Consider the following 144,179-nt stretch of genomic DNA (forward strand, 5'->3'; position numbering starts at 1 on the left):
ACGATTGGGAAAGCTGTTGGAGAGAATTGGATTGACATGAGGGGCTCAGGGAAAACTATTTGACATTACACCTTTGTTTTGTGACTCATTTCCCGGGCGACTTGTCATATTAGTGATTGATGTAGTCATGAGTAAATTGTATACAAAGGGTTAGTACTGCTCATCGTGAGGGATCGAGAGTGCTAGATCTGGTGTAATTGGATCGTTTGGGGTATTTGAGATTGTTTGTGAGTGATGTACTATGTTGGTTAGATGGAATTGATATAGTACTCCTACCTTGAATTATCTTGATAGGTCGCACGCCCCATTTCCTGTATGAAGAGTTACACAATTGAAAGAGACTTGGCTGCATAGTTAAACTATTGCACCTCATGTGGGCGAGTAGGAGATGTAAATAGAACACCGGCCAGGCCCAATCTAAGCTGCCCACAAGGGGTAGGTCGGACCCGACCCGACCCATTGCGCATGAAAAGAACCAGCCACTTAAGTGGCTGGGTCTCTTCCCCCCTTCTTAGATTGATTCCTAGTGGGAGTCTAAATAGGGGCAGGGGTCTTAGGGTTTTGGCTTTAAATAGAAAGCCTGTAACCCCAAGGCCAGATGATCTGAGAAACCAAACTCTCCCTCTCTCCAGTGTTTTTGTGTTCTCTTTGGGATTCCATCTCTTCCCAGGAAATTGTGGTGTGGAATTCTTTGTGGAGAAACCTATCGTGATCATGGAGATTCACTCGTATGCTCATAACCATAAGCTTGGCTTTTGATCCTTCTTTCATTGCATTTCCGTACACATTCATGTATGATCCAAACCTTAGTTCAATTGGATCATGGTGTAACAACTCAAAATTTCCTCAAGGGGATTGTGCTGTGTGTACCAAGTGTGGTTACAGGTTCGAATCTGGAAACAGCCACTCTGTGAAAGCAAGGGTATGGCTGTGTACATTATGACCCTCCCTAGACCTCATAGTGGAGGAAGCCTCGTATACTGGGTATGCTCTTTTTAATATTTTTTTTCCTACTCTTTTTATTTTAGAAAATTTTGACTTGGAACTACCTTCTCCACTCACATTGTTTCTTCCTAGAGTCTCTGAACAATGGTGGAGGTATCATTCTCTTTGAATGTTGAGGAAGAGAAGCCATTCTAGTTATTTTTGTAATTTCTTTCCAAAAACTGTGGCCCCTTTATCTTGTTCTTCAAGTGAGGTTGGGAAATTTTAATACACTCCATACTTCATAGTTGTATATAAGAAAAGATTAATTCCTTATCTTCAAAGTGAAGTCTTTGATTTTAAGTTTTTTGCAAACTCAAACTTGAAGTCTTTGTTTCTGTCCATGGAGGATTCAACTAGAGTGTGGAAAAGGGTTCGGTTATTTGAATGGGATATGAGAATCTATCCTTTGCCAACCCAATCATGCGTTTTCGAAGGGCATTTAAGAAGTACTTTTTGAAATGGATTTGATAATTTCCTATGAAATTGGGGAATTGCACCCCTCACCATGGAAAACAGATTTAGAGTTCCTATTGAAATTTCTATGGTGTTGCATTGCTCTTTGAATAGCATGGGATAACAGGGATGTTTGCACTTTATTTATTTTTTTCCCGTTTTATGATGTTGAATGTGAGAAGTTCTGAGGAAAGATATCTCCTGTTAATTTGTTTTTGAATATTTGTATCTGAGATTCATTGAATTTGTACTGTTGTTGCATTGAAATATTTGTTCCTCTGATGCATTGCATCTGAGAAGATAAATTTGATTTTGTAGTGAATATCCGTGAGTTTCATATTTTTTATTGTCTGATGGCTGCAGTAATGAGTTTGGGTTTTTGTTTTTAAGATGATGTGCTAGTTTATGATAGGGGAGTGTGAGAAGCTTACTAACCTAGGCTAGCACAGACCAAACACAATTGTATATTTAAACAAATGCATTGAATCATAAATACAACAAGTGGGTTGCTCCTGCACAAAGCCACAGAGTAAAATCCATTTCCTATTTCTTCTCAATTTTTCCATAGAGGAGATAGAAAGGACTTACTATAATAAGAAAAGAAGAGAACAGGACAAGTAGACCAGTGTTCCAAAAGGATTATATCCAACAAATGGAGTAGTAGTCCACAATGTATATACAGTTATACACCCAACTTTACCAATTTGTTATTTCATTTCCATCTGGTAGTGTGTAATTATCTGATTAATTGATTGAATGGCCTGTTATCTTCAAATGGCAGTTCTTATGAATCCTAATTAGGACCTTAAATTGGGTTAAAACTTAATTAGAAGGGGTTGTTGAGTTAATTAAGCATTCAAAAATCAGTAGCAACTGTTTGGTGGATATGCAGATCAAAAAGGATGAAAAAAAATCTCAGCAAACTCCTTAGATTTTTTGAATCAGAAGGGGTTGTTTTGTATCCTCCAATTAGCAACCGTTGCAGCCACAGCAGGGTACTCTTCTCAGGAATCAATAAGGTTCCCAGTAGCAATGAAACACCTTCGGTAAGATCTCACCTGTTCTTTTAAACAAATCTTTGTCTTTTAAGTTTTTTGCTTTCTATTGCTTCCTTTGTTTTTGGGTTCATTGACTGAGTTCCATGAGTTAATATATCTTCCATTTTCTCCATTGATTTTCAGATAGAACAATTAATATAACTTGGCTTCCCCCCCCTAGTAGGATTATAATCCTTTTCTCAGTTGGGATTTCTTGACTTTATCTTTTTTTTTAAAACCTATAGCAGATCTTATTGAAGGGGAAAAGGCAAAGAACGGCTAATCTACAATAGCAAGACACTAACTTACATACAGTTGGCTCTGCTGAGAACAAGAAAAGACGGACGGAGAGGGCACTTAGGGGTATCATATTCATTGTAGGTACCTTCTTCCTCTCTCTCTCTCTTGATTATATCAGGTTTTGGTATCGTATTTTATGTTCCTCTTATTTCATTCTAGACTAAAGTACCTCAATATCTTTGATTGGCTGTTTGATAGTGTAAAACGATATGGGCCACGGGCCCGGTCCAGACTGCCCACAAGGGGCAGACCGGCCGAACCCGCACAAGAGAGAGGGAGGCGGTCACTTAAGTGACCAACTCCTCTCCCCCCTCTTTGTTAGAGTTCTAGTGGAGATCTAAAATGGGCAGTCCAGTTTGGCTTTATATATCTAAGATAGCCCAAAACCCTAGTGCAGTTCATAAGAAATGATTCTCTCCCTCTCTTTAAGTTTTGTGTTTTTCTTTTGGGTTTCCATCCCTGCTGCCCAGAGATTAGTGGTGTAGATTTATCTAAGGAGAAACCTGTAGAGATCGTGGAGCTTTGTTCGTGTGCTCGTAACCATAAGCTTGGCTATTGATCCTTCTTCCGCTGCACTTCTGTACACATTCAGGTATGATCCAAACCCTAGTTTATTTGGATCTTGGTGCATGTGATCTAACAATGGCATCAGAGCTATTAGTTTATGGTTCGCCAATATAGGGAAGAGATTATTATTTTTTGGATTATGGAATTAGGGTTTTTTTGCTTTGGAAGGAGCATGAGTACTGCCCATGGCACGTTGCTCATGCCTCTCCCCTATTTCTCTTTCTTCCCCCTGTCTCTGCTTCCTTTTCTCTCTCTTTCTTTCTTCCCCATGATGCGTGGCCCTTGGCACACGCTAGCTGCACATAGCAGCAACAGCAGCGGGCTGTGGCCTGCGGCTGCCGCGGTTGTGCGCAGCTAGGCATGCCACAATCTGTTGGATGTGCACATGGCAGTAGCCGCTGGCTAGGCCAAGCAGCTTGTCACAGCCCGCCTAATTATGGCCCAAGGCTAAGACTTGCAAGTCCCATTGACATGGACCTTGGGCCAAGAAAGAACCAAGGTCTAGAACTCTCCATACTTGGAAGAGGCTAGACTCATTCTAGAAGCATTAAGAACCTCTAGAAGCTAGGAAAGATCTAGCAATCTTCTAGAGCACTCTTGTAAATATCTAGGATTATTCTAGACTCTATTCTAGAGGGTTCTCCACCATTGGATGAAGGACACATGTAAATATCATAGCCATTCATTGTAGGCTTGGTTGCCTATAAATAGAGGTGGCCTCATTTGGCCAAGGCACCAAGCAAGCAAGCTATTAAGTCTTGTACTCAAAGCTTTCAAACAATTCAAGTGTATTCTTACAAAGTCTCTCTAGTGTTCTCTAAGTTCTCTTCTCAAGTCCCTTGCTAGAGTTGGTGAAAGGCTGACTTAGTGCTAGAGTGAGTGCTAAGTGCCGGCGCGGTTACTTAGTAAGGTTTAAGGCCATGACAAGTGTGGTATTAGAGCTTTGGTTGCGAGGGAAGATACTTGTGGATTCGACATCATGGATAACGAATCAGAAGTGCTAGACATGATGGTGAGCGAGCAAGCCCTTGGGAGGGAGGCCATTCCCACCAAGGAGAGGCTTAGAGGCAAGGACAAGTCCGTGGACGTTAGTGGAGCTATGGAACCACGCCTAGCTCGGGTGGAGTTAGCAACGGCCGAGGTGAAGGAGCGCCTCGATGTTGTGGAGCAAAGTGGGGAGGAGCTCGAAGGCCATATGATGGAGCTCAAGGAGGAGCTAGTGAGCCAAATGGGGGAGCTCAAGGAGTCCCTACAAACCACTCTCAACACCATAGTGCACGCCCAACAGGAGGAGTTTGCCAGCTTGAAGGCCCAAGTGTGGGAAGCATTGGCCAAGATGGATGCTCGCATCGATGAGGTACAAGCGGATTGGGCAATGTGTAGGAGGGCAATGACCGGGGGAGCCACTACCTCACGTGAGGTACCTAGGGTGGAGGTACCAAAGCCTAAGCCATTCGATGGGAAGAGAGATGCGCGGGAAGTCGACAACTTTGTGTGGCACATGGAGAGGTACTTCGAGGCAATGTCACTCGAGGATGAGGCGACTAAGGTGCGGACCGCAACACTTTACCTCACTGACACAGCAACTCTATGGTGGTGAAGGAGGCATGCAGACATAGAAAGAGGTACGTGCACCATAGACACCTGGGATGAGTTCAAGAAGGTATTAAAGAAGCAATTCTACCCAGAAAATGCTGCTTACTTGGCTAGAAAGAGCCTTAAAAGGCTGAAACACATTGGGTCTATTAGGGACTATGTCAAGGAATTCTCAACACTTATGCTTAAGGTCCCTAGTGTGACCGATGAAGAACTTCTCTTCAACTTCATGGATGGTCTCCAAGGTTGGGCTGCGCAAGAACTACAACACCGAGGCGTGCAAGATCTTGCTTCTGCCATAGCAGCAGCGGAGTCATTGGTGGAGTTCAGGAGAGAAGATAATGCTAAGGCCAAGAAGAGCAATGGAGGAAATGGTGGGGGAGAGAAAGGTCCCAAGAAATACCCTCCCAAGGAAGGAAGTAGTAAGGCTACTACAAGCAAGGAGGGTAAGGCCAAGTTTAACAAGAAGGATAAGTGCTTCTTGTGCGACGGGCCACACTGGGCTAGAGATTGCCCCAAGAGGAAAGCTCTCAATGCCCTATTGGAGAAGGGTGAAGAGGAAGCACACGTGGGGTCCCTACAACAACTGGGTGCTATCAAGGCCAAGGCGACGGAGGTCAAGGCCACTACCTCTCAAAAGGGGCTAATGTATGTGGAGGTGCACATCAACAGGAAGCCCTCACGAGCTATGGTCGACACAGGCACCACACACAACTTTATCTCAATGGAGGAGGCAAATAAGCTTGGACTAAAGGTGTCCAAACAGGGAGGATGGCTCAAGGCGGTTAACTCCCAAGCTCGTCCCATTGAAGGTGTCGCTCGAGGGGTCGAGATGAGCATCAGGACGTGGAAAGGCACCGTAGACTTGTCGGTGGTGCCTATGGATGATTTTCAAGTGGTGTTAGGTATAGAGTTCTTAAGGAGGGTCAAGGCTATACCCATGCCATTCATCAGCACCGTGTGCATCATGGAGGAAGGTGCACCATGCATGGTCCCAACGGTGCAAGGGACCAAGGAAGGCCCCAAGCTACTCTCAACTATGCAGTTGGAGAAAGGGGTCAAGAAGGGGGAAGACACCTACCTTGTGGCATTGCTCGAGGAGAAGGAGAACAGCCCTATGGAGGTGCTACCCAAGCCAGTGGAGAAGGTCCTTAAGGAGTTCAAGGATGTCATGCCACCAGAGCTGCTGAAGATACTTCCACCTAGGAGGGAGGTGGATCATGCCATAGAGTTGGAGCCTGGTGCCAAGCCACCAGCCATGGCACCTTATCGAATGTCACCGCTGGAGTTGGAGGAGCTAAGGAAGCAGTTGAAGGACTTACTTGATGCTAGGTTCGTCTGCCTGTCCAAAGCTCCATATGGCACCCTAATTCTCTTTCAACGGAAGCATAATGGGTCACTTCGACTATGCATCGACTATCGGGCGCTAAACAAGGTAACCATCAAGAACAAATACCCCATTCCTTTGATAGCTGATCTATTTGATAGACTTGGTGGGGCAAGGTACTTTACCAAGCTAGACTTGCGGTCAGGCTACTACCAAGTCCGCATCGCTGAGGGAGATGAAGCCAAGACCACATGTGTGACACGGTATGGCTCATATGAGTTCTTGGTTGTGCCCTTTGGCCTCAGCAATGCACCAGCCACATTTTGCACATTGATGAACAAGGTCTTCCATTCCTACCTCGACAAGTTCGTGGTGGTGTACTTAGACGACATTGTGGTCTATAGTAACACCCTAGAGGAGCATGTACAACATCTGAGGGTTGTCTTCAAGGTGGTGAAGGACAATCAGTTGTATGTTAAGAAGGAGAAATGTTCTTTTGCCCAAGAGGAGGTGATGTTCCTAGGGCATAAGATTGGGGGTGGAACACTAAGGATGGACGAGAGCAAGGTGCGGGCTATACAGGAGTGGGAGGCACCTACAAAGGTTACCGAGCTGAGGTCCTTTCTAGCTTGGTCTGGTGAACTAATATAGGCAGTTCATTCAAGGGTATTCAAAGAGGGCAGCTCCACTCACTGATCTTCTAAAGAAGAACAAGGCATGGGAATGGTCAGACTCATGCCAAGATGCCTTTGATGATCTGAAGAAGGCCGTCATGAAGGAACCAGTGCTTGCCCTGCCAGACTATGGCAAGCCATTTGAGGTGCATACAGATGCATCCGACTTTGCAATTGGAGGGGTATTGATGCAAGAAAGACATCCCATTGCATATGAGAGCCGCAAGCTCAATGACATGGAGTGGCGCTACACCGTCCATGAGAAGGAGATGACCGCGGTGGTGCATGGCCTAAGAACATGGCGACACTACTTGTTGGGGTCGAGGTTCGTGGTGAAGACGGACAATGTTGCCACTAGCTACTTTCAGACCCAGAAGAAGCTAAGTCCCAAGCAGGCTAGATGGCAAGACTTCTTGGCGGAATTTGACTTTGTCCTCGAGTACAAGCCGGGCAAGGCTAAGAGGTGGCTGATGCGCTAAGTAGAAAGGCGGAGTTAGCTTCCCTTAGCCAACCGAAAGGAGAGCTCATGGGCTTGATCAAGGAAGGTCTACAACATGACCCGGTGGCTAAGAGCTTACTTGCCCTTGCCAAAGAAGGTAAGACACGGAGGTTTTGGGAGTAAGATGGCTTGCTCTATGCCAAGAAGAGAAGACTATATGTTCCTAAATGGAACAACTTGAGGAGAAATTTGATCCGGGAATGCCAAGACACCAAATGGGCTGGTCACCCAGGGTAACGACGCACGCGACCATTGTTGGAAGCGGCGTACTATTGGCTTCAGATGCGTGATGACATAGAAGCCTATGTGAAGACTTGTCTTGTGTGCCAACAAGACAAGGTGGAGCAGCAACCACCTAGGGGATTGTTGGAGCCACTCCCAATACCTGAGAGAGCATGGGAGAGTGTCTCCATGGACTTCATCAGTGCCCTACCCAAGTCAGAGGGGTGTGGGTCAATCATGGTGGTTGTGGATAGATTTTCTAAGTATGGCACGTTTGTGGCGGCACCAAGAGACTGCATGGCGGAAGAGGCAGCAAGACTATTCTTGAAGCACGTCGTTAAGTATTGGGGTGTGCCATGATCGATCATCAGCGATCGAGACCCTCGCTTCACGGGGAGGTTTTGGACGGAGCTGTTCAAGTTGATGGGGTTGGCACTACACTTCTCTACAAGCTTCCATCCATAAACCGATGGACAGACGGAGCGCATCAACAGTTTATTAGAGCTTTACTTGAGGCATTTCGTGAGTGCTAACCAACGAGATTGGGCTAAGTTGCTTGATGTGGCCCAATTCTCCTACAATCTCCAAAGGAGCGAGGCAACCAATCAAAGTCCATTTGAGATTGCCACAGGACAGCAACCCTTGACTCCACATACAGTGATGACAGGCTACATGGGGAAGAGCCCATCGGCGTTCAAGTTTGCCAATAAGTGGCAAGAGAAGGTGGATGTAGCTAAGTCGTACTTAGACAAAGCCACTAAGAAGATGAAGAAGTGGGCAGACAAGGATAGGTGGCCAGTAAGGTTTGAAGTTGGGGACATGGTGCTTGTGAAGCTTCTACCTCAACAATTCAAGTCCCTCCGGAAGGTGCACAAGGGGCTGGTTCGTCGGTACGAGGGCCCATTTGAAACACAAGGAAGGTAGGCAAGGTGTCTTATGAGGTGAGCCTACCTCCTAAGCTCAAGATGCATCCAGTCTTTCATGCAAGCATGCTAAAGCCTTATCATGGAGACATGGAAGACCTAAGTCGTGGAACATCAACAAGGGCACCAATGAGTGTCACAACTTCCTACGATAAGGAGGCTGAGTATATGATGGCAGACCGAGTTGTGCGGAAGCGAGGAGTACCTCCTAGTAGGGAGTACTTAGTCAAGTGGAAAGGGCTACCGGAGAGCGAGGCGAGTTGGGAACATGTGGACTCTCTATGGCAGTTCCAGGAGCAAATACGAAGGTTCCACGAGGAAGACGCGACGAGGACGTCGCCAACTTAGGTGGGGGAGAATGTCACAGCCCGCCTAATTATGGCCCAAGGCTAAGACTTGCAAGACCCATTGACATGGACCTTGGGCCAAGAAAGAACCAAGGTCTAGAACTCTCCATACTTGGAAGAGGCTAGACTCATTCTAGAAGCATTAAGAACCTCTAGAAGCTAGGAAAGATCTAGCAAGCTTCTAGAGCACTCTTGTAAATATCTAGGATTATTCTAGACTCTATTCTAGTGGGTTCTCCACCGTTGAATGGAGGACACATGTAAATATCATAGCCATTCATTGTAGGCCTGGTTGCCTATAAATAGAAGTGGCTTCATTTGGCCAAGGCACCAAGCAAGCAAGCTATCAAGTCTTGTACTCAAAGTTTTCAAGCAATTCAAGTGTATTCTTTCAAAGTCTCTCTAGTGTTCTCTAAGTTCTCTTCCCAAGTCCCTTGCTAGAGTTGGTGAAAGGCTGACTTAGTGCTAGAGTGAGTGCTAAGTGCCAGCACGATTGCTTAGTAAGGTCTAAGGCCATGACAAGTTGCTGCCAATCAAAATTTTAAAAAAAAAAAAAACGAGAAGAAAGAAGAAGCAAGGAAAAGGAAAAGAAAGAAAAAAAATTAAAGTTAATGGGGGATTATGTCACAGGGAGAGAGGTGGTTTTTGAAATCATGATTTGACTTTAAAAAAATATGGGTTAATTTCACGGACACCTCCTATAAGAATACAATATATTGCGGACATACCAAAATTTGAAAAAATATCACAGACTACCCTTACTTTATGTTTTTATTTCAACTTAGTCCACTCCGTTAGGTCGGTGCCATTAAATCGTTGCTAATTCTTTCATAATGGCAAAGTTACCCTTATCACAAGGTGAACTTCCTATAATACCCTTAAAGGTAAAACCCCAAAACATTCTTTTCATCGTCTTCCTTGGTCTGAAGGCGGAAGAAGCAAGAATAGGGAAAAGGGGCTTTCTGTGTTACCCTGTGAAGGAAATGAGTGGCCGAGTCAAGGATTATCTCTTTCTCTCAGTTCAAACAAGCCTTCTAGTATTGGATTAAAGTCGTTTGAGCTCAGAGAAACGACGAGTCATCAACATCAGTATATGCCGGAAGATGGGTTTTTGAGAAAAGTTGTGGCAAATGATCTTCATCAAACATAGACTCATCACTTCGAGCTCAAGAACTCAAAGTATTTGATTCCTGCTCAGGAGCTCTTGAATGAGTTCTGTAAACTCAAAATATAACAGATAGATCAACTAAAGCAGAAGCCCTAGAAAACCAATCAATGGGAAGTCGAAAATAGTTATTGCAGGCAATCTCTTTACACCCCAGGCCTTCTTGAATTGCATAAACGAAAAGCTAAATTGATTTCCATGCTCGAAGAGGTATTCTATTTGATTCCTTTTCATCATATTTTTACTCCCAATTTCTCTATTAGATGTTCTTTTCATCTCTGTGGAAAGTTGGAAACTTGACCCTACTTTTACTTGGGTGGTTGATTGATTTGGTCTCAAGACTTGATTCTTGAACTAATTGAGTGACTACAGACCATCACATTAATGCTCATGTCACGACAATTTGAGCATTTCATTAATTTTCTAAAATTTCTATTATTTTTCTTTTCATGGAATCTCACTATAATACTGTATGTTTTCTTCCTCTAAATTCTGTTGCTTATGTGGTGATAAACCCAAATTCATACCAACCAATCAGAGGCCACCACGTGTCCTGGCCTAAGGAAGTGGGCCATGACAGAACCAGTGAAGGACCAACTGCAGGAGCGGACCACTAACACCCATAGGCGCGGGGGCACCACCTTGGGGCGGCAACCTCCTCGGGCGCGGCCACCCTTAGGCGCCAACCCCCTTGGGGGCTTGGACCTCCCTTGGGCGCCAACCCCCCTTGGACGACAACTCCTTTGGGCACGGTCTCCCTCGAACAAGGTGACCACCACCATCAACAAGACATGTCCCATCACCAAGGACTCTAGGCCACCGCCTACCAGTCACGTAGTCTGAACGGATTCATACACCGAGAACCTCATCTACCACCTAGATAGGTCTATCCATCAAGGATACCACATCTATCATGACACTACGTCTCACGGAAAGACAACCAATCAAGGATGAACCCTGCTACCCAGGGACTCTATCAACTACGAGGGCCACTCTACATCAACTGGGACTCTCCACACCGCCATGCTCTACTATAAAAGGAAAGGTACTCAACCCCATCAAGGGGACATCTTAACTCATCTTGCATACTATTATTCATCTGTTTGCTCAGGAGATCTGACTTTGGCATCGGAGAGTCCTAGGCTGGAACCACACCGGTTCTCCTTTGTCACGCCCTAGTCCTTTTGCAGGTTACGACACTCGAAGGACCGCCTGACAATTTCTTGATGCAACAGATTGGTGCCATCCGTGGAAACGACGCTAGCCATCGTACCTACTAGCTTGTTCTCATAATCATTCCATGGCACCACGAGGCAAGAAGACCGCTCCCTCCACCAATAATGCTGCGAGGGAGGGGAATGGATCACCTCTTCCAGAGAGTTCACGTCGCAGAGCCACTGACCATGTCTCTCAGGAGAGGGAGGTCCCCGAGAACCAACAAGTTGGGGTAATTGACCTCAACCCTGATGTAGCCATTGAAGTCGCTGTGGAGCCAGCACCTGATCCCAACGCACCAGCGACTGTGGGTCAGGTCAATGACTTGCAGCGATAGATCCTCCATGACCAACAACTCTTTCGCGACTACCTGAGGCAGCGTGTAACATCCCACCGTCGTAGGAAGGATCCTCGACAAGAGCAGAGCCTTATGAGATCACCTCCCAGGGGTGATAGGTCAAAGAGACACACCAGGCAACGGGGGGAGCCATCCCAACCTCCCAGAAGAACAGCAGACCTTCCGGTACAATCAGACCATGAGAGAACACCATCCCACCGGTCTATGGTACTCAACCTAGAAGGGTCCATCAGGAGGTCGGTGTTCCAAGGTCGACTAGGAGGAAGTCACACGGCAAGGCAGAGCCAGACTGACTGTGAAGAAAGCCCCTCATGATCACGCCAGGATTCATCGCGACGTGACCATTCACCATCCTGCCAATACTCAAGGCGGGAGGGGACTTCAAGGAGAGGACATGAACGAGGTCGCAGTGAACGTCTTGCCAGGCGTGAGGGATAGACACGAGATGAAGAGCTCGACAAAAGACTCCAAGATTTGGATGAGAAGCTAGAAGGGTTGAAGAATCAGACCAAGGGCGAGATGCACTCAATACCCGGGCAACACCCATTCTCAACAAAGATCATGTCAGCCACACTCCCCTCCAGGTTCAGGTTACCCACCTTCAAACTCTACGGTGGTACCACGGACCCTAATGACCACATCAACTATTTCAATGGTATGATGACACTGTATGGTGGATCGGACGTAGTCTCCTGCTAAGTATTCCCTGCATCCCTCAAGGGTGCAGCTACTTTCTGGTTCTCTAGACTACAACCGAGGTCGATAGGTTCGTTCGCAGAACTATGTGAGCAATTCATTACCCGCTTCCAGAGCAGCCTTAAGCAGAAGAAGACCACAGTCAATCTATTGAACGTGGTACAGAACCCTAAGGAGTCCCTCAGGGAGTATGTCAGCAGGTTCACCAAGGAATCCTTAGAGGTTCGAGACTTGGATGACCAGACCCAGCATGCAGCCTTGGTAGGAGGCATCAGAGACCTGGACCTGATCAAGGACCTGCCACATCATGAGACCAGGACTATAAAGGAGTTCCTGGACCAATGCAATGAGTTCACCAATATGGCTGAAGTACTGCAGGCTATGAAGAAGGTGATCGAGGCCAAGCCACAAGATAACAAGAGGTCAGCGCCAGATGACCGTAAAGAAAGTAAGAGGTCGAGGACCGAGCGTCGACAAGAGAAGGGCGACCGCCCATCTGGAAGGACTAATCGTCATCGAGAGAGGAGTGAAAGAGCAAGCAATCCAGAGTTCACACCATTGAACACCACTAGGTCTCAGATCCTCATGCAGATTCAAGACCATGACCTACTCCGTTGGCCACGACCCATGCTAGCAGGACCTGAGAAGCGTAACCCCAACAAGTATTGTCTCTTCCACAAGGAGAATGTACATGATACAGAAGACTGCTATCAACTAAAGAGGGAGATAGAGCAACTTGTAAGAGCAGGGAGCCTGAATAAGTACGTGAAGGGGAGACGTGATGGCCGTTCGGGTCAAGGAGATAAAGGTTGCGACCGAGAAAGAGAAGAACTCAGAAGGGAAGAAAGAATGATAGATTGAGAGAGAGACCGCCCAGAGGAGCGGAGGGATGCAGCCGGGCCTAGTGGCACCAAGGGAACCCCCATCCTCACCATACTTGGAGGGCCGAGGCAAGAGTCCACTAGGAAGGCCAAAGCCCATGCCAAGTTCGTGGGAGTAGCGGAGAGGCCAAATAAGGTAGCCAAGTCTAAGACAGTGATCTCCTTCTCAGATGAAGACTTGGAAGGACTAAGCTTCCCACATGAGGATGCCCTGGTGGTACAGGTGGAGGTAGCCAACCGACCTGTACACAGGGTGTTGATAGATATAGGAGCATCAGTAGATGTACTCTCCCTGGAAGCCTACCGACAGTTTGGGTTTGGGGACGATCAACTCAAGCTAGACCTCACCTACCTCCATAGATTCTCGGGCGCTATCGCCTCCATCAGAGGCACCATAGAGCTGCCCATCACCTTCGGAGTACATCCTCACCAAGTGACGATCATGGTAAACTTCATAGTCATCAAGTCCGTGGTGTCATTCAACGGCCTCCTAGGGTGACGATCCCTGATAGCCCTTAGAGGAGTCATGTCTCCACTCCACCTGAAGATGAAGTTTCCCACTGACAATGGGGTGGGCGAGGTCCAAGGAGATCAGAAGAAAGTAAGGGAGTACTTCGCGACCTTCATCAAGAAAAACAATGGTAACACCTACGGGATGGCACTTTGCATAGAGAACTTGGTCAGCGACCAGAGAGATAGAACTTGGTTAGCGACCAGAGAGACGAACTGACAGAAAGAAGAGGAAGGCCAGTGGAAGACCTCATCCCATGGCCACTCAGCAAGGACGACCCCTCCAAGGTCGTACAGGTTGGCTCATTGTTGAGCAACAAGCAGAAGGATGAGCTTGGACGTCTACTCCAAGCAAACATGGATGTCTTCGCATGGTCGACCTCTGACATGCCAGGCATACCATAGTCCATAGCAGAACACTGGCTACATGTCGATCCAACCAGGAAGCCCATCCAACAGAAGCGGCGTAACTTTGCCCTCGACCAACAAGCAGCAATCAAAGAAGAGGTCGAGAAGTTGAGCCGATCGGTGTTCATAAGAGAAGAGAAGTTCCCTACCTGGCTCGCCAATGTAGTCATGGTACCCAAGCCCAATGGAAAGTGGAGAATGTGCGTCGACTACACCGACCTAAACAAGGCATGCCCAAAGGATGAGTACCTGTTGCCCAGGATAGACGTATTGATCGATGCAACTGTCGGCCATGAGATGCTGAGCTTCATGGACGCCTACTCTAGATACAACCAAATCCTTATGCATGAGGATGAGGAGTCCTACACTGCATTCCGAACTGTCAAGGAGAACTACTGCTATAGTGTCATGCCGTTCGGGCTAAAGAACACAGGAGCCACCTACCAGAGGATGGTCAACAAGATGTTCGAGGAACAGATTGGACGCAACATGGAGGTATACGTGGATGACATGCTCGTAAAGAGCGTCCAAGCCCACCAGCACCTGATCGACCTAGAGGAGGCATTCACAGTACTGAGAAGGAACCAGATGAGGCTAAACCCCACAAAGTGTGCTTTCGGTGTAACGTCAGGGAAATTCTTAGGGTTCATGGTCTCAGTACGCGGAATAGAAGCCAACCCATCCAAGATCAAGGCCATCCAAGGGATGGCACCCCCTTGGATGGTCAGAGAAGTGCAAAGGTTAAATGGAAGGGTCACAGCCCTTTCAAGGTTTGTGTCACGATCAGGAGACAAGTGCCTACCATTCTTCAAGACGTTGAAGAACCTCCGAAGTCCAAAGGACTTTGCATGGACAGAGGAGTGTCAGAAGGCCTTCGAAGAACTGAAGGAGTACCTAGAGAGCCCACCATTGCTTGGGCGACCAGAGCCCAATGAAGAGCTACAGGTCTACCTAGCTGCCACCCCAGTTGTCGTAAGCACCGTACTATTGAAGGAAGAGGGTAAGGTCCAGAGACCCATCTACTATGTCAGCCATGTTCTGACCGATGCAGAGACTAGGTACACAAGGATTGAGAAGGTGGCCTATACACTGGTGATCACAGCTAGGAAGCTAAGACCATATTTTTTAGGCCCACACTATCACAGTACTCACCGACCTACCACTAAAGATGGTACTCCATAAGCCAGACGTCTTCGGACAACTGATAGCCTGGGCGGTAGAGTTGAGTGAGCATGGCATTAGATTCCAACCACGGACGGCCATCAAAGGCCAAGCTTTGGCGGACCTCATCGCTGAATGCACCCTATCTGAGGTCGAACCAGAAGCAGAAGAACCAGAGGAGCATGATCGAGGATTGTGGGAGATGTTCATGGATGGCTTGAGCAATGTAGCAGGAAGTGGGGCTGGCTTCATACTCACCAACCTCGAGGGATTTCGAATCCAGTATGTTCTCCGATTCACCTTCTAAGCATCCAATAATGAAGCAGAGTATGAAGCACTACTAGCTGGACTCCGGGTAGCCAAGGCTATCCAAGTAACACACCTATCCATCCGGAGTAACTCCCAGCTTGTAGTGAACCAAGTGAATGGAGAATATGAGGCGAAGGACGGGCAAATGACGTCATACCTAGCACGCGCCTGAGCGTTGATCGAGGTGTTCATGAAGTTCGAGATGGTTCGAGTCCCCAGGATCGAGAATGCCACCGCCGATGCCCTACAAGGTTAGCCAATGATGAGCTCTGGAACTTGGCAAGTGCAGTCTACATTGAGATCTTACATGAGCCAACGTATCAGGAGAAACAAGTCAATGAGGTCGAGGAAGGACCTAGCTAGATGGACCCAATACTCAACTACCTATAGAACGACGTCTTACCAGAAGACAAGGTCGAGGTAAGGATGATAAGCATGAGACCTGCAAAGTACACCGTCCTAGATGGAGTACTATACAAGAGGGGGGTCACAGCACCACTACTCCGGTGCCTAGGACCCAAGGGAGCTGAGTATGCCCTGACAGAGGTCCATGAGGGTATTTACGAAAGCCACATGGGGGGACGAGCCCTAGCCTACAAAGTCCTTCGCCAAGGGCTCTACTGGCCACGAATGCAAGAAAAAGCAATACAGTATGCCAAGAAGTGCGAGCAATGTCAGTTGTTCGCCCTAGTACCCCATCTACCTGCCACCAAACTGACATCAATCCTCAACCCCATCCCCTTCACCATGTGGGGGTGGACATCCTAGGTGATTTCACTGCAGCATCAGGGAACAGGAAGTACCTGGTCATCACTATAGACTACTTCACCAAATGGGTAGAGGCTAAGCCACTGGCCAAAATAACAGAGAATGAAATGGAGAAGTTTGTCCGCGACGACGTCATCTACAGGTTCGGGGTGCCAAAGATCCTAGTCTCAGATAACGGTAAGCAATTCAACAACCCTAAATTCAGAGCATTCTGTCAGAGCTACAACATTGAATATCAGCCTGTCTCGGTAGCATACCCACATGCCAATGGTCAGGTGGAGGTGACCAACAGAACACTGCTAGAAGGGGTCAAGAAAAGGCTAGAAGAAGCCAAGGGGAAGTGGGTCGAGGAACTACCAAGCGTCTTGTGGGCGTACAGAACCACAGTAAAGACACCTATAAGAGAAAGCCCATTTCGCCTAGCATACGGTACGAAGGCACTAGCACCAATAGAGGTCTTCGCCATGTCCCACAAAGTATGACACTTTAACGAGCGCACCTATGTCGACGGACTACGGGCAAACCTAGACTTCATAGATGAGGTCCGAGAGAAGGCACTCCTAAGGAACGTAGCATACCAGCAATGCACTGCCAAGTACTACAATGCCAGAGTGAGAGAGAGGCTATTCCACCAGGGAGACCTAGTCCTAAAGAGGGCAAGTGCATTGCAGCCACGAAAGGAATGAAAGTTGTCAGCCAACTGGGAAGGACCATACATAGTTTCCAAGCAGATACGTCCAGGGACCTATCGCTTGAAAACTCCGGGGGGCAAGAAGGTAGACCGTACCTAGAACTTAGAACACTTGAAGAAGTACTACCAGTAAAAGTAGCAGTAGCAGTAGAAGCACTGAAGTAGCACCACCAGTAAGAGTAGTAGTAGCAGTAGTAGTAGCAGAGTCGACTGTCATCCGTGGTACATAGTAGGTTGCAATTTTCAAGGATAATTTAAAACTTTTTATTTGAAGTAAATAGTTGATTTAGGGTATACTCGTCTACTTCTGCTCAATCGAATCACTTCCACCACACCAAGGTCCGTAGACCACCAAGGCTTAATGCCACCAAGGTCTATTGACCACCAAGGTCCGTAGACCACCGAGGCTCAATGCCACCAAGGTCCATAGACCACCAAGGCTCAATTCCACCAAGGTCTGTAGACCACTAAGGCTCAATGCCATTAAGGTCTGTAGACCACCAAGGTTCGTCTACTGCCCAGGTCCATAGACCACTAAGGTCAATTGACCACTAAGGTCCATTGACCACCAAGGTCCATAGACCACCAAGACCACCCGGGGTAACAAAGTCAGAGAACTATCGAAGCAATGAGGATCAAATAACTATTGAAGATATGCCATACACACTGCGAAGAAGGTAAAAGGTTAACTACACCCAATCAGAAAAGAGGTCACAAATATTACAACTCAAAGTTTGGAATCCAAAAGTTCAACGTCTGGAACACCTATAGAATCAAGGAGCATTTGATGGAGGGGTCACATCCGACCCTGCAGGGGACATCATATCGGCCTCAGGTGGGCGAGCAACACCCTCCTTTGGCAAGACCGCACCCTCCTCTGGCACCACGGCACCATCCTCATGAGAGACACGAGTCACCACCGCGATCGCAGGTAGAAGCGCAGTGACCTTCGGGAACCCCAAGAAGTCATAATCGGGGGTCTTCTCCAGAATGCGATCTGCTAAGTCCCAGATGCCTGCATCATATATCTCCTGGTTGTACTTGTAGAAGTACGCAATGATCTCAGGGGACTGCTGGTACGTTGCCACCGTTCGCTCACCAGCCTCAGACACCTCAACCTCATGACTCTGCGGCAAGGCGCGAAGCTCCTCCAAGGCACGAACTCTAGTCGAGCTTTGGGCTACCGTAGCGAAAACAACCCTAAGCTCCTCAGCCATACTCCTCTCACAAGAAACGGCCTCCTCCCTGTCAACCATGTGCCCCTGAAGCTCCTTCTCTAGGCCCTGTAACTTGCGGTTCAACTGGATCTCCCGGAAAGCAGAGCTCTCAAGGCGAAGCACCGCCTCCGTGGCACGATGCTGGACCTGCAACCAACACAACTGTTAAAAAACATCCCAAGTACAAGAAAAGCAACAACACAACAAGCAAAGGATCGAGAGGCATGACTCACAGAAGCCATGTCCTGATAGAGGGTCTATGCCAAGAACGCGTCACTAAACCCCTGTATGGTCGAACGTTCAGCGGGAAGCCTTCCCATATCCAGCCACTCCCGGAACACACCACGGCTGGTCAATGTCACTCCCTCCTGAAGATCCCAAGGAAGCACCAAATGGGATGAGGTCGGCGGATCAGAAGAAGAGACCACCCCTTTGCCTCTGGAAAGGGGTGGAGCGGAAGACCCAGAAGCAGCGGTAATAGGAGGTGACCGCGGGAGGATAACACGCAGCTCGGTCCTCACTGAACTAGGAGGGTCCGAACCCCCCTTCCGCTTGGTCCCAGTGACCACTGAAGGAGAAGAAGTAGAAATCGGAGGATCGGCAGCAGAAGAACCATCCATAGGGGGGCAGTCTGAGTACCTCTCTTCCGTAGGTTAGAGTGAAAGACACTGAGATCCGATCGTATGTCCACTGCACAATGACATCCAATTAAGAACACAAGACAAGTCAGACAACAACAGGTACATTAGAAGAAAAATACAGATGCAAACATTAAATACTAAGAAAGCAAAGATCTTACCGGGACTCAGCTTCCAAAGACATAGGAAGGCCTTAGAATCCAACTCACGGACGTCGAACGGACTGCCTCCTTGACATCGCTGGAGGGAGTCGTGCTCAAAGTCGCTCAACTCAAAAGAGCAATTCACTCTCTTAACATCAATGACCTCCCAGGTAGACCGCAGTGCACATCGAGGGACCATGGCAAAAAAGGAGCAATCCCTCCAGTACTTTACCGAGCTAGTGATCCCCACAAGAGGATCGATCGTGGCAAGAGACCCCTTAGGGAGTCGACAGGCGAAGTGGTAGCACCCACCTTCCCCCTTCTTCAACACATAGAAGTATGAGAATAGGGGAACAGAAGCAGCACGCCCCATCCGGGCAAAGAACACATAGAAACCTAGGATGACCCACCAAGAGTTGGGCAACACCTACCCAAGGGTGAGATGCCAGTGCTCTAACACCAACTCCACAAAATGGGAGACAGGGAAGCGAAGAACGTGGGTGAAGAAAATACAGTAGAGGTAGACCTCATTCGCTCGATGGGTGAAAGCCCGATCATCGAGTCCGGGGACGCGAAGCATGATCTCAAAAGGTATATGGAACTCTCGATGAAGCAACGCCAAGTCCGAGGTGGTCATGATACTAGGGATGTGAGCCAACTTACTCCTAGGATCCCCAACAGAAGTAGAAGCCCTGGAGACTCTGCGACCCCTACTAGGGGTGGGGTCTCTAGAAACCTCCTCCTCCCCATCACTAGCAGCAAGGGAAGACAACGAGGGAGAAGTGTCCGCAGGGGAAGATGACCCCGAAGAGGACTCCCTAGAAGACCCAACCACAACAGTGGTCGGATCAGAGTCGCTAGACGACAACATGAATAGACAATAAAGCAGGCTAGCTACTTACTCAGAACGATGGTCTCCCAAAGTCAAGCAACCAACGCAAGAAGAGGGAGGCCAACCTGCAACCATTAAACACGGAAACCCATCAGGAAGGGTACCAAAAAAAAAGAAGAAGAAGAAGAAGAGAACGTACTAGGCACGGATCGAAGCACAGGCGCCGTCGAAGCTCGGGCGCGGATCGAGCAAGCGTGGACCAAGCACGAGCGCAGATTGAGCCCAGGTGCGAATCGAGCACGGGTGCGGTCAAGCTCGAGCGTGAATTGATCACGGGCGCAGTCGAGCACAGGAGTGTCGAGCAAGGGTTGAGGCACGAGTGATAAACGTGTAGCACAATGGGCAAGACTGTGAGCTTGATGCTAAGCAAGCCACCAAAGCAAGGTTAATGGCCAAGTGAAATCAAGCAAACAAGTAAAAGGCACTACTGTTCATTATGACCTAGGAACAAACACATGGGGGGTATAATGAATAGTAACCAAGCTCAAAGCCTAAGCAAAAGGGGAAGATGCAAAAAATCAAGAGGTGAAAAAGCAAGAGAGAGAGGAAGAGAAAGACAAGAGCATACATCTACAAAAAAAGAAAAAGGGAAGAGATAAAAGGTAAAAAGATGGGAAAGGAGAGGTTGGAACTCACAACCTCTCCCTCACCAAATAATTTGTAGGCACACCCTTCGAGAAGATATTATTTACCGTGAACCCCTTACTTGGTACAAAAATGCAGAGGGTACTCTCTTGAGCACTCCGTTCCAAGAGAGTGGGGGGAAAATGATAAACCCAAATTCATACCAACCAATCAGAGGCCGCCACTTGTCCCGGCCCAAGGAAGTGGGCCATGACAGAACCAGTGAAGGACCAACCGCAGGCGCCGACCACTAACACCCACAGGCACGAACCCCCTTGGGTGCGCCACCCTTGGGCGCCAACCCCCTTGGGTGCACCACCCTGGGGCACCAACCTCCTCGGGCGCGGCCACCCTTGGGCACCAACTCCCTTGGGGGCGTGGACCTCCCTTGGGCACCAACCTCCTCGGACATGGCCCCCCTTGGGGCCGTGGACCTCCCTTGGACGCCAACCCCCCGAGGGTGACAACTCCTTTGGGCGCGGTCTCCCTTGAACACGGCGACCACCACCATCAACAAGACATGTCCCATCACCAAGGACTCTAGGCCACCGCCTACCAGTCTGTAGTCTGAACGGACTCATACACCAGGAACCTCATCTAGCATGTAGATAGGTCTATTTATCAAGGATACCACATCTATCATGACATTATGTCTCACGGGAAGACAACCAATCAAGGATGAACCCTGCTACCCAGGGACTCTATCAACTACGAGGGCCACTCTACATCAACTGGGACTCTCCACACCGCCATACTCTACTATAAAAGGAAAGGTACTCAACCCCATCAAGGGGACATCTTAACTCATCTTGAATACTATTATTCATCTGTTTGCTCAGGAGATCTGACTTTGGCATCGGAGAGTCCTAGGCTGGAACCACACCAGTTCTCCTTTGTCATCCCCTAGTTCTTTTGTAGGTTACGACACTCGAAGGACCGCCTGACGATTTCTTGATGCAACATGTGGATAGAAGATACAGGCAATACTGTGACCGGATGAAGACTGTGATGTCATCTTTTGAAGCAAACTGGTGTCGGAGTTGCAACGGTGTATTCCGCGTCGGCTTCTAGGTGTCTGAGAGTTGGGATTGTGGGACAAATAAAGGCAACCAAGAAAGCAATAGGGAGAAAGACCCAGCTGCACCAGGAACAATGGGGTCAAAATGGACATTTCAACTTTAGGTGCTAACGGTGCTTAACGTCAGGGGGAAGGTTGATATTTTGATAAGGTTTAGTATGTCCATGATATATTGTATACTTACAGGGGTGTCCATGAAATTAACCCAAAAATAATGATGATTGATTGAAATCATGGTTGGTTTTAAAAAAAAGGATAAATTACAGATCACCTCCTGGTTTTCAAACGAAACTCAGATCACCCCTGGTTTTTGAAAAAACTCATCCGTCCCCGTCTATAGTAACGGTGTTAACTAAAATCTATCTAGAACTTGAAATGCAAATTTAACCTCAAATTTTATTTGACTTTTCATTTTCTTTTTTCTTTTTTCATTTTCACTTTTCATCTCTCCTCTTTCACAATAATCTCTTCCGGCGCTGGCGGAGCAGTCCCTGGTGATGAACTCGTCTTCCCCTTCCCTCTTGACCCTTCTGTGATTCTTCTTCTTCATGTTCACTTTTTTTTGGGTAAACTTTGAATATCTCAAGCTTTGTAATTCCTAGGGTTTTCATTTTTCTTTCTGTTTCTCATCGAACCCTAAAATCAGAGACTAGTTTAAACATTAACTTCCGGTCGATTGATCGATCATTTTGTATCGCTGTTGATCGTCTTCTCAGACCTAAAATCTCACGAACAGAGGCACAAGACACAGAAAACAGAATTTTTTTTGGGTGTAATTGATTGTTGCGGGTGAAAACCTCCGATGCCCGGTTCGCCCACGGATGAGCCTGCAAAAACCAAGTGATGAGCACAAGAGAGCCGGTGTGGCTCCGGCCTAGGACTCTTCGATGCTCAAGTCAGGTCTCCAATGCAACAGCGTAACTGCGTAGTAAAAGTAAGATGAGGAATGGTGCTCCATACCTGGGTATTTATAGAGTGAGGATGAGATGAGGCGGTGGGGAGAGTCCTAATATGGTAGGAGTCCTTCTTCCGGAAGGTTCTCTCGCGTAGAGCGGAGTGGAGAGCTATTTTTGGGGTCGGGCTCTTATTAAGGTAAGAGTCCATGTAGAGTGCAATTCTGTGTTGCACTGGGATCGTGGCTCGATCCTTATCCCGTGATTCTTGGGATGCGCTGACGTGGCCCAGAGATCCCCGGTGGGGCGCTATGGCCGTTTCAGTGGAGGAGGGCTCGGCCTCGGAGGTCGGCTTTAGAGGGCGGCCTGATAGGTCGGCCTTGGCTGTCACCTCAGCCTGGGAGGTCGGCCTTGGCCATCACCTCTGCCTGGGAGGTCGGCCCGAGAGGTCTGTCTCGGTAGTAAGCTCGGCCAGGAGTCTATGGCTAACTTGTATGAGCTCGGCCTCAGCCACCGGCTAGCTTGCGCGAGTCTGGCTTTGTCAAGTGACTTATAGTGGAGATGGGGTCGACCCGGTTTCCTGCTCGGCCCAACTCTGTTCTCGGACTGAGGTCGGGTCGGCCCTGTGGCAGCCTCTGATAGGTGGAGTGTTTTATGCCTCATCACAGGCCCCCCCACTCATCATGGGTCTGCTCGGCACTAATGAGTGAAGTTTCCTGGTCTGCTTGTCTGGAAGATTTTTGTGGTCGAGCCGAGCTTATTTTTTTTCCGTGGATTTGACGTTGCACGGTCTGACGGTTGGGTGTCAGTGCCATGTCAGCAGAGTCATTATGGTAGGCTCAGGAATTCGAAACGTCCTTTGATCTGGGCCGTTGAATTATGCTGAGCTCTGTTCGGCCGTTGGATTAGTTCAAGCCAAGAATTATAAATAGGCGACTCCTAACTATTCATTCTTTACTGCTCTAAGTTATTGACTCCTCGGCAAGCTTGGATTCTTCAGCTCTGTAGCGCTCGGCGTTTACTGGTTCGTGATCAGCTCGGCCTTTGCTTCGTCCGCGCTCAGCTCACCCTCAACTCTTCTTCAACCAGTAAGTCTTCTCCGCCCAGTATGTTAGTTGGTAGTAGTCTCATGGGTGAGCTGTTCGTCGGGGCGGCAGAGGGTGCTAGTCCGAGCCGAGAGCTCCCTGCTAGTTCTCCCACCATAGACTTGTTGGGCTCGACTTCGGATGAGCCCGATGTAGTAGAGCCTCGTCAAGCCGAGGTGGCCGAACCTTCGTTGCTCCTGGAGTTCTACCACACTGCCCAGCCAATTGCCACGGACCGAGCTGAGAACTCTGGGTCATCCTCATCCGATGAGGAGTCAAGTGAGGGAGATTCGTCCGAAGTGGGGGTTGGCTCGATCTGCTCGTCCGCTGACGCCCCTGAGCTTGAAGAAGGGAGTGTCGGCACCGTTCCGAGCACGATCACGGATGCTGACCTCGACTATCTGAGGACGACCTATGCCATCCCCGAGGACATCCAGCTCTGAGCTCCTAACCCAGGGGAGATGGCCTGCTACATCAGGCCCGGCGAGGTGGCTTTGTACGAGCTGCCCTTCAAGTATGTGTTCAGGCTCCCCGTCCTCGGCCTGGTGGACTAAATCTTGGACCACTTCCATCTATCCCCAGGTCAGCTGGTGCCAAACTCCTGGCTGGCCGTGTACGACTTTTATGCCCTATTTTGTGAGATGGGCCGAGGCGCAAGCGTGGCGCTCTTCTCTCGGCTCTTCTTCTTGAAGAAGTCTCCAGAAAAGGGGTGGTATTATTTTAGCCGCCGATCTGGGAAGAGTGCGTCCTTGGGTGGCCACAAGTTTTGGTCGGCACACCGAGCTTCAATAAGCAGTGGAAGCCCCGCTTCTTCTTTGCTTCGATCCAGAACAGCCCTCTCCGAGCCGAGTGGAAGGAGATCCATTTGAATTATGTCAACAGGGTACTACCCCTGACCGAGAACGAGATGACCTCGCTTGACCTGATCCTCCAGCGTTCACCCTTCGATGTCCTCCAGCTTCAGGATGAGGGGTTTCTTCAGAGGTGGCATATGACCCCTGGTAGGAGCCCGAGCCGAGTCCATCTCTGTTGTCCGAGCTGACCCTTTTACTTAGTCTTCTTTTCTTTTTCGACTCATTTTTTATGTTCTCGGTTTCTCTTGCAGTGGTCGGCCACATTCCCCCTATGGATACAGCTCGGCTGAGGGCCGAGACCCTTGCGGACCGAAGGAAGAAAAATGCAGAGAAAAAGTCTCGGGGCGAGTCCTCCAAGGCTCCCAAGGGCAAGGTCATGATGTCGGGCCCGTCAGACGATGTGGTCGGCCTTGAGGCCGAGAAGAGTACGGGCCCAGCGGGGTCTCCGAGGAAAGGGAAATGCTGAAAAGGTGAGAGGAGCTCGCCGAAAGACACCAAGCGTCAGAAGCTCTCGGTCAATCTGACGAGTGGTGGCCTTCCACCCGTGGCTTCACCCCCCAACATTTCCCGATATATCTTGGGGAGGGCCTCGGCCAACAACGTTCCTGTGAGGCCGACCTGGCACCTCTTCCCAGGGGACTCGGCATTGACGTCGGCCGCACATGCCAAGGAATGGCTGGACGTAGGTCGACTGCCGGTTGATAGGAAGAAGCTTGAGGCGCTGTCTGACCCTGAGCTCCTCTCCACGCTGTTTTAGGATTTCAACATGGTGAGTTTCCTGGTCGGCTCTTGTGATTAGGTCCGACCTGTGTAGTCTATCCTGACTTTTGTTCTCATGCTTTTTTGTAGGGCTTCGCCAAGGCAGTGGAGACCATGCTTCGCTTTGAGCGGCTCCTGACCGAGAACCACTCCTTGGTCGTCCACTGCAAGAAGGCCTACCAGGATGCCCAGGATGCCGTTCAGAGGCATCGGGAGACCCAAGAGAGGCTTACTGCCAGCGAGGCCAAAGTAGAGAGCTCTCAGACCGAGGTGATCAGGCAGAAAGAGAAGGTCCGGGCTCTGTAGGCTCAGCTTGCCGAGACGAGGGAGAAGGCCAAGGAGGACCTGGCTATGGCTCGGGAAGAGGCGATCAGCGACTATCTGCAATCGAAGGAGTACGCTGATGTGTGCCATGAGATCAGGAAGCCTCCCTTCGCCGAAGGCTTTGAGGCAGGCCGGGCTGATCTCTTGGCCGAGATCAAGGCGGTTTATCCCGAGCTCAATCTCTCACGTTTTGATGACGACGTGACTACCTTTGTCGGGGAGTTGGGAGATGAGGAGGGAGCCGAGGTCACCCAGGCTCTGCCCCTCGAGGAACCTCCACAGGCCGACGTCTTCCCTCTTGACACTGAACCTCAAGACCCCCTGGCCGAGCCTATCACCGTGGATACTGCCGAGGTCGCCTCCAAGTCCAACGCCGAGGAGATTGAGATGTAAATTTTTGTTTTTTGTTTTTTGTTTTTTACTTTTATTTTTTTTTTGTTGGGGCCGAACTGCCCATCTTGTAACCATGCCAAGCAGTCGGCTTATAATGAATGAAAAAATATATTTTTGTCAGATTTGTCCAAGTGTTTTAGCTCAGCACTCTTAACCTTCTCTTCCTTACGTACGTTGTTCTATTTGAGGTTGTGGCCGAACTGCCGAGTCGTTCTGCTAGCCGAGCTTAGGAACTTGTCTCTTTTTTACCCATGCTTCGCGTGGTCAGTGGCTCGGCCATGCCATGCCCGAGGTCAATGTGATCCTTGCTTTGGTTGGTTAATTCGCCATTCCCATCGGTCCGATTGGACAGGCTATCATATAAGCGGACGCATGGCCGAGCAGCCTTCCTGGCCGAGCGTAATGCCTTAGCTTAGTTTCAAACTTTGTTAGGCTCGACCAAAGGGGGAGTTTGCTCTTGAGAGGTCGGCCAGGTCTATGAGGACCAGTCTTTCGACCTTGCTGCCGACCTATGAGGGTCGGTCTTCGAGGTCGGCCAGGTCTATGAGGACCGATCTTACGACTTGGTTGCCGACCTATGAGGGTCAGTCTTCGAGGTCGGCCAGGTCTATGAGGATCGGTCTTACGACTTGGTTGCCGACCTATGAGGGTTGGTCTTCGAGGTCGGCCAGGTCTATGAGGACTGGTCTTACGACTTGGTTGCCGACCTATGAGGGTCGATCTTCGAGGTTGGCCAGGTCTATGAGGACCGGTCTTACGACTTGGCTGCCAACCTATGATGGTCGGTCTTCGAGGTCGGCCAGGTCTATGAGGACTGGTCTTACGACTTTGATTTAGGAGCTTGCAAATACGTTAAGTGGTGGAGAAAGACTTTATTTAATTGAATCAAATGTCGGAGCTGAAGCCGAATACAAGCATGCTCAGTTATTGAAAAAATTCTTCTAATTTTTTGAGTTCCAAGGTCTCGGTACCTTCTTGCCCCCCGGAGTCTGCAAGCGATATGTGCCAGGGCGAATTTGCTTGGAGACTATGTACGGGCCTTCCCAATTTGGTGCTAACTTTCCTTGCTACCTCGGCTGGGATGCGCTGAGTTTTCTGAGGACAAGGTCCCCTTGACGGAAGTGCCGCTCTTTGACTCTTGAGTCATAATACTTTGCCGTCCTCTGTTGGTATGCCGTGTTCCGGAGTAGGGCATTTTCTCGAACTTCGTCAAGGAAGTCCAAGTTGGCTCTCAGTCCATCTTTATAGGTCTTCTCATCGAAGTTGAGCACTCGGTACGACGATGCCATAATTTCAACCAGGGCGAGGGCTTCGGTCCTATAAGCGAGGCGAAAAGGACTCTCCCCGGTTGTTCTTACTGTCGTCCTATATGCCCATAGGACACTTGGGAGCTCTTCCACCCATCTCCCTTTGGCCTCGTCTAATCTTCTCTTAATGCCGGCGAGTAATGTTCGGTTGGACACTTCTACTTGTCCATTTGCTTGCGGATGAGCTACTGAGACGGGTCGGAAGTCAATGTAGAAGTGTTTGCAGAATTCTTGGAAGGCCGGGTTGTTGAATTGCATGCCATTATCTGTGATGAGCACTTTCGATAGCCCGAATCGGTAGATGACCTTATCTTGGAAGAATTTCTCCATGTTCTTCTCGGTGATGGTTGCAAGGGGTTCAGCCTCGACCCACTTGGTGAAGTAATCGATCGCCACTACCACGTACTTCCTGTTTCCCGATGCCGGGGTGAAATCTCTGAGAATATCCATTCCCCACATAGCGAAAGGGATTGGGCTCAGCATTGAGGTCAGCTTTGTTGCTGGTCGGCTTGGGATTGGTGCAAATAGTTGACACTTCTCGCACATCTTCACATACCTCATGGCCTCTTCTTGCATTCTTGGCCAATAGAATCCTTGTCGAAGTATCTTGTATGCAAGAGCTCGGCCACCCATGTGACTCCCGCATATTCCCTCATGCACCTCGGCCAAGGCATACTCGGCTCCCTTCGGTCCAAGGCATTGGAGAAGAGGGGCTAAGATTGCTCTTTTGTAGAGCACTCCGTCGATCATGGTGTACTTGGCAGCTCGGATCTTGACCTTTCTTTCTTCGTCTCGGTTCTCCGGGAGCAGGTCATTCTCCAAGTAGTTGACAATGGGGTCCAACCAGGTCAGCCCGTCCTCTTCAATGTGCTTTACGCTTTCTTCTTATAAGGAGGGCTTCTCCAATATTTCTATGTATACTGATTGGCTCAGATATTGGAGGTCGGCCTCAGCCAACCTGGACAAGGAGTCAGCCGCGGCATTCTCTTTTCTCGGTATTCGAGTCATCTCAAAGTGCTCGAGTTCGGAAATCAAATCTCGTGCTCGGCTCAGGTAAGCTATCATCCTTTCGTCTTTTGCCTTATAGTCTCCATTGACCTGGTTGACCACGAGTTGGGAGTCTCCTCGCACCTTCAACTGCTTTACGCCCATTGCTTTGCTGACTCGAAGTCCAGCTAGGAGGGCTTCATACTCAGCCTCGTTGTTCGAGGCGGGAAACTTGAACCTCAAGGCATATTGGATCAGAAACCCTTCGGGGCTTACCAATATCAGGCTGGCCCCGCTTCCTCCGGAGTTTCTTGAGCCGTCAACATTCATGGTCCAAGTCGGGTCGGCCATAGCCCCGACCTCTTCTACTGTCTTTTCTTCCCCGACTTCAAGGTCGGGCCCTGTGCATTTGGCGATGAAGTCGGCAAGGACTTGTCCTTTTATCGCTGTCCTCGGACAATAGCTTATATCGTATTCACTCAGATCAACCGCCCAGGTGATCAGCCGTCCCGAAACGTCGGGTTTGTGCAATATCTTCTTGAGTGACTGGTCGGTCAGTACCGTAATCGGATGAGCTTGAAAGTACGGCCTTAGTTTCCTTACGGCCGTAACAAGAGCGAATGTTACTTTCTCGAACCCGGAGTATCTTGTCTCGGCATCAACAAGAACATGGCTGATGTAGTATATGGGTCTTTGAGTTCGACTTTCTTCCCTAATCAATACCGCGCTGACCGCTACAGGGGTAGCGGCTAAGTAAACTTGAAGCTCCTCTTTTGGTTCGGGTCGGCTGAGAAGAGGCGGGTTCTCCAAATATTTCTTCAGCTCTTCAAAAGCTTCCTGGCACTCGTCTGACTAGATAAAGTCCTTTGGGTTCCAGATATTCTTGAGGGCTTTAAAGAACGGTAGGCACTTGTCGCCCGATCTCGACATGAATAGTGCCAACGCCGCCACTCGTCCGTTTAGCCTTTGTACTTCTCGGATCGTCCTCGGAGGACTCATCTCTTGGATGGCTCTGATTTTTGCCGGATTGGCTTCGATGCCTCTAACAGAGACCATGAAGCCGAGGAACTTGCCCGAGGTCACGCCGAATGCACACTTGGCGGGGTTCAGCTTCATTTAGTTCTTCCTCAATACGCCAAAGGCTTCTTCCAGGTCAGCCAAGTGGTGTTCGGCCTTCAAACTTTTCACCAACATGTCGTCCACATAGCCTTCCATGTTTCTTCCGATCTGCTCACGGAATATATAGTTCACGAGCCGCTGGTATGTCGCTCTGGCATTTTTCAATCCGAACGGCATGACCTTGTAGCAAAAATTTTCTTGGTCAGTTTGGAATGCCGTGTATGACTCGTCCTCCTCATGCATCATGATTTGGTTGTAGCCGAAATACATGTCCATGAAACTCAGCATCTCGTGACCTGCCGTGGCGTCGATCAAGAGGTCGATTCGAGGTAGCGGGTACTCATCTGTTGGACAAGCCTTGTTGAGGTCGGTGTAGTCGACACACATTCTCCACTTCCCGTTCGGTTTGGGGACCATGACGACGTTAGCCAACCAGGTCGGGAATTTTTCTTCTCAGATGAACCCTGATCGACGAAGCTTCTCCACCTCTTCTTTGATCGCGGTTTGTCGATCAGCTGCGTAGTTTCTTCTCTTCTGCCGAATTGGTTTTTGACCTGGATCTACGTGGAGCCGGTGTTCAACTATATGCCTGGGTATGCCCATCATGTCGGCAGCCGACCAGGCAAAGACATTGGCGTTCGCCCTTAAGAAAGCTCCGAGCTAATTCCTTTGATCTTCATTCAAGAATGATCCAGTGGACCACCTTTGTTGGGTCATCTTCGCTGAGATGAAATGGGGTCAGGTCTTCCATGGGCCATCCTCTCCTTTCGATAAGCTCATCCGGCTGATCCTCGGGCAGTGTTCGACGCACATTGCCATTCCTCGGACATTACCTTTGTTTTGCTTGACAAAAATAGCGTAGCACTCCCGCGCCTTCTTCTGGTCGCCTCGGACCTCGTCGACACCGTTCTCGATGGGGAACTTCATCTTCAAGTGTGTCGGAGAGATGATGGCTTGGAGAGCGGTCAATGAAGGGCGGCCGAGTATGGTGTTGAAAGCCACTACCGACCGTACTACCATGAATTTGACTTGGATCGTCGCCTGGCATGGAGCTTGTCCAATCGTGACTAGCAGGTCGATTGAGCCCTTGATGGTCGCGGCAGCTCCCGAGAACCCATGAAGTGAGGTGCCTTCCGGCTTGAGCGCTTCGTCGCCGAAGCCAAATTGTCGGTACGATTCTAGTGACATAAGGTCCACGGATGCGACAGTATCGACCAATACTGGCGAGTCGAACTAGTAAGCTTATACCTTCGAGGTCGGCCTCGGTGAAGGAGATCGTCGCCGCTGGCTTGAGCTTCTTGTTGGGCATCTCAGCAACTCCGATGAACCATGCTTTTGCCTTAGCCTTTCTAGTGGTCTCTTGCCCGGGCCCTCCGAGGATAGTGTATATGGGAGCTCCCTTGTCACTGCTCAGCCCGGACCCGTCCTCTTTCTTCTCAGCTCAGACTTTATCTTCATCTCGTTCGACTCGCCTATTTTCGGGCCTTGGCTTGGCTCTTCTTTGATCCCGCTCTTCTCGGCCTCCTTTAACATATCGCTTCAAATGACCCGCTTTTATCAGCTCTTCGATTTCTCTTTTTAGCTGATAACAATCCTCGGTGTCGTGACCGGTGTCCTTGTGGAACTGACAATATTTGTTGGGATTCTGAGATGACCCCGCTTGCATCGGTCGGGGTTGGCGGATGTACCCACCGTCCTGTATTTGTATCAAAATCTCCTTGCGCGAGGTATTCAGTGGGGTATAATCGAGGCTCCGGGCTCGATCCGACCTGTCAGCTCGGCGATCCATCCTGGGCCCTTTGTCTTCCCTACAGTTGTTTGTTGTTGGCCTTTTCTTGTCGGGTCGGCCTTCGTTTCCCTTCCGGGCTTGGAGGACCTCGGCCATATTTGTAAATTCATTGCATCTCTCTAAGAGCTCGGCCAGGTTTATGGTCGTCTTCTGGGCCAAGTCCTTGATGAGGTCCATGTTGGCAAGCCCGTTGCTCATAGCAGTATGGGCCGTGGCCTCATCCAAATCCTTGATGTCTAAGGATTCCTTGTTGAAGTGGGAGACGAATGCTCGAATCGACTCGTCGGGCCTTTGCTTCACGCTGAGGAGGTTGACTGTTGTCTTCTTGTGTTTCATACTACTCTGGAAGCACGTGATGAAGGCTCGACAGAGTTGAGCGAAGCTTGTTATAGAGTTTGGCGGCAACCAGGAGAACCATGAGGTCACTGTGCCCTTGAGGGATGCAGGGAAGGCTCGACAAGAAACGATCTCAGTTCCTCCGTACATGGTCATCATCGCATTAAAGTAGTTGATGTGATCTGTCAGGTCGGTCGTCCCGTCATATCGATCGAACGGGGGAGGTTTGAGCCCGGTCGACAGTGGCGCGGTCATGATCTCAGGAGGATATGGGTGACGCCCGACCAACGAATAGGCGTCCAGGGTCGCTTGTTTCTTCAACCCCTCCACTTGCTCCGCCAAGTCTCGTAGCCGCCTCTCCAGCTGGGTTTCAGGTGCTCGGCCAACCGACTCTTCAGCCTGAGGTCGGTAGGGTCGGTCGTCCCGTTGTGGTCGGCCATTCTGGTCAGCTCGGTCCGCACCATCCTTCCTTGTTCTTCTTTCCTCCTAGAAGTTGGACCCACGGGGGCTCCCCTGTTGTTCTTCTCGGGGAGGCAAGCTTTGACGCCGGGGGGTACGACGAGATCCTTCTCCTTGTCTCGCCGTGCGCCTTTCATTCAGCTCTTTCCTTTGTTCTCGGACTCTCCTCGGCTGTCCGTCCTCTTTGAGCCATCCAGAAAATACCAACCTCCTCGCTACCGAGCCGGCTGGTTCGATTTCCTGCCCTGTTCCCGGGCTTCGGCGATGCTCTTGCTCATCTCGCCGAGCGCCTCTACTAGGGCGCGGAGGTGGAGTCTTCTGACGAGATGGGTGTGACGATGCGGCTCGGCTAGGCTCGGCCCTATGTCGACCACCATTTTGCTATAAGTTTCTCTCTGCGCGGACCGGGGCTGGTGGGGGCGCAATCCGTGGTTGGCCCATCAGCCCGCCTCGGGCCATCTGGTTCATGAGGGTGCGCAACATCTCGTTGGTGTGGAGCATCTGCAACTGCAAGTCCATAACTTGTCAATTATTTGCCGGGGCTTCGGGGTCCAAACTCTTCGGTAAGGGCGGCGGAGCTGGTAGGCCCATCCCGTCCAAGCTTGGCTCTGCCTGCATCCGGTCAGCCGCAGCCGTGGTTAGCACACCTCTCCCATTCCCACCCTCCGGTGGGGGAATGGGATTGATCATAGTGCCCATGATGGGCTGCGCACCCCCTGCCCGAGGGGGTCTTCTGTTTATCCCCTGCCGAGAGGCTCCGGGGGGCAGTGATCGCCTCGTTTGCCCAACGGGTTGTGGCTCGTCCGTGCGGGAAGTCGAGCCATGCTGCCCTGATCTCTTGTGCACCATTATTGTTGCTCTTGAAGTTGGTAGAAACGACGATGCTTGCGATGTCGTTCCCACGAGCACGGCGCCAAATCATTGCGGTGAAAACCTTCGATGCCCGGGTTCACCCACGATGAGCCTGCAAAAATCAAGCGATGAGCACAAGAGAGCTGGTGTGGCTCGGCCTAGGACTCTCCGATGCTCAAGTCAGTCTCCAATGCAACACAGAATCGCGTAGTAAAAGCAAGATCGGGAATGGTGCTCCATACCTGGGTATTTATAGAGTGAGGATGAGATGAGGCGGTGGGGAGAGTCCTAGTATGGTAGGAGTCCTTCTTTCGGAAGGTCTCTCGCGTAGAGCGGAGTGGAGAGCTATTTTCGGGGTCGGGCTCTTATTAAGGTAAGAGTCCATGTAGAGTGCGATTCCGTGTTGCACTCGGGATCGTGGCTCGATCCTTATCCCGTGATTCTCGGGATGCGCCGACGTGGCCGGAGATCCCGGTGGGGCGCTATGGCCGCTTCGGTGGAGGAGGGCTCGGCCTCGGAGGTCGGCTTAGGAGGTCGGCCTTGGCCGTCACTCACCGGGAGGTCGGCCTTGGCCGTCACCTCGGCCTGGGAGGTCTGCCGAGAGGTCTGTCTCGGCATAAGCTCGGCCAGGAGTCTATGGCTGACCTGTATGAGCTCGGCCTCGGCCATCGGCTAGCTTGCACGAGTCCGGCTCGCCAAGTGACTTATAGTGGAGATGGAGTCGGCCGGCTTTCCGCTCGGCCCAACTCGATTCTTGGACTGAGGTCGGGTCGGCCCTGTGGCAGCCTTTGATAGGTGGGGTGTTTTATGCATCATCATTGATAAAACTTGATGAGATCGGCTCTTAGATCAGTGGAAAAATGCAAGCAAACTGAAATTCACCTTGAAATCAAAGCAAATCTAAAGCATCCTTGATGTTCCTCCTTTTTTTCTTTTCCAAAAATCGAAATTCACCTCGAGATGAAATCAGGGCAAATCTCCCACACTCGTGCATTTTTTTCTTTTTTGTTATTCTTCCTTTCTCTCGTTCGTGTTTTTTTTTTAATAAATTTTTCTCCTCCTCTGCCTTCTTCTATCTTTGCAGCAGTAATGATGGTGGTACCCCGTTTTGGGGTTTTTTTTTTTTTCAGATTTGATTTCTGAAATTAATTTGAATCTGACCATCAGATTCAGTTGGTTTCTTAAGGCTTATTCCACCTCTTTGGAAGGTCTTTCCTTCGGTCATGGTGAAGCTCAGAGTAGGCATGAAGATCTCTCTGATCTTGGCTTGCACAGATGGGTTCCTTCGGCGAGGTCTGATATGGAATATGATGGAAGATGAGCGTCATAAAGGCCATAAATGAGGAGTTGAGAGAGAGGATGAGAACGAGATGTTGTTGGAGTTTAGAAGCCTTGCAAGAAGAGGGGGAGTTGATGCAAGGACCAGTGACGGTGGGTTGCAGATCATATGAGGAAGATGACTGGTTTTGGGGTTTTTAGTTACAAAGGTAAAATCGTAAATCAACATTGATCAATGGTAGTTTAGGGATTTAAATTTATTTAACTGGCTGACATCATCAGTTAATAGCATAAAATAATGTTAGGGACTAATTTATCATTTTGGGATCTAAACCAAAGGGTGATTTGAATTTTTTCAAAAACCAAGGGGTGATCTGAGTTTTGATTGAAAACAAGGGGGTGATCGATAATTTACCCAAAAAAAATATATTTTATTATCCATTAGAATTATAATAAATAATTGGGGGGAAAGGTTTCGTACACAATCTTGTAAACCGTGTTTTTTATGAAAACCCCCTCTCCTCTTTCTTCTCCGTTTCCTTCTACCATCCTTCTCCGTCACCGGCTCCCATCCCCCTCCTCCGGCTCCAGCTCCCTCTTCCCTTCCCTCCCTCTCTCTCTCTCTTCCACATACGGCTCCTACCCTCCCGCCCCCTCATTTTCCACAACCCTCCATGCCAGCATCCCCCCATCACCTCCTGCCCTCCTGCTCCCTCTTTTCCCCTGCAAGTTACAGTTTTGAAATTTTAAAGCTAAGTGCCAGTGCTGTATCTATTGAAGATTTGGAAGATCCGTATGCTGGTATACTCCACTTCAAATGTAAGAAGTAAGAGGGCAATGGACGAGTACACATCGGAGATATTCATGGGAGGGAAGAGCACAATCGTTCTCCACAACACGTGTGAAGACTCCTTGTTGGCTGCTCCTATCATCTTGGACTTGGTCCTCCTGGCCGAGCTCAGTTCTCGGATCCAACTCAAAGCAGAGGGAGAGGTATTTCCACTTACTCTAATCACTTCAAGGTTCAAATTTGAAACTGGAAATTGGTCAATTTGGGCTCACTCTCTGTTTCTTATGGTATTTGCAGGGCAAGTTCCACTCTTTCCACCCTGTGGCCACTATTCTGAGCTACCTCACCAAGGCTCCACTGGTAAGCAAGCAAGCTAAATGAGAGCAAGTTTCATTTGAACATTATTATGAATTTAAAATGGTTTGATGGGTGTCTCTGAAACAGGTCCCCCTGGTACCCCAGTGGTAAATGCACTGTCGAAGCAGAGGGCAATGCTTGAGAACATATTGAGGGCTTGTATTGGTTTGGCTCCAGAGAACAACATGATCTTGGAATACAAGTGAAGTGAGAAGACCATTGAAGACCATCAGAACTCAAAAGCCCCCCTTTGTCTTGTCTATTTCACTCTTCTTTTTTTTTTTTTTTTTTTTTTTTTGTTCTTTTTCAGCTTAAAGAAATGTTTAAGGAGAAAATTCAATGTATGAGGAAGATGGGTGTTTCCTGTTTGGTCTTTGATTTTCTTCATCTTCCTGTTTTTAAAATCAGATGCTGGTATACTCCACTTCAAATGTAAGAAGATAATGAAAGATAACTAATTTCATGGGGAATGTGTTTCTTCTACTGTATTAGGTATGGAACACCAGATTAAAAGCTGTTACTCATCTTTTTGTTATGGATGTTATGCCTTGATTAGAATCACCATGCACTATGGGCATTCTTATTCTAAATACTTCCTATTATCTTCTTACATTTGAAGTGGAGTATACCAGCATACGGATCTTCCAAATCTTCAATAGATACAGCACTGGCACTTAGCTTTAAAATTTCAAAACTGTAAGTTGCAGGGGAAAAGAGGGAACAGGAGGGCAGGAGGTGATGGGGGAATGCTGGCATGGAGGGTTGTGGAAAATGAGGGGGCGGGAGGGTAGGAGCTGTATGTGGAAGAGAGAGAGAGAGAGGGAGGGAAGGGAAGAGGGAGCTGGAGCCGGAGGAGGGGGATGGGAGCCGATGACGGAGAAGAATGGTAGAAGGAAACAAAGAGGAAAGAGGACAGGGTTTACACGACTGTGTACAAAACCTTTCCCCTAAATAATTATATACTTTTTCTTTTAGATCATGCTTCATCCCTAATTAACAGTATACTAGGAAGGGGGGAGGGGGGAGCCGCCCAAGTGCTAGGCATGGTTTTTGCTCCCCCCCCCATGGTCTCTCTCTCTCTCTCTTTTCTTGGTCTCTTGCTCTCTTGCTTTTGAGAGTTAGGGTTTGTTGAACCCCTTGTATTTTGTCAAGGTTTTTGAAGAGATTTTGCATTGGCTTGAAATCCTGAATTGCACCAAGTAAGGTTCAAGAACATCCATCTCCGTATGCTCGTTGGAGGAAAAACCACCATCTGAAAGAGCAACACTTGAGGCTCTTTACGTTAACAAATCTAATTAACTCTTTTGTGGTTAATTTTTTATGCTTTGATATTCATGGTATGCGAAAGAATCCGTATCGATTCTTTCCGCTATGCATTCGAGTATGTGATGATTTTAGTTATTCCATGTAATTATAGATAGAGATGGTTTACTCACTATTTATATTCCACCCACCAATACTCTCTACTTCTAAATCTGCATGGTACTCCAGAATGTCTTTTTCTTCTGCCCCTTTTTTCACTTAGGCTTTTTGTCTAGGTGACGGAGTTGGGGGTAGGGGAGACGGTCTAAATGTTTCCCTGAACCTGAAAGTTACACAAACGTGGTTGGCTAGATTCTGCCCATGTTAAAGCAACGTCAATAATTCCAAATTCTTAATAAACTCAGACCAACATTTTCACTCAAATGCACAACTACTGTTCCATCAAGCACCGCATCTTTCCACTACAGCTTCTGAAGGACGCAATCAACATGAAGAATCCCTTCTGCACGATAACCTCCGTATAAACAAATGGTATTTGCAGCGGATTACTGTCCATTGTGAATTAACTTAAGAACAACAGACGTTTCATGACCTTACAACCTGACCCACAATGACAGTTATGTCATCCAGTTTTCCACCTGCTAGAAAAAAAGACTTTAGTTAGTCTACACAATCAGGAAAAGACACAAGTAAATGGCCATTACCCAGCGCTAGTGCTGGTCTTGCCTATGTGAGGTCCTGGGAAGGGTGCGTTTGGAGTCAGTCCTAACCTTTGGCATGTTTGCACAAAGTGGCCACCCTTATGACTCGGACCTAGGCATTTGCCCTGGTAGCATGAGCTTTCTACCATTGCTCTAAGCAATGGCCCCTAGGAAAAGACAGGAGTACAACCCTAAAAAGAGCTTTACTACGAGTCATGCCTGTTAGCTTCGTTCCAAGAATTTTCTTCCACCATGGTACATCATACCCCTGCGAAGGAATGCTCATCAGTAAGTCTAATTTTCTAGCAAATACATGGGTGCCAGTGACACGGCGTTTGCCCTGAAAGAAAATGTGGATGCTGGAAATGGATTGATTTCAAGTAACGTACTCTGCTTCTGGCCTCCAATGAGTAGGGTGAATCAAAATTGGACTCCCTCGAATGATCGCTCGCAAGACTAGCCAATGCCTTTGCTATGGTTGAAACCATATCAGTATGACAGGTAAAAACAATACAATAGACCTATGTTTGAAGGCAGAGTGAGTGAGGAAACGTTACCAGCTTCTGCTACATCACTGAATCTCAAGATTGTTGAAATTATTTCATGGTCAAAAACATTATCAAATAGCCCATCGGAGCCCATTACTATTGTGTCTCCCTCAATCAATTCCAAAGTGCTAACCTATTATTGAAAGATGGATCAATATTTTCATCAATAAAAGAGGATGTAGGCAATTTTGCTAGCATTCATGACAACACTCAACAGGCCAGCTGGTGCTGATAAACAATATGAAATGGGCATTATGCAATACACGATTCAAAATAGAACCTCGAAAGTACTTGTCTCGTATGGAAACATGATGCAGATCAGAGGTACACTCCTTGAAGACCAAAGTAGTACCATAGCTTGCGGTTCTGATTTTGACTACTTTGGGCCAGTTTTTACTGGCTTGCGGTTCAGGTTCTGGCTCACCTAAAGAAACAAGTTGTGAGGTTTACCTAGGACTAGTCTTTTATTATTTTATATCATATTTATGTCCTTGTAAAGACTGGAATCTTCATTATTATTTCCAAGCCTGTTAGAAGTCTTTCTATTAAGAGTCCTAGTCTGATTAGAAAATCTCGTATACAGCTTGTGCAAGGGAGAAATTCCTGTTCTGTTCGGGTTTTTATTTTTATACTTTATCAAGGTATAAATCTATTGGATGATAAACTTTTCTTTAGCCAAAATGACTCAATAGTAAATGTAAATTGTAAGTGAAGGAAAGAAAAACAAAAAAAAAAACAAAAGAGTATTTTCATTGAAAGTTTGATTATCAATCGATTTGGCAATAACCCAAGGATTACTAGTAATCGGTGTCACCTTCCCCAGACCCCGCAGTGGCGGGAGCCTCGTGCACTGGGTATGCCCTTTTTGGTGTCACTCTCACTGAAGTCCATATCTATGTGGATATCAATGTACTACAAAATCATAAGAATATGTATGCTGTACATGTTCTGGTTTTTCTTTTTATGATTTGTTAAGGTATAAATCTATCGGCTGTTAGACTTTCCTTGAACCAAAATGACTCAATCACAGTAGAATCTATTTTTGTAAGGCCGTTAAGCCTCCCCCGCAATTTTACAGTTGATGAATGAATTTGGTTTTTGCATCCCAATTCAGTGTGATTCAGAATTTCTGTTGTGAGATGCAGCAGTCCGTTGGTGGGATGCCAAGGTAGGCAGGTGGGATTCCTGTCAAGGATCCAGTGAGAAGCTTGATTCATATCGTTTCTCACTGTGCTTAATACTGCAGGGTCTGGGAGGCGAAAATGTACGCAGCCTCACCCCTGCTTTGTAGAGATGCTGTGTTCATGTTTCAAACCCGCAACCGGATGGTTGCTATAGTACAACTTAACCGTTGCACCAAGGCTCGCATACTTGCTTCTCACTATTCTTCTTCCATTGAACCAGGTCTGTTACTGATCTTCACCCCCCCCCCCTCTTTTCCCTCATGTGCATACTTTATTTGCTTGAATCTGGTTATTGATCTGAAATTGTGCTGGTTATCAATTCTCTGAAGTTCTGTTTGAGATTCTGCTACGGTTTGGTTTCAAAATGCAACCTTTTCACTGTTTCCCAAGAATCCTTCTTCCAGTAGGAATGCTGGATTTCTCCATACTAGAATCCTTCTTCAAGCAGGGATTAACACTAAGCTAGAGCTATGGAGTTCAACCTTGGAAACAAGAGGCTTTAGGATTAGTAGAACGAAGACACAGTATATAATGTGTAATTTTAGTCAAGCTATGAAGGATACCAACAGGGTGCGAACTGAGGAAAGAGAGATACCGCAAAGTGACTCTTTCAGATTTCTGCGGTCAATCATAGATAAAGAAGTTGACATAGAGGATGATGTTTCACAGAGAATTAAAGTGGGATGGATGAAGTGGAGACGTGCGTCCGGAGTGTTGTATGACTGGCATAGTCCTTTAAAGCTTAAAGAAAAATTCTATCAGACCGTTGTACGACCGGCCATGATGTATAGGGCTGAATGTTGGGCAGTTAAGAAGTATATATTGGGAAGCTATGTGTAGTAGAGATGAGGATGCTAAGATGGATGTACGGAAAAACTAGGAAGGATAAAGTTAGGAATGAGCGTATTAAAGCAGAATTGGGAGTCGCCCCAATCAACGACAAGTTGTGAGAGAGTCGTTTGAGGTGGTCTGGTCATGTTCAACGGAGGCCTAGGGATGCCCCAGTAAGGATGACTGATATGATTCCGATTGAAGGAGCTAAAAGAATTAGGGGCAGACCTAAAATGACACTAGGAGAAGTTGTGAGGAAGGACATGCATAGTCTAGGTCTTGTACCAAGTATGACCTCGGATAGAGCCTATTGGAGGGCAAGGATCCATGTAGCAGACACTATTTAGCTGATATTCTCCAACTTATTAGGTTGTACCTCTTTCCTCTTACTTTCATCTTTCATTTTTCTTTCTATTTCCATTTCCCATTTGTCATTTTACCTTTTCTCATCTCCCATCCCTTTCCCCACTTCTTCATTTCCCCCCCCCCTCAGTTTCCCTACTTTGTTTTGTTGGATCCATGTAGCCGACCCCATTAAGTTGGGATAAGGCTGAGTTTGTTGTTGTTGTTGGATCTAGTTATCAGATTTGATTCTTAGTTTATCTCTGATTTAAAAATTAGATCTTTCAAGAAATTTATTAGAATCCTAGCTCAACTCTGATTTCAGAAAACTCAGTTTAAGTTTTATTTTCATGTTCTGATTTTGGTTTTCTATTTTGATGTTACAATTGAGTTTCTGTTACTGCTTTTGGCTTATACTGAATATTCTTTATTGCTGTTCTGAGATTTAGTATTTGTTGCATGGCCTTGCCTTCTAATGTTATCACTTACTTGTCTTCATAGTGGTGCAAGGTTCAATTGCTTCCAAAAATATCTTTTAAATAATTTTTGTGTTAACTATTTCTTTTTGTTACATTGTGTCTTAGGAAACTCCACCAGCGTTTGCTGCCGGTCCCATGCCTGGATAAAGGAGGGCTTGTGCATCAGTTCGGCAGTCGGCAATGGAAAAAAACCTAACCTAACCCTTTTAACATGGGTTCTAAAACCTTATATTATAAACATTATGTTAGGGCATTCCCCGCCAGAATAAGCGACACGCTACACATGACCTGGGTGTAGTGAAAAGTGAGCAAGGGCTAGCCGGGGCATCCCCTGTAAGCGATAGGCCGTGTCGACGCCCGGATCCGGTGACAAGTAGGCAAGGGTTCTTGCACCATAGACGATTGTGGGTAAAGAAGCTAATCCAAAAGCATAGGATTAGGTTAGCATCTTGGAAAATTGGATCTTAACAGGTAAGAGTCTAGAATTGATAGATGTTATGAGGAGAAGAAAGATTAATATAGTCTGTATTCAAGAGACAAAATGGAAGGGTAAAAAAGCTAAGGAGTTGAACGACTTTAAAATTTGGTGTACAAGGGATAAAAGCAATGACAACAGCTAGTAGATAAAGATATAAAGAATGATGCGGTAGCTGTTAAAAGATTTGGAGATAGGATTATATCCATAAAGTTTGTGCTGGCGAAAGAAGTTGTCAATATAATTAGTGCTTACGAGCCCCAAGTAGGATTGGATGAAAGTAGTAAGTTACAATTTTGGGAACACATGGATGGATTAGTGCAAGGTTTTAGTCAAAGAGAAAATATTATTATAAAGGGTGATCTTAATGGACATGTTGGGAGAGATCGTAGGAACTATGAAGGTGCACATGGAGGATATGATTTTGGAGAGAGAAATGAGGTGGAGATCTCAGTTTTAGATTTTGTTGTGGCATATGATTTATCTTTTGTAAACACTTTGAAAAGAGAGGAGCATTTAGTTACCTTCAAAAGTGGGCATTATAGTAGCCAAATAGATTTCTTCCCTTACGCAGAATTGTAAGAAAGGTGAGCTTAATTGTCCTAGGAAAAGGTGATGGAGTTTAAAAGGAGATGCCTTGAAACCATTTACTAATAAAGTGGCCAAACAAGGAAAGTGGGACTTTGAGGAAACACTGATACGATATGGAACGAGATGACTACTTGTATTAAGAAGATTGCTAAAGATGTCTTGGGCGAATCGAAATGAAAAAGTCATTCCTCTAGGGAGATTTGGTGGTGGGATGATGAGGTTCAAGCTTCCATTAAGACTAAAAAAAGTTAGTTTTAAGACATGGCAAAGGACTAAGGATGTAGAGAATCTAAAAAGATATAGATTTGCAAAAAAATATTATGGGAAAGCAAAGGCAAAGAAATATGAATGATGACTTTGGGAATTGTGACTTGTGTCTATGACACACAGCACACCTTTATTTATAATAATGAGAATGGAATACAAAAACATTAATGCCCCTAGGGAAACACAACATAAAATCCGTAGGACAATTCTACCCTTTATCCCATATTACAACACTCCTCCTCAAGTTGGAGCATGGATATTGTTGGAATATGTAATCTAGAATACCGTGGGGGTATTCTGGTCCTTTTGGGGTAATTTTATTCTTATCTTATTAAGTTTAAGTTGGCTATGTGGGTTTTAGTCCCACATCGCCTATTTCAGTCCCTGTGTAACTTTCCCCTCTATTTGTAATAGAGGGGCTTACCTATCAATGAATTATTATTCCATTCTCTCATTCTCTCTTTCTAACCCATGATTCTTCTAACATGGTATTAGAGCTAGGCAACAAGGGAATGTATGGTAACCTTCCAAAAAATGGATTCTGGTGTTTTTCCTGATCTAGGGGCAGAATTGAAACAGTTTATGTATGGGTTGTCCGGTCCGTTTGTGTGATTTTTTGAAACGGACCGGATGATAAAATGGATTTTGGTAGGGTTTTGAGAAAATGGTGTTTCTCATATTGTAGAATCGATTCTACCAATTTTTCGGTGAAAAGCGTTGTGCTTAAGTCACGAGGGGCATTCGATGGTATTTACCATCAAAACACAAAAATAACCCTAAAACACATCTCTTCGTTGACAGACAAGAGCAGCCTCCTTCTTGCGACCTCCATTGACGACGGCTCTCTTTCACTCTCAATCGGTGAAGGTAAACCCTCTCTCTCTCTCTCTGCTTGCAGTTCTTTGATGAATGTTTCTGATATGATAAAGCAGGTGGTATTCAGAGAAATTCTTGAAGGGTCAGTTGGACAAAGAGGAATGCGCATCCGAGTGGCAGAAATACACAGCTTGCCTTTCTGTATGTGTTTTTTTTTTCAAGAAAAGAAATTATATTAGAATCTCTCTCTCTCTCTCGTCATTCTGCAACTTGATAAAAAATTTCTTCCGTGTAGTGGGGATTTTGGAGGTGGACGAAGCAACATAACCATTTGGAGGTTGAATCATCTTCTTCAATCCATGAAAGGAGACGAACAAGTAAGGTTTTCTGTTGGTTTCTTTCTGGTCATGACTAATTAGTACTACACAGGTTAATATAGATAAAGCCAAGATACTGATCTCTAAGGCTGAGGCTGTACTTAGAGAAATCCTGTGTTAGAAATTTTTCTTTTCAATAAAGTATCTTTCTTTCTACCTAAAAAAACGAAGAAGACTGAGACATAGAGCACCACGGCTAACTGACGGCTGGAAAATTCTATAGATCTGTAACGGAAAAGACGAGAAAATTCCATCATCAGAATCGGTTGGTCTTAAAATTTGTGAATACTACTTCCTCTCCCCTAATATCAATTCACATAGTTCCCCCCACCTGATTCACCTGTAATGTATGGACAGAAACTCAACTGAATTATGACCACCTAATTCACCTGTAATGTATGGAAATGCTACTTGACTTTGGGGAATCTGTACAAGATTCTTAACCCTGAAAGTTAAAAAACAAGGATCAAATCACCAGTCAAAGGGAATAGTCCCATCAAAATATTTTATGCACCTCTTAGTTAGATCCTCTTATGATGTTTCCCTAGAAAGTAGAGTGCAAGATGGAGGGTGTGGTAGCAAAGTAAAAATGTAAATATAGGATAGGAATATTGTTTGGATCTGTTACTTAAGCACCCATATATATCTTTCTTTGTCCTCTGTTATAAGATGACTTTATTCTCTCTTTCCTTTCTTTCTCAATGAAAGCTAATCTTCTCTACAATATCAACCTGCACCAGTGCACAATACACATTGCAATTGAATGAAACCCAGCATAAAATAAGCTTACAAGAGATTATTTCTTTCCTGTCCTCTTTTTAGGTTATTTTCTGGATTGTAATATAGAGACAGAAACAGAGGAACAAAGCAATATCCAAAGTTAGTTAAGTCTTTAAAAAAAATCCTTTTTGTAAGAATTATGCCTAAGCCTTAGTGATAATTCACAAGCTTTGCAGGATTCCTCTTTCCGGCAAAGCTCAAGCGTGTTTTATGGAATCCAAAACAAATTCCCACAAATGAAGTTTTCAAAATAGGGAGGCTTTTTTTGTTAGAAGTGGGTGCTAATTGGACTTGATCTTTGCTGATTTTTTTTTTTTTTGTGTCATATTGTTAATGAAAAAAAATATGATGTGATTGGAATAAACTTGAATATTGCCTTTCTAAAGGGAATTAGGAGATTGGTTGTTGCCTATGTAAGGAATGGAATAAACATCATCTCTCTTCCTTTTTATTATGTCTATGGTTTTTTGTCAAGTCGCATGCTTATGAGTTGCATACCATGAACTTGAGGCATGGAAAAGGGGGTTATCTATCATTCATGCCATGTTATTCTAGAGTTCTATAATCCCACAATCCCCACAAGCATTTAGAGCTCTTCCTACATGCTGATTGTTAAATGCACATTTCTTTTGAAAATATGCTGATTTTTTTTTCTTATTTGTTTCGATTTGAAAGCAATAAAAAATGTCCAGTTCACAAGGTGTTACTGAGAATGCTAGGTGGACCCAAGAAAATGTCAACCGTTTTGTCGAGTTAATGGTAGGAGAGGTTAGGAAGGGGAATAGGACTACTCAAACCTTTAACAAAGCAGGTTGGAGAAACATTTCGAATGAATACGAAGCAAAAACTGGTATATCTTATACTATGCTCCAGTTGAGGAATAAAATGGCAAAACTGAGGCAGGAATATAGCAGTTTCAAAAAGTTGATGGATACAACTGGATTTGGGTGGAATAGCTTAACACAAACTTGCACAGTCGATGATGAATCTATATGGGAAACACACATACAGGTTAGCTTATAATTTTTTAGAAAATTTTGTTAAAGGGAAAGAAGAGTACTATGAGAATTACTGATTGTTGGTGTTTTTGTATGTCAGGCAAATCCTAAATGGGCAAAGTTCAAGAAGTATGGTCTCCCACAATGGCCTGAACTGTGCATTATATTTGGAGACACTTATGCAAGTGGTGATGGGAATGTGGGTAATCGTAATGCTGTGTCATCAAATGTTGACTCAAGGAGTATGGAGAATATGGATGAGGAGATTGGGGACTCTAGTGATGCTGAGGAAGTCGATCCATTTGTAGACTCTGAACCTGAAGCTACCCCATACATACACCAACCCATAATCATAATAGCACTCCAAATATAAAGAGAAAAAGAAGGGGAAACTCTAATTTATCAATGGCTTCCAAGGCCATTCAAGTGATGGTCAAATCAAGGTTGGAGAGAGATGCTAGTTTGTCTACCACATCCAGAAATACTGGTGAAATGCAATTTAGCATTGCTAGGGCCTTAAAGGTACTAGAGACAGTCAACAATGTAGATGAAGAATTATATGAGAAGGCAGCTGTCAAGATAATGGCAGACCCGCAATGGAGAGAGGCTTTCATTTCATGCCCTGCACACCGCAAGATCATATTTCTTAGACTTCTTTAATCATTGATATCATGTTCCTATTTTAATGGTGGATGACTGTAATGGTACAATTTAATTCTGTCGGATGTTTTTAATGGTGGATGATTGTAATCATATATGTTGGATGTTTGCTATAATTTCTATATGCTTGATGACTTTCTTATTTGAGAATGTATGCCTATTTTTTCCTTTATTAGATTCTAATATTTTATTGATTGATCATATTTTACATGACACAATAGGATGTCTGGCTCAAACTTGGAAGAACTAGATAGGAAAGAAACTGAAGAAGATTTGGTTATGTGTATGACTCTACTTATGTATGCACAAGAGAGTTCACTACACACTAGAGAGCCCATTCGTGATAGTGTACTGACAGGCCCAGAACGTGTACGTGAGGTCTTGGAAGGTCATGTAGATAGGTGTTATGAACAATACAAAATGGAACGACATGTCTTCTTCAACCTCTATACGCTAATGGGGGAGCGAGGATGGTTGGAAGATAGTCGATATGTTAGAGTTGACGAGCAACTGGCAATGTTCATAACTATGGTTGGTCGGAACCAGCGGGTAAGAGATATAGCTGAACATTTTCAGCATTCACCAGAGACCATTGGTAGGCATTTTAATACAGTACTGAAGGCTTTCCTCAAGTTAGGAGAAGTTAACATTAGACCACCACCATTTGATAAGATTGCCCCAGAAATTGAAAATGATCCCAAAAAGAATCCTTTTTTCAAGGTAAGAACAATTTCAATGAAAATTTTTACATACATATTACCATTATTTATTTTACTGTAATGCCTTTTTAATTCAGTGTATATGATGGATTGTATTAGGATTGCATTGGTGCTATCGATGGAACTCATATAGATGCACGTGTTCCTTTACACAAACAAGTACCTTATAGAGGGAGAAAGGGACAAACAACACAGAACGTCATGTGTGCGTGTTCACATGACATGAAATTCACTTTTGTGAATAGTGGCTGGGAGGGATCCGCAAATGACTGTCGAGTATTTGCAACGGCACTTACAAATCCAATCTTACACTTTCCTCATCCTCCTCCAGGTAAATACAAAGCCGTTATCATTTAGTAATATTTAGTTGGTAGCATTATCGCAATATATATATTTTTTTTATAAAAAACATTATCAAAATATTATATTGATATAATCTTTCACCAATTATATTGTAGGCAAATATTACGTAGTAGATTTTGGATATCCATCTCCTACAGGGTTTTTAACACCATTCAAGGGCCAACGGTATCATCTCCGAGATTTCGAGTCAAGAAGAGCGCAGACCGCTAAAGAACTTTTCAACCAAAGGCATTCGAGTGTTAGGAATATTATCGAACGCAGTTTTGCTTCATTGAAACAACGGCTTCCTATACTAAGCAAAATGCCACGTTTTCCTCTTTTGACCCAAAATCGTATCGTCATTGCATGTTGTGCCCTACACAACTTCATTCGGGATGAACAAAAAACTGACGCAAATTTTGCGTGGTTTGGAGATGATAACAATTTAGAGAGACCCCCTGATGATGATTTCATCCCACCTGAGTATGGTAATTCTAGCCAACAAAATAGGGCAAGAGAGATGGATGAATTTCGAAAGTACATTGCAAACGAGTTGGCTTTATCAAGAAACATGGCTCCAATTGAATGAAAATTAATCAATATTTTTTTTGATGTATAAGAACATTATGTTCAGTATTGGAATTATTTTGGACATGTTAAAATTAGTGATATTTTCTCAATTCATTTGTACTATGAAAATTATGCCAAGGGATGAGATTTTATGTAATTTGATAGAATTAGAAAAGAAAACTGTTTCTGTTAAAATGGCAACCCATACATGTTTCTGTTTCTCTGAATAGCAGAATCAATTTTTTTACCATACAACATTTGTTGGTACAGAATTACTCCAAAAATTCAGAAACAGAAAAAATCGATTCTGACCCAGAATCAATTTTTTGAATCAGAATGGTTACCATAAATACCCCTAGTGACTGATTCTCTCCAAGATTGCCGGTTTGAGAGTTGTTTCAAGGTTCTCCGATTTATGGAGAAACCCTAGTTCATAAAAAAAGAACTAGGGTTTCGTTTCTGTTTCGTTTTGGTTTCTTCTTCTGGTTGTTTCAGCACCGCAGGCTATCATTCTTGGTCTGCATCTACTGCTACTACTATCGACATGTTATTGCCGCTGCTATGATTATCAGGTGCTATTATGCCCTTATTTTGCCGCTGGAATTGATTCTAAAGGAGTTGAGTGCAGAATATGGTTGAGTGGAGTCCCTATGATCAAGCTGCTACTGCCAGATTCAGTTGTAGGTTTTTTTTTTCTCCATCTTGCAGGGATTTCCAAACTCGATTTTGTCTTCCAGGTTTCCGATCTGGGTTTTTGAAGAACAGACATCGATTTGCTGAATTGATTTGCTGGAACTCTCGTTTTTGCTACTTCCTCAACTCTGCCCTACTTCTGACATAATTACCCCTAACTAGTCTGGTGAATAATGCCATGATCAACCAAATATTTTTGAAATTGAGATTCTGTATATCCAAGCCTTATGTCTAATTCAATCAATAGCCTCTTGAATTCCAAGGTTACGTGACTGACAAGTCCTCACTACTTTTTAAATCAGCCTTCCTTTTTACCCTTCTTTTTTTCTTTATTTTACTACCCATATTACGTTTCCTTTTTTTTTTCCTTTTAGGTTTTAACTTCTTAGGTAATTAATACCCTACCCTTTAATTATTACCCATCCTTCTCATGATTATTTACATCTTGCCATTAAGAGTTTGCTCCTTCCAAGTATGTCCCCCATCTATAAATCTAATTCCCTACATGACCCATTACTTTCTTATTTACCAAGGGGCCCTTGCAAAATTCTGGTTATCTACGGAACTGCCATTACTTTTTAATACATTCCCCTATTTGACAACCCAATTGACCCTTGAAAATTCTGGTTTATTACTAGTTTGCCCTTTGGCTTGGTTTGTATTTAAAAATGGATTTCAACCAAATTAGAGCCATGCCATCCTTTTTCCAACTCCATTCCATTTTAATAATTCTAATTCCCTTCATATCCCATACATTTGGCATTTACCCATAACCCCTTTGGAAGTTTATGGTATACTCTAACTTGCCATTCCTTCCTTTTTTCATACCCATAGCACCTTTGGAGAATTCTGGAAGTTTATACTTTTGCACTATCTCTTACATCATCTCCGTTATTTGTCCACGTGTACTACTACACGTGAGGAGGGGATTATGTACAATATACCTGCAGACATTGCAGAACCCAGAACTTGCAGGAACATTAGTGCAAAACATAGAAGATCAGTTTTCTCCACCATTGCCATTGGGTATCCTTCGTTATTGGGTTGAGTTTGCTGTAAGGGGGAGATTGAAGTATTGAAGATATTTGGTTGTTACCTATTTGAGGACTTTCAATTGGGTTGATACAGTTTTTTTCTGCTGCTTGATTCAGTTTGTTTCCGCTGCTTGCTGCTCTAGTTATTTAACTTCAAGATTTTATGTAACTAAGACAATCAGAGATTCATCACTGGATAGCTATTGAAGATCGTTGAAAACTGCCTTTTTTGGAAGACATTTCAGTCCCGGTTTATTGATCATGTCTGTCCAGGTTTTGAAGATCAATTATTTCAAGATCTTGAAGGTTTATTTGGGAGCTACATTCATCTGTCAAGCTAGATTCTGCTACAACTTAATTTTTTCCCATTTTGTTTAAGTTAGGCATTAGTACCTTGCATGCGCCAACTTGAGGGGGAGTGTTAGCATTATTAGAAGTTCTTTTTTTCTTTAGTTCAAGCTGGATCTTCTTTCTTTACTTATTTATATAATCCAGCTTGAGGGGGAGTGTTGGAATATGTAATCCAGAATACCGTGGGGGTATTCTGGTCCTTTTGGGGTAGTTTTATTCTTATGTTATTAAGTTTAAGTCGGCTATATGGGTTTTAGTCCCACATCACCTATTTCAGTCCCTTTGTAACTTTCCCCTCTATTTATAATAGAGGGGCTTACCTATCAATGAATTATTATTCCATTATCTCATTCTCTCTTTCTAACCCACGATTCTTCTGACATATTACACATGCCCAATTTGCATAGAAGAGGACAAAACAATTTGCTACTTAACCCCTTTGTGAAGATATCGGCCAACTAGTCGCTAGACTTAACAAAGGGAATGCAAATCAACCCCTGTTCAAGCTTCTCTTTGATGAAGTGACGATCAATCTCCATGTGTTTAGTACGTTCATGTTGAATAGGGTTATGGGCAATGCTAATGGCAGGCTTGTTGTCACAGTAGAGCAGCATGGGTAATTGTTGGCAGAACCATGGGTTAGAAAGTGAGAATTAGAGAATGGAATGGCTTAATTCATTGATAAGTAAGCCTCTCTATTTATAATAGAGGAGAAAGTTACAAAGGGACTGAAATAAACATAATTACCCCTAACTAACTGACTCTATAAGAGCAGCAACTTAAATTAATGACATAAGAATTAAACTACCCCCAAAAAGACTAGAATATCTCCACGGTATTCTGGATTACATATTCCAACACTCCCCCTCAAGCTGGATTATACATATAAGTAAAAAGAAGCTCCAGCTTGAACTAATAAGAAAAAAACTCCATAATAATGCTAACACTCCCCCTCAAGTGGGCGCATATAAGGTACTAATGCCCAACTTGAACAAAATGGGAATAAACTAAGTTGCAGCAGAGTCCAGCTTGACAGATGAATGAAGCTCCCAAATAAACCTTCAAAAACACTAAAATAATTGATCTTAAAAAAAACTAGGCAGACTTGATCAGCAAACTTTCACCAATCTTCAACAGCTGTCCAGTGATGAATCTCAGATTGTTATAGTGACATAAAATCTTGAAGTGTAGAACTAGGGCAGCAAGCAGTGGAATAAACTAAATCAGGCAGCGGAAATAATCAACCCAACTGTAAATCCTCATATAGGTTGGCAACAAATCCTCAAATAGGCAGGTAACAACTAAATATCTTCAATACTTTAATACTTCAATCTCCCCCTTAGGCAAACTCAACCCAATAATAAGGATACCCAATGGCAATGGTGGAAACACTGATCTTCTATGTTTTGCACTAAGTGTTCCTGCAAATTCTGCTTCTGCAATGTCTGCAGGTGTAATGTACATAATCTCCTCCTCTCGTGTAGTAGTACACGTGGACATAACAGAGATGATAAATGAGATAGTGCAAAAGGATAACCTTCTAAAGTTCTCCAAAGGTGCTATGGGTAATGGAAAAGAGGAAGTAATGGCAAAGTAGATTATACCATAAACTTCCAAAGTGGTTATTGGCAAATGCCAAAAGTATGGTATAAAGAACCATAGACAAAAACAGCACACAGTAATCTTCAACCTTCTTCAATCGATCAAACTAACTTTGAAACACCAATCTCCAATGATCAGATCTGAATTAAATAAAAAAAACAGGTTTGATTTGTTATAAGGAGAAGGCACCATTCTTCAAAACTTGATCGATCTTCACACAAGGAAGAACCGGTGTGCTAAACTCCAATTTGTAAACTCCCACATACGAAATAGAACTGACGAAGATATCTAGGCAGAATTGATGTAATAAACTTCAAAAAACTTGGATTAGATCTAAATTAGTGAACAATGCTAGGATTAAGTTCTCAAAGTAAGCTGGATTTAAATCAGTAGAGAAAACTTCACACAACTGAATAGGTTCGTAGTTGCAACCAATAACTATTGAACACACTGTTGTAATCCCAAATAAACTGATCTCCAGGGTAGTAGATTCGAGTCTTCAACAATGAAAGAAATTCGATCTCCTATAGTAGGATATTTAGTCTCAAGAACTGGGCAGCAATAGTCCTCATAAAGGCAACAGTAACATATCAACAGTCATGTTTACAGAAGCTAATTAATAGAACCAGCAAGGTATGTTGTAAAGCTCAATAGAACCAACACGTATAAGATAATAACTTAGCAGATCCAATAGTAAGTGATGTAGCCAACCACATATGAACTAAAAAAAAATAGGTTGACAGTTGGTGAAATCGAGCCATAAGAGTGAAACCTGAATTTTGTCAAAAGAACTCCATGAATGATGCTGAAACTTGGGTCGAGTACTCCTCTAATGGTGATAAAACACTCCTAAAAAAATCAGCAAGAGAGGACTACCCTAATTCTTAAATCGATTATAGTCAGGGTTTTGGAAAAAACCCTGAAACTTGAGATCGATTGGAGGGTAGGGGGCTTCAAAAAACTGATGATGACTTGTCAAAGTGTGATAAGTTCAGGTAATAGATGATGTCCTCAACTGCTTGAATGGATCTCCAATACGAACAAACAATCTCTTGTAGTGTTTGAGACTTGATCTTCAAGAGGGAGAAAAACCCAAAAGTGCAGAAAAAATAGGGCAGCAGCTATCTTAGGTAAAATTCTTCTTTAAGCCATGAATAATTGAAGTAGATTGCCTCTCTTGATGGTAGAAACACCTCCAAAAAACTCCAGAAGCAGCAGGTAACCCTAACCCAAAAAATCGATTAATGTCAGGGTTTTGGAAAACCCTGAAAGATAGAGATCGATTAGGGTAGGGATCTTCTAGAAAACTTGGATAGGTGCAAGATTGAGGTCGAGTGGTCCTAGTAATGGAAGTAATCAGCCGTCCAAAAATCAGCAAAAGCTAAGACCTGTACCCTAAATTCGATTGGAGTCAGGGTTTTGTCAGGGTTTTTAGCAGGTAACCAAATTAGAGGGTTAAGGAAGCTTTACTGTAAAAACTAATCCAACCATCAGAAAAGGTCCAAACTTAGGTCGAGTGGGGCTTATAGTAGTAGAGATTCACCCCCCCCCCCAAAAAAAAAGCTGCATCTGAAAGGAGAAACCCAAAAATCAATTGGAGTCACTGTTTAAAAAACAACCCTGACCAGTTGAGATCGATTGGGTATGGGAGCTGGAATGGTTAATGAAAGCTGGAGTAAAAAAAAAAGGGGAAAGAGAACAATGGAATAGGGTAGAAAGGTGCTGGAAAAGGGTGCATGGGAGGCTCAACAATGGAGGATCAGCCTTCTTTAAAGACAGAAATCTGATCTTCAAGAAAAACTGGAGACCTTCAAATCGCAGAGATTGTTCCAGCAGAATTTTAATGGAAAAAATAGATAGGATGTAGGAGGGCAGCAACTAAATCATTGGTTTAGGTTTTTACCTTATTAGTGCTACCTCCTTACAAGGATGAGGAGAAGAAAACCAGAAGAAGGTGAAACCGAGAAAGAGAGAAAGGAGGGAGAAGTCGATTGAAGAAAAAAGGGTTTTTTTTTTAACCTAGATTAGACCTACTCTGATACCATGTTGGTAGAACCGTGGGTTAGAAAGTGAGAATTAGAGAATGGAATGGCTTAATTCATTAATATGTAAACCCCTCTATTATAAGGGGAAAGTTACAAAGGGACTAAAATAGACATAATTACCCCTAACTAACTGACTCTATAAGAACAACAACTTAAACTAATGACATAAGAATTAAACTACCCCCAAAAAGACTAGAATAGCCCCACGGTATTCTGGATTACATATTCCAATAGTAATTGAATTAGGAAGAGCCAAGTCTTTTAACAATCCCTGGAGCCACATCAACTCACAAATACCATGGAACATTGCACGAAACTCAACTTCAGCACTAGATCAAGCAACAACAGCATGTTTCTTACTTCGCCGGGTGACCAAATTACCTCCAACAAAAGTATAGTAACCAAAAGTGGATCGCCGATCATCAGGAGAACTAGCCCAATCAGAGTCAGTAAAAGCCTCCACTCGCAGATGATCATGAGGAGAAAATAAAATTCCTTTGCCTGGAGTAGCCTTTAAATATCGAAGGATACGAACCACAACCTCCTAATGAGAAATATAGGGATCATGCATGTACTGACTCACCATGCGGACTGCGAATGCAATATCTGGCCGAGTATGGGAAAGGTAAATCAGCTTCCCAACTAACTTCTGATATTTTCCTTTGTCCACAAGGTCACCGGTTTTACTAGAGAGATGAGTATTAGCTTCAAGAGGAGTCTCGGCTGGCTTACACCCTAACATGCCAGTCACGGACAATAAATCTAAGGTGTATTTTTGCTGAGAAAGAAATACCCCTTTTGTAGAACGGGCAACCTCAAATCCAAGGAAATATTGTAATGAACCAAGATCCTTTATTTCGAACTCCTTCCCAAGATGTAGTTCCAATCTTGCAATTTCTTCAATATCACTGCCTGTGACAACTATATCGTCCACATAAACAATGAGAATAGCAATCTTGGTTCCAGACTTATTAATGAAGAGAATGTGATCTACATTACTATGGATGTAACCAAACTTAACCGTAGCACTGTGAAATCTGCCGAACCAAGCTCTGGGAGACTGTTAAAGACCATACAGAGCATGTTTGAGCTTGCACACCTTCCCATGAGTTTCCTGAGTAGCAAATCCAGGAGGGATATCCAGGTAGACTTCTTCAAATTCCCCACGAAGAAAAGCATTCTTCACATCTAACTGTTGCAGCTCCCAACCAAGATTGACTGCACATGACAAGATTACCCGAATTGTGTTCATCTTTGCTACAAGGGCAACGGTTTCTTGATAGTCCAGACTATAGGTTTGGGTAAATCCCCTGACAACCAATTTGGCTGTGTATCTATCAATAGTACCATCTTAATTCTGTTTGACAACAAACACCCACTTGCAACTGACTGTTTTCTTCTGGGGAGGAAGAACAACTGAGTCCCATGCGCCATTTTGCTCAAGGGCGTGCATCTCCTCCATCATAGCTGCCTTCCATTTGGGATCTTGAAGAGCATCCTGCCAGTTTTTAGGAAGGGAAACAGAGGATAGAGAAGTAACAAAGGCACGATATAAAGGGGAAAGAGATCCATATGACACAACCTGAGAAAGAGGGTGTTGTGTACAAGTTCTAACCCATTTACGAACAACAATGAGCAAATCTAAAGATGGATCTGAAATAGGAGATGAGGATGTAGAAGAAATATTACCTGGAGGTGATGGATCCAATATAGGAAGAGCCGGTGGATCTGGCACAGCTGTGGTCGTGTCTATTTGTATCCTATGACGAGAACGTTGATGAGTGTATGTCTGAATAATCAGTGGAATAACCGCAGGTTGAGTCTCTTTTTGAATGGGAAGAGAAGACTCCCCATGAACCAAAGGCATGGGAAGGTAAGCCACAGGCATATCAGCACTAACCAGATCACCCCTTTGATGAAATGCCTGTTATACCTGTACCCGAGACCCTAATAATTTAATATTATTCTTGTACCGTGTAGATGGAGTGGCCACCTACGCGCTGGTGAGTTGTTCACGATGGTCGTCAAACCAAATCACAAGATCATTGATCAACACACAGGATTGGTCATCAAGGATAGATTTATCAACCGAGAGTGGGGGAAGTTCGTCGACGATGACTACACCAACTATCCTCCTAGCATGAGTCCCGGAAGCGAGGAGTTTCAGAGAGAGAGAACCCGGTGTCATGTCACCTCAACACTTCATGGCTTTTGCGAAGTGTGCTTGGAGATGAGAATGCTTTTCGATGTCCGAGAAGACACTCCTTGATGGACGAAGGGAACACAGAATGGGTACGTTTCTAACCCTAGCTTCCATGTGTACAGCCCCTTGGAGTCCTTGAAGTGCAGGCCAAGGCCCGGGAGCCTTGCCTTATGCTTTGTCCCTTTTCAACAAGGGCGGATTTAATTGCTAATGCAATCGCCCGTAAATCCGCCCGAGCTGTAAGACTCATAGTGAAGTAGATCTTGTGGGACCCACTTGTCCCATGTCCAGGACATTGTTTTGGTATCCCCGGGCATGGTGGACCCCATCCCCATCTCCCTTTATCTGGTGGGACCAAGGATGTGGGCCCACATGGCTCAACTTGGGCTTTAAGTGAATTTAAACCTAGTAACTACCCAGCCAAACAGACCCTAATTATCCCCTAGCTATAAATAGGATTCCTTGGCCATTTATTGGTCATTTACTCCACCTTCACCTACCAAAAACGAGGACAAGGAGGACAGGAAAGAAGGAGAAGAAGGAAGGGGATTGGAGAAGGGTTGGCTGACTTGGAGGATCACCATTGGGGCTCCTCTTGACCTAGGTATGTACAAGGACCCCTCCTCCTCTCTTCTCTTTATAGTTTGGGTATTGGGGAATTCCTTGGGTGGGGTTTGACCTAGGGTTCCACCTGGAACCCAAGGAATGGTTGAGCACTTGTGTGTAAACCCATTATTGAACCATTGCTACTCCCCTAATCCACCCTTAAGACCCGCTTTGGACCCCTCTCTTGAACCTAGGGTTCCAACATTCAAAAACCCTAGCTGGAGCAAATGGTGGATCCAATCCCTTGAATCCCTTCATCCCATAGTCTAAGTAATGTTCTTTGACCATAGGAGACCCTAGGACATCCTCCCCCAGGCCCTTGGGGCATGGAATCCAAAGGGAATGGATTTGGGAGGTGTGGACTTTAAATCCTCGAGTTTGGCCTCGGGCAGAAGTAGGGGTGGATTTAGTTGCTAATGTAACCGCCCCTGAATCCGTTCAGTCCCTAAGGTATTATGTCTAGGCGGCATAGTTATCACGGCGTCTCAGCGACCCAAGGCAGTGGAGAGGGTCAAAATTCAAGGCGTCCAAGGCGCCCGCTTAAGCGACCAAGGCGACGCCTTGACAACTATGCTAGGCGGACACAGACACAGATGTAAGCCAATTGCCACCGCCCTTAAAACCATTCACCACTGTATAGCGGGCGGACGCAGGGCTAGTTGCATTATAATGCATCCGCCCGTAATCCGGTGTTCGATCCGAAGCATTTTGCCCTGGACGAACTCAGGGGCGGACTCAGTTGCTGATGCAACCGCCCCTAAATCCGTTCGTACTCTTTTATGCCTTCTTTAAGGGCAGACTTTGGGAACCCTCTTGAGACCCCCTCTACTCTTCCTAATACCTATTTGTTACACATCCCTAGGTAACTAAATACCTATGGAGAGACGTATTGCACGCCGATCAGACGATGAACCCTAACCTAGATTCACGAACTATTAGGTGAGTAGGTTCGGGCTTGATTTCTTTCGGGAATGTTTTGTACCATAATATCTTTTGCATGCCACGCCTCATGCATAATTCATTTTTGCATTATTATAACTATGATTGTTAACATGTGGTAATTGATTATGCGATGTGATTGTGAACAATACTGTGTATGCCGGGAAACGGTGGTCGGGGATGTCGACACCAGGATCCTGTGAGTTATATTGCTATCATATGTTATATTGGCCTGCCATGTGCCGTGTCGTGTTGGAACCCGGGTGGTAGTGGTATGGGGCGTTGATGCGCCCAAAATACCTCTTGATACAATAGATATCATATAGTATACTTGCGGTTAGGGTTGCATCCCTTATGCTACTATCCTTACCAACAGGGGTTAGGTGTTAGGTAGTCAAGGCTCCCCGCTTGCCTGTGGAGTTTGGGAGAAGCCAGGAGAGGGATGACCATTGATTATCGGGGTTTGCCACTGGGTGGTCTATGCACGTGTACCATTACCGCCACAAGCTCTAAAGCAACAATTGAGGTTGCGTCGCGGTGATAAGATAAGTGATTAACGATGTATTTTCTCGAGTTGTTGTAGTAACATTGACCTAATGACTTAGACGGTTTGCTAAGTGGAAATATGTTAATTAATTCATGCATCATGGACTATGTGTTATTGTTTGTGTGTTCCCTATCCCCTCACTGGGCTCAGTGGTATGTACACCTTTTTAGAGGTGATTGCAGATGACGGTTATGTGGCGAACCTTGAGGTTCATTCTTTGGAGTATGACTCCATTGGTACTGAGGACCTAGAGTCGGTGACCGAGGATCACGGTGACGGGTGCCCTTATGACAATTGTGCCTACAGAGCATAATGATTCGAGGAGCTACTCCTCTTTTGACTTTCTTTTGATCACACCTTTTGATCTATACACCTGTATTGTTATACATATTTTTGTGTAGTTTTTAAATGGTCAGTCGAGATAAGTTGTAATAACTTAACTATTTATAACTTAGACGATTGAACATTTTGTAACTATTATTAAATGCTTCTGCAACTCCTTTATTTATGAAATGTAATATTTCTTTGTTCCACACTCTAATATTTATGAGCTTTATATGTTAGTTTGATTGTGATTCAAGCCATTGCATTCGAGATCCTGGTGATGTTGTAGGATGGCACGTGGTTGTCCTAGTCATACCCCGAGTTTATTAGTATTTTATCCTTTGTTGGGATGGGGGTGTAATAGCGTGGTATCAGAGCGTGATGTTCTACACCTGAATCACGGTCTGGCGGAACCTTCGATTTACTCCACATAACTAGGTTTTGAATTAAAAGATTGTAAGACAACAAGAATTTCAATGCGCAACCTAGTAAGAAAACTAGCTAGGCATGAAAGTCGATAAGAATAATAAATAACAAAATAAAATACATAGTGTTGAAGAAAATTAAACTTTCAATTATTGATAACAGTTGTTTTACACACAAACCTCCCTTGGAGGTGGTTACAAAAGTTGAAATATCAAAATTTCAGCTGAACATTCTCAAGTCTTACATAAAAGGGAGAATTAAAACAAATACAACTTGAACAATACTAAAGAAAAGAGAATAAGACATAATAAAACAAAAAGATGTCACAGGGCTATGGAGCCTAGTACTCCATCCCATCATCACTGCCGTCACTATCCTCGGGCCAGTCGTAATAGAGATAGGTGTTGAGGTCGTGCATTTGTTTTTCGAGCCACTCGATGCGTTCGTTGGTTGCATCGAACCGACCCCGGACATCAGCGAAACCCTGGGTCATGTTGGTGTTCAACTGACCTATGGCAGCGAGAGGACCCTGTCCATATCAGTCCCTTCAGTGGGGACAGCAGATGTAGATGCCCCAGCTGTGGTCTGCTAAGACAGGACCCTGATACCATAACCCTCCACCAGGGGAATCGGCTCCTCATCGCTGTGTCGGTCCTGATTTTCATCCTCGTGAGGGAGTGGAAATCAAACGGACCTGCCTCAGATACCTTCGGTTCCTCGTCGGCCACATCGACATCTAAATGCGGGAGGATAATGGTGAGCAACCTCCCGTAGGGCAAGTCCAGCTCGTGATTGGGCTTGTGTACCATTTAAGCCATGGTCTGTAGGATTGCATAATGGAGACAGAATTGTTTCCCTTTGTAGAGGCTGAAAGCCAAGTAGGCCACGTAGAGAGAAGGCTCGGTGAGATGCCCTCCCTTCAGTAGGAGGCAAGACCCGCTGTGACCGACCAAACTTGATCTCATTCACCCTCTGACCGTGTCGCCCATTTGTAAGTGTTTTGTAAAGTTTCCTATAGTGTTTGGGCTCGAGGAAACTGTACGGATCCCTCGCAGGAGCATGGTAGACCCTCTCCCGGGCTCTGCGGACACCCTGATGATGTCTGCCAGTTGTCGTTAATCAAAAGAAATGGTTACCCCTTTTACAAAGGAGTGGGCCCGGTACCGCTGAGCACCCTCACGTTCGACCGATTGGCATAAAAATACCTGAACAGCTTGGGGTAGTAGAATTTGAGATGCGTCAGCATGGCAGTCCACTCCAATGCCTCGAACCTCAGGCCAACCTTGAAAGCGGCGAGGTCATCCACTAAGATGTCCCTGCCCTCTACTATAGGCCTCTACTCGAAATGACCCCGGTACAGATTTTGGGCCTCCGTGGATACGAATCAATCAGCATCATATGCTGCCGGTGCGTTGTGAGGAGCACGGGCATTGCGTTGTCTTGGGGCCATTGCTTAACTAGAGCTGCAAATAAAAACAAGAAAGGAAAACAGCCTTAGACAATAGGCATGGATGCTCAATATGCTTGAAGTTTAAACCCCAAATAGCTGCTCTTCTTTCCCATAAAAAAAAAAAAACACAGCAAAATGGGAGTTTTTATTCCCTTGTCTCTTTGGTAAAAACCTAAGGCAATTAGGGGAAGATTGGGTGTGTGCTCCATGTGACCTATATGGAATCATTCAAACATGGTTGCACAACCCTAAATATGCTTAGAGATCCTACATCGTGTTAGGCATGGTTGAAACCAAAGGAAAATAGGGGAAACATCAACCTATGGTACCCCCATGTACAACCAAACACATGAACCTCAAGGCATAAAAGTGTATGTGTGTGATTGAGCATGGATGAATGCAAACAAATAAACCAAATGGCATCTCAGTGTTGTACATAGTATTTCACTCAAACATTGCAAAGAATGGAAAATTTTGACCTAAGCTTGAGATTTTCCAATTTCTAACCTAAATGCATGGATGGGAAATCAAGGGTATGAATGGAGAACCTATGTATGCTATACTTTTGCAAATGAAGTGAGAAATAGCATGCTTGAGTATTTTCATTCCATGTTTTCACCAAAACAGCAAGGGAGAATCGAAAACCTAGGCTACAAATGGTATAAAAACCTGGGAAAAACGAGTTGGGGAGAGTGTAGGTCCTTACCTTGAATCGAATTGGGTAAGGGATCTCAAGCTTGAGCATCAAGGAACACCAAGAAATCACTTGGGAGGCAGGGGCGGACACAGGTCTCCTCTCCTCAACTCAGGGACTTGAAATAAAATGGAGGAAAATGAGTTTGAAAAAGTCGCGACCCCTTTTTGTTTTAAAAATCCACGACAGAAGCAGGGGCGGTCGCACACCCAGGTGGATCCGCCCCGAAGGAAAATCGATTCCCAGGAAAATGGACTGAGCGGACGCAAGACCGGTTGCATCCTGTTTGCATCCGCTTGTGAACCCACCCAGGTTAAAAGTGGATTTCTGACTGTTCTTCTTGACCAGCCCTTTTCCGACGTCTAGCACCCCTCCCATATGGCCCCCTCATGATTTCTAACCTGTCATGCATGTGCATTTGTGTGAGAATTCTAATTGCTTGGGTTTCTCTCTTATGCTTGAAAATTTTTGAAATGTGTGTGATAGGCAAGGACTTATGTATCGGTCCGTCTCGTATCATATCGGCCGATACGTCTTGGAATCGGTCGATGTCAAGACGAGACAGGCCGATACGTCTCTATTTTTTTTAAAAATTTAATTGTCTCGACTGTACTGGTATGTATCGACCGATACATATCGATACGATACGATACGGTCGATTACGTACCAATACAGCCGAGACGTCCTTTTAACCCTTTTTTTAATATTTTTTAGCGTACCGATACATATCGATACGTATCGAGACGTCTCGACCCATTTAAAAAAACACATGGTAGTGTTCATTCTTAGCAGCAGAAAGTCAAGACAGGAGCTTCCAGGGGGAAAAAAAACAGGTCCAGCCTTGAGAAAACCTTCAAAATCCATGTTCAAACCCAGTTTTTCGAGCAGATTTTTTTAGGGCTTCGATTCCTTAGTAAAAAACGACCCTCAAGGAGCTGGAATCTGAGCATTTGCTGCATCCAACAACCCACATTCGAAATCAAAAGGTGTTTTTGAAGGGAAAGGTAGGTTTTTTTGAAAAAAACTTGATTTTTTTGTTAAAATCTTTGATTTTTGGTCTTTTTTTTGCTATGATTCAAAGGGAATATGTTAAACTAACTTCATGGCAATAGAGTGACTCTACATGTAAGAAATGTCATCTTTTAATATTTTATAACAATTTCAAAGTGCCGCACTTGTCTGGTTATTGATTATTCACAATTCTTAGTGTACATGCATGATATATGACATAAATTGCTTGTTTATATTGTTTTTTGTGACCAAAAGTGTATTTTCATGTGTATTTTGATCATTTTCATGCGTTTCTACACTAATCGATATGTATCTCCGATACGATACGATACGTCTCTTAAAATCGCCCGACCAATACGATACCGGATACCGATACTTTAAACCTTGGTGACAGGTTGTTAATTGTAAGCAGGTACCGGTCATGGTTCGTACCCGCTCAGGTGGGAACTCTTCCCCTCCCCGTGATGAGGCCGTGGATGCCTCAGATATGGCCCTCTGTCAGAAGCCCCTCTAGTCCAAAATAATGCGGACGTGACCGCATTGCTAGAGAACACGTTGCAGGCTATACAAAAAGAGCAGTGGGCAATCATTCAGAACATAAATACCCAACCCCAAGCCATGGCAAGGGAAAGGGAAAGGCAACCAATGCCCCCTTTGCAAGTGCCACCTCCTGCACAAGTACCCCCTCTAGTACCTGCACCTGCTGATGCACAGGGCACACCACCTTTGGCCCCTGCTGCTGCCGGAGAGCCCTTAGCATTGATCATACCAGTGGTACCACCAACACCAGCTGCACCTCAAGCCCAAGCAACGGTACTTGCTTGAGTGGACACTTCAAAGTTAATTCAGAAGTTTCAAAAGCACCGTCCCACCACCTTCACAAAGATGACTACTGACTCCCTCTATCCGGCTCATTGGATAAGGGACATGGAAAGGATCTTCGAGGTACTCCGATGTACCGATGAAGACAGGATTATCTGTGTTGCCAACTAGTTGAGAGGTGAGGCTGACTCATGGTGGATCGCCACCAAGGAAAATTTCAGAATACTGCATCCCAATCCCACCTGGGTCTAGTTCAAGGAACCTTTCTAGAGAACTACTTCTCTCAGAGCTTCCGTGATAAGGAGGTCGAATTTATGAGTTTGATTTAAGGGCCCAAGCCGGTTCTTGAATATCAGCAGAGATTCGAGGAGCTCTTCTACTTTGCCCCCAAGCACATGAAGCCTGACACCGTAAAGGTACGGAGATTTGACAAGGGGCTGAGGCCCACTACTAGCACATCTCTAGTGGTGTGTGAGCTACCCACTTATGCTCAGGTGGTTCAAGCCGCCAAGGTTGTGGAAGACAGGCAAAGGGAGAACTACAATGCCCTCCAGGCAACAGGCAAACGACCTATGGCGTTCTCAGATACTAGAGGACCCAACAAAGTTCAGAGAGGGCAACATCTCAACCCAACTCTGGTACAGTACCGTAGACCGGAGACAGCCCAAGCTTCCAGGCCACCTGTAGCATCTCAGTTTGGTGTGCAGCCAGTTCGATGCTACAACTCCCAGGGCACCGGACATATGTCTAGGGAATGGCCGAACCCCAGACAGGGAGGATCGGAGGATCCCCAGCTGTATTACCTCTTAGACCACCTCAGCCACGACCTGCCGGTCGCCTTCTTGCGCCCCCACCGGGCAACCGACCTCAAAGACGTGTCTACACAATCATCAATGAAGAAGCCCAGGTTGACCCTACTGTGATCACATGTATCGTACCTAGACCTTTCAGCTTGTGCATTCATATAGGGTTATGTTATTATAATGGGTATTGTTGGTATTTGTCAGGTATGGTTTCTATATGTTCACAGCCTGCTTATGTGTTGTTTGATTCAGGGGCGTCGCATTCGTTTGTATCTCCCTCATTTGCTAGAAGGCTAGGAATCAAACCGAAACGGCTGTCCCAGAATCTTATGGTTAGTACACCAACGCACGGAGCAGTTGAACTTGATTCATTATATGAGCCCTGCCCCGTACGGATCAATGATAAGAAGCCAGTGGCCCGTTTGATCGAGCTGAATATGAAGGACTTCGACGTGATTCTAGGTATGGATTGGTTGTCCATCTATGGAGCCAGCCTAGTTTGTGTGAAGAAGAAGATAGTGTTTAAACCTGACAAGGGTGTAGAGTTTGTGTTTGAAGGCAGCAAGTGGAAGAAGCCAAACAAGTTTATCATCTCAGCGCTATAAGTTAAGAAGCTGATTGAGGAAGGATGCCAATGCTATTTGGCGTCGGTGATGGATGTTGAGGCGAAGGTTAGGCCCCTTGAAGAAATCAATGTGGCAAGGGAGTTCCCGGATGTTTTTCCAGAAGACCTAACACAGTTACCACCGGACCGTGAGATTGAGTTTATGATCGACTTGATACCAGGTACAGACCCAGTGTCTAAGGCACCCTACAGGATGGCACCTACTAAATTGAAGGAGCTATAAGAGCAACTCCAAGATTTGTTGAAGAAGGGGTTTATAAGGCCAAGTTTTTCTCCTTGGGGAGCGCCTGTTCTCTTTGAAAAGGACGGTAGCATGAGGATGTGCATCAACTATCGTGAGCTCAACAAACTGACAATCAAGAATTGATACCGATCAGCTACAAGGTGCTAGAGTGTTTTCAAAGATCGACCTCAGATCGGGTTACCACCAGCTGAAGGTCAGGGAAAGCGACATAAGCAACAACCTTTAGATCTCGCTATGGTCACTATGAGTTCTTGGTAATGTCCTTTAGGTTGACAAATGCCCCGGTTGCATTTATGGAGCTGATGAACCCAGTGTTTCACAATGTACTGGACAAGTATGTTATCGTCTTCATTGATGACATCTTGATTACTCGAAGAATGAGGGGAGCACACCGAACATCTCCGGCTGGTATTGCAACGCTTGAGGGAGAAGCAATTGTACGCCAAGTTCAGTAAATGTGAATTTTGGCTGCATCAGGTAGCATTCTTGGGACACATCGTCTCAGCTACAGCCATCAGAGTTGACCCCGGCAAGATGAAGTCGGTGGTAGATTGGGAAGTCCCCAAGAGTGTAGCCGACATCCGTAATTTCCTGGGCTTGGCCAGTTACTACAGGAGATTTGTTAAGAACTTCTGAAGAATTTCAGCTCCGATAACTCGACTGATCCGGAAGAGAGTGAAATTTGAGTGGTCCGATGAATGTGAGAAGAGTTTCCAAAAATCGGAGCGAAGGTTGATTTCTGCTCCAGTACTTACCATCCCTAATGGCACGGGAGGGATGGTGGTTTACAGTGACGTGTCCAAGATGGGTTTGGGTTGTGTATTAATGCAAGACGGGAAGGTGGTTGCCTACGCCTCTCGGCAGTTAAAGACTACGAGAAGAACTACCCGACTCATGATGGAGCTAGTGGCAGTTGTGTTTGCCTTAAAGATCTGGCGACATTATCTCTATGGGGAGAAGAGCGAGATATACAGTGATCACAAAAGCCTCTAGTACTTCTTCACCCAGAAGGAGCTTAATATGAGACAGCGGCGATGGTTGGAGTTGATGAAAGACTATGATTGCACCATCCATTACCATCCTAGTAAAGCCAATGTCGTGGTGGACGCACTCAGCCAGAAGTCACAGTCTCTATCTCTCGCGTTATTGGCCATCATTGAACAACTTATTGAAGAAGCAAGGAGGATGGATTTTGAGCTGCTGACAGAGGGTCCTACCATGTCATTAGCAGCCCTAACAGTACAACCATCTCTTATAGGGAAGATCTAGTCAGCTCAATCTTTCGATGAAGCAATACAGAAGATTATTGAGGCAATTCGAGAAGGAACACAACGGGAGTTGGACTTCACACTGACAGAGGGTGGTGTCCTCATGCTTAGCGACAGGCTGTGTGTTCTAAATGATAAACAACTAAAGAAAGAAGTATTGAGTGAAGCTCATAGTTCTCCCTATTCAATCCATCCTGGCAATATGAAGATGTATAAAGACCTGAAACTGCACTATTGGTGGAGTCGGATGAAGAATGATGTGGTTGAGTACATGGCAAAGTGCCTCAATTACCAACAGGTGAAGGCGGATAGATAGCGACCCCACAGCTTACTTCAGTCACTACCTATCCCAGAGTGGAAGTGGGAACATATAACCATGGACTTCGTTACCTGTTTCTCCCATATACCAATGGGCGTAGATGCCATTTGGATTATTGTGGATCGGTTGAGGAAGCCAGCACACTTCATTCCTATAAAGATCATGTACCCGATGGGCAAGCTGGCCCGGTTATACATTGATAATGTGGTTCGCTTGCATGGAGTCCCTGTTAGCATCATCTCCGACAGAGATCCTAGATTTACATCAAAGTTCTGGAGTGGATTTCAAAAGGCCTTGGGTAGGCTACTGAATTTTAGTATAGCATTCCACCCTCAGACAGACGGATAGTCGGAGAGGACCATACAGACATTGGAGGATATGCTCCGAGCTTGTGCCATTGATATGCTAGGCAGCTGGGATGAGCACATCTTGCTCATCGAGTTTGCATACAACAACAGTTACCAAGCTACAATTGGGATGACACCGTTCGAGGCACAGTATAGGAAGAAATGTCGAACACCGTTGTACTAGAACGAGGTTGGCAAACGGCGTATTCTGGGACCTGAGTTGATTCAGGCAACTTGTGAGAAGGTAGATCTGATCAGAGAATGAATGAAGGCGGCCCAGTCCAGACAGAAGGGCTATGCAGACCTGAGGCGGAAGGACTTGGAATTCGCTGTCGGAGACAAAGTATTCCTCAAGGTGTCACTAACCAAAGGGGTGATGCGATTCAGCAAGAAGGGGAAACTGAGTCCGGGGTTCATCGGACCATATGAGATTCTTGCAAGAGTCGGGCCTGTAGCGTACTAGTTGGCACTTCCTCCATCGCTGGCGGGTGGGTGTGAATGACGTGTTTCATGTTTCCATGTTGCGGAAGTACATTCATGACCAAAGCCATGTTCTATCACAAGAACCGCCCGAGCTCGTAGCCGACATGTATTATCAAGAATAGCCCGAGAAGATCCTTGACAGCAAAATCATTCACCTTCACAATTGGCCTATCTTCTATGTGAAGGTGAAGTGGTGCAATCACACGGACGAAGAGGCGTCTTGGGAGTCTGAGGTTGAGATGCGGGCAAAATATCCCTCTTTTTTACTTATAAGGTACGCCAAAATTCGGGGATGAAATTTCTTATAAGGTGGGGGAAATGTTATACCCGTACCTGAGACCTTAATAATTTAATATTATTCTTGTGCCGTGTAGATGGAGCTGCAGCCTACACTGGTGAGTTGTTCGCGATGGTCGTCAAACCAAGTCACAAGATCATCGATCAACACACGGGATTAGTCGTCGAAAATAGATTTCTCAACCGAGAGTGGGGGAAGTTCGTCGATGATGACTTCACCGACTATCCTCCTAGCATGAGTCTTGGAAGCAAGGAGTATCAGAGAGAGAAACCGATGTCGTGCCACCTTTACACTTCATGCCTTTACGAAGTATGCTTGGAGATGAGAAGGCTTTTCGATGTCTGGGAAGAAACTCCCGGATGGACGAGGGAATCACACAATGGGTATGTTTCTAACCCTAGCTTCCATGTGTACTCACCCCTTTGGAGTCCTTGAAGTGCGGGCCAAGGCCCGAGAGCCTTGTCTTGTGTTTTGTCCCTTTTCAGCAAGGGAGGATTTAGTTGCTGATGCAACCGCCCGTAAATCCGCTCGAGTTGTAAGACTTATAGCGAAGTAGATCTTATGGGACCCACTTGTCCCATGTCCCAAGCATGGTAGACCCCATCCCCATCTCCCCTTACCTAGTGGGACCAAGGATGTGGGCCACATGGCTCAACATGGGCTTTATGTGAGTTTAAACCTAGTTACTACCCAGCCAAATAGACCCTCATTAACCCCTTGCTATAAATAGGATTCTTGGCCATTTGTTGATCATTTACTCCACCTTCACCCACCAAAAACGTGGATAAGGAGGAGAGGAAAGAAGGAGAAGAAGGAAGGGGATTGGAGAAGGGCTAGCTTACTTGGAGGATCACCTATCACGCCCCTATCCCAATAAGGAATATAATAATATAAAGGGGGTGATTAGGATGACACACTTCATCCCACTAAGCTACCAGGATTACAGATACAGTGTTCCAATCCACAGTCCATAAACAAATATTAATAACATGACAATATCAGTGTGCGGGAAAGGAAATTATAATATTTCATATTTGATCAGAAATAAGCAGAAGTGTTAAATATCAATAGTTACAAGATGTTCACTGGCTAAATGATAAATAGTACTGTAGTTACACATTTCCCTATGACCATCAAGTAACTACTTAAGGATATATAGTAAATGTTTATACACGGACATTAAGCCCCAAAAGAATCAAAAGGGAACAAGTCCCAAGTAATCAAGGTGCTCCGTAAGCACAATCATCGCATAGGCATCCATCGCCGTGCTCTTCAGTCACAGCCTCCAGATCCTCAGCGCCAATATCATCATATCCCGAGGTTTCAACCTCGAGTCCAGCAAAGTAGCCACCACTTATATCATCATCTAAAAAGAGTGTATACATGGGAATTAGCTCCACCAAACTAGTGAGGGGATGGGGATGCACATACACACACAAAAACACAGATAGTCCATGGTGCATGCTATTATTAACCATTTGCCACCTAACACACAATACTAAGTTAAAGGTCTTTGCTACTGTAATAACTTGGGAAACACTGTGGGTCCTTCCATTCTTACCACAGAGAATCCCAGTTATTACCTTGGGGCCCGCGCCGACCGAAACCTCATACCACCCAGAGGCAGTCCTCGATAACCATTACTACCCCTGACCTAGCCTCTCTAACTCTCCACAAGTCGCAGATGCTCTGGTTACCCAACATCTAAACCCCTGTTGGTAAAAGTCGTAACATAGGGAACTGTACCTAACCACAGATATACTACATGGATCCTATCGTGTCGAGAGGTACTCCGGGGGTATCAACGTCCCATTCCATCTAACACCCGGGTACCAGTGCAACACGGTGCATACAGGAAAGAATGACATGTAAGTTACAAGTTCACATAATTTGGGTTCCGGTACCGGTACTTCCCAGCACCATAGCCCAACACAGTCGACATCATCATATTCATCGTTATAAACAATAAGAAGTAAATGCAAGTATGCAAGTATGCAAACATGCTCATAATGATGCAAACAATTATATACATGTATAACTATAATTAAACAAACCCAAACAAATGCCTAAGACCCACTCACCGAAGATTCGCGTATTGGTCGGCGTGTCTAGAAAGATTGCTTCGGTACACGTTTTCCCCGTAGTGGTTAAATAGCCTAGGGATGCGTCAACAAGGTGTTAGGAGGTAAAGGTGGGTCCCATAAAGGATTCCTATGGATTACTAACAAGTTCAGCAAAATAGGGCACGAACGGATTAACGGAAGTAACTCACCTTAGGTGAATCCGTTCTCAGTTAAGAGAAATAGTAGCCTCAGTTTTTTGGGCGGACTAACGGATGTAACCCACTATGGTGGGTCCATCCGTAAGTCTGTTCAGGGTTTGCCTTAAAGGACTGAGTATTTATATGGAATGGATTTACAGAAGTAAGCCCCGACACCTGGGTCTGTCTGTAAGTCCGTTCAACCTAGTACATGGATTCTCCAAGTATCCAAGTTACAACTTAAGTCTTCAAGCATAATGTGATCTTAGGACTTAGAGAGAGTCAGTGCATGGCTCATCATGGTCTCATAGACTTAGCCTAAGCATTAGTACTAGGGATCCAAGGATTTGTATTCCTCTAAGGTTCTATTTCTAGGTCAAAGTTGTTAATGGCCAAGAATCAAGTGGGGATGTCTAAATAGGTTATTAATGGTCCAAGGGTGAGCATTAACTCACCCATGAGCTAAGGTAAGGGTTCCATTAGTAAAATTGGGTTCCAAAGGAACCTAACGATAGAACCAATCTAAGAGGGGGGTTTCATTCATAGCTTAGGAAAGGAAAGAGGAGATGGAGTGCACTTGTAAGATGGCCCCCAATGGATGAGCTCCACCAAAGAACCCTCCACCAACACCTTCTTCTCCTTCTCCACTTCTTCTCTCACACTCTCTTAACTTTCCACGATTTTGGTAGGTTTGAGTCTTGAATGCCCAATGAATAGAACCCATGTGTATTTATAATAGATGAGTTCCTTAGGTCTTGTTTGGCTTGGTCCTTTAAACTAGAAACATATTAAATTACCAAAAAGGCATTGTGGGCCCACAACCAAGGTCCAACAATGGCAAAAGAGGTTAGAATTGGCGTTCACCATGTCCGATGACATAGTCACGGTGTCCGGGTCATGGGGATGTGGGTCCCACACAAGGAAACACAAAAACAAGCATGACAGCACGAACGGATTAACAGAGGTAACTCACTCTTGTGGGTTACTTCTGTTAGTCCGTTCCAGCTGGAAGGGCTGAAATAGACAAGAAAGGCCTCGGGCCAAGACCCGGACTTCAAGGACCTAAAGGGAAGGGTAAACAAACATATCCAAAGGTTAGTAACTTACCCCCTCCATCACAGTGTGTCCCTCGTGATTCCGAAGAGCTTCCCCACAGTGATCCCAAGTTCATCACTAAGTGAAGTATCTAAATGGGGCGACACGGGGTGTGTCATCCGATACGCCTCACTCTTAGGACTTGTACTAGGAGGATAGTCGACGAAGTCAACATCGACGAATTTCTCCCACTCTCGGTTGAGGAGCCTTTCTTTGACGGGAAAACCTATGTCAAAGTCAATGATCTTGTAGCTAGGCTTGACCATCATTGTGAACAGCTCACCGGCATACATGGCAGCACCATCTACACGTTACAAGGATAACAATAAAATATTAGGATCTCGAGTGCGGATATAACATCACCATTGGGGTTCCCCTTGACCTAGGTATGTACAACGACCCCTCCTCTTCTCTTCTCTTTATATTTTGGGTTTTGGGGAATTCCTTGGGTGGGGTTTGACCCAGGGTTCCATTTGGAACCAAAGGCATAGCTGAGCACTTGTGTGTAAACTCATTGTTGAACCATTACCACTCCCCTAATGCATCCTTAAGGCCCCCTTTGAAACCCTCTCTTAAACCTAGGGTTCCAACATTCAAAAACCCTAGATAGAGCCAATGGTGGATTCAATCCCTTGAATCCCTTCATCCCATAGTCTATGTTCTTTGATCTTAGGAGACCCTAGGACATCCTCCCCCAGGCACTTGGGGCATTGAAATTCAAAGGGAATAGATTGGGGAGGTGTGGACTTTGAATCCTCGGGTTTGGCCTTGGGCAGAAGCACGGGCGGATTTAGTTGCTATTGCAACTGTTCCTGAATCTGCTCGATCGTTAAGGTGTTATGTCTAGGCGGATGTAGACACGGATGCAAGCCAATTGCCACCGCCCTTAAAACCATTTGCTACTGTATAGCGGGCAAACGCAGGGCCGGTTGCATTATAATGCGTCCGCCTGTAAATCCGGTATTCGATTCGAGGCATTTTGCCCTGGATAGACGCAGGGGCCGATTCAGTTGCTGATGCAACCACCCCTAAATCCGTTCGTACTCTTTTGTGCCTTCTTTAAGGGCAGACTTTGGGAACCCTATTGGGACCCCCTCTACTCTTCCTAATACCTATTTGTCACACATCCCTAGGTAACTAAACACCTACAGGGAGACATATTATATGCTGATCGGACGACAAACCATAACTTCAATTCACGAACTATTAGGTGAGTGGGTTCGGGTTTGATTTCTTTTGGGAATATTTTGTACCATAATATGTTTTGTATGCCACGCCTCGTACATATTTCATTTTTGCATTATTATAACTATGATTGTTAACATGTGGTAATTGATTATGTGATGCGATTGTGAACGATATTGTGTATGTCGGGATATAGTGGTCGGGGTTGCTGGCACCGGGATCCTATGAGTTATATTGTTGTCATATGTTATATTGGCCTGCCATGTATCGTGTTGTGCTAGTACCCGGGTGCTAGATTGTTTGGGACGTTGATGCGCCCAAAATACCTCTTGACATGATAGATATCATATAGTATACTTGCGGTTAGGGTTACATCTCCTATGCTATGACCCTTACCAACAAGGGTTAGGTGTTGGGTAGTCAAGCTCCCCGCTTGCCTGTGGAGTGTGGGAGATGCCAAGCCGGGGATGACCATTGATTCTCGGGGTCTGCCATTGGGTAGTCTATGTGCGTGTACCATTACCAGCGTGGGCTCCAAAGCAACAATTGAGGTTGCGTCACAGTGATAAGGTAAGTGATCTGCGATGTATTTTCCCGAGTTGTTGTAATAGCATTGACCTAGTTATTTAGACGGTTTGCTAGGTAGCAATATGTTAATTAATTCATGCATCATGGATTATGTGTTATTGTTAGCATGTTCCCTATCCCCTCACTGGGCTCAGTGGAGCTTACCCCTCTTGTGTACACCTTTTTTGATGTGATTGCAGATGACGGTTATGTGGCAAACCTTGAGGTTCATTCTTCGGAGTATGACTCCATTAGTACTAAGGACCTAGAATCGATGACCGAGGATCACGACAACGGGTACCCTTGTGATGATTGTGCCTACAGGGCATATTGATTTGAGGAGTTACTCCTCTTTTGACTTTCTTTTGATCACACCTTTTGATGTATATACTTGTAATGTTATACATATTTTTGAGTAATTATTAATGGTCAGTCGAGATAAGTTGTAATAACTTTACTAATTATAACTTAGACGATTGAACATTTTATAACTATTATTAAACGCTTCCGCAACTCCTTTATTGATGAAATGTAATGTCTTTGTTCTGCACTCTGATATTTATGAGTTTTATATGTTAGTTTGATTGTGATTCAAGCCACTGCATTCAAGATCCTGGTGATGTTGTAGGATGGCACATGTCGTCCTAGTCATACCTCGAGTTTATTAGTATTTTATCCCTTGCTGGGATGGGGGTGTGACAATGCCACATCATACTAAGGGACAGCTTCATTAAAAACGACATCCATTATCACATACATACGGCGGGAAGGTGGATGATAGTAGCGGTAGCCTTTTTTAGTAGGAGAGTACCCAACAAAATTGCATTTTAAGCTTCGTGGCTCTAACTTACTAGGGTGCTGATTCCAGCAAAACAAACACACCCAAAAACTTTGGGTGGAATAATAGAGGTGGAACCTTGGAGGACCTGAATGGGAGAGCGAAATTGGAGAACACGGGTAGGTATCCGGTTAATTAAGTAGGCATCCATCATGACAGCTTCACTCCAAAAATGTAATGGGACATTCATTTCAAAAGAAGGGCAAAAGCAACCTCCAATAGGTGGCGGTTCTTGTAGTCAGCCACCCCATTCTGAACAGGTATGTCTACGCAGTTGGTTTGGTGGAGAATGCCTTGAGAAGTGAGATATGCTTGAAAATATTGGGTACGAACAAAAGAATGAAAGGATTCAAAACATTGAAAAACCTCATATTTTTATGATGCATCAAATACAGCCAAGTGCAACGAGAGTGACAATCAATAAAAGACACAAACCATTTATAAATAGAAAGAGAAGAACAACGGGCAGGGCTCCACACATCAGAATGAATTAACATGAAAGGTGTATCACTTCTAGAATTCAAATTGGAGTAGGAAGAATGAGTTTGCTTTGCCAAAATGCAAGCATCACAAAAAATATCTTTAAGATTACAACCAAAAATAATTTAGGAAACGTTCCAAGTAAAGTTCCCACAGGGGGGTGTCCTAAATGACGATGCCAAAGTAATAACTCAAATTGAACAACAGAATCAGCAGCAATGGGATGAGCGTGATGAAGAGGAGCAGCATCAAGCAAATAGAGACCACCATCAGCTTTACCAAATCCAATCGTTTCCCTGTTACCAAATCCTGAAAAAGGCAGTAAGAAGGAAAAAAGTCACCTTACAATTAAGATCAGATGTGAGACGACTAATGGAGAGAAGATTGGCAGTAAAATTAGGAACATATAAAATAGAATTTAATGACAAGGTGAGAAAGCATGTGATGGACGCCTTCCCAGAAATAGAGGAAAGGGAACCACCAGCAATGCCACATTATCCTTACCAAAACAAGGGGAATATGTAGAGAAGAAATTTGCCTTACCGATCATGTGATCGGAAGTACCGAAGTTAAGGATCCAGGAATTGGAAAGAGAAGAAGTACAAAGACCAGCAAAAGAGATACCTGGAGCAGGAGAGTCCGAAGGTACCAAGGTGGAAGTAGAGGTGGAAGCAGAAGCAGAACTGGCAGAACCGGTGGTAGAGTCCAACTTTGTGACCAAATGGCGCAGGAGCGTGGTAAGCTCCTCCGGAGGAGGAGAAGGTGCAGCACCTATAGGAGCATCAGGTATCATGGTCTTAGTATGATGGGCAGCAGGTTTCCCACGTCCACGGCCCCTGGTAGAAGTAGAAGTAAGGCACCCATGAAGCTTCCAACAGAATTCCTTTGTGTGTCTCTCTTTCCCACAATAATCACACGTAATGGGTTCCTTGTCACTAAGACGAGAAGACCCACTCTTGGGTTGCACAGGAGGACCAGGTAGAAGAGCCGATCTGTCCTGAGAAGTAGGAAGCAGCATGGCATTGTGACAGCTCTCCTCAAGTTGAATCAGAGAATAGGCTTCTTCTAGAGTTGGGAATGGATCTCTGCTAAGAACTTGGGCACGTAGCTGATCATACTCTACATTAAGCCCAGCAAGAAAATCATACACCCTGAATTTATTTTCGCGTTTCTTGAACTAGATCACATCTTCAGGTGTAGAGGCCTCGAAAGTGTCATAAAAATCTAACTCCTGCCATATACTACGCAACTCAGAGTAATATTGAGAAAGGTTGAGTTCCTTCTGCTTGGTTTCATGGAATTTTTTATGTAATTCGTATACCTGGGCATCATTCCCAACCTGAGAATAAGTGTCTTGGGCAACCTTCCAAATTTTTGCAGCAGTGTCAAGCAAAAGATAACCACGAGCAAGCTGTGGTGTCATACTGGAAAGCAAATAGGACATCACTAGGTTGAGAAGTTTCTCTTTTGTGCCAGTGAGATAACCAATAAACCCGTGGGAGTCGATGTTGAGATTACATGATCTGGACCATATCAAATAATTGCTACCATCCAATCGAACAGCGCATACAGGGAAAGTGGGAAAGCCGTCATGAGAACCACGAACTTGTCCCTCCAAAGTAGATGTAGCAGTCGAAGAATCAAACATCGTAGCAAATAGCGGAAAACTCAACCATAGATCTAGGAAAAATTAGATCATGAATAAATCTAAAAAAAACTTGCAAGAACCATAACCTTTTAGTACATGAGGAAGGGCTGGGGATCAACAAAACTGGAGGGTAAAGCCCTCGGTGGTGAGAGAAAACACCACCGAGGGGTAGCGGAGAAAGGGAGTCGCAACTCCCTACCTCTCGGTAACTCTAGAAGGGAAACCAAGAAAGAGGGAGGCGAAAAGGAGGCGGTGGCGGTGATGAGATGGAGGGGCGATGGTGGTGGTAGGTGGCGGTAGGTGGTAGCGGCCCTAGTGAAAGAGAGAAAGAAGAGAAAGAGGAAGAGAGGAGAGAGAGGCGGCGGTGGTGGTAATCCCTAAGTTAATTCCTGTTCTGATACCATGATGACTTTAGGAGTTGTAACTTATGTCTATGAGACACAACACACCTTTATTTATAATAATGAGAAAGGAATTCAAAGATAATAATGCCCCTAGGGCAACACAACATAAAAACCCTAGGACAATTCTACCCTTATATCCCATATTACAACAATGAAGATCTTTATAAAAAACTGAGCATTAAGGAAGGGGAAAAAGCTATCCATAAGATAATTAAAATGAGGGAAAGGAAGAGTAGAGATCTCAACCATGTTAGATGTATTAAAAGTAAAGATGGTAAAGTACTAATCATAGTTATCACGGCGTCTCGACAACTTAAGGCGTTGGAGTGGTTCCAATTTGAAGGCGGCGCTAGTTAAGTGGGCAAGGCGTCCAAGGCACCCAAGTCGACCAAAGTGACGCCTTGAATCCTATGGTTGTACTAATAAGGGATGAGGACATTTAGAAGAGATGGAAAGATTATTTCTACAACCTACTAAATGAAGACAATTCGAGTAATAGTGTCCCCGAAAGACTGCATTACCCATCAAGACACCTGTCATAGATATGTACAAAAGATTAGGGTGTCTGGAGTAAAAGAAGCTTTAAGGAGGATGAAAGTAGGCACGACACTAGGCCCAGATGAAGTCCCAATAGAAGTATGCAAGAGCTTAGGAATTTGTGGTTTATCTTAGCTAACCAAATTGTTTAATAAGATTATGAGCACAAGGAAAATGCCAGATGAATGGAACAGAAGCATTGTGGTTCCGATTAACAAAAATAGAGGTGATATTCAGAGCTGTAATAACTATAGAGGTATAAAACTAATGAGTCATACTACAGAATTATGGGAGAAGGTTATTGAAACCCACTAGAGACAAAAAACTACAATTACGGAGAACTAATTTTCAAGAAGGGTTATCTAATGACAGGAAGATCCATGACAGAAGCTTGTACTTACTTAGGAGACTCATGAAAAGATTTAGAGATTGCAAGAAGGATCTCTATATGGTCTTTATTGACCTAGAAAAAACTTATGACAGAGTCCCTAAATTAATATGGCGAGTACTAGAGAAGAAAAGTGTTTCAAGTAAATATGTGGATATAATTAAAGATATGTATGATGGGAGGTCAAGGTAGTGAAGAATTGTGGGGGTTCAAGGTAGTGAATTCTCAATTCCAATTAGCTTAAATCAAGGGTCAGCTTTAAGCCCTTATTTGTTTTCGCTTATCATGGATGATTTAACCGGAGACATTCAAGATGAGGTTCCTTGGTGTATGCTTTTTGCTGATGATATTGTTTTAGTGGATGAGACAAAAGTAGAGAAAAAAATTAATGCTAAGTTGGAGTTATGGGGATCAACCTTGGAATCAAAAGGTTTTAAAATAACTAGAACAAAGACAAAGTATAAGGTATGTAACTTTAGTTACACTAGGACTCTTGTAGAACAAAACATGAAGAAAAAGAGACCAAAACACTGTTCACGTGAACAGTGTCACAGCCCCTTATTTTGCCTTGGTGAGAATATTATTAGAAGATCCTTGGTGGGGACCACATGGGAATCCAAGCTTTGACAAGAAAGAGGATCAGCTGCAAAAAGACTTGAAGATCTGATTTTATTTTGTTACTATTCTCTTACTAAATCTATTACTTTCTATTTTAGTTATTCTTGCATGTGGCTGAACTATAATACCTTAGTAGTTTCAAATTTTAGTTATGTTTTAGTAGTTTCTACCTACTTTCTATTTTCAGTTTGTTTCTATTTTTATTGTAAGCTTATCTAAGCTATTAATAGGCCACTATTGTAAGGAAGGAACAGATTTTGAAGAATAGAATTTTCTGGCCAAGCTTGCCATCGATTACGGGAGTAAATCCTTGTTTCAACAGCTGGGATGGCTGTGGGTGAGAGACTCAGGGTTGAGAAAGCCCATCCCCCTACCCCCTTCTCTATCTTCTCCTACTTTTCCTGTTCGATATACACAGCTGTACTGTTTCTGTGACTGAAGATATCCTTTGAAGACCAAATTCAATTCCCAATCATCTTCAAGGTTTGCTGCTGTTGCACACCATTAATAGAAGGCTGCTACTGCTGGTCTGCTCCAAGTACTGGATGAACCCCATTCGAGAGTTGCTGCTGCTGCTGTGAAGAACTAGAAGTCATTCCTCCTTCACTCTACACTGTTGTTGCTGATCTGAGCCAACAATAGCCTCCAACTTCTGCGGCTGCATCTGTTCTTCCTTCCTTGCTGTTGGCCATTGAAGGACCACAACTCAGCAATCACTACACCCACTGCTGAGCCCTTTTGAGAGTTTCATCAGGCCATCAAGCCACAGCTCCTAATGTTCTATTTTGGGTTCTTCCTCATATTTCAACTTCTAGCCATCAGAATTGGCTAAAAATTGGAGTGCAGCTTCTCTTCAACCTCATCTCCATTCGACCTGAATTTGGAGACATTCTACAGGCTGTTTTGGTTTGAGTTCCTAACCTTCTAATTCTGTCCTTTGTTTCTATTTTGATTTGTGGGTTATTTTGGGACTAGGTAATCTAGTCTTACATTAAGGACGGATAATGAAAGTGAAAATTGATGAGACAGAGATTTTGCAAAGTGATTTTTTAGGTATCTGGGCTCAATCATAAGTAAAGAAGGTGATGTAAAGGATGATATTTCACAGAGAAATAGAATAGGATGGATGAAGTGGAGAGGTGCATCTGGAGTGTTGTGTGATCGACATATTCCTTTAGAACTTAAAAGGAAATTTTATAGGATAGTCATACAACCGGCTATGATGTATGATGCAGATGTAAGAAGCATCATGTAGATAAACTTAGTGTAGAAAAGATGACGATGTTGAGATGGATGTAGCAAAACTAGGAAGGATAAAATAAGGAATGATCATAATATATCAGATTTGGGAGTAGCTCCGATACATGATAAGCTATGAGAAAAGTCATTTGAGGTGGAATGGCCATGTTCAACGGAGACTTTTCGATGGTTCAATACGGTGGAGTGATTTGATTTAGACTGAAGGAAATAAAAGAGCCAGGGGCAGACCTAAAATGACCCTTTGGAGAAGTGTTGAGGAAAGGCTTTGTATCAAGTACGACCTCAAATTAGAGGGAAAGGATCCATGTAACCGACCCCATTTAGTTGGGATAAGGCTGAGTTGTTGTTGTTGCAATTCAGAGATTACTATAACTCTGCAACCATTCTGGTTCTAAAAGTTCCCTATCTCAAGTAGGATTCCTCAGTTACTTGGAATCTATCCATTGGTCTACCAGCCTTTTAGCGAGATCAGAATTTCTTATTTCCTGATATTGCATTTCTCTTAGATCTGGTTCCTTTCCTCGTCCGCGATTCTGGTTTCTTTTGGATCTTGGTAACCTATTGACCTAGGTGACTATAAATCCCTTAAGGTGTTAAGAAATAATGAAGATAAAACAATTAGTTGTATCCATAGGTCTATAATGGTGGGGAGGCATTTTGGCAGAAATATTTATCTTTAGGCAGAGATGCATTTGTATAATTGTCTCCAAGGTAGAGAATAAGAAAACAAAAACTTGATCCATTTTGGTCTCCCAACAACAGAAGCAGAGAAACATAAGGATCCAATGCAGTATTAATGTAGATGAGGTTCAGTTAAGAACCATTCTGCAGTAGGATCGATAATAGTTGCAGCAGATCATCAATAATATAAGCACATCAGAATTAGAAGGTAAACACCAAAATAGAAGGTAACAAATACTAGGCAATCCAGCCATCAGTTTGGTGTCAAACTAGGATCGAATGGAGCAGGGGCTGGGTAGGTCTTGTGTTCCAAATCTCAGCCAATTCTGATGGCTAACAAGGGAGATATGAAGGGAATCCCAAAAGAGAAGGTTAGGACAGATCTCCCAAACCAGTAGATTTTAGAACACCAAACTTGGGATCGAATGTAGGGCTTGTTGAGATGGAGTTCTGCTGCAAGTTTGATGTGATTTCGATGGACAATAGTGGAGTTATAAGAGGGGAATGAAAAGAGAAGGTTATGGCTATGGAACAGTCCAGCCAGCAGAATAGGAGAGAACTGGGATCGAGTGGAGTGTTAGGAGGTGTGGTTCTATGCCCCAAAACCAAGTAGCTTTGATGAAGGGTTGTGAGGACATCCAACTCGGATGTTGCAGCAGCAAAACAACTCGCAGGAACAGCAACAGTCTCCAATCGAATGGCAGTAGCAGCAACAGCAGCCCTGGAATGTTGGGGATGATTGCAGCCTTCGATTGGTCTTCACAAAACTGGTATTGATCAACAGAGAAACGGCAGCAGCAGTACTAAAGGATATCTAGCAAAACAAGGAGAAGATAGAAGAAAGGGGGTACGGGAATGGCTTTCTCAGCCTGGGCCTCTGCTGTTGAATAGAGGTTTTTACTCCCATAATCGAGTGCAAGAATGCCTCAAAATGTCATTCAATAATAGGGGGTCTCTAAGGGCTTACATATTTATGGGCAGCTATGCTTGCCTTACAAATAAGAGAAATTTAGAAACTTGCAAGAAATGGAAACAAACTAAAAATAGAAACTTCTAAATAAAAGCTAAGCCTACTTTCTAAATCTAGAATTAGAAACTAAAGAGCTAAGGTTGCTTAATAGACAACCAAAAAATATCTAAGAGAATAATTATAAAAATAGAAACTAAACTAAACTCATAATTCTCCACACAGACAAAATTGACCCTTCTAAAAAGTCTTCACATGATCTGGTCTTAGGCCTCACAGGATCTTCTAATAATATTCCACCAAGGCAAAATAAGGAGCTATAACACTATTCACATGAACAGTAACGTGAACAGTGTTTTGGCCTCTTTTCCTTCATGTTTTATCCTACATCAACTCTCCCCCTCTTAGAAAAAATTTGACCTCGAATTTTGAAAAATAGAAGAATCAAGTTTGTGTGATGAACATCCATCTTCAAACCATCACAGTAATCAAGCAGCTCGTGGATGTTAGGAATGTATCTAGGCATGAAACTTTCTCTTCAAAGAACTTTGGTGGCATTATGAATTCTATATGCTTAACTTTGAAATCAGCAGTCATGTCCATGGGGTCTTCTACAATTGTCTTCAACATTCTCTACTTCAAACTCTTCAATGTACGCCTCGACATTTGAACAAGGTTCGAAAACTCGGGTCTCAGAGCCATCTCGGCCCAGCCAAAAACAGAGTCGAGTCGAGATCTAGCCGAGATCTCGGCGAGTTTTTGCATTTTTTTTTTTCCGACTCGAAACCCCATCTCGGTGGGTTTTAGACCTATTTTGGGTCTGAAAGTTGGTATTCAGCCTATTTTAAGCCATTTAAACACAATGACATCGGACCCTAAGTTGGTAGGTGACGACATACTAAAATACCATACTCTATACATTAATGACATAATTTAGTAATAGAAAGCTAGCAAAACATTCAATTAATAGTAAAACAACTTAATAAGCATTACAAATGTTAAACTGATACATCAAATTGTTTAAGTTTAACAATGTTACAACTTACAATTATCATCACATAAAATGAGATTGAATCACATATTCATTCCCCACTTGTCCCACATAGTCTTCCCATGACATATTGTTGCTCCACTGTTGCATATAGTTCTCCATAGCATTCATATAAGAGTTGTATCCACATATAGCAAGGCCCCTATCCTAGGGTATAGCTGTTGCCATGTGGCGTGAGACAATTGCCATGAAGTGTGAGATCCACTGCTTCTGCTACTGTCATATTGAGGCATGTATGGGACTGGGAATGTGGGCCCAATACCAGACCCAGTGCTTTGATTGTCAAACTCATGTGTTGACTGGCCAAACTGACCATAGACACTATATTCAGAACCGGTGCTCTCCTAGCCATAATCATAGTGATGATGAGGCTGAGATGAATGCCACGACTGATTCTCACTACCAGTATCCATACTCATGCTTCCAAAACTTGCTAGCATGGTGTTCATACTCGTGTCATCATGCTGAGGTTGGTTGTGTTTGCGACCCGTCCTTCTCTTGTACGTTTTACTGTGGCCATCATGGTCTTCATCTTGTGTGGCATGTGTAAACTGAGACTCACCTGTGTAACGCACAGGGTCCTCCTACGTTCCCACTTCATGCTGGTATTGCTCGCGCATCCCCTCATGACGATCATCATAATAACCACCACTCTACATGCCACCACCACCACCACCACCACCACCATCACCACCAGCAGGGTCATCACCATCACCATCATCACCATCATCATCATCATCATCAGGAGCAGTTCCTGTTGCAGCCTCAAAAGGTCTCGGTAACTCTGAATGTGCACGCCTCTCTTGCGACATATAGTCCTCAACATCTGTACCGATTACGAACGCAATGGTGGAGTCGGGCCTACCTCCAGGCTCATCCATATCTGGTGTACCACAATCCCTCAGCCACTGGAATAGGGGATCCTCATCATCATCAGAGTCCTCCTGGAATATGTTGGCTAGTTCGATGGGATCTTTGTCATTGGTCTCAAATTCTTCACGTATGTGTCTCATCCTTAGTCTCATATTATAATGCACACACACACCAGCTGCTCCAGTCGTTGACTACCCAATCTGTTCCGCCTCTTTGAGTGTATCAATGCGAATGTACTCTAGTTGCGCTCGCACCCAGAGGATGAATAAGTTTGTGAGAGCACTTTCACTGCTATCTTCCTCAGGTTGGGTGAACTTGTACCATAAAGCACCCACCAATCATCTGCATTATAAACATAGAATATTAAGAATATGTGTATTCTAAAGGGATAAAATTATAATTCATAAATGTAATGTCATGCCACCTACTAGGGTCTGATTTTTGTCTACCCTCCACTGCAGCTTTTTGACTGAAACTTGCTGAGGCCTCTTTGAAGAATTTGATCTATTTTCATTTTAAATTTCAAACATTATTAGATGCATTAGTATTTGCTATTTAGTAATTACATTCCTTTACTCACTACCAAAGTACCAAAGTCCCATATTCTCACCTCGTCATTGTAGTCAGCTTGTGTCTTGGCATTGGGCTCCAACTTCTCAATAACAGTTTGAACTGCCACTAACAAATCTGTGTCTAGCCCAAGATCATGCGAGTACTGGTACTTTAGATCCAAATAGTATGCTAGTAAAGAGGAAACCACAAATATAACTTGTTAGTGACTTAATACTTTTGAGTTTTGAATATGTAAATGTAAAAAAACTCATATAAAGTGTAAAGTATGTTGAAGTGCTGAACTCACTAGCTTTATGCAATGGATGACTCAAATGCTTCTCCCATCGCTCATCAATGATGTTAATGTATGACCGAGCACTTCGGGGTATTGCAGCTCAGACCATTTCCTTCATCTTCTCCAGGACAGCATATATGTGGGGCAAGGTAGGCTTCTTCTCCGTGTCAATCATCTTTAGTACTGCCACCACTGGCTCTAATATGGCAATAACTTTATGCAAGTCCTTCCAGAATTGATCACTTACAATGGTTTGTTGTGCTGCCTTCCCTTCTTCTAACCTAGAACCATGTCAACCAAATCACTGTTCACTTGCAAACATAGACCTCAGACCTATCACCTTCGTCTGAAAGCTCTTCAATGCAATGTAATTGGTAGCAAATCGAGTGACACCAAGCCTCACTAAATCCCCCTTGAATTTTTCCCTCATCATGGCTAAAGCATAACCATGGTCATATACAAAGTTGGTCACTTGCCTTGCCCTATTGACCACACCAACCACCAAAGCTTTTTTCTCCATGTCCTTCAGCATTAAATCAATGGAATGTGCTACACATGGAGTCCAAAAGAGACAGATCCTCTTACTCTTCTTGTTCATCAACTTCTCTCCAGTCTATTAAATCAATGGAATGTGCTGCACATGGAGTCCAAAAGAGGCGGATCCTCTTACTCTTCTTGTTCATCAACTTCTCTCCAGCCTTTTTAAAATTAGAACCGTTATCCATCACAATTTGGATAACGTTCTTTGCTCCTATATCTTTCTCCACCACTTGCTTCAGTAGCTTATACAAGTATGATGCATCCTTTACATGCTTTGATGCATCAACAGACTTCAAGAATAAAGTCTTCCCATTACAATTCACCATGAAATTTATAATGGACTGTCTAGTAGGTCCAGTCCAACCATCAGCCATAAGGGTAACCCCATATGTGTCCCACCTTGGCTTCAGACCCTCTATGTACTCTTTTAGCTCCTCTACCTTTTGAGGCAAATATACATTATATAACTCATATGGTGAAGGCCCCTTCCATCCTGGGCCAGCCCTCCCTGCAGCATCAAGGAATGCATTATAGTATGTTCCTTGTGTTACATTAGCTGAAATGTCATTGTATAGCATGAACTTGCTGAAGGCTTTCCGTGCTTCCTCTTGTTTACCACCAAACACTTGCGGGACGGATGGCTGGTAGGCATCTTGTTGCTTAAAAGTAGATGGATCCTGCTCAAAAATGGGATTTGGGGAATGTGCTCGTGGTCGGACTGGGGGCCGTGGGATTTCTCTTGTGCCAGTGCTTCTCCTCCACCCAGCTTCTTACACTGGTGCAGCTGAGCCAGATCCACTAGCTCCTCTTGCTTGCTCATATCTTCTCACATTCTCAAAATACAAACTTTGTCTACTCTCTGCCAAAGTCTGCTAGTAAATTCTCCATTCAGCCTCTAATTCGAACTCACCAAGTGTAGGCCTATATTCAGTATCATCTCCTCCACGGATCTCTACACCAAACCACTCTAGAACTGCCTCATCAAAAGCTATTTGTTGTCTTTCCCTCTCAGCTTTCTTTGTTCGTACTCCTCTCAAGTTTTGTGTCATAGCCAGTTTCACTTGACTCAAAACATTTCGGCATGAGGCAACATCCTTACCTGTACCAGACAAATGTTGCTTTAACCTAGTTGCTCCTCCAGAATTTAGAATCTTTCCACAGTAGTTACAGTTTGACTTCTTTTTGTCCTCGGACATCGGCGGGACTCCATGTAGCCATGCTATATCCCTCATTGTGTAAGAAATATCTTAATTTTTACACTGTTACATAAGAATGCATGTATTAGTAACTATTACATACTTAAAGTATTAAACACTTAAGGTATTGTATTCATAACTATTAAATATAATGTGAAGCTACTAGAACAATCAAATAGCTATCTCTAATTTATTCCTAACCCTAGTATTTATTTCTTAATTAAAAATAATATTTAAAATTTTTATTAAAAATAATTATACCTTAAAGTATAAAATATTATAACATAATGATGTATTTGACACCATTTGAAGTTGGACATTATGTACATATGTGGTGCATAATTTTTCAATAAAAACAGGTATTTTTCCTTAATTTTATATATTTTTTAAAAATTTTAATAATATTATTATTAAAGCTGAAAAATAAAAAAAAAATTTAATGGGTGAAAAAAAAATGACTCTATAAGGATGTAGAACATCCAAAATTATCGAACATATATGAAAATCACATCCAAACAATAAGTATTCATCCTATTTTTTTCAATTTCTTTTTTGAAAAAATTCATTTTTTTTCCAAAAAATATAATAAAAAAATTCGGACTACATCAAGTGATAGATCGGCCAAAGTTGTGTAACATAACTTAAAATCACATGAATCTACAAAGGTTTCATCAATGTTTTTTTGAAAAACATAGATTTAGGGAAAATTACTTACCTTTCAAAAATCCTTCAAAAACTTGATGAATCTTGCAAAAATGGAGTTCAATCTTCAGTTTGGCAGCTAAATCACCCTCCAAAGCTTTCAATCCATGAAAAAAATGAAGAGTAGCAGAGAGATTTTGGGAGAAGAAGAGTAGAAGAGAGGGTTTCAAGCTTTCTTGACAAAACTCGCCGAGATTAGTGAGTTCTGTCGAGATTGCCTCCTATATGTTAAGTTAAATGGGTAAAAAAAAGACCCGAGACCCAAAACCATGTCCACGACCCGAGATCTCGGCGAGATATTGTATTTTTTTGTTTTGACTACCATCTCGTCTCAGCTTTGCGAAATACCGAGAAACTCGGCGAGATCTCAAACCATGCATTTGAAACATCAAGGATTGACTCTTCCATGACGACAGAAATTGCTGGAACCTCAACATTAACCTTATAGATGTCATTGTTATCATTCAGTGAATCAGTGTGTCATCACTCTTCCCCTTCAAGGACAGCATTAACAGTAGGATATGTTAATGATAAAACTTATATCGCTGATGTATCTTTCAAGTTTACAATGAAGGAAATGCGTCTCCAACATCAGTATCAAAGACTTAACCAACAAGTAAATTGGTTGAGAAGAAATCATTTATATTTTTCACCTTAAGTGAGTAATCCATGATATGGTGGCTTGGTGCAAGACAAAGTCTACAGCCAAAAATGTGAGAAACTTTTCTATAACATAATTGTGCACTCACTAAGCAAACGAAGGAGAATAAAAAATTGTCTTCATCTTTCAAAAAAACAAAATTTTGGCGTGGTTTTCGTATCCTGATCTATAAAGCAAGTAAACTTGGCATTTTATATATAATTAAACAAAAAAAAAAAGAGGAAGGTAAGAGCAGTATTAAGTATTAACAGCTGGGTTAGCAGAAACTAGCACAGGGCATTTCACTACTGATAAATAAAATGCTAAATATTTTGTACCATTGCATCTAGGTATGTTTGTCCAACCACCTCAGAGCTTAACTGGTAAGGACAGTCAAAGTAATGTTCTTGTGGAGATGTCGAGAATAATATTTTTCCTGGAACATCAGAAAAACCATGCATTAGTTTCAAGTTTCAAATTGGAATGTACAATTTCAGGATATCACCTTTCCGAAGAACCCGTAGTCCACAATCTCCGACATTGGCAATTTTCAGAGTTCCGTTATTCTCCAGCATGGACACAATTCTATTCAACCCAATGGAAAAGCAAGTAGATAAGAAGATTAGCATATTTGTTAGTATATGACGAGATATATTTGATTGAAATGTGTCAAAATGAATAACTTCATAGATTTGAAAAAGACAGTATAACATACACAGTAGCAGAACCCTTGGAGGAGGTGGCAGCATGTGCTTTCCCCAAGAGTATCTGAGGATCATCATTGACCTGACAAATATGAAATATGTCCTTGATGTTAGTAGCAGTCATTATAATTTTTCTTTTTTTTTTTTTGGGGGGGTGGGGTTCAATACTTCTAGACAGTCAAAGCTCTCTCTTTCTCTCACAAATATGTCCTTGATCTTAGTAGCAGAGCTATAATTTGGGGTGTCAATACTTTTAGACAGTCCATGCTTAATATTATTATTTCAATACCTCCTCATCTCCAACAAAATATGAAGCATTAGCCATCAGCTCTTTGGAGAATAATGCAGGGTCAACATTCTGTTCAGACCACCTGCAAGTAGAGCCTAAAACAAATTGTTAGAAACACTGCACTTAGAGCTTTCTAGAATTTTTCTTTGGAAAGGGGGAGGGGGGAGATCTTTCTGTTACATTGAAGTCTTTTACCCAGAAACACCATCAGCAATGGCAAGAACTCCACCATTGTAGCTGCTCACAAAGAAAGCATCTTCCCCACCTCTGTCAATCTTAAGAAAGACCAAGATTTTAAAAAGTTAGATTGCACTTGTCACAAAATCGAGACTTGTTACATGTAAGCATTGAACTCCTTGTATCATCTAAGGCAACATTGATGCAAATAAGTATTCATTCAAAACTGTGGAGGGTACTACCAGATGTTCACAGAGCTTGCACTACCTTGTTGGGGTGCGGAATGAGGTGAGTTCCAACACAGAAAGAAACCTCTGACCTATGACCACAACGAAATAGATCAACCTGATTGTTTAATTATTGCTTACGAAAGCTGAAGACCTTTATGAATAAAAAATACAGAGCTGATAGCAGTCAGGATTGACAGATTAATCAGAACATATCAGGTACTTTAAGATGTTTATTTCCATCTCATGGAAGTTAAATATTAATAATTTGAAACTCATGTACACACCGTGGAGGATGATTGATAGCCTCAATAAGTCAGAGGTATTTCTGAACTTGTACAATCCATCTGATCTAAAGAAGTGTTGCCAATAAGAAACAGACCCGACAAAACCTAGCTGATGACAAGATTCACCTATATTGATCCAAGCTATGGAGTGAATACAAACATGTTTGGAGGGTGATAAATCAACCGACAGATTATATTGTATCCTTGCCTTTTGGAGACGCGGAATTTGTCATATACCCTTCTGAGTTTCCAGATGAGCTCTGTAAGCTTGTCAAGGATGATGTTGATCATTGTATTTATTACCAATTGTAATTCTTTAGTCTTGGCTTTTGGTTTTGTTGGCAGGTACTGTCCAGCTTGTTTTAGGGGCCTTTCTTGTTTCCTTTAGGGTCTGTCTAAAAGAAGCATTCTTGTGCTGCCTAACTTTGTAATCTTCTTTCTTTCCTCTCTTTTCTCCTAATATATTTTGATATTACCTATAAAAAAAATCCAAGCTATGCAAACAGTAGATGAAAATAAGTAAAAGAAGCATTTGCTGTAAGTAGAAAACTTCATGGGTTTAAATCTTGTTGCTCCTCTGGCAGTATTGAAGACTCGGGGGACCTACTAAATTCAGTTAAAATTATACAGATACTCTGTCATTTTATGATTCTACTTTATGCATGCAACATTTTTTTTTTTTTTTGAGGGGGGGGGGGGGGGGGGGGTCGTGTTGTTGGGGTTTGGGAGAAGTAAGAGTGTGATTTGCAATATGCATTCAGGATGTTTATCATCTGGCTATCTGAAAATTCAGCTAAATAGATGGTGTATGACTGCTTCAAACATTAAGGACAAACTAGGTAAGTATGAGAGACTTTCGGGACATTATTTTTTTTTTGGTAGAACTTTCGGGATATTACCCTTGAGGAGATTGTTTCTCTAAAAAATGATGTTTTCTCAATTGCGACAATATCATTTTCAGTTGCCATTCTTTGGATCTTACGAAACAGCAACACTAAAGTTCCTTCACTACAGGTTCTAAATTCCTATGGCAAATACCAACTCCTCAACAATCTTCATATTGGTTTCCTTTTTCTTTTTTGGCTGAACACTTCCTCAATAAAAGTCACATCAAGCAATTATCGGTAGGACAGAGGAAGCCATGGGAAAGAACTCGATAAAAACAGTTTACAAGTGAGAAGTTGAAGGTCAGCTTACCGAACGGGACTCAACTCTGAGGGAGCGCATGAAAGCGAACTCTTCTTATTCGAAATCGAATCGAAATTATATGAATCAGGAGAGAATGAGAAAGAGAGTCCACGAGAATGAGACATCGCAGACCTGAAAATGAGAGGCGACATTCCCAGCTCTGAAACAGTTCTCTCCCTCCCTATCTCACTCTCCACTGACACGGAAAGAATGAGCAGACAGAGAGAGAAGAAGATGAATTTATCTTTGGTATTGAGGAACTGTGCCACGTCAGTCGGATATTCCTTCCCGAATCCCACTAGATCCGAATCAACCAAGAGATCGTGCCTACGGTTGGAAATTACAAGATAAATAAGAATGGAAATTACAAAATAAATAGGTTTTAAAATTGTTTTAGAGGAAATTCCCTAGATCTATAAATAAGAAAATTAATAACTAGATAAGTAGGTTTAATTTTGTTTCACATTCACTACTTTACTTAATCTCCAAAGTTTATTACTGATCATGGGTTCCAAGAAAAAATATGATTGAACTTCCTAAAATACCCTAACACTTCATGTTATCTCTGTTTTTTATTTTATTTTATTTATATTTTTATAATTCTTTCCGTTTTAATCGTCTGCCCTTTCTCCTCTCTTCCTTCTTTCTTTCTTTCTTCTCTACGTAAGGCTGCAGCATCCCACCGTTGCAACCCTGCAACTCCACCCCCACCTGCAACCCGCCCCACTGTGTTCTCATCAACCCCAACCCAATCACTTGTTGAATCCTTCTCTTTGTGACAGAACTTGTGATACAATCCAGACCACAGATCATGGGTCTAGTCTACATGAGGAGGGAGTCCAAGGTGATACCATACAACTCAGGTCCAGAGAAGGCTTGCGTAAACCCAAGTGGTTAGAAGGGTTCATTTAGAAGGATTCTTCCAGCTCAGCTAGGACAGTTGTTGTTGTAACAGAAATTGGTTGTAAGGGTATATATAAAGACCCAACATGTGTAGATGGATATGAAAAAATACAATACTCCTTAATTCCTTCCTTCTTTTCCCCAATTCTGGAGCTTGCTCTTGTGCTCGAAACAGGAGAACCCCTTCTTTCTTAATTCTCTCTGTTTTTCCCCTGCGTTAGCCCTTAGATTCTGAATTCTTGAAGAATTCAGTATCATTGGTGCTTTCATTGATCTGCAACTTTGCCATTAACCATGGCAGAAGGTCTTCGATCAAAGGAGAGGTCTGCAAATCTTTCAATGGATGTTGTTTGAGTTAAAATAAAACCGCAAGCGTACGGGTCAATCGTAGCTACGGGTCGAACACGAGGAGATATACGCCACTCTATTTAACTAACTTAAAAGTAATGCAAAATGAACCAAATTAAAGTGTTAAATTAAACTAATTAAACTAACGAAAATCAATGCATCCTAACTCATAAGCATCTAACAAAATTAAGGGATTAAATCAAGGCCCTAACACATGAGCATCTAACCTATCAAACTAAAGCGAATTGAAAGGAATAAAAATGCAGCCACACATACTAACCACATAAAAAGAAATAAGGGAATAAAAATGCATCCATAAACCACAACCATATAAAATTAAAATAAAAGAAATAGAGGGGGAAGAAGAAGAAGATAGAGAGAGATAGAGGAGATGGAGAATGAGATTGAGAGTTTAGATAGTAAAACCTGGATGTGCTTGCATGAATGTAAATGAAAAGCTTGAATACTTGCATAAACTTACCATGGCCTCCTCTTCTAAATCTTCAAGTCTTGTCATCAACTTAAGAACTTAGACTAGAAGGCTTAAAACCTAAACTAGAATTAAGAAATTACAACCCAATTGAAGACTTAAATTGAAATTAAAGCATAAACTAAACCTATTATAACCATTAACTAAAAATTATAAAAGCAAACTAGAACTTAGAAAAGCCAAAAATCACAAATTAGAAGGAGAAGAAGAGAAGAAATTTCACTAAGTGAATGAGCAAATTTTTACAAGAGAGGTAGGGGTATTTATAGGTGGAAGAGAGGAGAAGAGAGAAGATGAAGTGTAGGAGAAATATTCCCTAAGAAAAGAGAATATTCTCTTCTCTTTCCTCTTTACAATGCCTGAATCCTAAGAAAAAGAAAAAATAGAAAGAAGAAGAAGAGAAGATTGTTTACATAGACCTTCTATTTCTAGAAAAAATAAACTTCCAATTCTAACAAGTGCTTCCTTTTCTTTGTAGATATCTTCTCCAAGCAATAAAATCAAAGCATCTTTGATTTTTCAACCTTCCATAGATGAGAAAATATAAATCTATCCCAAGTAGAATTCCAATGCCCTTGAGAAGTTGGAAGAAAGAGAGAGTAAGGGTGATGACTAGGATTCCTTCAAGAATAAATAAAATACCCATTCTGTCCTTCAGAAAACGTGGAGCATGGGGTGCTTATATAGGTCTCACCATTGTGTTCCTTGCGAAAAATCACACAAAATAGACCCAAACTTCATCCAATTCGGAGTTAAGGAGCCCAAGATATCTCAAGTTGAAGTTGGACTGTCCAGAGCCTTCCAAATGGAATCTTTCGGGTACAGTAAAGTAACTTTTGATAATTCATTAAGGCCCCTAAAATCCGAACTTCCGCTTCACTTTGTCCCCATCCGACTGTCAATAATTATAAATAAACCCCTACAGACCATTTTCACGCGTCGTTACGAAAACGGCCATAACTTCTTCGTTTCAACTCGGAATTAAGTGCCGTTTGAACCATTGCGAAGCTGACTCGATGGGCTATGCATCCATTTACACTTCTAAAAAGCTTAAAAACATCTCCTTAGCATCATCTCCTTCATTTTCACAAGAATTCACCTAAACCCTGAAAAGCACAAGAAAGCACCGAGTAACTCTGTCCAATGTGGTAAAATGTATAATTTATGCCCTAAAATTTCACACATAAATGTGCTCATCAGATTCCCCCACACTTGAACGTTACTTGTCCTCAAGTAAAGCAAAAACAAAAATTAACCTAGAATGCAGAAAATCCTAACTCACTTTCGTAGGAATCACGGTTGCACTTAGCATGTGCAACAAGCCTTTAAACCCCTAGGTTACCCCTATTGGACGAGTTGTGTCTCGTGGGTGTTTGCAGTGAATATACACCCAAAATTCAATTGTAAATAAATGCTGTAAATTTTAATCATGGCATAAGTAGGACAGTGCACATAATCCCAAAAAGTGTTCAACTAAAGATCAAGGAGCTAAAGGTTCCCCCACACTTGAATTTTATCACCCCACATCAATTCAAGTAATAAGCATGCATCAAGTTCAAGGGATCTCCTCATATTTTCTGAACACTACTCACCTTCAAGTAAACCCCCCATAGCATCGATGGAACCAAAGACTTAGGCATTGAGTATTGTTGACCATACTTTTTTTTTTTCAGGCATTAAGGCAAAAGTTTTTTTTCTTTCTCAACCACAAACTCTATTTCTACTCCACTATGTTCTCTCGAATGACATGGTGGAGCATACACGACACCCAAATACTTGGTAGCTTCGCTTTTGCATATATCCATAAGACATTGAGACATTGATGCAAGAGTTTTTTTTTTTTTTTGAGTTTCCTTCCAAGGAATTTCGATCAAGTCACCCCTGCTTCATGAGGCACAGTGTCCTGTCTAGTCCTAAGGAATTCCACTTTCTTTTCTGTTCCTTGTTTTTTTCTTTTTCTTTTTTTTCATTCACTTCCACTTTCATGCCTTGCCTTGCCACAAACAAATTGGTCTCAACTACTAGCCAAAAGATCAAAGGGGTCCATAAACACATAGAGGAATCTAACCATCACATGAAGTAGCACTCATATTTTCAAACTCAATCCCCATCACCGGATACAAACCAACTAACATCCTTGAAAAGGGATTTTTTATTATTTCGCATGCTAGAGGGCACCTAATTCCCTCTCACTCTTGCTTTGCAATTTGAAGAGACTTATGCACATACCCAAAAACTATCGCCACAATCAAAATTCACAAAATTCAAAATTCACAAAATTCACAATTAAAGTCCAACACACCCCCCCACACTTAATTCATGCAAAGGTCCTCAATGCATGCGTAAAAGAAAGAATAAGGACAAGGGAGGGATACATACCAGATATCGGGGTCAAGGTAAAGAGGCTCATGGAGATTCATGACCTCTTCGTCAACCGGAGTAGGCATCTCTATGTACGGCTTCAATCTTTGGCCATTGACCTTGAAAGTAGCTCCTGTACTTGGATTGAGGACTTCAACAGCCCCATGAGGATAAACTTTTTGAACAATATAGGGCCCATCCCATCTAGAACGCACTTACCCGAAAAGATATGCAAACGAGAATTGTACAACAAAACATTCTCGCCTACCTCAAAAGATTTTCTCAAAATGTGCCTATCATGGAAAGCCTTGGTTTTTTCCTTGTAAATTCGGGCATTCTCATATGCCTCATTCCTAAGCTCTTCCAACTCGATAGTTGGAGTTTCCTATGGGCACCTGCAAGTGCGTAGGTCAAAGTTAAGCTTCTTGATAACCCAAAAGGCCTTGTGCTCAATCTCTACAGGTAAGTGACATGCCTTTCCATACACCGACGGCACGGAGATTGACCAAGATCGGTCTTGAAGGCTGTCCTATGGGCCCACAACGCATCTACCAATCGGTTAGACCAATCCTTGCGGTTCGGTTGATGGTTTTCTCAAGAATTTGCTTGATCCGCCTATTTGAAACCTCAACCTGGCCACGGTCTGGGATGGTAGGGTGTGGCCAACTTATGGACGACACCATACTTTTTTCATGAGGGCCTCAAAAGGCCGATTACAAAAATGCTTGCCCCGATCACTAATGAGAGCCCTGGGAGTACCAAAACGGGAGAAGATGTTCTCCTTCGTAAATTTCACAACCACCTTGTGGTCATTGGTCTTACAAGCAATCGCCTCAATCCATTTGGACACATAGTCCACAAGAAGTAATATGTACAGTTACCAAAAGAGTTAGGAAAGGCCCCATGAAATCAATACCCCATACATCAAACACCTCAACCACAGAATTGGGTTGAGGGGCATCATATTTCTCTTAGTAAGACGCCCTAAGGATTGGCATGAAGAACATGCCCCGCAATAAGTAAAAGCGTCTTTAAACGACTAGGCCAATAAAATCCACATCGTAAAACTTTGACCGCTAGCCTTATTAGGCCCAAAATGGCCTCCACAAGCCTCGATCATGGCAAAAAGATAAGACAGATTGTTGCTCATGATCGGGACACATCTCCGGATTACTTGATCCGGCAGGTCTTAAAAAGATAAGGATCATCCCAAAAGAAATACTTAACTTGTGAAAAGAAACGATTCTTATCTTGGGTGGACCAATGTGCAGTGTCACACCAGACGATAATTAACAATGTCAAGAAACCAAGGTTCACTAGACACCGCCATCGATACTCATCAGAAAATTCTCGTTGACTGGAGAATCAACAAATAAGGAATTAGGCAGCGGATAGATGGTCCGCAACCAAATTTTCACACCCTTTCTTATCCCTAATTTCAAGATCAAATTCTTGTAACAAAAGGACCCACCTAATGAGGCGAGCCTTGGCATCTTTCTTCTCGCACAAGATATTTGATAGCCGCATGGTCGTATAAACAATCACATGTGATCCAACCAAGTAGGGCTTAAACTTCTCTAAAGCAAACACAACAACTAAAAATTCTTTCTCGGTGGTGGTATAATTAAGTGTGCATCATTAAGAGTCCTACTTGCATAATAAATCACATGGGGCAATTTATTGATTCTTTGCCCAAGAACAGCCCCTATAGCAAAATCAGAGGCATCACACATAAGTTCAAATGAAACTGTCCAAATTGGAGCTTGAATAATGGGGGCTGAAGTCAACGTTCTTTTCAATTGCTCAAAACTATCATGACACTCAGAAGAGAAATCAAATGGGCAGTCCTTTGCCAAAAGAGAGGTGAGAGGTCTATCTATCTGGCTAAAGTCCTTGATGAATCTTCTATAAAAACCTGCATGGCCAAGAAAAGATCGAATGTCCTTCACACTCTTGGGTGGTGGTAAATTGGCTATAAGGTCCACCTTAGATCTATCAACCTTGATCCCTTCTTTGGACACAATGTGACCAAGAACTATACCTTGCTTTACCATGAAGTGGCACTTCTCCCAATTCAGGACCAAGTTCTTTTCTATGCATCTTTTAAGAACCAAAGAGAGATGATGCAAGCAATTAGAAAAAGTAGAGCCATGAATAGAAAAATCATCCATAAACACCTCTAGGAAGTGCTCTACCATATCAGAAAAGATACTCATCATGCACCTTTGGAATGTAGCAGGGGCATTGCAAAGCCCAAAAGGCATACGCCGGTAAGCAAAGGTTCCATAAGGGCATATGAAAGTGGTCTTGTGTTGGTCCTCTAGAGCAATAGGAATTTGGTTATAGCCTGCATAACCATCAAGAAAACAATAATATTCATGACCAGCTAGTCTCTCTAACATCTGATCAATAAAAGGTAAGGGGAAGTGGTCCTTCCAAGTTGCCGCATTCAATTTCCTATAGTCAATGCACACTCTCCATCCTGTTTGGATACGGGTTGGAATCAACTCATTTTTAGCATTCTCAACTACAGTGACTCCTCCTTTCTTAGGCACAACCTGCACAGGACTCACCCATTGGCTATCAGAAATAGGATAAATGATGCCATGATCCAAGCATTTTAGGATCTCTTTCTTGATTGCCTCTTTCATCACAGGATTAGCCCTCCTTGGGGGTTCCCTAGAAGGTGTGGAACTCTCCATCAGATGTATATGATGTTGAATAATGGAGGGGCTAATACCTTTGATGTCAGACATGGTCCAACCTATGGCTTCCTTATTATCCTTTAGAAGCTTAATCAACTCTTCTTCCTGAATAGAAGTCAAATCAGAAGCAATAATAATAGGAAGAGTATGATCATGTCCTAAGAAGACATACTTGAGGTTGGAGGGCAATGCCTTCAACTCTAATGTGGGGGGCTCAATAATAGAGGATTTGGGAATGGAAGTGGATAGGGGTCCAAGGGGCTCCAAAGGTGGTTGGATGCTCCAGACCTCAGATAAGGGAGTATCATCAACACCCTCCAATTCTTGCATACATTCTTGAAATCCCGAATCAAAATCAATCTCAAAGAACGTATCAATATCATCGGGAAATCCTTGAAGCATATGCACCTCTTCATCCATGTCAGGCTGCTTGCCCAACCTAAACACATTGAAGTCAACAGAAGTATTGCCAAAAGATAATTTCATGAGACCATTCCTGCAATTGATTAAAGCATTACTGGTAGCTAGGAATGGTCTACCCAATATGATTGGGATTTGGTCCTTGAAGTTGGCAGTGGGTTGGGTATCTAAAATAATAAAATCTACAGGAAAAATAAATTCCCCAATCTTCAACAGGACATCCTCAATCATTCCCTTAGGAACTTTAACCGACCGATCTGCAAGTTGAAGAGTAATTTTGGTCGGTTTCAGTTCTCCCAATCCCAGTTGTTGGTAGACATGAAAGGGTAAGAGGTTCACACTTGCACCAAGGTCCAATAAGGCATGATCAATAGTAGTATGGCCTATAGTGCAAGAGATGGTGGGGCTTCCCGGATCCTTATGCTTGGCTGCTACAGGCTGTGAGATTAGAGAACTAATGTTAGCAGCCAAGAATGCCTTTTTGGGCACATTGGTGGTCCGCTTTTGGGTGCATAAGTCTTTGAGGACTTTAACATAAGCGGGGATCTGGGCAATAGCATCCAACAAGGGGATATTCACCTGAACCTGTTTGAACACATCCAATATCTTCTCCACAGAAGGAGACTTCTTGCTAACCAACCTATTTGGGAAAGGGGCAGGTGGGGTATAAATTCTTTCAGGGTTGGTCTTTTTAACTTCCTCAACAGAATCCTCTTTGGTTTCCTCAACCAAATCATCTCGGTATATCTTTAGGTTCATCGACGAACCTCGAAACAAGAGGGCACTTCAATGGCCTCTTCGTAAGGGGGAGAGTCAACAAGAGTATGAGATGATAAAGACCGAGGTGCACTAGCTCTGTTGATACTCACGGCCACTCCTTAAAGCATAAACAACATTTACCCTGCCTGGAGGGCCCTTGGTGCTGTTGGCCTTGTGCAACATTGGTTGGAGGAGCTTGGGTACCTTGTTGAATATGAACTCGATGCCTAGGATTTGGCTCAGCGGCTAGGTAACTTCCCTGTTTCCCTCTCATGCAGGATTGTGACAAGCTGGTTGAGTTGTTTTTCCATGTTATTGTGGCTTGTCATGAGAAGAGCTATCTTGTTGTCCATCTCATTCAGTCTTGTTGCCTCTCCTATATTGGTAAACCCCGGGGTTGCCGATAAGGTGCAAGGAGAGGAGGCCTAGCAGAATTAATAGAAGGTCCTGGATGAGGACGAGGGGGAAAGGGGTTAGGAGACATTCCTTGGCTTTGTGGTGCATAGTTGGTCCTTTGGGCACCAACCTGGCCTTGATGGTTAAAGTTGGATGGGCTTGCTTGGTTCCCTTGATTCCATGAGAAATTGGGGTGATTTCTCCATCCTGGATTGTAAGTATTGCTATATGGGTTATTTTGGTAGAGAGCATTTACATTCTCGGTCTGGAATTGCCCACCAAGGTGTTGGGGCATTCCTCGTAAAGGTGTCCAGGGGTTTGGCACCAACCGCATACCGACACATGGTTGACTGGTTGACCGGATTAACTGGTATAGACTCTTTAAGAACTATGGACTCCAACCGCTTTATGAGGCTATCAAGTTTGGCCTCCTTGGCTGGCATACCCTCAATGAGATACCCCTTAGTGGTCCTTTCACCTCTTGGGAAGATTCCCATTCCCTAGTCTTATCACCAAGTTGGTTAAGAATGTCCATGCATCATTCTCCTCGAAAAGAAGTAAAGCCTCATCTGGACACATAGACTCTACAAGTTGCTTGGTCCGATAATCAATACCCTCATAAATAATTTGGCATAGTTGCCACAAGTCAAAACCATGGTGAGGGCATTCTAAGAGGAGGTCCTTGAATCTTTCCATGAATTTAGAAAAGGACTCATGTGGTTTCTCACGAACCGGAGGATGTCACTTTTAAGCTTATTGGTCTTGTGAAGAGGGAAGAATTTTCTCAAAAAGACAATGGTGAACTCATCCCATGTATTGATGGAGTTTGTTGGCAGTCCATAGAGCCACTTCTTGGCCTGGTCTTTCAGGGCAAAGGGTATAAACCTAAGCCTAATCGCATCATCACCAAATTCGGACCTTAATTAGAACACAGACTCCTCAAATTCCCTAAGGAAGAGATATGCATCCTCATTAGCCATCCCATGAAAATGGGGTAGCATGCTGATGAAGTTGGTCTTGAGTTCATAGTTATTCCCGTAATAACAAAGCATAATGCATGAGGGTCTGCAGCCCTGGTGGGGTAAAACCTATCCTTAAGAGTCTTGGGTTGTTGGTCACCCATGGTCAAAGGTGGTAGAGAAGGTGGTCTTCTAATAAGACGATTACTTGAATCACGAGTCCACACCTTAGCCACCTAAATAGATATGAGGTCTCCTTTAGAAAAATTAAAGAAAAATAAAACACTTAAAAAAAAAAAAAACTAGAAACAAGAGGGACCCCAAGGTAGATAGTGCATCTCTATCCCTCAAAAATCGAAACAATGGTTCAAAAGCTGTAAGGATGCCATATAGGTTGACAGCAAGGGAACCCGTATAGTCTTCTATAGCCACCTACGTGCGACTCCAATATGGATTCTGATGTAGAATGGAGGTCTACTATACGTTTATGTTTCCAACACTCTCACTATGTCGCTTTCCTGTTATCAAGAGTGGTCACCTCCAAAGATAAGTCACATGTCAATCCACCCAACCAAGTCAAGATGTAGCGTCATAGGTAACTTAATCCTATGAGGGACACCAAAAGATGGAGGGTTGAAGCATATGAAGAACTTTAGATTGGGCGCACACTATTTGAAACAGAAGAGAAACAAGAAGAGGTTTTCAAAAACTGATTTTTTTTTATTTATTTTTTTTCAAAAAAAAAAAAGAAGAGAAAATAATAAACTAAAACACTTCGAACTACTTAAAAATCAGATAAATAAAATGGACAATAATCTCCCCAGCAACGGCGCCAAAAACTTGTTTGAGTTAAAATAAAACCGCAAGCGTACGGGTCAATCGTAGCTACGGGTCGAACACGAGGAGATATACGCCACTCTATTTAACTAACTTAAAAGTAATGCAAAATGAACCAAATTAAAGTGTTAAATTAAACTAATTAAACTAACGAAAATCAATGCATCCTAACTCATAAGCATCTAACAAAATTAAGGGATTAAATCGGCGTCCTAACACATGAGCATCTAACCTATCAAACTAAAGCGAATTGAAAGGAATAAAAATGCAGCCACACATACTAACCACATAAAAAGAAATAAGGGAATAAAAATGCATCCATAAACCACAACCATATAAAATTAAAATAAAAGAAATAGAGGGGGAAGAAGAAGAAGATAGAGAGAGATAGAGGAGATGGAGAATGAGATTGAGAGTTTAGATAGTAAAACCTGGATGTGCTTGCATGAATGTAAATGAAAAGCTTGAATACTTGCATAAACTTACCATGGCCTCCTCTTCTAAATCTTCAAGTCTTGTCATCAACTTAAGAACTTAGACTAGAAGGCTTAAAACCTAAACTAGAATTAAGAAATTACAACCCAATTGAAGACTTAAATTGAAATTAAAGCATAAACTAAACCTATTATAACCATTAACTAAAAATTATAAAAGCAAACTAGAACTTAGAAAAGCCAAAAATCACAAATTAGAAGGAGAAGAAGAGAAGAAATTTCACTAAGTGAATGAGCAAATTTTTACAAGAGAGGTAGGGGGTATTTATAGGTGGAAGAGAGGAGAAGAGAGAAGATGCAAGTGTAGGAGAAATATTCCCTAAGAAAAGAGAATATTCTCTTCTCTTTCCTCTTTTACAATGCCTTGAATCCTAAGAAAAAAAGAAAAAAATAGAAAGAAGAAGAAGAGAAGATTGTTTACATAGACTTTCTATTTCTAGAAAAATAAACTTCCAATTCTAACAAGTGCTTCCTTTTCTTTGTAGATATCTTCTCCAAGCAATAAAATCAAAGCATCTTTGATTTTTCAACCTTCCATAGATGAGAAAATATAAATCTATCCCAAGTAGAATTCCAGAAGTGCCCTTGAGAAGTTGGAAGAAAGAGAGAGTAAGGGTGATGACTAGGATTCCTTCAAGAATAAATAAAATACCCATTCTGTCCTTCAGAAAACGTGGAGCATGGGGTGCTTATATAGGTCTCACCATTGTGTTCCTTGCGAAAAATCACACAAAATAGACCCAAACTTCATCCAATTCGGAGTTAAGGAGCCCAAGATATCTCAAGTTGAAGTTGGACTGTCCAGAGCCTTCCAAATGGAATCTTTCGGGTACAGTAAAGTAACTTCTGATAATTCATTAAGGCCCCTAAAATCCGAACTTCCGCTTCACTTTGTCCCCATCCGACTGTCAATAATTATAAATAAACCCCTACAGACCATTTTCACGCGTCGTTACGGAAACGGCCATAACTTCTTCGTTTCAACTCGGAATTAAGTGCCGTTTGAACCATTGCGAAGCTGACTCGATGGGCTATGCATCCATTTACACTTCTAAAAAGCTTAAAAACATCTCCTTAGCATCATCTCCTTCATTTTCACAAGAATTCACCTAAACCCTGAAAAGCACAAGAAAGCACCGAGTAACTCTGTCCAATGTGGTAAAATGTATAATTTATGCCCTAAAATTTCACACATAAATGTGCTCATCAGATGTGATCGTGACTAAATGCTCAGAGCTCATTCTTGAATCAAAGAAAGATGATGAAGAGAGGATCCGTTCTTGGATTCGTCAGGATATGGAAGCCATTAATACGTCCTTTCAGCAACAATTAGTGGAGATGATAGCTTCTAAGTTTGACTGTCCTATGGGTACTTTCAGTCTAGATGATCATCGTCCTCGTCTTCAGCAGTTTCACCGTGCCAACAGAGGTATTAAAGTTGATTTTCCTCGATTTCTTGATGGTGATCCTGTTGACTGGTTGTTTAAAGTCCATCAATTTTTTGATTATCATGATATACCTGAGAATCAGAAAGTTAAACTTGCATCTATTCATTTAGACGGTCCTGCTTGTAGTTGGTTCCAATGGAAATTTCATAATAATCAATGTAATACCTAGACTGAGTTTGTGAATGGGATTCAAATCCGTTTCGGACCTTCAAGATATGAAGATCTTAAGGGGGCCCTATCCAAACTGGTTCAAGAAACCACTGTTTTGGATTATCAAGTCAAGTTTGAGTCTCTTTCTAGTCGTATCTATGGCCTCAGTGATGATATGTTAAAGAGTTGTTTCATTTCTGGCCTCAAGCCAATGCTCAGAAGAGAGGTCCTAGCATTACAACCTGATTCTCTGCAACAGGCCCTGGATCTTGCTAGATTGCAGGAGGACAAATTCCTTGATTTCAAACCTTATGCTAAACCTTGGCAGCAGAAACCAATATCTATCAATCCATTGCCTTCAATTTTGGGCCCTAGTCCTACCACCCAAATTTCTAATCGACTCCCAAACAACCAATAAGGAGGTTATCGAGGTGAGCAACAAAGAAAGGAGGCAAAAGGGCCTTTGCTTTAATTGTGATGAAAATTTCCATGTGGGTCACAGGTGTAAAGGTCGGTTCACTCTTTTGCTGTTAGAGGGTGATGAGTTCATGGATGAGGTGTTACCCAATGAAATTGAGGAATCGCAAGAACCTAATTTTGATCCAGAAATCAGTCTACATGCCTTAATGGGCCATCGGTCCCCTAAATCCTTGCGACTCAAAGGTCGGATCAACAACTCCAGTGTTGAGGTGCTAATAGATGGGGACAGCACGCACAATTTTATTCAAGAACACACTGCTAAATTCTTGGGTTTGGCAGTCACGCAGTCAAGTACCTTCCAAGTTCAAGTAGGCAATGGGGAGCATTTGACTTGTGTTGGTATCTGCAGAAATGTTTCATTTAATTTGAATGAACATTGCTTCACCACGGATTTCTTTGTGCTATCTCTCCATGGTGCAGACCTTATTCTCGGGGTTCAATGGCTGGAGACTTTGGGCACCATTGCAACTAATTATAAGGACCTTACTATGAAGTTTATGTCGCAGGGTAACTTGGTGGTGATTATAGCAGATCAGTGCCATACAATTTCACCTTTGACCTGTAATCAACTCACGAAACTTTCTACTGCTCACACTGTTGCATCGTGTTTTCTGCTTTGGGGTTATTACACACTTGATGCCACCGCCTCAGCCACTACAGCCCATATTCCTTTACTCATCCAAACTGTTCTTGACACTCACCAGTCTGTATTCGATACTCCAAACATATTACCTCCTCAGAGACTAAATGATCACTGGATCTCACTTGAGTCCCACTCAAAGGCTGTATCTATTAGACCTTATAGATACCCTCATTATCAGAAAGCTGAAATGGAGAAAATGGTGGCTGATATGCTTGCAGATGGGATTATCCAACCGAGTGTCAGTCCCTACAGTAGCCCAGTGCTGTTAGTAAAAAAAAAAGATGGCAGTTGGAGATTCTGTGTTGATTACAGAGCTCTGAACAATGTAACAATCAAAGATAAATTTCCTATCCCTACTGTCGATGAGCTAATTGATGAACTACATGATGCAACTTGGTTTTCTAAGCTAGATCTCAGATCGGGTTATCATCAAATACGAATGCATACTGCAGACATTCCTAAAACTTCTTGTCGAACTCATCAAGGCCACTATGAGTTCCTTGTGATGCCATTTGGCCTCACAAATGCCCCAAATACCTTTCAAGCAACTATGAATAGAATTTTTGAGCCTTATCTTCATAAATTTGTGATTATATTTTTTGATGATATACTGGTCTATAGCAAGACGGTGGAAGATCATGCAAACCACTTAGCTTTGGTCTTGCAATGCCTACAGCAGAATCAATTTTATGCCAAGCTCTCCAAGTGCTGCTTTGCTCAGTCTTCTATTGGTTACTTGGGCCATATAATCAGTTCTACAGGTTACACCTGACCCAGAGAAAATTGATGCCATTGCTAAGGCCCGCCCCAACTACGGTGAAAAGGCTGCGGGGTTTTTGGGTCTCACGGGCTATTACCGGAAATTTATACAAGGCTATGCTTCAATTGCTTCTCCTCTTACAGACCTCCTTAAGAAGGATGCTTATAAATGGACCCCAACTCTGAACAAAGCTTTCAACAAATGAAGGCTGCATTGTGTTCAACCCCTATTTTGCAACTTCCCAATTTTGCTTCTACTTTCGTTTTGGAGCGATGCTTCGGGAGGGCCATTGGAGCAGATTAATGCAAAATTCTCATCCTGTTGCTTTTTTCAGTAAGAAAATGTCGCCTCAAATGCAAGCGAAATCTACTTATATCAGAGAGCTTTATGCGATTACATGTGCGGTGGCCAAATGGAGACAATATCTTTTAGGTTCTAAGTTCATTATCCGGATCGATCAAGAAAGTCTCGGAGGGCTTATGTCCATCAGTACCAGCTCTCCGAACAGCAAGCATTACCTTTGTAAATTGCTTGGTTATTCTTATGAGATATGTTATAAACCAGGCCCCGACAACAAGGCAGTGTGATGCACTCTCTAGGAAAGACACAGCTGATTGTCTTCCAGCAACATTCATGGCTCTATCATTACTGCATTTTAAATTCCTTGATGATCTTAAAGCTACCCATCGAACTGATCCCCAGATACAAGAACTCATCACCAAATGCACTTCAGACGCTGCAATTGCTTGGCCTTGGTCTACTCGCAATCAGATGTTATTTTATAAGGGAAAATTATTTGTAGGGGATGATGCGGCCTTACGACACACTCTTCTTTCTGAGTTTCACAATTCTCCAGCTGGAGGTCATGCTGGTATTTTACGGACTTATCTGAGGATTTCGGCTAATTTCCACTGGAAAGGACTCAAGGAGGATGTTAAGAGGTTTGTGCAACACTGTGTCACTCCGCCGCAGTCCAAAGGACTCAATCACTCTCCTTATGGCCTCATCTGACCACTTCCAATTCTGAACAAGCCTTTGAGGATATCAGTATGGATTTTATAACTCATCTTCCCTCCTCTCATGGGTTCTCAGTCATTTTGGTTGTGGTTGATCGATATACAAAGTTTGCCCATTTTGGGGCCTTACCATCGCATTACACTGCTGCTAAGGTGGCAGCCCTGTTCTTGGATATCGTCTGCAAATTACATGGCATGCCAAAGTCCATTGTTAGTGACAGAGATGCTATTTTTTTGAGTAAATTCTGGCAGCGGCTATTTCTTTTGCATGGCACACGATTGAAATCGTCATCTCGCTTACCACCCTCAAACCGATGGGCGACAGAGGTCGTTAATAGATGTCTTGAACAATATCTACGGTGTTTTGTTGCTGCTAAACCACACCTTTGGTTTCAGTTTTTGCCTTTGGCAGAGTATCACCACAATACGGCTTTTCACTCCTCTATTGGAATGACACCGTTTGAAGCCCTCTATGGGAGACCTCCACCATGCATTCCAACTTATTGTCGGGGGACTTCTTCCTTGGAGGCCCTGGATAGGGATCTAATGACTAGGGAGGAAATCAAGGGCCTACTTCGTCGACACTTGCTTGCTGCCCAACAAAGAATGAAGCTCAATGCTGATAAACATAGAACTGAATTACAATTCCAGGTTGATGATTTAGTGCTTTTGAAGCTACAGCCGTATAGGCAGACTTCAGTGGTACGGCGGCCTTCTCAAAAGTTAGCTAAATGGTACTATGGTCCTTTCAAAATTCTGGATAAGATTGGAGCAGTCGCATACAAATTAGAACTTCCCTCTGGTTCCAAGATCCACCCTGTGTTTCATGTCTCTCAACTCAAACCTTTTAAAGGTCAACACTTTATTCAACCTGACTGGCCTGAGGACATTCAGTGTACTACTCCACCTTTGCAGCCGGCGGTGGTTCTTGATTCCCGCAAAATTTTACGACAACGTCGATGGATACCTCAACTTCTTATCCAATGGCAAGGAGTTCCCTTGGAAGAGTCGACGTGGGAGGATGTCTCTGTTTTAAGAGAGTCTTACCCTACCTTTCACCTTGAGGACAAGGTGTTTGCCCGTGGGGGTGGAAATGATACAATCCAGACCACAGATCATGGGTCTAGTCTACATGAGGAGGGAGTCCAAGGTGATACCATACAACTCAGGTCCAGAGAAGGCTTGCGTAAACCCAAGTGGTTAGAAGGGTTCATTTAGAAGGATTCTTCCAGCTCAGCTAGGACAGTTGTTGTTGTAACAGAAATTGGTTGTAAGGGTATATATAAAGACCCAACACGTGTAGATGGATATGAAAAAATACAATACTCCTTAATTCCTTCCTTCTTTTCCCCAATTCTGGAGCTTGCTCTTGTGCTCGAAACAGGAGAACCCCTTCTTTCTTAATTCTCTCTGTTTTTCCCCTGCGTTAGCCCTTAGATTCTGAATTCTTGAAGAATTCAGTATCAACTTGGCATAGACGAGGAGGAGAAGGGTTAAGGAGAACATTATGGAGAGGATTCCACACTGATGACGACGAGGCTTGGCCAGAACCCATTAACCATGTTGTCATTGTAGTTGAAGCTCCTTGGAGATTGCTCGTTGAAGATGAAGAAGAAAGGAACCAAGATGATGATGGTGGTGGTGGTGATCGAAACCAAATTACCGATAGCGATTCACGAAGTGAAGGATCAAACTTCACTGAAATGCACTAACATATGCGAAAAACATATCTCCAGGGAATCATTTCTATTAGCACAATTAGTAGAGAATTGAAAAACTTTGGGTTTTGACATTTTGTATTTGCAGTCGACTAATACCATAATAATTTAATAAAAAAAAAAGACTAATACCATAATAAGCAACAAATTATTGTAATATTAACAGTAAAGCACTGGAACATTCAGGGTTGGGCGGGGTTGAAGAGGGAGGGGGTGTTATAGGTGGGGGTAGAGTTGCAGCGGTGGGATGCTACAGTCTTATGTGGAGAAGAAAGAAAGAAGGAAGAGAGGAGGAATAGGAGGTGGTGGTGGGTCCCACATTTGATTAAAAATGAAAGAATTAAATAAAAATGTAAAACAAAAAAAAGAAAAACAAAAGAATAAAAAATGGAGAGAGAAGATGAAGTGTTAGTTCCATCATGTTTTTTCTTGGAACCCATGAGCGGTAACTAACTTGGGGTATTAAGTAAATCTTTTTAAAATTGAAACTAGTAGATGTAAAACAAATTTGAAGCCTTCTTATCTAGTAGATCTAGGCAATTTCCCCTTTGTTTTTACACCCAAATCTTCTCACATGAGGTATTTTTACGTTTAAGATGTTGGAGACACCTCACATTTCACCATATTAAGTTTGAGATTCCGTTTTTTTTTTAAATTCCAATTTTACCCCTCCTTATCCACTCCCTCCCAATAACCTGTGCATCAACCTCCCCTCTCCCTTCCCCTGCAACCGCCCAAGCGGGCTAGCCCCTCCCCACCACCCTGCACCTCTCTACTATCTCGACCTAGCCCTTCGCCCCCACACCTTTCTCACCCTTATTCCAAAGAAAGAGACTGCTTGCTTAGTTGAGGACTATAGACCTATTAGTCTTTGCAATGTATCCTATAAAATCCTTACAAAAATTCTTGCAAATAGGCTTAAGGGTGTCCTCCTAGAAATCATTTCCCCATCCCAATCGGCTTTCATCAAAGGCCGTCAGATCTCTGATAATATTATTATTGCTCAAGAGATTTTCCATTTTTTGAAAAAGAAATGAAAAGGAAATCAAGGGCACTTGACCCTTAAATTGGATATGTCAAAGGCTTATAACAGAGTTGAATGGGGTTTTATTCTATCTCTGTTTAGATTCTTAGGTTTTAACCAATCTTGGGTGGACCTGATCTCTGCCATTCTTAATGCTCTTTCTCCATTAAGCTTGAAGGGAGTTGTTTTGAATATTTCAAGCCCTATAGGGGTCTCCGCCAGGGATGTCCACTTAGTCCCTATTTATTCATGATGGCTATGGAATGTTTGTCCCGTTTGCTCCAAACTTATATAGATCTTGACCTTTTCGCGGTATTAAAATTGCACGCAATGCACCTGAGATCACACATTTGCTCTTTGCAGATGATACTCCACTTTTTTGTCGTGCAACCTTGGACGATGTTCACACCTTGAAATCTATTCTTAACCTCTTCGAATCCTTATCTGGGCCGCAACTGAACATGTCTAAAAGTGGGATTTTCTTTAGTAGTAATACTCCTACAAATATTCAAACAAAAATTTGTAAGACCCTAGATGTCACGCCCCCATCCTAATAAAGGATATATTACAAGAAAAGGGGTGACTAGGACGACAAGTGTCATCCCCAAAACTACCAAGAGATACAGTGTCCTAATCCACAGTCTATACCCTATATCAAAAGCATGATAGAGTCAAAGTACGTAAACCAATGGAATAATCCATTCCAAAATGAATAAGAGTCAGTGGAAGTGTAATCAATTTAAAATCGAATAATACAAGGTGCTCATTGGCTAATGATAGTGTATACAGTAATTATAACTTTCCTATAACCATCAAGTGATTACTCCAAAAGTATGCACGGAGTTTGTACATGACTAATGATAAATATAAATAAAAGTAAGATTATGCCCCAAGGGCACCATCCTTGAATGTACATCTACATCCAAGTCCAAGCCACTAACTCCACTCGATTCGCATCAAAAGGAGCACATCAAGAGATTACTTGCATATCAACTAAAAGAGGTTGCGCAACAGGGTTAGCTCCACAAGCTAGTGAGAGAGCAAAGGGGAATGCACATACACACAAACACACAATTACAAACAGTTTATGATGCATGCACATGTTAAGTTCATTTTTCATCTAGCACACAATTCTAAGTCAGGTATATGCTACTATGATAACTCGGGAGACATTGTGGGTCACATAACTTATCGTCACAATGAAACTTCAATTATCATAAGGGAGCCTACGCTGGTCGAAGCCACCAAGACCACCCAGTGGTAGAGCCCGATAGCCATCACTATCCCTGACCTGGCCTCTCTCCCCCACAGGCAACAGGTGCTCTGACTACCCAACACATAAACTCCTATTGGTAAGGGTCATAGCATAAGGGAACAAGAATCCTAACCACAGATATACTACATGCAAATCCTATCATCCCGAGAGGTATTCTGGGTACATCAACGCCCCATTACATCTAGTACCCGGGTATTAGCATGGCACAGGACATACAGGGCAGGATGACAGTGAATGAGTTTCATAAACATTTCTGGGGTTGTAGTACCGATACACCCAGCACCATAACCTGATACAATAATGAAGCAAATCACATATCCACATTCGAATCAGTTCACAATCAAGATAAATAATGCAAATATGCAATATGCTTATTGATCATATAATAGCATGATAATGAATATTTAATAATTAGCAAACCCAAACAATCATCCAAAACCTACTCACCTAATTCGGGTATCGTCCGATGTGGTTGACATGGATCTCCTCGATATGCGCTCTCTCCTACGAGTTGGGTGGCCTAAAGATGTGAGAGCAAGTGTTAGAAGGTGTGTGGAGAGGTCCTAGGCTATATCCCCTAGGTTAAAGTTGGGTTTTACACAAGACAGCATGGACGGAAGCAACAAGGTGAGTCCATCCCTGGCTCTGTTCAGGCCAAAAGGTTAAAATATGAGGAACGGATTCACGAACGGAACCTCCTTATGAATCCGTTCGTGCATCCGTTCGATCCCTGAAACATTCCTGAGAGGGAACGGAACCACAGATAGAACCAGTAGGTGAATCCCTTCCTGGCTCCGCTCGATTCAGTTACCAAAATGTATTGGATAGATTTACAGACGAAACCAGGACACTGGATCCGTTCATGCATCCGTCGAGGTTCTTTCCGAGATTTTTAAGGATTTCCTTTTCCATCTTGGAACCTGGAGTTCACATGGCCCTCAAGGTCAAGGAGGGAAATTAGGCCTTCCTAGGTTCACTAGAACCTAGTCCCACCTTAGGGGTCAAAGGTCACACAAGGATTCAACTTGTTACATCCGCGCCCGGATTTACTATTAATTATAATTTTTCTCTCTTATGACGTGTAGATTCTGCTGCCATGTACGCTGGTGAGCTGTTTTCACTTGTGGTCAAACCTAGCCATAAGATAGTTGACCAGTTCATGAGCCTGCCTGTGGAGGAGAGGTTCCTTAACCGGCAGTGAGAAAGATTTATCGATGGTGACTTTGTCGGCCATCCTCCTAGCACGAGTCCATGGAGTGAAAAGTACCGAAAGGCGTTCCCTGTGTCCCCACACCTAGATGCCTCTTTTGGCGATGAGCTTAGCATCGCGATTGGGAAACTATTTGGGATCATGAAGGACACGTCATGACAGTCGAGGGGTAAGATACTGCCCTTATGAATGTTACTATACCCTCCCCTTGGTGGCCCTGAAGTGTGGGCCAAAGCTCGACCAATTTCCTTGGGTTCTGCCCTTTATAGTAGCAACGAATGCACGAGCGGACTTACCAAGACCGAATCTACCCGTTAGTCCGCCTGTGCTGTTTAAGGACATTGTGTGTGTTCTCAGGTGGGACCCACACCCCGTGCCCCGGACATCCTATTTAGGCACCTAGATAAAGATTGGCCTCACCCTTGACCTCCTTGGCTTGTGGGTTTGCCATTTGGGTGGACCCATTGGCCTAGTTGGCATTTAAATGAGTTTTAACTCTAAAAGCCCAATCCAAACAGGCCATAAGTATGGGTTAGTCATAAGACCAAGACTTGGCCCTAAGTTTGGGCTTGATATATATATATATATATATATATATATATAAGATACAACTATATACATCACCTGATGATTTCTATGCTTGCATTCATTCTTGCCATGATTGCATCCTTGCATATAAAACCATATTGGATACGAATTGATGATATGTGGATATGTTGACTCTATTTAATTATATTGGGTTACGGTGCCGGGTATGCCAGTGCTAGAACCTCAGGAATTCTTATTATATCATTGCTTGCCATCTTGATCTGTATGTGCCGTGCCGTGCTGGTACCCGGGTACTAGATGGAATGGGACGTTGATGCACCCAGAATATCTCTCTAGATAATAGGAATTGCATGTAGTATATTCGTGGCTAGGATTTATGCTCCCTTATTCTACGACCCTTGCCAACAGGGGTTTATGTGTTGGATAGTCTGAGCACCTGTTGCCTGTGGAGGTGGGAGAGGCCAGGTCAAGGCTAGTGATGGCTATCGGGGTCTGCCATTGGGTGGTCTATGGCTTCTACCGATGTAGGCTCCCTCGTGATAATTGAGGTTTCACTGGGGCGATAGGATAAGTGACCCTAAGTGTCTCCCAAGTTATCACAGTAGCATATACCATGACTTAGACTGTTTGTTAGGTGGAAAATATATTTAACATTTCAAGCATCATGGACTATGTGGGATTGTGTGTTTGTGCACTCCCCTTTCCCTTTACTGGCTCAGTGGAGCTAACCCCCTGTGTACACAACTTTTTAGATTTTGATGTAGATGGAGGTTACTTGGCTAGCTTAGTGGCTCAACCGGCGGAATACAATGGTATTGGCGCAGAGGAGCCTGAGTTCGTGCTTGATGAACACGGCGATGGTTGCCCTTGTGATGATTGTGCTTACGGGCACTGATATTGTTGGGGATCGTCCCCACTTTTGATTTTTTTGGGGCTTTGTGCCCATCATGAACACTTTTATAATAACTTACTATTATTTTGAGTAGTTATGTCATGGTCAGTTGGTAGTCAACTTTAAATATTACTGTATCACTAAGCCAGCTGAACATACTGTAACTGCTATATTTAAATATTGCTTCCGCTCTTATCAACTCTGACAATGAATGGAATACTTATTTCTTTTTTATGCAAATATAATCATTTGGGTGGGTCCTTGGTTGTTGACTATGGCTTGGGACACTGTGTCGTTGATCTTGGTAGGAATTGGGGTGACGCGTGTCATCTTAATCACCTTCTTGACTGTGCTTATGCCATAAGCTTGGGATAGGGGCGTGACAGCGTGGTATCAAAGCGTGATGCTCTGCACCAAACATGATCCACCAAAGGCTCTTGATTTACTCTACACATAGGATCTAAATTAAAAGCTTTTAATAAGCATAATTGGAATGTGTACAAAACATAGGGAGGAGACTAGCTAGGGAGAAATTCGAGAACCATGCAAATAATAGAGACAACATGAGAATTAAACAGTTAATATATATATATATATATATATATATATATGCAAGTAATGAAAGTAAAATATGCAAGTGAAAACTTGAAAAGGTCAGCGGAAATAATAACTTGTGTGTGCTTAGCGTGCCGATCCATACTAGACGGTCGCGGCACTCGGAGGGGTAACCTCGGCGGTCTACCGTTTTGCAGGTAGCCTTCTGCGTGCAAGGCGGCTGAGCCGACCAATATTTGAAGATAAAAGAGAATTAAAATCTTGAATTTTATATTACTAGGAGAATTTGAATTACACTCTTGATATACAGGACTCTTGAAGAAAGCTTGAAGAAAACTATTCACTTACGGGTTTACTTGAAGGAAACTTGAAGCCTGAGATAAAGGCTTAAACTTGTAGTTACAGACTTGACGAACACTTGATGAAACTTAGTTACAGCTTGGAGAACACTTGATGAATTACACTTGAAGAAAATAAAATTAAAAACCTGAAATAACTGGGTGTAAGAACTTGAAGAGTCGAGCTACAAGCGGTCTTGCGTGCTTCTATTTTCCTCCTCGAGATTCTCCTCCTCTTCTTGGAGAAGACCAAGGGTTTTATAGAGCTTTGGAGGCTTTGGATGCTTCACTTTTCCACCGAAAGCAAACCTTATCTTGAAGGAATCTTTGGCAGGGCGAAGAAGCATGTGGTCGTGGGCCCAGAGTCTTGACTTTGGAGGCAGGGGCGCCGAAAGTAGTCTTGGTCCGTAGTGCTACAGTAAAAAGTCATTTTTACTATTCACCACTTTGTTGGTAGAACTTGGAATCTTTGAGAAGATACTTCAAAAACCGCACCGAGGCATTCCACGTGTCGAGACACTGTTTTCCTCATTGGTTTGGTTTAGATGGTTCACTGTATTTGAATGGGCCCAGTGGTGGCTTGACTATCTAGGACCAGAGATAGTAACTGGGACACGACTTTTGATACAACCACGTGTCAGTTGCTGAGCCATTTTTATGATGTCGTCATGGCTGACGATTCTCCAAAATCAGGGTTTGGAGACTAACCCTATGGGCTTAACGGCCCACTTTTCTGGAAGTTTGGCTCATGGACCTTCTGGTGGACCTTGTTGAAGAGAGTTGTTGACTGGTAAGGTCCAGCCCATCATCTGGGTCTTGAGCATATTGGCCTTCATGAAGGTGGGGGTCAATGGACCCAACACTTGAGCTGGTTTCTTCTTTTTCTTCTTCAGTATCGAGGGCAGCCAGCTGGGCCTCGATCTCTGCTTGTTTGGCTTTTAGCTTGAGGCGTCTATTGTTACTGGACTTGTCCGATCCTTCAGTGAGGGCCACTTGAGGCTACCTGCAAAATGGTAGACTGCCGAGGTTACCCCTCCGAGTGCCGCGACCAGTCTAGTATGGACTGCAGCACCTGCTAAGCACACACAAGTTATTATTTCCGCTGACCTTTTCAAGTTTTCACTTGCATATTTTACTTTCATTACTTGCATATTTTATTTGCATATTCTATATATATATATATATGTGTGTGTGTGTGTGTGTGTGTGTGTGTGTGTGTGTGTAGGTTCCATAAACATTCTGCTGTCATACTACTTAACCTCCTGTGGAGGCTAGCAACCACACAAAATCCCAGCCAGAAGAACCATAATTACATGTTCAAAAAAAAAAAAAGAGAAAAGAGAAGAGTTAAAATAAAAATATTGTTCACCACCATCCATTTAGAACCACAAAATAGACAAAACAGAAAATAATTCCAACAGCTTAGGGCCTAGTCCCCCATCTCTTCGTCACTGCCCTCATCCTCATCATCATTGCCCTCGTAGTACAGGTATGCATTGATGTCATGGATGTCCTTCTCCATCCATTCAAAGTGATGGTTGTAGGAGGCAAACTGACCATGGGCACTTGCAAAACCTTCTAGCATATCTGAGTTGAGCCTGGCCATATTGATGTTTATTTGGCCCAGGGCATCTAAAACAGCATTCATCTTCGAAGTCCCAGAACTAGAGGCACAAGCAGCAGACTACACTGGAATTCCTCCCTCATCATCATCATCATCACTGGCCTCTGCACCCACATCTCCACCACCTTCTGGGACCACTAGCTCCCCATCACTATATGTGTTGACTATGATCTACATGCGAGCTAAGGAGTTTCTCCCAAATGGTTCCTTGTAGCTCTCACAGGGTGGCTCATCTTCCAAGTTGACTTGGAAATGCTGGAAGATGCGGGTAAGAAGTCTTCCATAGGGTAGGGTCTTCTTTATTCTGGACTTGAATTGAACTTGCTCCATATGCTTGACTATGACAAAGAGCAGACTTACTTGGATACCTTGGTGCAGATAGTATCCCAGGGTAGCAGACATGAGGGAAGGCTCAGTGATGTGCCCTTTGATCGGCACCAGATTGGACTTGGCTATCATAGTCAAAATCCATTGAGAATTGCCAAAAGCAGTCATGTTAACCCGGTATTCATACCTGTCATTGGTCATGGTGTTGTACAAATGCTAGTACTCTGCCTTGGATATGCAAGTCAAAGGGTCCCTCCTAGGTGGATGGTACACCCGGTTCTCCACAAAATTAATCGCCAGAATGACTCCCAACTCGATCTCATTGAATGAGATTCTGACTCCCTTCACAAAAGAATTGATTCGAAGTCTCCCTGCATCCTCTTGGACCACTGTCATGTTGGAGTAGAAATGCCTGATTAGCTTGGGGTAATAGTAACTGGGCACGACCAACATGTTGAACCACCCCAAGTGCTCAAATCTTGGCCCCACCTTAAAGGCCACTAACTCCTCCACTATGACATCTCTGCCCACCTCGATTTTCTTCAGCGAAGCTTTCTGGTATATAGATCCTCCGCCTCTGCTGACACAGAGAAATTTGCATCAAAGCGGACTGGGATTGGGGCTGGAGCCGGTGCTGCTGCTGCTGCTGTTGCAGAAGCCCTGCTTCCCCTGGTTTTAGGAGCCATCTTCCCACCTGAATGACCTACACACACCAAATAAAAATAAAGGAGATAATGTGAGTGACTAATCACTCCAATGTCAACAAAATATAGGAATTTCAGACAAAATACCGCAAGTAATTGATTCACTTCCACAAAATTATTAAAAGAAAAATTGTAGGATAATAGTCCTCTTGCATTCAAGTTAAGGAAGAAAATTCCAATAAACCTCTATGGAGATAGACATGATACTAAGGAAATCAAACAACAAATAATGCAAACCATATGCTTGTAAAGGAAATTAAAAGAAAAGTAATATGTATACCCAAGAATAAGAATAAATTCCTTCTCAAATGACAAAATTTGGGATTTTCTTCAAATTTTCATAGAGATATTAACATGGGTGCCAAACAAGTAATAGCACATCAAAAGAATTACAACCAACTCATGTAAGGTGGGGAGAATAAGCAATACATTTCATGTCCCAAGATTAAAACACCAAAACAGTGGGAGATTTTCGGTTTTGGCAAGGGTTTGCTAACCCTAGCCCCAATCGATGGGTGTTACATGTTTGAATATGTTCATAGATGGTTTTAGAACTTGAAGGAACAAGAAAGACAAGATTTTAACATCTTTCAAACAAACAAACCCAACATTTAGAAAAAAAAAAAAGGGGAAGAAAACCTAGTTAAAAACCCTAGGAGAAGATCAAAAAATCAACTCAAGAGAACCAAAATGGGAAGGGAATCACCTACCTTGAAGTGAGGAGAGGAGATTTGGGGTTGGAGAAGTCCAAATCCACGATCTTGGGGCTGAGAATTTTGAGCGGACGAGGTCTGGGCTCCTCTTGCTCTGTTCCTCCGCCTTTAACCAACAAGCCAAAAATAAAACTGAACTGTGCAGTTAGTATTCTTATGAAAATTTTTTTGAGCGGACGCACGATCGGACCCACTATCGTGAATCCGCTGAGTATAAAACCATTGACCTTTCGTCTATTGTACTAAGCAGACGTATGAATCGAACCACGATCTAAGGATCCGTCCGTTGATTCGTTCGACTCAGCCCTCTCGGCCAATGAATACCCTTAGACTGGACGAACGAACGGATTCACGTTCCACATCCCTCCGTTAGTCCGTCCAGTTTAATTTTTGCGAACGGACTCACGACCGGACTCAGAAGGTTAGATCCGTCCGTGGATCCGCCCGTGTTCTAAAGGGCTATTGGCCTATATTTTTTGGCTCAGCCTTACTCTTAGGGTCCTAGTTTCTCTTGTGTGTTGTTACACACGCCTTGTTTAGAATTTCATGCTTGCTTCCCTTAAGGTTCCTTACCTTGCACTTTATTCCCTTGTCTTTGTGCTAACATGTGAGGCATCTTATTTATATCAGGTGCTAAATCATGGTTAATACTCGCAACCAAAATCATTCCCCTCCTAGGGAAGATGTCGGTGATGTTTCCGAGGAAAGTTTGCCTACACCACCTCCTGTGAGCACTTATGTAGATGTTGCTGCACTCTTAGGGAACATTCTGTGCGACATGCAAAGGGAGCATCGGGAATCCCAGAATGAGCAGCGCACTTTTATGCAGAATATGACTGTCCAGCTTCAGAATGTTGGTCGGGAAGGACTAAGGGTGCCACCTCCGGTGCACGAAGTCCCTAATCCCACATCCAATACTACTCCTATCATTCCTCCTCCTGGGCCGACTGTAGTTGAAGTCCCTACAGTACAAGTGAACTAAAATCCACCTCCTCCTGCTCTGGCTGCTTTACCAGTCAGAAATGTGGTGTCAGAATGGGCTGATGCCTCCAAACTTTCTAAGAAGTTCCAAATGCACCATCCACCTACTTTTTATAAGTTGATCCATGACTCTATGTTCCTGGCTACCTGGATACGGGATCTTGAGAGGATCTTTGAGGTACTACTGTGTAGTGATCTCGAGAAGATTCAATGTGATACTTTCCAACTTTGTGGTGATGCTGATGCATGGTGCCGTTCCTCGAAGGAACATTTCTGGGCCAAGTACCCAAATACAACTTGGGCTCAATTTAAAGAAGCCTTTCTCGAGAATTATTTCCCAAGGAATTTTTGGGAGAAGAAAGAGATTGAATTCATGAGCCTTAGTTAGGGATCCAAGTTGGTCCTTGAATATCAACAGATCTTTGCGGAGTATTTCTACTTTGCTCCGACACATTTGAAGACTGAGGATGTGAAAGCTAGAAGATTCGAAAGGGGGCTTAGGGCCAGCTTGAGCACTTCTGTGGTACTACATAAGTACCCCACCTATGCCGAAGTGGTTGAAGCCACCAAGTTGATAGAAGACCAACAGAGGGAGAACTATAGGGCCATACAAGCGGGCAAGAGGCCAATGCCATCTCATGACTCTAGGGGACCTAACAAGTTCCAGAGGAGAGGGGCCTACACCAATGTAGCTCCAATTCAGTCCTGTAGACCTGATGTGGCCCAAGCGCCTAAAGCTACATCTGCTCCTTATTATGGAACCCAGACTCTTGTGTGTTACAATTGTAAGGAGTCTGGCCACATGGTCAAGGACTGCCCACAACCTTGGCAGCCAGGTTCATGGCCAGTTGTGACTTCTAAGGTGCCCCAAGCCAAGACTGCTGTTCGCCCGCTTATTTCTCCTCCAGCAAGCAAAACTCAGGGGCGAGTTTATTCTATCAGTCATGAAGAAGCCCAGTCTGACCCTGGTGTCATCACAGGTATTGTACTTAACCACCTTAGTGAAATTCTTTATGTTGAGTTTATCATGTTTGGATTTTAGGTGTTGTCAGGCATGATTTCTGTGTGCTCCTTACCTGCATATGTGCTATTTGACTCGGGAGCATCGCACTCTTTTATATCACCTTCCTTTGTCGAGAAATTACCAATTGAACCGGCCAGTATGGAACAAAAGCTGATAGTTTGTATACTGACTGGAAGCAAGGTCGAGCTTGACCAAGCCTTCAAGTCTTACCCTGTTCAAGTGAGGGACCATGGACTTGAGGCCAGTTTGATAATCCTAGATATGAGGGACTTTGATATCATTCTGGGAATGGATTGGTTGTCCACTCACGGACCTAGCCTAATCTGTGCAGAAAGGAAGATATTCTTCAAATCAGGAGAAGACGATGAGTTTATGTTCAAGGGTAACAAAAGTAAAAAGCCAGTAAAGATAATTATTTCAGCTCTCCAAGTTCAAAAGCTCTTAGCACAAGGTTGTAAATGTTACTTAGCCTCTGTGCTAGACACTGAAGCTAAGGTTACACCTATAGAAGAGATAAGTGTAGTAAGAGATTTTTCTGATGTCTTTCCGGAAGACCTCACACGGTTACCACCGGATCGGGAAACAGAATTCATGATTGACCTGGTGCCCGGTGCTGCTCCAGTGTCTAAGGCACCATATAGAATGGCCCCATCAGAATTGAAAGAACTTCAAGAGCAACTTAATGACCTGTTGAAGAAGGGTTTTATCAGGCCAAGTGTTTCCCCATGGGGTGCACCTGTGTTTTTTGTAAAGAAGAAGGATGGTAGTATGCGTATATGCATTAACTACCGTGAACTCAACAAGCTTACGATCAAGAATTGGTACCCGCTACCTAGGATCGATGACCTGTTCGACCAATTGCAAGGCACAAGGGTATTCTCCAAGATTGATCTCCACTCAGGGTATCATCAGTTGAAGATCAAAGACAGTGACCTCAGCAAGATCGCGTTCAGAACACGATATAGACACTACGAGTTTCTGGTTATGTCCTTTGGGCTGACCAATGCCCCGACAGCATTTATGGAATTAATGAACAGGGTGTTTCACGACATGCTAGACAAGTACATTATTGTATTCATTGATGACATCCTGGTCTACTCCAAGAGTGAGGAAGAACATGCTGATCACCTTCGCTTTGTGGTACAACGCTTGAGAGAAAAACAATTATATGCTAAGTTCAGCAAGTGAGATTTCTGGTTACAACAAGTGGCTTTCCTAGGTCATTTGGTATCTGCGAAGGGTATTGAAGTTGACCCCGGCAAGATACAGTTGATAGTTGACTGGGAGATACCCAAGAATGTAGTAGATATTCATAGTTTCCTTGGTCTAGCCGGCTATTATAGGAGATTTATCAAGAATTTTTCTCAAATCTCTGCTCCTATGACTCGACTGACCTGAAAGGGAGTGAAGTTCGAGTGGTCGGATGACTGCGAGAAGAACTTTCAGGAATTGAAGCAACGGTGGATTTTGGCTCCGGTGCTTACCATTCCAAATGGTACCGGAGGGATGGTAGTTTATTGTGATGCTTCAAAGATGGGCCTCGGCTGTGTTCTGATGTAGGATGAAAAAGTGGTAGCTTATGCTTCTCGTCAGCTGAAGGATTATGAGAGGAATTACCCAACTCATGACCTAGAGTTGGCGGCTGTGGTCTTTGCCCTGAAGATTTGGAGACACTATTTGTATGGAGAAAAGAGTGAGATCTATAGTGACCATAAGAGCCTCAAATATTTCTTTACTTAGAAGGAACTCAACATGAGACAGAGGCATTGGCTAGAACTCATGAAGGACTATGATTGCACCATCTATTATCATCCGGGTAAGGCAAATGTTGTGGCGGATGCTCTTAGTCGGAAGTGCCAGACCTTATCCATAGCATCCTTGGCTGTCAGTAAGGAACTTGTTAAAGAAGCTAGAAGGATGGATTTGGAATTATTGGTAGAGGGTGTTACTCTATCTCTAGAAGCCTTATCTGTGCAATCAACCTTAGTGGAAAGGATTCAGTCAGCTCAGGCTTCAGATGAGCGCTTTCAGGAGATAATTGAAGATATCCGGGGTGACACATAGCGAGATCTGGATTTCACTTTGACAGATAGCGGCATTCTCATGTTTAGAGATCGGCTATGTGTTCCAAAGGATGATCAGCTGAGAAAGGAAGTATTGTCAGAAGCACATGATTCTCCCCATTCGATTCACCCAGGTAGTACTAAAATGTACAAGGACCTGAAAGGATACTACTAGTGGAGTGGAATGAAGAGGGATGTACCTGAATTTGTGGCATAGTGCCTCACTTGTCAGCAAGTGAAAGCAGATAGACAGCGGCCCCACGGCCTTTTACAGTCATTGCCTGTGCTAGAATGGAAGTGGGAGCATGTCACCATAGACTTCATCACTGGACTACCTTGTACGCCCAGAGGTATTGATGCTCTATGGGTTATTGTGGACCGATTGATGAAGATAGCTCATTTCATCCCATTCAAGGTCATCTATTCTATAGATAAGCTGGCCCGCTTGTACATTGATAACGTGGTTCGCCTGCACGGAGTTCCAGTTAGCTTTATCTCGGATCAGGATCCCAGATTCACGTCCAAGTTTTGGGGCAGATTCCAGAGAGCTATGGGTACCCTATTAAGTTTTAGCACTGCCTTCCATCCATAGACTGACGGACAGTCGGAGAGGACAATACAGACATTGGAAGACATGCTTTGAGCCTGTGCCATTGATATGCAGGGCAATTGGGATGAGCATATCTCGCTTATCGAATTTGCCTACAATAATAGTTACCAAGCTACTATCGGGATGGCTCCATTTGAAGCTCAGTATGGGAAGAAGTGCCGTACTCCATTGTATTGGGATGAAGTATGTGAGTAGCATATCCTTGGGCCAGAATTGATTCAAGCAACCTGTGAAAAGGTGGACTTAATCCATGAGCGAATCAAGGCTGCCCAGTCTAGGCAGAAGGGTTATGCAGACCAAAGGAGAAAAGATTTAGAATTCCTTATTGGTGATAAGGTATTCCTCAAGGTGTCACCTACCAAGGGCGTGATGCGGTTCAGCAAGAAGGGTAAGCTAAGCCTGAGATATATTGGGCCCTATGAGATTCTTACGAAGATTGGACCAGTGTTTATCGGTTGGCACTTCCACCATCCTTGGATGGCGTGCACGATGTCTTCCACGTGGCTATGTTGTGAAAGTACGTGCATGACCCCAGTCATGTTTTATCCTAGGAACCACCAGAGTTGGCAGCAAATATGTCTTATAAAGAACAACCTGAGAAGATCTTAGACAGCAAGGTGGTGAATCTCCGCAACAGACCTATTCATTATGTGAAGGTGAACTGGTGCAACCACACAGAAGAAGAAGCCTCCTAGGAAGCCGAGGTGGAGATGCGAGCAAAGTTCCCTTCCCTCGGATTTCTACTAGGTAAGCCAATTTCGAGGATGAAATTTTTGTAAGGTGGGGAGGATGTTACATCCATGCCTGGATTTACTATTAATTATAATTTTTCTCTCTTATGACGTGTAGATTCTGCTGCCATGTACGCTGGTGAGCTATTTTAACTTGTGGTCAAACCTAGCCACAAGATAGTTGACCAGTTCACGAGCCTGCCTGTGGAGGAGAGGTTCCTTAACCGATAGTGGGGAAGATTTGTCGATGGTGACTTCGTCAACCATCCTCTTAGCACGAGTCCACGGAGTGAAGAGTACCGGAAGGCGTTCCCTGTGTCCCCACACCTAGATGCCTCTTTTGGTGATGAGCTTAGCATTGCGATTGGGAAACTATTCGGGATCACGAAGGACATGTCATGATGGTCGAGGGGTAAGATACTGCCCTTATGAATGTTACTATGCCCTCCCCTTGGTGGCCCTGAAGTATGGCCCAAAGCTCGACCAATTTCCTTGGGTTCTGCCCTTTACAGCAGCAACGGACGCACGAGCAGACTTACCAAGACCGAATCCACTCGTTAGTCTTCTCGTGCTGTTTAAGGACATTATGTGTGTTCTCAGGTGGGACCCACACCCAGTGCCCCAGACATCCTATTTAGGCACCTAGATAAGGATTGGCCTCACCCTTGACCTCCTTAGCTTGTGGGTTTGCCATTTGGGTGGATCCATTGGCCTAGTTAGCTTTTAAATGAGTTTTAACTCTAAAAGCTCAATCCAAACAGGTCCTAAGTAGGGGTTAGTCACAAGACCAAGACTTAGCCTTCAAGTCTCATTTACTCCTTTCACCTACCCAAAACGTTAGAGCTGTGGAGCATTAAAGGCTTGGAGGGGCTTGGGAGGTGGAGAGCATCCATTAATATATCCTTGAGGTATATACCCTCATCTTCCTCCCTCTCTTTTCCATTTTCAGGTTTGGAGATCCCCTTGGGATCGATTCCAAGCTTGGGGGTTCTCATGGAAACCCAATAAACCCTATTGAATGCTTCCTTTGAGACCTATTCTCCCTTCCCTTAATGCCTCCATGGATCTCCTAACCTAAATGTTGTTCAAAGCATTGGAAACCTAGTTTAGGTTTGGGAAGAACCTTGGAGATGGATCCAATCCCTTAAAACTTTTCAGTTCTTCAAAGGACTATGTATAATGGACCTCCAACGAAGGTTTGGACTCACCTCCCCAACCCTAGGACCCTCTTAGTTCCATGGATGAAGGGTTGGAGGTGAGGATCTTCACAAAAATTCGAAAGAGTGGCGGCGAATCATCGAGCAGATCCACTGTCGTGCATCCACCCGTTAGTCCTTCTAGTATAACCTGGGCAGAGCCATGAGCGGACTCACTGGGTGAATCCGCCCGTAACTCAAGTCTCTCTTAGGTGTGTCTCAGAGTTTGGACGGATGCACGAGCAGATTCATGTTCCACATCCGCCCGTGAGTTCGTTCTATGTATTTTCTGGGCATGGCCTGGACGGATCCACGACCGAACTCACCTGGCTGCCTCCGTTCTTGCATCCGCCCCTGCTGTCTTGACCCAAACTTTAAGTAAATTAGTGGGACCCTTTGTGGGACCCACCTATACCCTTTTAATACTGTTCTCACGCATCCTCGGACTTCAGAATCTGTACGAGAGTGCGTGCATTAGAGTAAACCTCACTGAACTACAAGCAAACGAACTGTAAGTGGGCTTTGGGTGATGTTTGGGCTGACATATATATATATATATATATATATATATATATATATATATAAGATACAGCTATATACATCACCTGATGATTTCTATGCTTGCATTCATTCTTGCCATGTTGGATATATTGACTCTATTTAATTATATTGGGTTACGGTACCGGGTATGCTGGTGCTAGAACCATAGGAATTCTTATTATATCATTACTTGTCATCCTGGTCTGTATGTGCCGTGCCGTACTGGTACCCAGGTACTAGATGGAATGAGATGTTGATACACCCAGAATATCTCTCGGGACGATAGGAATTGCATGTAGTATATCTGTGGCTAGGATTTATGCTCCCTTATGCTACGACCCTTGCCAATAGGGGTTTATGTGCTGGATAGTCTGAGCACCTATTGCCTATGGAGATGGGAGAGGCCAGGTCAGGGGTTGTGATGGCTATCGGGGTCTGCCACTGGGTGGTCTATGGCTGCTATCGGCGTAGGCTCCCTCGTGATAATTGAGGTTTTATTGGGGCGATAGGATAAGTGACCCTCAGTGTCTCCTGAGTTATCATAGTAGCATATACCATGACTTAGACTGTTTATTAGGTGAAAAATATATTTAACATTTTAAGCATCATGGACTATGTGTGATTGTGTGTTTATGCACTTCCCTTTCCCCTTACTGGCTCAGTAGAGCTAACCCCCTGTGTACACAATTTTTTAGATTTTGATGCAAATGGAGGTGACTTGGCTAGCTTAGAGGCTCAACTAGCAGAGTACGATGGTATTGGTGTAGAGGCCTGAGTTCGTGTCTGATGAACACGACAATGGTTGCCCTTGTGATGATTGTGCTTACGGGCACTGATATTACTAGGGATCGTCCCCACTTTTGATTCTTTTGGGACTTTGTGCCGGTCATGAACAATTTTGTAATAACTTACTATTATTTTGAGTAATTATGTCATGGTCAGTTGGTAGTCAACTTTAAATATTACTGTATCACTTAGCCAGCTGAATATACTGTAACTGCTATATTTAAATATTGCTTCCGCTCTTATCAACTCTGATAATGAATGGAATACTTATTTCTTTTTTATGCAAATGTAATAATTTGGGTGGGTCCTTGGTTGTTGACTATGGCTTGGGACACTTTGTCGTTGATCATAGTAGGAATTGGGGTGATGCGTGTCATTCTAATCACCCTCTTGACTGTTCTTATGGCATAAGCTTGGGATAGGGGCGTGACACAACTCCTTTGGTCCAAATATAAGATTTAGGGTTTGGCTTGGAGGAAGAGAAATGGGAAATCTAGAGCTAAGCCCTCCTTTTATAAAAGAAACGGGCCTTAGGGCTTGTTTGCCTAGGTCCCCCAAAGCTAAGAGTCCCTTTAATTCAAGTTGGGCCTTAGGGCCCGTTTGGCTAAGGTTCCAAGCCCCCTTTAGGTCTAATTAGTTAGGATATGTTTGGCTTAGCCTAAGGTCCTAAAAATGTATTTTAGTCTAGGGCTTGTTTGGCTCAACTAAATCAAAGAAACCATTATTTATTTTAGTTAAGTCTTGTGGGCCCACTTTCATGGCCCAACAAATCAAGTGAGGGTAAGGGTGGGGGTCTGTCTTGTCTGAGAGCTTAGTCATTGCATCCGAAACACGGGGATGTGGGTCCCACATGAGAAAACAACAAAAGGGCAAGAAATAGCATGAACGGATCCACGAACGAAACCAGTCTTGTGAGTCCGTTCGTGACTCCGTTGCTGCTGTAAGAGCCAAAAACACAAAGGAAGTTGCGGGGCTCTGACCCACACTTCCAGGACTTCGAAGGGGACAAGTATACCAAAGTTTAGGGTTTAGGGCTTACCTCAAGGTGTGGTTCAATCGTCCATCAAGGTGTGAATACAATCCTTGTGTTCGAGCCTTTCCCCCCTTGACTACTACAGTCCAAGGTCATAGGCGTTGACCATTGGCATCGTGGCAACACCTGTCAGTGAAAGTTCAATTTGAGTTGGGATATTAGGGTGCATTTTTGGGTACGAGTGTAACACTAGAAGTCCAAGTTATGTGTGATTCTGCTAAGTATTTGGGAACCCTCCTGTTTCCACATTGATCCAAAAAATCCATGTTATCTTCCTTGGTTAATAGGATCCATCTTAGGCTATCGGATTGGAAATGTAAATTTCTATCACAAGCAGGGAGATTTGTGTTAATCAAATCTATTCTCCACTCTATTCCCACTTACCAAATGTTCTGTTTCCTCTTCCCACAAATAGTTTGCAAAAAACTAGATTCAATCTATTGCAGTTTCTAGAAGGGATTCTCTGCTCCCCCACAAGGGATTCTCCCCCGTCTCGTGGGAAAGTATTTGTACCCTGAAGAATTTAGGTGGTTTGGGTATGAGAACACACTGGAATCATAATAGATCCTTGATCCTAAAACTTATTTGGAGACTTCAAAATGATTCTTCAAGTCTCTGGGTCGAGTCATTAAGGCCAAATACTTCCCAAATTCTTCCCTGCTAAATACCACAAAGAAATTCCTCACTGGGCCATGGACTTGGAATAGTATTCGTTCACTCCTCCCTACTTTCCGAGAAATTACCCGTTGGAGCATCGGGATTGGACAAAAGATGAACATTTGGACAAACCCTTGGATACGGGATAAGCTCCAAAATAGAATCCTACTACCCTCCCCAAACACCCCTTTTTCAACCATGAGTGAACTTCTCACTGACCGTACCTGGAATGCCCCCTTAATTCAATCCTTATTTCCTATGCCCATCAACTAGTCTATCCTTTCAATCCCTCTTGCTCAAACACCACTAGAAGACTGCCTCATCTATCTCTTATCGAAATCTGGGCGTTTCACCACTAAACATGCTGCTGGTTACTTTGCCAATGCCTCATCTATAACAAGGCAAATGGACCCACTTTGGACTAGACTATGGAAATTACACCTCCACCCTAAACTCAAACTTTTCTTGTGAGAAGTCCTTCGTGATGGATTAGCAACAAGGGATAAACTTCACTGTTTGAAACTCCATTCCTTTTCCTGCCCCATTTGTAATGAAGCAAATGAATCTCCATGGCATATCTTCTTCTCTTGCGCTATTGTAAAAATAATTTGGTTTGCAGGACCACTGGGCATTCGAACTGAGATCCTACAAGGCAATTCGGTTAAAGAAACCCTTTCGAATCTAATTGGGAGTCCTGCTATAACCAAGATTGATGGCAACCGAGTTCTGTGTATTGCAAGTATCACTTTGTATTTTTTATGGCAAAACAGGAACCGAGTCCTCTTCGAACATCACAAATCCAATCCAACTTCTCTCATCAACATTATCATGAAATGGATCTCAGAAATTCATCTACTTAGTACTTTGAAGGGCTTAACTTACACGGCCCAGGACACTCAGGACCAAATTCTTCCACCTAACCAAGTTCCACTTCCACTTGACTTCTTCCTACATAGCAACCCAATAGACACCATTCTCCTGATTTCAGATGGAAGTTACAACCATACTACAAAAGCTGGAGGTTGGAGTTTTGCTATTTTTTACAACCATGAACTATATGCTTCATCTATGAATTATGGTACTGCAGGATCACCATAAAAAACCGAGCTCCGGCGACTCAAAGAGGGAGTTCAAAAGGCACTTTCACTGGGCTGCATGAAGCTAGATATCTGGACGGACTGTGAGGATATGAAGAATTGGATCACAAGTCAGGAAATCCATCCTTGGCCATGGGAACTATATCATATTTTGTTAGACATTAGTACTATGTTGGAATCTTTTGAGCCTGTAAATATTATTAAGCAATCTAGAACTTTGATATAGCCAACAAACAAACTGGCAAACCATGCTAGGATATCGCTACTTTTATCTGATGATAGGCATTGTAATCTTTCGGTTATGTTTTAATGCACTTTCTTTATTTCATCAAAAAAAAAATCTTCAATTACCACAATCAAGCTTCTGGAAAGGAGGAATCTCGAACACCAACTGTTCTTTCTTTCCTTGTTTTGAGATGGAGTACAGAGCAGATCCCAGCTAGCCCATAACTCTCCAACATTTCTCCAAAGAAAATTGATTCATAGGACAGATGCTCCTTGCAACTCTCTCTCTCTCTCTCTCTCTCCTCGGCACCCCCTTCTCAGTTGGTACGCGTAGTAACGAAGTGTTAGAAAAATAAGAACAAAAATGGAGAGCACGGTAAGACTGCCTGAGTCAAACGAAACGTTCTGTCCTTATGAGAGTTGTTATGTTTGAATGACTGAATTCATGGGCTATTTATGGGCTTGGACATGGCTGTTCGTATGGGTCACCATCATTGGGCTCACATGACTGTACGGATGGGCTACAACCATTGGCCTCAATGTATACTCAAGGGTTGCACCCCTTTGATCAGACATCGATCCAATGGTCGGATCCGAGCCATCGTGCTGGTCCACTGACCATCGCTAAGTGTAAAGTGCGCCAATAAAGCACCACATTGCGCCTCACGCATGCATAGGTGCACACCCATGCGCATGCATACGGATGGTCACCATCCTTGCAAGTGCACCGAGATTCTAAACATAACATGTGATAAATGACCACTATCACATATAAGCCAAACAAACTCCTTCTTCACAGCCCATGTGGGACTAAAGTCCCACACCAATATTTTGAAAAATTCCAACAATTTCTCCCAATTTTTAAAATAATTGAGTTTCAATCTCTAACTTCTGTGTACCTTTAAATCAAACTTACATAAAGGTGTCTTTTGATTTGAACCTTCATGTCGTTAGAATACTTCAGTATTTGTCAAAATCGAAGTAGACGTAGCCTTGAACTTAGAATTTTACCGCGACAAATCTAATGTACTAGACATATGATTTACTTAAACATAGTTTCAATAATACCCACACATTTATGGCATTGTGCTTTCATCTTAGATTTTCATAAGCGCCTTAGAGACAAGCTTTGAATCTCGCAGAAGTGGCCCCACTTCCTACGCTTATATAGGTGAATTTAATAAAATGCAAATGTATGACCTGCATTTCCTATAGGACATAGATTCATTAAGGAATTGATCCTACCCTTTGTTAGTTTTTCCATACAAACATGCACTATCTTGAGATGACAAGAGATTCTATCTCTACTAGTTAAGTGCATAACCGGTTATTACTACAAATGTTTTTCCATTGAACTAGTTGACCAGATGTTGGCCTAGTATTTAAGTATTTAGTTGATTTTCACTTGCAGGTTACCTCTCATTTAAAACCTTTAAACCCATCTCCCCGGAAGTCTTCCGTACCACATCCTTACCTAGGCCGTTTGTAAAGAGATCAGCCAAATTTTTCTTTGACTTTACATAACTAATAGTCACAACGCCTTTGATGAGTTGTTCTCTTACATAGTTATGTCTTAAATTGATATGCTTTGACTTTCCTTTGTAAATTTTACTATAAGCTCATGATAATGTTGTTTCATTATCACAAGATATTGATATAGCAGACATTGGCTTATGCCAGAGAAGGATCTCTGTTAATAGGTCCCTAAGCCATTCAGCTTCCTTTACTACCATTGCTAAAATAATAAATTCAGACTCCATAGTAGAGTGTGAAACCGCAGTTTGTTTCTTGGATCCCCAAAAAATTGATCCTCTACCCAAGATAAATATCCACCTACTTATGGACTTTGATTCACTAGATCCTATATTCTAATTTACATCTGTGTATTCTTCTAGTACTGCAGAAAAATCCTTATAACTTAATGCATAATTCATTGTGTCTTTTAAGTACTTAAATACTTTAGAAACCATATTCCAATGCATTTGTCCAGGGTTATGTGTAAATTTACTCAAAACACCAACTGCAAAAGCTATATCAGAATGAGTGCATTGCATGACATATATTAAGTTGTCAATGATACTCGAGTATGCTAATTGAGATACAAAATTCCCTTCAATAGAAGTTAATTTGACAAAATGATCATATGAGATAGCAACTGGTTTACAATCCTCATGATTGAATTTCTTTAATATTTTCTTTATGTAATGAGATTGTGTTAAAGAAATAGAATCAGAGGATCTAACAATTTTGATTCCCAAAATTACATTTACTTCACCCATATCTTTCATATCAAAACATGATGATAGGAAATCCTTTGTTTCTAATACAATGCTTAAATTAGTATCAAAGATTAACATATCATCAACATATAAATATATTATAATACCATGTCTATTTTTAAATTTAGAATAAACACATTTATCAGATTCATTTATTCTAAATTCATACATTATGTTGTCAATGATACTCGAGTATGTTAATTGAGATACATAATTCCCTTCAATAGAAGTCAATTTGACAGAATGATCATATGGGGTAGCAACTGGTATACAATCCTCATGATTGAATTTCTTTAATATTTTTTTTATGTAATGAAATTGTGTTAAAGAAATAGAATCAGAGGATCTGATAATTTTGATTCCTAATATTACATTTGCTTCACCCATATCTTCATATCAATACATAAAGATAGGAAACCCTTTGTTTCTAATGCAATGCTTAAATTAGTATCAAAGATTAATATATCATCAACATATAAACATATTATAATACCATGTCTATTTTTGAATTTAGAATAAACATATTTATCAGATTCATTGATTCTAAATCCATTTGCTACAACTTTTTAGTCAAATTTTTCATGTCACTGTTTAGGAGTTTGTTTTAGACCATATAAAGATTTGACTAGTTTACAAACTTTATTTTCTTGACCTTTCAAAACAAACCCTTCAGGTTGTTACATGCAAACTTCTTCTTCTAAATCTCCATTTAAAAAAACAGTTTTAACATCCATTTGGTGTATAACAAGTTTATTAATTGATGCTAAAATAATTAATAATCTAATTGTACTAATTCTAGCAACTAGAGCATATGTATCAAAACAATCAATGCCTTCTTTTTGCTTAAAATCCTTGACTACAAGCCTAGCTTTAAACTTATCAATGGTTCCATAAGCTTTAAGTTTTTGGTTAAAAATTCATTTACAACCAATAGGTTAAAATCCGGGAGGTAAATTTATTAAAACCCATGTTTTATTTTCCATGATAGAATCCATTTCATCATTTATAGCGCTTCTTGCCAAAATGCAGAATCTTGAGAAATTATGGCTTCTCGAAAAGTCAATGAATCATGTTCAATATTATACACCCAAGAATTGATAAATGCATTTCTATTTCCTTCTATCAAAAATCGATAGAAATCTGGACCAAAGAATTTTTTTACTCTAACTCTTTTACTTCTTCTTGGTTTAACACTCATTATTTCCAGAGTTTGTTTGAACAGTTTCTTGATCCTCTTTGTTTGTGTCTTCATTCTTTCGTGTTGGATGTAATGTTTGTGTGTCCATCAAACCCAATTTAATTTGATTAAATTAATTAATTTAGTTTTATTTAATTATGTGCTTGTCATAATTGTATATTGCATCTGCCCAATGCAAATAGTTTTGTTCACAACTACGGACAGATTTGGGCAATCTGTTCTATGGTTGCTATATTTTACATTTGTATAATAGTAACTGGACCAAAATGTAAATATAGGCACATTTCGTGTTGAACATGATCCACGGGGATTTCCGAACTATTCACCGTCAAGTTGTAGTTGCAATGGGAATCTCCGGTAGTTATTTTATCTATACTTGAGAGACACTTGTCATTTTATTTATGTTCTGTACATTTGTGGTGTATCAATGGTTGATGTCTACCAAAAGGACTGACTATATATCGACCGTTCGGTGTGCATAATGTAAATAGTTATGGATGTGATGCTCAATAAAGTTTGTACTACCCGTAAAGGAGAACAACAAAAAGAGAATGAACGGATTTGATTGTGCCAAATCCAAGACCTTGGTATTTTGTAAAGTGTTTGTAAAAAGTATTTTATTTTATTAATATTAAATTAAATGTATTTTGGAAAAGAGTTTTCAAAGAGTTTTATGGCCAATCAAAGTCCTCTATACTCTCGTCATAAATTATAATGGACCAGAATTGTGGTGGTGCATGGTTGTAATGACCCATTATAAGTGTTAGTAGTGTGGGGAGAAAATGTAAAAAAATTACCTACTGCAAGGGGTTTTTCAGGTTACGCCCTGGTAGGATCGTCCTTTATTATAATTTTGGATAAGTTTTATCCTTATGTGCAATTTAAGATAATCTTATGGGCTACCCTTTAGGATCACACCACTTGGTTAGATCTGGACCGTAGGTTTGCCACCTCCTCAATTAGGTCTCTATATATATAAAAAGATCTAAGACCAAGAATGATTGATGATGATAGAGGAAAAATCATTAGAACAATTTGCACAAAATTATGAGAGAGCTTAGAGAGAGAAAAAGAGAGTCTTCTTCTTCCTCAAGCACTATTGGCCATTGAAGGTGAAGCAAACTTGGGAGATCTTCTTCAAGTGTTGCATTCCTTTGGAGGAACATACCATTTGAGTGTTTTAGGTGACCTTGCTCTCCCCTTGAGGTTAGTACGTTAATGTGTATTGAGATCCTTACATGCTCATAAAATTTTATGATTACATGAGAATCCCATCGCTTCTGGGCATCAGAGCGTAGGTTCTTCATTAAACACATGTCAAAATCAACTTGCAATCTTCTTCTTCCTCCTCCATTATTGTGTTTTGAGTTTTTTGAATTTTGAGTATTGTACACAAAATTCGAAGTTGACAATATATGAAACGAAGGAGAAGAGGCCACACCAGTCGGAACCGTCGGTCGACAGCCGCGGCAAGCAGACACAGCCTGCCAATCGCGCCTGTTGGCCAGCTTGTCAGCAGGTGTGGGACGGGTGGTCATGCACAAGCGCAGCCCTGCGTGTCGCGCGACTGCAGGCCGCGGCCAGCGCCCTTAGGGAGCGGCCTGCTGTCGTGTGACGCATGGGCAACGACCTTTGCATCTCAAAAAAAAAAAAAGGGTCCATGGGAGTTGGGGATGATGATGATTTTGGAAATTTTTTTATGTGTGCATGTGATGTAGATTTAAAAAGTTAATTTTCTTCTTGTCAAATTCCATCTTGTAAGCTCCATTAATGGAGTTCTAGTTGAAGCTATTTTAATGGAGATTGCTTGAAGATGCTCTAATTGTGTTTTGAACACAATAGGACTTTTAACAAAATTTCCTAATTAGAGTAGGAAAGTTGGATTTGTGAGCAAGATTGCCTAATTAGATTAGGAAACTTGTATTTGAATTAATTTCCTATTTTAGATAGGAATATAAATCTAATTAAGTTACTCATAATATAATGAGAATTTAAAAGGAGTGGGATTCTGATTTCCTATTTGGAATCAAACTCTAACTATTTTCTCTCATGAATGGAAATTGATTTTAAATAGAAATCCTAACTTGATTAGGAAAGTCCAAATTAAAATAGGATTCTACGTAATTGCAAATTGACCCATGCGACCCACTTTATTAATACATGGGTTGGACCCATGGGACCCACGTGGTTCGGCCTTGGGCCGAACCAAGGGTTGACCCACATGGGTTTGACCCATGGGCTGACCCGAATTGTAAATAAAAAAAAGAAAAGAAAAGTTTTGAATGAAATATTTGCAAATTTTATTTTTTAATTTAAGGTTCCACTTGGAGTGATTAATTGAGAATTGACTGGACATCGAGTTTTATGAGAACCGAAATGCATTTTCATTCTAACATCGTTTAATTAAAGAAATTTCAGAATAGTTCTTGAAATTGTATAATCAAACAAGTATGTGTGAAATTAGAATTTTGCCCTCATTGCATTTTATTATGAGATAACATAGAGAATGCAATGCTTTCTTGAGTACATGCCTACCTATCATGTATAGATTGCATATCCAAGTGTTGGGTATTAAAGTTGATACTTGAATCATTTTTAAAGAGTTAAAAGTGGGATTATGAGATTCATGTGGTACTAACACTTTGATTTTGAGCAATTGATCTAACAATTTGTTTTGTAGCATGGAATGGTCAAGGGATTAAGTATGTGATGGTTGTTTTATATTTATGTCACTTCTTAATTTCCCCCCTCTTCTTACCCCATTCTAAATGGTTGTATCCCCCCTTAAGCAGCCCTATAATTGGAGGGCTGGTTTCCCAAGGTTTTCTAAATGATTGTAAAATTTTAATCTTTATTTTAAATTCATGAGATGTAATTTAATTTTAAAGTCCAATGGATGTAACCGCTTGAAGACCTGAGATGATCTTTGAGATGAAAGAATAGGAATGTGACTTCAAGAAAGACAAAGTTTCGAGTGGGAGCTTCTCAAGTTTCAAGGAGTTGAAGACTTTCGAGAATCCCATGACCATACCATATTATTGCTTACTTTATTTGCTTTCTATGGTTTGCTACATGTTAGTACATAGGGTAATATTTGCTTGTGCGCATTACTAGATGCATGTGATGTATGATGATTAGGAGTAACATGGTTAATGTGTAGTAATGTTAAAATTACCTTATTGCCCTCGACTAAGTAAAGCAAGTAATAGTGCGGGAATCTTTAACGGTTAGAATCCCCTGGCCTCCTATCGCGATGAGAGAATGGACTATCCATAGACCACTTTGGGAACTCCGAAAGGCTAACCTTAGTGATCAGTGAATAAGTAGCATCCTCCCATCTCCGGCGTGATAGAAACAGTCATAGTAAATAGGTATAGCCTGAGTGTCAACATTACTTAAGAACCATGAATTATTTTGAGGAGATAGGTACCTACTTGACTTGAGTGTGCAGTGAACTCCGAAAGGCTAAGCTGTCACTCAGGTGGCCAAATTATATTGGAGGTCAACCCTTATATTAGTGTATTGACAGCAAAGTATATACATAGTGAACTCCGAAAGGTTAAGCTATGCATATTAAAGGCTTAGAAGACTCCAATTCACATTTTCGACTAAGAGGGATGTTGATTTTGTGAGTTACTATTGGAATGTGATGCATGTTTCCTTAATTATTTCGATGGTATGGTTGCTAATTAATTGCTTGTACGTTATTTATAGACCCTGACTTCCATCAATATGACCAGCAACGCCGCCCTCAATTCCCTACTTAATGACAATAGATTGACCGGGACTAATTACCCTGAGTGGAATCGAAAGCTTATACTCGTTCTGAAGGTAGAGAAGATCCACCGTGCCATTTCTACTGATGGACCTCCCTTACCCCACACCACTGAAGGTGACGACTATGTGGCTTGGGAGACCTTCAAAGAGAAGGGCGCTTTGGCCACCACCTATATTCTTTGCTCCATTGATAAGAACCTCCAGAGCTCATGTGATGACCTGGAATCGGCCAAGAATGTGATGGAACACTTAGAGTAGACTTTTGGCAAGCAAGATCGTCTTGCACTCCAACAAATCTCCTCAGCGCTGTTCTCTGCAAAGACGCATGATAGCACCACAATCCAGGATCATATAATGAAGCTTAATAAGCTCTTCTCTGGATTGGAGAATAATGGTACTCTAATTGAGTTGGACTTCAAGATAGAGATTATCTTTGCCTCCCTTCCTGTCACTTATAACTCCTTTATCATGAACTTCCACATAAATAAAGTAGTGGTTAACAACATCTCTGACCTTACTAACATGCTTATAGAAGCAGAAAGTATGCTTAAGAAAAATAAGGTTGTTTCTCTTGTTACTGAGAAGAGTTCTCAGGGTTCAAAGAACAAGAAAGAGAAGATGATTAAGAAAAGCAAGAAAGGCAAGTCAACCGGTGTGAAAGAGGGAGCAGTGCAGAAGAAAAAGGCCAAAGCTAACAAAGGAAAGTGTTTCCATTGTGGCAAGACTGGACATTGAAAGACAAACTGCCAAGAGTACCTAGCTTCCTTGAAGAAGGACAAGCCAGAGACAGATATTTTTGAATCTTTTGTTGTTTCTGAATCTCTTATGTTGGTTGGACCAACTAACATGTGGTATGTGGACTCTGGATCCACCGTACACATTTGCAATAAGTTACAGGGGTTTCAGGAGAGCAGAAGGACAAGAAGGAATGAGATCACCCTCAAAGTTGGAATTGGAGATGAAGTTGAAGTAGTAGCTGTAGGAACCTTTTTCATTTATTTTAGCAATGCTAGTTATTTGAAACTTAATAGTTGTTATTATGTATATGGATTTAGTAGGAATTTGATTTTGGTTTCAAGACTTACTGATGATGGTTATAAGGTTTCATTTGATAATGATATGATCATTACTCTTTAGGGCAAGTTTATTGGCTCTAGTTTTAAATTGAATGGCCTTTACTTTCTCAATTCTGTCTTGAATGAATCCGGTGATTCCAGCATGAATGTTAATGTGATGAAAAGAAAGTACTCTCCAGATAATCAAACGTATTTATGGCATCTTAGACTAGGTCACGTGGGGATAGACAAGATAAACAAGTTAGTTAAGGATGGATCTCTGGAAAGTCTAGAGGTTCTGCCATTTCCAACTCGTGAATCATGTCTATAAGGTAAAATGGCCAAGTTACCCTTTTCTAAGAAAGGAGGAAGAGCCAATGGAATGTTAGATTTAATCTACTCAGACGTTTGTGGACCATTGAATATCATTGCTAGGCAGGGATATTAGTACTTCATCACTTTCACCGATGACTATTCACGTTATGGCTATGTTTATCTAATGCATCGCAAATCCAAAACCTTTGAAAAGTTCAAAGAGTTCCAAGCCGAGGTTGAGAACCAATTAGATAGGCATATTAAATGCCTCAAATCCGATCGAGGAGGTGAATACTTATCCGACGAATTCTTGGACCACTTACGAGATAAGGGGTCTTATCATAGCTGACGGTACCAGGCACATCACAACAAAATGGTGTGTCAGAGCGTAGAAACAGATCTTTGTTAGACATGGTTCGATCCATGCTCACCTATTCTCAGCTGCACTTGTCATTTTGGGGATATGCATTGGAAACGGCTATATGCATTCTAAATAGGGTTCCAAGCAAGTCTGTGCCCAAGACACTATATGAGTTGTGGACAGGGCGCAAGCCTAGTCTACGACACTTTAAGGTATGGGGTTGTGTTTCACATGTGAAATGACACCATGCAGACAAGCTAGAACCTAGGACTGATAGATGCCATTTCCTAGGCTACCCCAAAGGCACTGTGGGTTACTATTTCTATAACCGAATAGAAAAAAGGTGTTTATAAGTAAACACGCCATGTTTCTCGAGGATGACCAAATTGCACCCAGAAATGAGCCGGTTGTAATTCAAGAGTTGGATAACAATGATACTCAGATGGTCCCTAAACCACCACCCGTTGAAACTTCACCACCGGTGATGAATCCTATAGAGCCTAGGCGCAGTGGGAGAACAATCAGGGCTCCTAACTGTTTGATTTTCTTTAGCGAGGAATCAAACAAAATAGAAGAGTTCTACATGGTCGCCGATACTTCGGATATGGATCCCTGCCACCTACCAAGAGGCTAAAGGAGATGCTGATGCAACTAGATAGTTAGATGCTATGAAAGCCGAAATGGACTCCATGTACTCCAATGGCGTTTGGACTCTAGTGGATCCACCTGAAGGCATTAAGCTTATAGGATGTAAATGGATCTATAAGAAGAAGAAAGGCGTCGATGGAAGCGTAGAGAGACTCACCAGTCACAATGTTAAAATCCATTCGGATTTTACTTGCCATAGCGGCACACTTCGATTATGAGATCTGACAGATGGATGTCTAGACAGCCTTCCTAAATGGACATCTTGATGAGGACATTTACATGTCTCAGCCAGAGGGGTTCATTTCCCATGGGGAAGAGAACAAAGTGTGCAAATTTTTGAAGTCAATCTATGGACTTAAACAAGCATCTACAAGCTGGAACATTAGGTTTGATCAAACGATTGAAGAGTTTGGTTTTGATCAAAACGTTGATGAGCCATCTGTCTACAAGAAATTCAGAGGGAGTTCGGTCTGTTTCCTTGTCTTGTATGTATATGACATACTTCTCCTTGGGAATGATGTTGTAATGCTCACTTCTATTAAGAAATGGCTTTCCACTAACTTCTCGATGAAAGACATGGGTGATGCCACGTATATATTAGGCATCAAGATAGTCAGAGATAGGAAACGCAAAATTTTAGGTCTGTCCCAAGCCAATTACATAGACAAAATTCTGGAGAGGTTTAGAACGAAAGATTCTAAAAAAGGAAACGTTCCCTTTAGACATGGCATAACACTTTCTAAGTCACAATGTCCACAGACCCTGAGGACATAGAAACTATGAAAGGGGTTCCATATGCTTTGGCTATTGGAAGCCTTATGTATGCAATGCTATGTACCAAACCAGATATTTGTCATGCAATTGGTATGGTTAGTTGATTCCAATCAAACCCTGGACAGGAACATTGGATAGCTGTTAAGTGCATCATAAAGTACTTGAGAAGAACAAAGGATTATTTCCTTGTTTATGGTGTAGATAACTTATCAGTAGTAGGGTACACAAACTCAGATTTCCAGTCAGATAAAGATGACCGGAAATCAACATCTGGCATAATATATATGCTAAGAGGAGGGGTTGTCATATGGAAGAGTGCAAAGCAAAAGTCAACGGTGGATTCCACAACTGAGGCTGAATACTTAGCAACTTGTTAAGCAGCTAAGGAAGGGGTATGGCTGAGAAAATTTGTCAAACCCCAAACCACCCCCTGGGAGGATTAGGTAGGTGACCCGAATTGCACTGCATATCTACCTGAATTGCACTGTAGCAATCCGCCCACTATTAATCCATTCACAGACACACACATCCACAATAATACAAATGTAAAACACAGAGTGCTGCAAAAAGCTATATTTACATTAAATTGGAAAGAAGGTAAAGAAAACCAATATATATAAAGGTATTGTTTTTAGTTCACTCTTTCTCATTCTCAGAACATCTGCAGCTCCTAACTCTATCTGACACAGCTTTATACAAAAGAACGTAAACAGGGCAAGGCAATTCGAGCCCCAAAAACAAAGCTGTACAAAAGATGGAATCTCCAATAAAAACAAAAAGGAGTCCCACAATCAAAATAGAGTCAGCTGCACCCCTCATGGGTCTTCCTCAACTACCACAAAAAATACTCGTACCAGCGGTATGACCTCCGTCCGAGTCCATACCAATATTGTCATAGAAACCATAGCTCGCCTCCGGGAGATAAGCCTCCCAGCCACAATAACATTGGACTTAGAGAGCTGAGATGATGGGCTTCTTGCGTTTGTTGCCTTTGAACACAAATTCCTTGCCTTCTATTGGCTTGAAAAGGACTTTCCTCTTGGCACAGATCAGGCTGGCTCTATGAGTGGACAACCAATCCATTCCCGGGATTATGTCAAAGTCCTTTATGTCCAGGATTATCAAACTAGCCTTTGGCCCGTGGTCACACACTCACATGGGACAAGAATAAAAAATTTGGTCAAGCTCGACCTTACTACCCGTCGGTGTACTGGCTAGCAACTTCTGCACCATACTTGCTGGTCTGATAAGTAACTTCCCGGCAAATGAAGGAGATATAAAAGAGTACGATGCCCCCGAGTTAAACAACACATAAGCAGGTATAGAACAAACAAAGATCATACATGACAGACACCAAACAACCAATCATGACAACCTCAACATAAAAGAATTGCTCCTGAAGAGTTGAGCGCGAAACCTATGATGACACCAGGATCAGCCTGAGCTTCTTCATTAGTAACAGAATACACTCGCCCATGAGTTCTGTTGGCTGGAGAGGGAAGAAGTTTGTAAATGACTGCCTTTGCTTGGGGTGCCTTAGAAGACATAGTTGGCCAAGAACTTGTCTGACAGGGATGTGGGCAATCCTTGATCATGTGGCCAGACTGCTTATAGTTGTAGCATATGAGGGTCTGGGTCGCATAATGAGGACTCGATGTGGACTTGGGTGCTTGGGCCACATTAGGTTTGAGGGACTAAATAGGGGATGCAGTCGTGTAGGGCCCCTTCTTCTGGAACTTGCTAGGCCCTCTGGAATCATAAGAAGACATGGGCCTCTTGCCAGCTTGTATGGCCCTGTAGTTCTCCCTCTACTGGTCCTCAATAACTTTGGTTGCTTGGACTACTTCTATTTAGGTAGGGTATTTGTGCAGCACCACCGATGTACTGAGATTTTCCCTCAACCCTCTCTCGAACTTTTTTGCTTTGACCTCCTCGGTCTTCATGTGCTCTGTCTGGAGCAAAATAGAAATGATCCTCAAAGGTCTATTGATATTCAAGGACCGACTTGAAGTTCATGAACTCGGCTTCTTTCTTATCGTGGAAGTTCTGTGGAAAGTAATTCTCAAGAAAGGCCTCTCTGAACTATGACCAAGATGGATTAGGGTATTTAGCCCAGAAGTTTTCCTTAGAGGAATGCCACCAAGCATCGACGTCGCCTCGGAGTTGGTAAGTGGCACATCTGATCTTGTCGGTGTCATTACACTGCAGCACCTCAAAGATCCTTTCCAGGTCCCTAATCCATGTAGCCGAAAACATAGAGTCATGAACCATTTTGTAGAAGGTAGGAGGGCGATGCTCTTGGAATTTTTCTAAGAGCTTGGAGGCATCTGCCCAAGCTGGCACCACATTTTGGACTTGAGGAGCTTTTAGAGCATGGGGAGCAGGAATTGGCACTGCTTGCACCAAAGGGACTTCAGTAGCAATAGGTGCCGAAGGAGGAATAACAGGTGTGGCAGTAGCTGGGGGAGCAGGGTCCACGTATATCGAGGGAGGTGCCTGTTGCCTTTCCCTGACAATCTCTTGTAGTTGATTGGTCATGTTTTGTATAAAAGTGCGCTGCTCTCGCTGCATTACCGTAGCATGTTTCCCTTCAATGCAGCAACATCCATACTATTGTTAATTGGAGGGGCACATGCAAGGCTGTATCGAAAACATCACCAATGTCATCCCTAGGAGGGGAATAGTTTCGATTACGGGTGTTGACCATAGTGGCTACCTACTAAGAGGAAAAATTATGACATAATGCATGGTCATCGCAATCAAGGAAGTGAAGAGCAATAAAGCATCCCTCACTAGGGACGTACGAGCACAATCATGGTATGAAACAAGAAAAGGCACGGGGAAAGATACCACACATCAGTGAACAGGGAGAGAAATAGCTCCAAAATCAGGTCTCAGGACGAATAGATTTTTGAATGGAGGCAGACTCCATGAGTTCGTTTGTGAATCCGATCTCCAATCTATCCTTAATATTTGGAATGGATTTTCGAATGGATTCATGTTGTGTGGATCCGTTGGATAATCTGTTCTCAGAGAACAACTTCCCTAGAGGAAGGGAACAAATGCCCTGAACGGATTTTCCAACGGAGGCATGGAATTTGGGTCTGTTGGTTGAATCAGTTCAGGCCAAAACCTCAGTTGCTCAGCTAGTAAACTCAACAGACTTTTGAACGGAGACCCGATGCCTGGGTCCATTCGAGCAATTTTATAAATTTCCCAACCCGCGGGTTTTGAAACTCATTTGGCTTTTGGCTTCAAACTAAACCTAAAACCCAGGGAGTGAGGAGGCGAGTCCGTTCAAACTTTCGCCCCAAGTTCTTGCTCGTGGGAGGGTCCAAACTCGAACATTCTTCATCTCCAAGGCTCCTACAGGTACGTTCTTCTCTTCCTTCCCTGTTTTTCCCAGAAATTCCAATCTCTTAACTTTCTAGGTTTGCTATTTTCTCCACTTTTCCTTACTGCCCATGTAATGCATATGCAAAGGTGTTTAAGTTGGGGTTCAATAGTTCTATTTGTGATTTACATAATGCCCAACATCCCCATTACACCCCATTAAAGATTCAAGCTAGGGCTTGGAGGAAACATGCCAAGGCTGAACTTTTCTCACTGTTCTTGGGGAAAACGACATAGGGTTTTTTGTTGTGTCCATGTTATCTTCATTTGACAACCCATACATGCATCCATTGGGTGTAGCTATGTTTATTTACATACTCTAGCCAACCTAGGCAAAGCTTAGGGCCAACTCCCTTCACCATTTTGGATTGCACCCAACTTGTTTTGGGATTTAACCCCATACCCATAAGTTAGTTATCCTCGTTTGGGTGTTGTTCATGGAGGATTTGGAACTTCCGATGGAAAAGCTGAACTTTAAGAAAACCAAGTCTGGTGTTAGACATTTATATTTCTTTTTCTTTATTTACCATCACTTGGTTCAGTTGCATTGTTATTTCGGGTATTACTCTATTCAAGTCGAACATCCCCTTGTTTCTTGTGTGTAGGTATAGTCAAGATGGTTCGAGGGCAGAGGAATGCCTCGGTTGTTCCACCTCCACCCCCACCTATGGACTATGATGTTGTCTGGTTCACATCAGCAGAGGTGGAAGATCTATATCATGGTTACTTCCATGAGAGGCTAGTGTTGTTGGGCCAGGATGTGGTGTTGAGGGACCTTAGGGCCTTCAGGGTTGAGGAAAGAATCAATGCATTGGGGTGGACATCCATGTTAGCACCCCCACTCTATTGCTATCCGAATCTGATGAGGCACTTCTATGTCAATATGGTCCTTACACATGAGGGCCCAGTGAGTTGTCGGCTCACAACTAGAGTGAGAGGAGTACCTATTTCTTTTAATGAGGTGGAATTGGGGTAAATCATTGAGGTTCCTTTTGGAGGGGATAGGATCTACATGCCACCAGCCAGGGATCCAAACAGCTTGATATCCCCACAGGTTTACATGGAGCTCTATCAGTCTCACACCAACAACCGGTTCTAGATCAGGGTGAAGGAGACAAGATTTGGTTCGTCACAGAGAGTACTTAGTGATCGAGCTGTATTTATATATGCATTTCTTGTTTAATTTAGCAGCTCTTGTCCAATAATTATGATTTATTGTACTAAAATACTTGAATTATTGGTTATTACAGGGATATTGGGGTTTGCAGATATTTGATGCTCAAGGGGGCAGCTTAGGAATACATTATAGAAGATGGTCTTGATTATAATTTAGAAAGATGGAAGGATTTAAAACTCATTTTTATATCTCCTTCCAATCATCACTTCATTATTATTCTCCTTCTTTATCTCTTTTCAATAACTAACCATCCCGTCATCCCTCCATCTCCCTTTCTCATCTCCATCTCATACGTACCTCTCTCTCTCTTTTACTTTCCTATCCCAACCCCTTAAGAGATGGATTCTCTCTCTTTCTTTTTCCAATTTAAAACCATCTCACCTCTTTCCACTTTAGAGAGAAACCGACTCATTCTCAACGGCGGGCAAAATACATATATTGATCCCTATCCCCCACCGAGCGAAAGAAAAAAAATAGAATACCATACTCGTGCGGCCAAGAGAGAAGAGAGGGTCTTAGGGTGTCTACTTGGAGACATTGATATCATCATCACTGTCGTTGCCACCATGAAGATCGACTATAGCTATGCACCCTTGATCGCCATGTGTAGCTAAATTCCCAACCTATTCTCAGGGAGACGAAACTCTATGAAGTTGATTTATTTTATTTTCTTTGCACATTGACTATTAGATGTTAAGACTTCTGTAATTCTTTGATCTGGTTTAATGATGACATCTAGTTAGGGTCTTTTATTTCTATGATTCAATTGATTCGTTCGAATAGTGGTTTTCTTTTCCCATGTGGTTGTACCGAAGATAGGTTATAACTGAATGATCTAAGCATGCCAAGCCTTGTGGCAAAGGATGATAGTACTCGTCCAGATACCCTATATCTAGGAGGAACCCTATACTTTGTGGTGTCATTGGGCTTGTAGCCATAGTGAACCATAATGTGTGAGATAGTGAATAAATTCAATGTAGCAGAGTGAATTCGACCTGAGGATAGTTCTTCTCATCTTATCATTCATATTATTCTTTGTTAATCGTTGTTCTAGGCTTAGTCCAATTTCTAGTTACCTTTAATTAGCTAAATTAATTCTTTGCAATATTTCTTCCAGTTCCCCGTAGATCGACCCCTTACTTGCTACTTGCTAGATTCATTTAGGGTTTTATTTTTGACCGGTTAACAACACGATCAAAATTTGGCGCCGTTGCCGGGGAACCGAAGCACGGTTGCTAAGATTGATTGAGTTGTTTTATGTTTCTTTGTTTTAGTTTTAATTTTATAATTGTAAAATTTTTATTTTTATTTTTAATCTCTTTATTAGGTTAATTCTAATTTTAGTATAACTAACGTTCTCTTTGTTTGTGCAGGAAGCCGAGTAGATCGAGTAAGGAAAAACTGTCTGTTTGGTTTACTTTTAATTCCTAGACTTTATGTAATTAGGGTTATTTTATGTAATTTTTTTCATTCCAGCATTAGATTGGGTGTTTTGGTTTAATTTTAATTCCCCCAACCCCTTAAGATCATTTGTGTAACCGTTCATCGGGGGCAGCACGTGGAATTGTGCAACGGCCAACACCAGGTAAGTATTTTTGTTAGTTTTAAATTAGTTTTTTTTTTTTAATTTTTAGTTCTGATTTTTATTTTTATTAATTGTTTTTATTAGTTATCATGTTTTAATTTACTAGTTTTAATTTTTGTTTAATTAGCACATTCAACCTGTGTTGTGTTTAATGCATGGTCGGCATTCTTTACATCCCAACCTGACTTCCCTTAACCTAGAAATAGAGCGATCTATGGCTAGACCTAAGGATATGGATAATAATAATAAAATGGGTGACCAGCCAGGAAGGTCGCTGAGTGAGCACTTCACTCCAACTGCCTATACCCCTGCGTCTTGTATTCAATTGCCTGCCATTCAGGCTGCTCAATATGAGATCAAGTCCACCATCATACAGATGTTACCATCCTATTATGGACTTGCTAATGAGGAGCCTTACAAGCATCTTGATGAGTTCTTAGAGGTATGCTCTACAGTCAAAATCCAAAACCTCTCTGAAGATGCCTTAAAGTTGCTTCTGTTCCCTTGGGTCAACCTTCACTCCCACCAACTATCTCTCTGTCGGATTAAAGGGAAAACCCACGTTTCCCTCTCCACTCTCTACCTTCTCGTAGCGCTCATACACGACTTGCAGAGAGCTCTCTCTCATGACCACCTGCCCCGACTCCTTCTATCTCTCCTCTGCCCTTCGATTCATATACATTACCTCTGCCCCTACCTATTCCATCTCACCCACCATGACCACTGCCCCATTACCCCCAGACTTCTTCCTGCTACGATGCTACCTACCTCCTTATCTCTCCCTTCTCCATCCCCTTTATCCCCAGACTCTATTCTTGCTCTCCCCCATCCACCTATTTCCCTATACCCCTAACACCGTCTCCCTAGCCCGCTACTATTACTTTGGCCTGGTACGTGTTGTGCCAAACTGACCCACAATTCTAAATTGGGCTACCCAGCCCCGGAGCATCAAGTGTAATAAGGGACATCCCACATACTTGCCCTTTTTTGGGCTTAGACATTAAGGGTTTTTTTTTTTAATGCTTTTCTCAAGTACCAGCCCGGTAGTGCATCCATTTGTTTCAGTGTTTCTTTTTTACTTGCTTGATCTAATGTGGGCCTGATTGTATCATATATTGCATTTGTTTTATTTTGTAGTGTATTCATTGGTTTCTTTTGCCTTGCTTGACCTACTGTGGGTCTCACTACATTATTTATTGCATCTATCTTATTGTTCATTCATCTATTTCATTAGGTGTTTTAGTGTTTCTTTTGTTCTACACTTAATTTCGTGCTTGCTTGAATATTGTTTTATTACACTTGATTGCTACATTGTGTACTGCACTAGTACTATTTGGTGTTGTGGTGGTATCCACTGCTTAAGTTTTTAATACAGTATTATACCTATGTTTTGTCTACCTCTTCTTGTTCTAATTCATTGTGCCACCCCTGTATAGTGTGTTTATTTTGAAATAACCTGATCTACCTTGACCCGACCTTAGTTGAATCTTGTGCATCCACCTTGTGTATCTAACTTTATTCCGCATCATTACTTTCTATTTGGATGAGACTGATGGTATAAGGTACTAAGTAACCTCTTTTAACCATACCTTTCACATTACATCTTTATATTTTATAGTATTTATACTATTTTTGGTGGCAGCCGGTACTATACTATATTGTCACACCCCCAAACCACCCCTGGGAGGATTTAGGCAAGTGACCCGGATATCCTACGACATCCGCCAATCCCCAAGGATCAAGAAGCAGTACTTACACATCACAAACCACACAATGAGGTTAAAAGATAATAAATGACTATCAGAGCGCAACAGAAGATTGAACTACCCACAGATGATTTATATCATCAATAATAAAATCCCAAATACCTATGTTATACCATATACATATCAATTTATGATCAATAGGTACATTATCTTGGTAATTACACTTCTTGAAAGGAAGAAACTTAAATAATAACAAAATCGTCGCTAAGCAATGAGATGAGGAAGATCTACAATTCCATCGACAGCTTTCTCGCCCATTGGCAAACCTGTACCTGCAAAATCAACTAAAAGAGAATATACAAGAGTGTGAGCTCCATCGAGCCCGTGAATGAAATATAAATCATGCATGCACATGTAAGTACAACCAAATGAGTCTTACATGAGGTGCAGTTCATTTTATTTATTAGCCACCTAACATCACAACTAAGGCGGGTTAGTGCTACTACAATCCCCAATACATGTATCCCTGGTGCGGGCTTGAAACCCCTTCGCGCGATACACCCATTGAGTTGTCAAAGAAAACCAGTCGGCTCCAGCATCCCTTCCCAAGGTCAGCCCGACCGGCCCTCTGTGATTAATCCTGTGAGGTAACCAACTTAGTATCATTTTCTTTTTTTTTTCTTTTTTGGCTTATAGCCATAATTCACCTTTTGGTGCTTCCCGGTGTATCGCTCGAGGTTTTACGGTAGTCCTCACAGGCATCCAACTCCTTAACCCCTGTTGGTAAGGGTGTGTAGCACGGGTGATGAAAACCCCTAGCCCCATGTCTATATGGCATCGTATGAGTCAGGCGGTGTCAATCGTATCCCATTCTA

The 144,179-nt window shown here is 43.0% G+C and overlaps 1 protein-coding gene, 2 long non-coding RNA genes and 1 pseudogene across 5 annotated transcripts; 2 read left to right on the top strand and 2 right to left on the bottom strand.

Annotated features, from left to right (window-relative positions):
• Nucleotides 1-4,323: 4,323 nt before the first annotated feature.
• LOC122650645 lies at nucleotides 4,324-7,563 on the top strand (annotated as a pseudogene).
• A 27,376-nt stretch (nucleotides 7,564-34,939) lies between these two features.
• Nucleotides 34,940-35,258, top strand: LOC122652077. The gene is made up of 2 exons (XR_006331554.1): nucleotides 34,940-35,114; nucleotides 35,209-35,258. It is a non-coding gene; the product is annotated as an uncharacterized LOC122652077 (long non-coding RNA).
• Nucleotides 35,259-37,070: 1,812 nt separating this feature from the next.
• On the bottom strand, nucleotides 37,071-88,197 carry LOC122653137 (probable protein phosphatase 2C 26). 3 transcript variants are annotated; one of them, XR_006331717.1, is made up of 11 exons: nucleotides 88,004-88,197; nucleotides 86,560-86,611; nucleotides 86,311-86,390; nucleotides 86,116-86,197; nucleotides 85,838-85,908; nucleotides 85,628-85,707; nucleotides 85,461-85,558; nucleotides 37,790-37,913; nucleotides 37,622-37,699; nucleotides 37,452-37,500; nucleotides 37,071-37,169 (listed from the first exon to the last, which is right to left on the bottom strand). XR_006331717.1 is itself a non-coding variant. In XM_043847079.1 (11 exons), the coding sequence occupies exons 1-11, from the start codon at nucleotides 88,144-88,146 to the stop codon at nucleotides 37,117-37,119; spliced, it is 915 nt and encodes a 304-aa protein (XP_043703014.1). In that variant the 5' UTR covers nucleotides 88,147-88,197; the 3' UTR covers nucleotides 37,071-37,116. The 3 variants fall into 3 exon arrangements, 2 of the variants coding, with proteins under 2 accessions (XP_043703014.1, XP_043703015.1); XM_043847079.1 differs by having other exon boundaries at nucleotides 37,622-37,704; XM_043847080.1 differs by lacking the exon at nucleotides 86,560-86,611 and having other exon boundaries at nucleotides 37,622-37,704; nucleotides 88,004-88,164.
• LOC122653138 lies at nucleotides 38,527-38,689 on the bottom strand. Its single transcript, XR_006331718.1, has 2 exons — nucleotides 38,656-38,689; nucleotides 38,527-38,594 (listed from the first exon to the last, which is right to left on the bottom strand). It is a non-coding gene; the product is annotated as an uncharacterized LOC122653138 (long non-coding RNA).
• Nucleotides 88,198-144,179: the final 55,982 nt, after the last annotated feature.

Source organism: Telopea speciosissima, chromosome 2, assembly GCF_018873765.1.
Source record: "Telopea speciosissima isolate NSW1024214 ecotype Mountain lineage chromosome 2, Tspe_v1, whole genome shotgun sequence".
Lineage (NCBI taxonomy): Eukaryota > Viridiplantae > Streptophyta > Magnoliopsida > Proteales > Proteaceae > Telopea > Telopea speciosissima.

Bases quoted from the DNA above. Each gene is read 5' to 3' on its own strand.
- LOC122653137 (XM_043847079.1), bottom strand. From the start codon at position 88,146: ATGTCGCCTCTCATTTTCAGGTCTGCGATGTCTCATTCTCGTGGACTC. The intron at 37,914-85,460 runs GTACAAAATATT...TTTCAATAATAG, and splicing joins AAACATACCTAGATGCAATG to GTTAGCACTTTGGAATTGAT. The intron at 37,705-37,789 runs GTAACGTTTCCT...TTTCAACCATAG, and splicing joins CAGTGATGTAGCAGAAGCTG to CAAAGGCATTGGCTAGTCTT.